We start from the raw sequence: 144,179 nt of genomic DNA on the forward strand, positions 1-144,179 counted from the left end.
GAGATACTTCTGAAATGCTAACAAGAAAAACAATAAGCACCCCTACCTTTGTAGCTACAGCTTCTTTCCTGAACTTTCTCCTTGAGTTCTAGACCTGGGTATGTCACTGTCTACTGATGTCTCCACGTGCAAGCCCACAGCATCTCCTCCTCATCACACCTGAATCTTTTCCCACCTTCCTTTGCTGATGTGCCCCTGTCCAGTCCCTGCCTGAACAGCGCCTCACCCACTGATGCGTCCGGGCACCTGACAGAGTGCCTGCCAGCGTTGGCCTCAGCTCCTCATCGTCCACAGCCCACCGCACCCCTGACGTCACCTGGTCCCAGGCATCCTACCTCTCACGGCTCTCTCTTGTCTGGGCCCCCCAGTCTGTTGTTTCCCGAGTTTGCTGCCAGATGCCACTTCAGAAATGCTAAGTTTCTTTCCTATGAGCACTTCCAGGGCTGACACTTTTATTTATTATTGTATTCCCAGGATTTAGCATACTATCTCCTACATAATAGATACTTAGATGTTGGTTGACGGAAAAAAACACAAAAGCAAATTTTCTTCTTAAAAACACGGCCGTTTCCAGTACCTCTCCCAGTTTACAAGAAAATCATTTTTATTGATGCTTGTACTTCATTAATGCAGTGTGGCTCCCCGCCACCACCATGGAGCAGCTCAGATGTGTCTGAACAGTAATGGGAGATGGCCGATCCAGAGGACTCTCAGGGCAAAGGCAGTTAGGCCCAGAGATTTTGGGCTTCTTGTAGGAGAATTGAAAACATCCCTCATCTTTATGAATATACTGAAAGATTTGTCAGAGACACAAACGAAGTGCTTTCAATAAACCTGTTGGTGTTTTGCATGCGTGTGTGTGTGTGTGTGTGTGTGTGTTTAACTAGGATTTGAAGATGTAACTGTGAGCTGTAAACCCTTAAGTTTAACAAAGCTGTCCCATGTCCTACTGACAATTTATATCTTGTGTCTGCAAACCTGTTGCTGGGTGGTTCCATTTTTATTGAGCCAGGCTAATATTTTTCTCTCCTATTTAGGAGCCACCTTTTTCATGCTTTGGAGTTGGAATTTAAAAATATAAATATAGAAGGTCAAAGTTGTGCTCGCTGTTGATAGCTCCTGTAAAACACCTGACTCAATGAGCAAATATTAGCTCTATCAACTACTTTTAAAAAAAGCTTTATTGTAGTACATTTCAAGTACATGTGAAAATAAGGATAGTGAAGGGACACCACCCAGCTCCAATAATTATCAGCTCATAACCCATCTTGTTTCATCCACGCTCCCACTCACATCTCCCATTTCCACGTTGTTTTGAAGCAAATCTGATAGATCATTTAACGTATAAATAGGTCAGTATGTATATCTAAAAGATAAACTTATAAAAATGTGACCGTACCATTATCACACTTTAAAAATTAATAATTCATTTCTAACACCATGCTGTAATGAGAGGAACCAGGGCTCCTTGGAGAAATGACCGATTCTAGGACTGGGACGGGGAATATACAAGTTGAGCCTGGAGCATCTTGTAAGTGTCGAAGGATGTGCTCCAAGAAAGCACAACAACGAGAATGTCAAAGGGACACAGGAGCGAACTGAAAGAGCTTCCAGTGGCCAAGAAGTCTGGAACGGTTTGAGCAACAAAATAAAGCAGTATTGGATTATAACCCAAAGCATAACAAATATCCCTGAGTCCATACTGCTGTAAATCAACGATTGAATAAGTAAATAGGGGAGAAGAGAGAAATCTGCGCAGAAGAATGCCAAATTATGTAGACACTCACCCTCAAGGAGGTGGAGCATTACTCCCCACTCCTTAAGTGTGTGCTGTGCAGAGAAGTATGTGCTTCCTTCCAAAGAGGGCAGTATGGAAAGGGGGGAAAAGAGGAACTCTCCAGGGGAGAGACCTGACAAACACCCTCAGCCAGGTGATCAAGGTCAACATCAACAGCGAGAAGTCCTGTTCATAGTATGTACCCTTGATATGATAGCATGAGAATGGCCCCTTATCGCTGAGGTTTTCCTCCCCAAAACCCATGACACCAGTTTCATCACGAAGAAAATCATCAGACAAATCCCAGTTGGGGAACATTCTGCCACATACCTAACCAGTCCTCCTCCAAACTGTCAAGGTCATCAAAAACAAGGAAAGTCTGAGAATCTGTCACAGTCTAGAGGAGCCCAAGGAGACATGATGAGTAAACATAATATGGGATCCTGGAACAGAGAAAGGAGAAAAGGAAATGTGAATACAGTGTAGGCTTTAGTTAATAACAATGTACAAATATCGATTCATTAGTTGTGGTAAATGTACCACAATGTAAGATACTAAGAATGGGGGAAATGGGTGTGGGTACTCTTTCTATTATCTTAGCAACTTTTCTGTAAATTAAAACTGTTCTACAATTAAAAGTTTATTTAAAAATTAACAATTCCCTTCTATCATCCTACATTCATGCAGTGTTCTGTTTAAAGTCCCGACCTCTCAAATCTGAAGTGTGAACATCTTCGCCAGAAGTCCCAGTGAGATTTTGAGGGAGTGACTGCTCTTCCTTGAAAAGGAAAATATGCAAAGTTTCTTCTTGGTGCATGAAATATTTGATATGTGCAACCTGCTCCAGTGGTTATTTTTAGATCTTATCTCTGATGAGTGCCTGGGTCTTGTTTTTACTTGTCTTTCAATGTTTGTGTGTGACTGAATGTCAACTCCCGGAAAGAAGGAGTTACGGCATATGCTTTAAGGGGAAGTTATGTATGTCCATGCAGATTGATTGCTACTTTTTCTTCTTTGCCTTTTCTTCCTTTAAAAATATTTTGTTGTTGCTTACACAGGAGTATATATCTCGTTTCTATGTGGAAAACTGATCTATAATGTACAATCAGCATATGAGTGTCACCATTTAGAAGTGTTCATTAAGTGAGGCTTACTGGTTTCCAATGTTGCATCTGGCTTTATTAATTTTTTTTTTTCGGTACGCGGGCCTCTCACTGTTGTGGCCTCTCCCGTTGCGGAGCACAGGCTCCGGACGCGCAGGCTCAGCGGCCACGGCTCACGGGCCCAGCCGCTCCGAGGCTTGTGGGATCTTCCCCGACCGGGGCACGAACCCATGTCCCCTGCATTGGCAGGTGGATTCTCAACCACTGCGCCACCAGGGAAGCCCTTTATTAATTTTTGTATCAGTATATTTCAGAAGTTAGCATGGATGCTGGCAAAATCAATAGCAACGTTGTTGTTAGAAAAAGTGCAAGAATGTAAGGAATGACTCTGGTCGGAAAAGAGTGTCCTGATATAATCCTTTCCTGAAATGCTTGAGTTAGTCAGTGACATATGAACCTCCCCCCGTCTGGGCACTATGAACAGGCCCTGGTCAGGGTGGGCAATGGCGGCAATTAGCACCCAGTTCCACTCCAGACATTGCCAATGTTTATAGTAGCTGCTAAATGGATACACTCATGACAATTGTGCAAAGGATTTTAAGCTTTATTATTATGTAATAAGTAAAATGCCTGATTAAGTGTGGTTTTGGTGACTATGCTTATATCAGCCAGGATAAACTGTGCTTTGCTGCAGTAACAAACAAACCCTGAAATCTCAGTGGTTTTGCTTTTCTCCCAGGCAAAGTCTGACTCTCCAGAGCTACTGCTTTTTTTTTGTTTTTCTTTTTTTTTTTGGCCTTGCCATGTGGCATGTGGGATCTTAGTTCCCCGACCAGGGATCGAACCTGTGCCCCCTGCAGTGGAAGTGTGGAGTCTAAGCCAGGGAAGTCCTGAGAGCTACCGCTTCTTTTGTGACTCTGCCCATGTAACACATGGCCTCCAAGAATCTTTCTGTTGCCCAGAGCTGACACGTGGCACTTCTACTTGGAGCCCACTGTTAGAACTAGTTACGTGGCCTTGCTTAAGTGCAAGAGAGTTGGGTAGAGTGGCTTTCTCAAGAAGAGGAAGAAGAAAATGGAAGATGTCGTAAACACATAACATTGTTTCTACCACAAGGGTTTAAACATTTTTTTCAGGCTAAAATGATTGCAGACATGCTCTGGGGCTGGGGCTGGTTGGTGGCCTAACTGGGAGAAGTTGGTTGGGTGTAGTGCATAGGTGTGCACAGGTGAATGGAAGGGGCTGCATCTGGCGGGAGCCCAACCGTTGCCATGCAAGATTTTGAGTCTTATGTTACAGTTCTTCCAATTTTTCAAAAGCAAGTGGAAAACCAGATTTTAATGTGAAATCTCCCGATTTAAAAATGTAGGCTGAAGTATATGAAAACACAGGCCAAACAAAATGTGCTTGCAGGTCTCATTGGACCGATGTGCCACCAACATTAAGATCTTAATTAGCTCCTTGGCCTAGGAACTTGGGATCTTGAATGGCCCTTTATTTATCTGTGAGGTAGGGCTACATGTCTAAGAACCTGGCTCTGCCTGTGAGCATTCCCTCAGCCCACCCTGGTTCAAGGTTCAAATCCTTCGTCCTTGCACAAGCTCAGCTGACCGCTGGAGCACTTGGAGCCACACTTAAAGGACAACAGATTCCTTGCATTCCAGGTCATTGCCAGGCTATGTAATCTTCAGGCATTTGGGAAACCACAAAGTGTTGAGAAAGAATGAAATAGGGATGGGTGTTGGGGAGCCGTTATGAACTTGGAACAGGAGGGCCCCTATGTCAGCTTCAGACGAATCTCAAGGGCTGTGGGAGGCAATTAAAAGATTATAAATGGGGGAGGGGTCACACAGACCTGCAGCTCTCGGGGGCCGGGAGGAGAGCTCTCAGCAAAGGGAACCGATCGTCCACGGTGCGCTGTGCCCTCCATGTCATCCCATCCACATATTGTGCTTGGGGGCGACTCCAGCGATTTCATTCCACCTTTTCTGAGCTCTTCTCAGAGGCGTAGGCGTCCCTCTGAGGGCGGCCCGAGTTGTTTGCTGGGTTCAGCACAGCCCACAGACGGTCCAGCACAACCACCTTTTCCTTTCAAATGATACCAGCGGTTACTTTGCAGATCGCCCGAGGTCTGGGAAGGCCAGCTTTTGGCAGGGGTCTTAGGTGAGCTTTCGGGCCGGGGAAGAACCCAGGAAGGCACCCAGAAGCCTCGACCGCCGGCCATCTGGGTTCCACGCTGCCGACCCGGACGCACCGCGCTCAGGAGCAGAAAGTTCCGGGCCCGACGGGGAGGGCGGCGGGCGCTGCGGCCGCTTCTTGGCACGAAAGTGTGATTGGGTGTGGACGGGTCTCCCCACCCCACCCAGGCGCCCAGGAGTCACGCACCGTGGCCAGGAAGCCACGTGGGGCTCGAGTCGCCGCCAGAAAGAAGGCACGTGAGGAGAGGCCCCGAGTCCTGTGCCACCACCTGGGGCGGGGGGGCACCGCACTGCTGCCCGGACCCGGGGTCCCAGGCCCAGGCTCGGCCTGGGAGGCACACAAGCTGTTGTCACACTTTCCTCGCCCAACGCCACCACCTCTTTGTAGGTCACACAGCAGTGGAGAGGGGTTGGCTCTTATTTACCCCGTGTCCTCCCTCGAGTCTCTTTCCTATTCTCAGCCCCCATCGTAGCCCCATCCCCCCCTACGTGCACATATACGCATGCGCGCGCGCACACACACATCTCGGCGTTAATGACCCAATGGGATCCAGTTTCACAACCGCTGGGACGCAGGCTGTGCTCTGTGCCTCTCCTGGGCCTTTCCCTGTCTCTACAAAGAGAACAGAAGCCGGGCAAGGGTCCTGTGCCGGCACCACACGGATTGCAGAGCAACGCCCCTCAGGAGTTGTTACAGATCCCCTGACGATGCCGGGCGCAGCCCGGGTCAGGAACAGTGAGTGAGGACGGTGACCAGTGCGCTGGCTGCCCTCCCTTGGGAGCAAGGGCTGGAGTCTGGGCCCCGTGCTCCCCAGGTCGCCCACCGTTGCTTCTCCAGCTCCCCTGGGGACCGTGCTTTCCGTCCTCCTCTCTGTTGCATCCCAAGAGCCCCGCCGACCTTTCCCTGCTCTATTTTTCGCACCCCCGCAAACGTTGAGGCCGTGGCTTCAGCTCCATACACTGTGCAGAGGGCGGCTCCCCTCAGCTTGTATTTTCGCCTGTAGGGGAAGCTAGAAAGGCCTGGGCCCGCGGGCCTCTCTCGCTGGCTTGGCTGGAACACAGCTTTCCGTTACTAAAGGGTGAGGAGTCTCCTTCCTGAAAACCTGGGCCGTCGAGGATTTTCAGTCTGGATCCTTCCCACGGATGTCCTCGGATGCCCCCAGACCAGCTTCCTCCAGAGGACCGAGGTCGCTAGCCTGGTGCCTGTGTGTGTCAGGACCACTTCTGCGCGGCGGGGCCCCGTGGTTGTCGCCGCGGCTGCCGGCAGAGGGCGCTGTCCTCCCAGCGCCGGCGGAGTGGGGACCGGGGGTTTCTCCCCAGCAGGCCCGCAGAGAAGCAGCCGCTGTTCTGACTTTTTGACAGTTCCTTTGCCGCAAAGGCTCCTCTTCCTGTGGCGGAGAGATCAGCAGCTCTTACACAGGATGAGCAAGGGATTCCTTTTCTATACTCACCTCACAAACCCTTTTCTGTAGTCATTTCCAATACAGTTGCCCCAAATGTGTCTGGTGAGAGGTTGCCCCGCTAGACTGTGCTTAAAGGGCACTCAAGAGAGCTCTCTCACTGAAAAAAGAAACTTCTGTTAACTCTTGTAAAGTAAATTTGTATTTCTAATTCAAATACAAGATTTCTCTTCTCTGAGACATCAGAAATTTATAGGGAGGGGTTGATAAAAGGGAGTACAGCTCTGTATGTTTACCTGGGGGAAGGCCCCATCGCCCTGCTCACCAGGCCTGCAGGCTTTGGGGGCTGCACAGTCCCACGGGGTCACTACGGAGCTGCCCCTGGGGCATGGCCTTCAATGGGCCCCGGGGCTGGGCGGCACCCTCCCCTTCCTGTCTTTACAAAGAGAACAGAAGCTGGGCAAGGCTCCTGTGCCGGCACCACGCGGAGTGCAGAGCGACGCTCCTCAGGCGGCACCCTCCCCTGGACAGTCCCCGGGCCTGTCCTTGCACCCTCCCCACACCCTGCCCCGAGCCCCATGCCCACCCTGGGGGCCTATCCGCTGAGGAAGAGGAAGGGAAAGGTGGCCCGTGTGCGCCTCCTACTTACAGGCATGTACCTTACGTCGTCAATCACCACGCGAAAGGCAGCCGAGTCATGGTTTTACAGACGAGGAATCCAAAGCAGAGTGAGGCCTGAGAACACAAACCACTGACTCTGTGGCCGGTCTTGCCCTTGAGCTTTTCTCTCCCAGCCCGTGTCTCTTTTTGTCCTTCTCTAACTAGTCCGTTTTCCTGCTGATGGCCAAGTGGTCAACCCCTCTCTCAGACCCAAAGGAAGGACAATGAGATGACATTTATGTTGTTTCAACTATTAGTCAGTATTCTGGAGGAAGGCATGAAAGTGCCTGGCTAGAGACCCCACTCTGTGGAGCAAAGGGGAACTTAAAAATATGACCGCTGCAATGAAAGGCTTTGTAAAGTTAGGCATTTCCATGACCTTTGATGGCCTTGCTCTCTGTTGCTATCCGTAAACAAGTATAATAGGAACTCACTTATCGGGCCCCGAATGTGCTAACTTGGGTGCTTGCAGATATTGTATTACTCCCATTTTACAGATTGGGAAATGGGGGCAGAGAGGTTAAGTGACTTGCCCAGAGTCACACAGCTAGGAGACAGTGGATGTGGGAACTGAATCCAGACTCTGTAGCTCTAAAGCTAGTACTCCTAACTTCTGCCCAGGGTCCTCAGCCACCCTGTCGCTTAGATGTAGTGACACAAACCGTTCCTGGTGCTGATACAGAAACATCTTGTGCTTGGGTATTTTCCACATTTCAAGACAGAGTGATGCCTGGATTTAAAGTTTCACTCATTCCGTTGAAAGATTCAGAATATTCTCATTATATTATAACCCAGGGGGGTACATAAGATGATGAACGGGGGCACAGAAAGAAAATATTGAACCTCCTAATACTTGTTTCATTCTCTCAAAATTTTGATTTTTGCACCTGTTTTATAATCTATGCATTTATAGTCCCTGCCTGTAACTTGTAAGTAAATACACAAACTCTGAGGAGGCGAATGCTAAAACATTTTCTTTGTACGCCACTGATGAGATTTTGACGATGGCTCACTTTATGTTCTAAATATATTTCTAGAAGAGTGTAGAAAGCACATTTGAAGAAGCCACCTTGTTTTGAAGCATAGTGAACCAGATGATTTAAAAGAATCAATCAGTACATCTTTTTTTTTGCAAAGTGAATTACAGATTCCAGATATTTCTATGTTGTATGCCTGGATTTCCACATGCTAGTTCAGAAGGGCATACTTGTACTATCCCTGTGGGTTCAATTCAGTCCACACACATTTATTGAGGGCCCCCTAAATGCCAAGCACTGTGCTAGGCGTGTGAGATACAGGGTACTTGACCTTGGCCCTAGAGGAGTTTATGCTGTAGCGGGGTGGACAGAGACATGCTTTCAGTGGAACGAGGTGGACAAGACGATGCAAGTACGCACACGGTGCTGCGGGGAGCTGGAGCTTAAGCCCTGGAAAGTTTTCGGGAGGAGGTGTTGTTTGGAGCTAAATCTTGAAGGATTAGACAGAGTATGAAGCTGGGGAGGGAGTGTCAGGCCACTCAAGAGTAGAACTACAGAGGCTTGTGCTGGGAACTGTCAACCCCCTGTGTTCTTGGGGCTCATACATGGGGGAGGGGGTGCGCGGGGAGCTCCAGCCACGGAGGTAGGTGGTCTGGGGCCTGCTCTCAGGAGGCCTGGCGTGGGAGGCCTCTGCGGGGTATGAGGGTGCATCTAACAGCAAATGCTTTTAGGCAGCAGAATGATATGGTGAGACTTGTTTTTTTACCAAAACTATTCTGGTGAAGGTATAGAAGAGAGATGGGGGGGGGGGGGGGCTAAAAATGGAGGCAGAGGCCCACCCAGTTCGGAGGCCATTTCAAAATGGCCTTTGCCTAAATTTCATCTGGGCAGAGGATCATGTGGGTTGAGTCAAGGACAGGAAGTGTAGAGGAAAGGAATGATGGACCTGAGGAAAATCAAGGAGGCAAGGTCAGCACGACAGGGCATGTGGGAGGTAAAGCGAAAGAGGAGCCGTGGAGGATGCTGCCGAGTTTCCCACTTGGGCACCAGGAAGGGGGCGGCAGCAGAGCACAGGCGACGTGCTGGGATCTGGGCCGGGGCGAGGAAGACAGAGGCTGAGTTAAGTTTTAGGGATGATGAGTGTGAGGTACCTCTAGGACCACCCTGTGATGGTGGGGTGGACCTTGGGTATTTGAATCTGGAGAAAGAAAGAGAGAGAGAGAGAGAGGATGAGAAAGGGATAGAGGGAGGGAGAAGTCAGGGCTAGACTAGAGATAGGGAGGAATAAACACAATAAAGATGTTGGAAATGACTAGGGGAGCGGATGAGGTCCCCGTAGGAGAGCACGGGAATGAGAGCTGTGGGCCCCAGACACAGCCTGTGATGGAGGGAGAAAGGGAAAGACGTGGAGCGTCAGCAGCAGCATCTGAGGAGAGGCCAAAGGAAGAGACAATCAGAGAGGCAAGAGGGTGCAGAGAGAGACGTGCCTGGAAAGCTAAGGAGGGAGAGAGGGGTAAGAGCATCCCATACCTCTGAAGGGTCAGGAAGATGAGACCTGAGAGGCAACCAGGGGTCCCTGGGTAATTATTGTCACTTGTAAAATTCAACAGAAGCAGCACTTCTGGGAGTTATTTTAAAAAGGAAAATAAAGGAAGAGAGGGAAGGAGAAAGAAAGAAAAAGAGAGAGAGAGGGAAGGAGGGAAGGAAGGGGAGAAAGAAGGAGCTTCAGTAAAGCACTAATTAAAACTTTATTAATTTAGAAATTTGCAATGTCTCAAGTGGGCTCTACTGGATTTTAACCTTCATGGTGGCAACAAGGGAAGGGTCTAAAGAGTAAACAAACAGGACAGGTGGGCTGTAAGTGGAGTATCTAAAACACAGTGTCCTGTCTGTCTGGTGCTTGCACTGACGTCCTTGACCAAGATCCAGAACAGGCCCAAAGCAGAAGGGCCTGACAGTGGCCAAGCCCAGGGCAGGGGCCAGTATAGCCATCAAGTGATAAATAAGAAAGTAAAGGCACTCTGTGTTTCACTTCAAAAAGCAACTGTGGAGGCTTTCCCAGCTACTCTGCACTGTGGGCCAGAAGCTGAGGACCCAGCGATCATCTCCATGCCAAGAGCCTGTCTCAGGGAGCTTGCGGCCTGAGGGCCGGAGACTCGCTAGGCAAGGTGGGAGAGGCCTTCCCTAGCAGTGTCAGTCCCCTGCAGTGGGTCTCAGAGAAGCATGCGAAGAAAGGAGCTGGGGAAGATGTTCCCAGAGGTGGCACTGGGGCCAGGCCTCGCAGGGCGGTGAGGAGACACTTGCCTGGAGAGTGGGGACCGTTTCATGCTGTGGGTCAGCTTGTGGATGAGAGCCAGTTGGCCAGCAGCAGTTGTCCAGGCATGCCCTGCTGTCCTGGACGCTGAGAAGGGACACAATTGGAAGAGATTTTTTTTTAATGAAAAAGAAGAGAGGCACCAGTGTGGAGGGGGCACTGGGGACAGGGGGGCCAACGCTGTTGGAGACAAACAGCCTCCCTTTCCCTGGAGGGCATCGTGGCCTTCCAGCCCAGGCCAGGCACCAAGGGCAGAACAATGACTGAGTCAAGGAAGGCCTTCCTCTGACAGATGCTTGATGCATTTTGAAAAGATTCCCACTGAAAACAGTTGCGATAAAAAGTCTCAGAGCTTAAAGAATTAGCCCTTCAATATCTGGCTCGCCCACTGCCTGCTAGTGGCATTCCCCAGCCACACAAAGAAAACAGACAGTTCTCACCCCCGCTCAAGTACCTGAGGAGCACCATTCACTTACAAGGAGCTGATACCCTCTTTACAAATAACGTTAGCCCTGTGTGAAGACGATCCCCGCAAGGACTTCTGCCAGGCAAGACCTTGTTAGCTGGTTTCCATTCGTGCAGTACTTGCAATCATAAAGCTGCATTTAAAAAAAAAAATCACTTGTTATCAAAAAAAACGTTAACTCCAAGTGCTGGCCTTGCCTCAAGAAAGACTGAATTCCTGAGGGCATTTTGGTTGTCTCCAGTGTGTGGCCACCTGGGGGGCTGACACCTGCCGGCATCCTGTAATCACGGGGTGAGTTTCTGTTTTGCAAGGACGCCACTTGGATCCTTGGCGACTTGACTGTTTCTCTGGTCTGGAACCCAGCTCCCCTTCCAGGGCAGGGAATGATGGTTGGGAACCTGGTCCCTGCCCTGGAAGGGGAGCTGGGTTCCAGACCAGAGAAACAGTCAAGTCGCCAAGGATAAAAGTGGCGTCCTTGCAAAACAAAAACTCACCCCGTGATTACAGGATGTATCTCGAGTCCTGATGGAGCAGGTGCTGAGGGGGATGGGGAAAGCTGCCGCACCAGGGCACGCCGGCCCCGCCATCGCGTGGCAGCTTTCCTCAGCCATGTGGGCAGGCCCTGCAGGGCCAGGGCCAGTCAGGTGGGACCCCAGGCCAGCACAGCTGCTGCTCTGTGACTGTTTAATATACAGGTCTTCTACATGTGATTTCCTCTGAAGTAAGAGGTCTGTGGCCAAATATAGTTCGAACCCTGGTAGAGAAATGGTGAGGACCAAACTAAAGGACTGGGAAGGCCTGCTCCAGGCGGACCAGTTGGAGGAAGGGATTCCAGATTCCAAGAAATGAGACATGGTGGATGATGTTCCAAGCAAAGTTCTGACTGTAAAGCAAAACCTGGGAAAGTCAGCTGGGTGGGACCCAAAGGTACGTGAGGATGTATTACAGGCATATAACTGATCAGAGACGGGCAGTAACCATTCAGTTCTAGGAGGTTTTGCTGCGGCCCACAGGCATGTCCCAATTTCTATCTGGGGTTCTTTTATTATTTTTAAAAAGGTAACAGCTTTATTGAGATACAGTTCACATGCCATACAATTCAAGCATTAAAAGTGTACAATTCAATGTTTTGTTCTGTTTTTTAGCATATTCACAGAGTTGTACAATCATCACCACAATCAATTTTAGAACATTTTCACCACCTACTTGGAGTTCTGACTCTACAAAGTAGATGGAGAAATTAGGGAAAGAGCCACCAAGGGGACAAAAGGAGTATAAAGTTGGAGCTCAGAGAGTGTGAGAGGAAATGGGACTTTTGAGTTCAAGGGAAGGACACTGAGAAAAGATCTGGTGTTTAAATAGGAAACTACTCAAAGGAGGAGATTTGGCCTTTTGTTTCCATTAAGGACAAACAAAAAACTGGCTGGATCACAGCAAGAAGGATTTAGGTAAAACATAAGGGGAAAAAAACACACCCAGCTTCCTGGCAATGTTTGTAAATTCCTGGGTTATGCTGCCCTTGGAAACAAGACTGATGAACAGCCATCACGGGGTCCTTCCAGTTTCATGGTGTTGGTAAAGTAATGAGGCATCCCTTCAGAACTAGCTGAGTGAGTGCCTGCCCTTTTTGTGACAGGGAGTAGTCTTGCTGAACCCCGTTGACTAGGGAGAAGCTTCTAGAGGACCGTGTTACATGCTGGATGACTGATGGCCCTTTGGATGGATGAATGGAAGCTCCCAATGAGAGTTTCCTGGTCAGATCAGCCTTGAGGTAGTACACCGGAAATTATGAGCGGGGCCCCAGAGATCGGAGCTATAGATCTCTCTTTCTGCCTGTTGTTTCCTGATTAAATTCAGTCTTCAAAGAATTTTTGAGCTCCTGCTGTGGGCCAGGTGTTAGACAGATCCCAGAAATAAAGTAGTGGTTCTCAACCAGGGGTGACTTTGCCCCCAGGGTACTCGTGCCAATGTCTGCAGACATTGGTGTTGTCACAGTTGGTCGACAGTGGGAGGGGTGATATGGGTATAGCTTGTGGATAGAGACCAGAGGTGCTGTAAACATCCCGCAGGACAGCCTCACGACAGAGAACCATCCAGTCTCAGATGCCAATAGTGCCGAGGTGGAGAAACCTTGAGATACATAAGCTTCAGTCCCTGCTTGCAAAGAATTTGGTCTGTCCATTGTGGTGCTTCCTAATATGGCTTGAAATGTGTCCTAATGAAAATTTCTGCATCGAAGAAACTCTTCAAGTTCCTTATTTGAAGAGTTATAAATAAAACTGAATTCCTGACACCATTTGGGACTGACAGCATGGTACTACCAATGTAAAGGGGCTCATCGCATTCTTACTAATTGACTGGGTGATCAAACCTTAGATTTAAAAAAATGATTTCGCAGAGGGAGGACAGGATCCAGGTGGCCTCTACCATCGTCATCAGCAGCACGACCCTATGCTTTTGAGTGTCTACACAGAATACAGTTGGACGGAAAGTAACCTACAAGTTGGGTTAATATAGTAAACCTCAACAGTTCATCCCCTTTAACTTGAACTTGTTCATAATTTTGGCAAAGCATAGCTAAAATCTCACTTTGCTGAAAAATCCCCTGGCCTAGTAACAGTTGCAGATGGATTATTTGCAATATTTTGGAACTAGTTCTTTCAAGTACTCATACATACTACTTACTATAAAATAACCAATATGGTAATTAAAATAAAATCTCAATTTATTAAAACGGCACCCTGAAGACCTCAAATACACCCTATTTTGTTTCACTGATGTGGGAGGTCAGTTATTTGACCTGGTGGCAGGTAAGTGGGCTGTTCTGGAAAATTGCCTTTTCTATTTAATGAGGAGTAAAGTCGGCCAGAATGACCTCTAACGCTTTTCCCCCCTGCTGTTAAAGTTTTCAGCTTAGCAGCTTTTGAGTGTGGCCTTTAGAGGCTTGGCACCCGCACCCTTCAGCTTGAAATCTCCCCCTTACCATTGTGCCAAGTGCCCTGGGCGTTCCAGTTAACTGGAATGGTCTTGCAAATAATTGAAAAAAAAATCTGTAATTCAGACTCTTCATTAATTCATACTGGTTTTTGCCCCCAAAGGATCCAAATTCCTGTGGGTTCATCGGGCTTCAAACCCAATATTTAAGAATCATTGCAAAGTACGTATTTTTCAGTCGGTGATGCTTAAAAACTGAAAGCAGAAAACTCTTCTGAGCCTCAATTTTCTCACTTGTAAACTGAAATCTAAATCCTTTCCTGCCTTATTAACTAGGCTATTTAAAAAGCTAATGACTAAATTGACATCCTCTCTCAGTAATCGGCAACCTTCTTCCTCCCGTCCTCCTTCTTGGAGTTGGGAGTTTTTACCATTGCAGACATATTATTTTCACGCTTCAAGTGTGAGAGTTTTGCCTTTGAATCTAAACAAATGTTTGACCTCACTTGAGGATTTTCTACTCACTGTCACGACTTCCTTGGTTAGGATAGTAACTGTATCCTCTTTAAATCTTTCTCTTTTTTCCCTCTAGATCAACTACTTTTTACTTCACCAGGAGGATCACTACCCCCAAATATGAGTGTTAGTAACTTGTTCCAATTTTTTTTCATTTCTGAACTGAAGCCAATTGAAGCCATCTTGACAAGTCTGAGCAAATGTCAACATTCCTGGGGACTAATCATATTTCCTGAAAGACTCTGAAAAGCTGTTCTTTAGGCTAGTTGGCCAAAACATTTTTTTGAGAAGAGATGGGAAATTAAGTCATGAGAAAAAGCGTGATGGAAATCCTGCATGGCTGAAACCTGAAAGTAGGTTAGCTGGAGACGGTTGTGAGGTGTGGGGCACTAAGGGTGGCCATAGCTGGCCGAATCAAGCAGAACCGTGATGGGGCTTGAGTTTGCCAGTGGCCTCCTCTGTGCGCCCTGCGGGAATCACATGTCTCAGACCAGGAAGCATGGGTCCAGGATGATGGTTCTTACTTAAGGTTTGTGTGGAAGTCTGCAAACTTCTGACTAGGAAGGGAGAGTGGAATTGAGCCACCAGGGACGAACCCTAGGCTCACGCTGGTGCAACAGCAAGCCCTTCGCCCTTCTCTTGATTCCCTAGCGAAGTAGATTCTGGTTTGCACCAAAGGCTGAGAGGGGGGCAGGCAGAGGGTGTCACTGCCCCTGTAGCACAACCCTGGTCCCAACACAACACTCTTGTGTCTAGGGTTCACAGACCTCATTGAGCAAGTCTCCCACTCGACAGCCAGTCCCCACCACAAAGGCCTCTCTCCAAAGACCCCAGTGATGACTGGCAAGGCCCATGGATGGGCACGGCTGGGGTGGGAGCAGAGGCCTGTTCCAGGGCTGCGGGATGGCCCACGCTGGCTCAACACCCACGGTTGGCGGTGGAGCCAGCATTTCTCACCCAACCAGAGCTGACATCTGAAGAGAAAAGGGCATCTCCAGATACAACAAAGAGAAACTCGCAGCCTCATGTTTATAACGCGATTACAGGTTACAAATGCCTTCCTTTCCACCTAGATGTCACTCAGTCAGCTTTAAACCCTTGCTTCTAAAGGGCAAATTGAGAATTCGGTTCCCCCAAAGACAGAGAAGCGCAGCTTTTCCCAGTACATTGTGAAGACAGGGGCCCTGCTGGCTGGTGCAGAAAGGCTGCCTAGCACTGCAGGGGCAACAGAAACAACCACAAACATGGTGAGAAAAGGACAGCAGGTGAATGAGAAATGCTAGTGCCTAGGCACATCTGTGTTGGTTGTATGTGAAACTGGAATACACATGCCATGGTCAGGAAACGTGGCCAGAAACCCACAATAGGAGTAAAACTGGAAAAGATGGCCCCATGCAGAAGCTTAAAGGATGGAGTCTGGCTGGTGTGAGAGAATGGGACTAGTTAGCCTCATGAGAAAGAACTATTTGGTTATTTCTCATCGTGTCACACGTTGAAAGAGAAATTTTAACAACACAGGCAAAGAGCAGGAAAAAGAAAATCCATTATAGGGGTATGGTACAGGACCAGCTAAAACTGTAACCCTATACACGGAGGGCCTGGTAATAAAAGAACAGTCTCGCAACTGCTTTCTCTCCTGTTCGTGTTCACGGTAACAGCTGGATACATACTAATTGCAAGAAGTGAAAGAAAGAGGCTGAAGTTTAAAAGCAGGCATGCTGTAATCAGTCTCTCGCCAGCACAATTTCAGACCCAAGTGTGCTGTGCCGCCTAGCAGGTCTATTTTAAACGTACACTCACAGTTCCTCGTTGGTGTGGATGGCTTCGCGCTGTTCTCTTCTTCCAGGTGCATCGCTTCTGTCCATCGAGAGATGGTTTAACGGCGGGTTCTCAGCCTCAGTGCTGTGGACATGGGGATTGGATCACTCTCTGCCCTGGGGGCTGCCCTGTGCACTGTGGGATGCTTAGCAGCATCCCGGTCTCTGCCCACCAGGTGCCAGGAGCACCCCCCTCCCCAAGCCATGGTAACCAAAGCGTCTCCAGGCATTGTCAGATGTTCCCTGGAGGGCATGATCACCCCCAGTTGAGAATCACTGGGATAAACGAATAAGGAATGGCTTTCTCTTCCCTCCTCGACCCCACACCCAAACATCCCTACCCAGGGCCGGGAACCTGCGTGAGACACCTCCTAATCCACCGGACTGCCCTCTTGTTCTGAGTGGCCTTCGGTAATACTTTTGACTTGCAAGACTATTAGTCATTCAGGACAGTGCTCCTACTACCCTTGAAGAGAAAGTCCTTTCAGCTAAATTTTGGGAGGAGGGAGGAAAAGCAGGTAAATTTCCCTTTAGAGATATTTGTCTGCTTTAGTCTATGGAAGGTTTCAGACAGAATTCTGCACATCCAGGGTCTCTGTGAACTAGAGGGGGGATTGGGTACTTGAAACTCACCTCCCCACCCCCTCCCTTTGCCACATTTCTACAAATGAAGAAAGGGACCAGAAGGGGAAATGACTTGCTCGAGGTCATACATATGCCTAATCCTCCTTTTCTTTCTTTTTTTTAAACATCTTTATTGGAGTATAATTGCTTTACAATGGTGTGTTAGTTGCTGCTGTATAACAAAGTGAATCAGCTATACATATACATACATCCCCATATCCCCTCCCTTTTGCACCTCCCTCCCACCCTCCCTGTCCCACCCCTCTAGGTGGACACAAAGTGCCGAGCTGATCTCTCTCCCTGTGCTATGCGGCTGCTTCCCACTAGCTATCTATTTTACATTTGGTCGTGTATATACAGTCCATGCCACTCTCTCACTTCGTCCCATCTTACCCTTCCCCCTCCCCGTGTCCTCAAGTCCATTCTCTATGCCTGCATCTTTATTCCTGTCCTGCCCCTAATCCTCCTTTTCTGAGGACATAGGCCAATATGATTCTTCTTTGCCCAATATGTCTGAAGAGCTTCGGTCTCTAAACACGGATAACTTGCAGTGCTTCACAAGCGACAGTTTTGGCCAAACCATGCCAGTTCAGGAATGCAGATTTTATAAATGATAGAATACTGCAACCAGTTAGTGCAAACAAACATTTATTGTGAAATATTCATCCTACCCTTTATTAGGTATTACATCATCAAAGCACTTTGTGGCAATGAAAATAGCTTTTTTACCCCTCTGATTCACCCAATATTCCATTAAAGCTGCAAAAAATGTGCAATCTGCTTGAAAAATAGGTTGCTCTTATTTACTCATTTGTGAAAAGTCAAAAATTAAAAAAGAAAATGAAACTTGCTTACACGGCCTCTAGAGCCAATTTGCCTTCCCGCTTCCCAGCTACTCCCCAAAATAATTAACAAAGATAATTTGTTTTAAATGCCTTTTTATAAAACCAATGCACCTTTCCCCATATTATAATCATAAAAATTTTAAAAAGCCATTATTTACTTTCTTGGAAAAAAGGTGGCCAGCCGTTGTTTTTTGATTGGGAGCATGTGTATTTCCTGGGAGTTCACTTTCTTTAACTTTATGCTCCGGTTTTTGACGGGTTTCCTAAGGGGCTCCGTGTTTCCCATGGACTCTTCTCCTGGGCTGTTGATGTCATAGCCCTGAAGCATGGAGTCTTCTCTTTTGAAGGAGAAGTTTTTGGTGGACACCCCCGAGAGGCCTTTGAGCTTGCCACAGAAGATGGTAGGCACAGTGTCTTCCACGGAGACGATCACCTTGGCCGCCTGGGACTCGCTCACAATCTCAATGTTATTTTCAGCCTTGACCTCACCACTGGGCTGGCTGGGCAGCTCGGCGGCAGCGCTGCTGCCCATGTGACTATCCATCACGGCTGAGGCCTCGTGGGGCGTGGTGGGGGCAAAGGGCACTTCCGTGCCACTGGGAAGTTTCTCCATCACAGTGTGACCTGGGCTGTCCGCTGAGCCGCTGCTGTCATACAGTGTCTCAGGGGGAGGCTCAGATTTCCGGTGGGCTGCCAGCGACAGGTCCAGGGCTGCATCTTCCTGGCACGTCGGGGGACTGACTTCGCCAGCCTTGAGCCAGGGCACTGACTTCATGGAGAGATCCAGGGCCTCGTTCTCACTCCCCATCTTGATGACGGTGTGGCGGCCGAGCTGGAAGTACTCCCTCGGCGGGAGGAGGTCGAAGGGCTTCAGTTCCTCCTTCTGGAGAGGGGTCTGGGTGCCTTTAAAGGGGTGTAGGCCGAAGGAAGCTGGCGGCTTTCGGAAGCTGGGGCTGAACTTGGATTCAGAACTCTGAGGCACCGGGATGGGGATGGGGATGGGGACCGGCACGGGCAAGGGGACGATCACAGGGTAGGGAACCAAGAGGGTGGCCGGCGGGACCAGGGGGGACAAGGGGGAGTTAAAGGGCTGGGGGGGCACAGGGGCATATCCCGGAGGAGGCTGACAGGGTGGAGGGCCGAGAGCGCCCTGCGAAGGAAACAAATTCTGGAGCACGGCTTCGAAGGGCAACGTGGGCTCCTGCGGCTGGCTGGGGGTCCTGAGGTCCAGGAGCTGGGGCTGGGCCTCGGGGTCCTCGGCTCCCTGGAAGAGGTTGCTGTGGATGGCGCTGGAGGAGCACGGGGCCTCCTGTGGCAGGACCAGAGGGGAGTTGAGGTGCTGGAAGACGTGCTGCTCCAGCACCACCGGCAGCTGCACGGGGCCCTGTGTGGCCATGACGTACGTGGCGTTGCCGCTGGGGTTGAGCTCAGGCGCGGAGCTGCCCTCCACCTGCATGTGAAGGGGCATCACCACCGGGCTCTCCCCGAGGCACAGGGGCTGCAGCACGGTGGCCGCTACCTTCAGAGCCATGCCGCTTTGGGACTCAGCCGGGGGGTTCAGAATGGACGGGGCCGGCACGGTCACCAGGGCCTTCTTTACCAGGTCGGTGGAGTTGATGTTCCAGGCCTCAGTGGTGATCAGCTGGGCCATGCCGTTCTCCAGTCTGTTATTGGCCAAGGCAGGGGAGGAGTCGGTCATGTCCATGGAGAGGTTCTGGGACTGCAGATCGTCCATCACTCAGCTCTGATGACACTCGGCCTGCAACACAGAACACACCGTATGAATCTTCCTTCCGAGACTATTTATAATTGCCTTGAGAGCTCTCTCTCCATCTTTTAAAAGTTTCCACGTCTTAGTTAACCGGGGAGCACACCCATCTCTCTGTGTATACATACATGTTACAGATATTTCCTAATATATACGAACACACCCATACGATCAGCTGTGCGTGGACAGCCCCAATTTAACAGACGATTAAACTATAAACACAGATGATGTAATGACTAAATAGCCAAGTGAGGTTAAACAGAGTATTGGGAAGCCGAATACTCACTCAGCTTATATGTTTAGCCTGCAACAAACACAAAGTTTCATTCCACATTGTTCTATCGGACAGTTAAGATATGCGGGGATGGGACTTGTTCAAATTCAAATATGCAGCAGAGACTTACTTTCCTTTAAGAAAAAAAGTAGAACCCTGTCACGTTAGAATATTGTATGAAATTGGAAGGGGGCCATCCCAGTTATGGAAAGCATTTAAAAAACTCTTTGTAGCAGCAATAATTCTTCCAAAAGAGGCTTGATGAGAGGAACAGCAGTGTATTTATACAAGGCTCATTACAGTGGTCTCCCTCCAACCAGTGACACCCCCTTTCCTCCAGTAATAGGAAAAGCCACTCCGAGGAGTGAAGACAGGATAACTTGCACGAATGCTCGTTGGGTCCAGCGTCACTGTCCCCATTCTGTCTGTCTGACCCATGACCTCTCTCTCCTAACTTCTAGCTGTCAAGAAGAACAGATGTTGACGAATCTAGGGCTGGGGAAATGGAACCCTTGTTGGAAACAAACATCCTCAAAGGTGAGATATACTTTCTTGACGTCCGTGGCACCACTGGCCACCTCCTGAGAAGCCAAAGAAGCCCAGCGCCGGTGCTTCCTGGAGGAAGCAGGGCTGCAGCTGCGATATGGCTCTCCATGGAAACGCGTCCATATTTAGCCTTGTTACCATGGAGAAGGCAGGCACCATGTCTAACTCCGGGATCTGTGCAGCCCTGGAGTCTGGTTGGGCTCAATAATAATTCAATAATCTTCAGTCTTGCTGGGCAGGCCTTGGGCAACTCCGATTCTTGACCTCACCTGTCTGAGCCGTCTAGACTTCCGTCCTGGGGTCAACTTGTCCTCTTCTCGCCACAAAATTACCAACACAACCTCCAAAACAAGAGAGGCGGCCCAGCACACCATGGGATTAGAAATGAACAAACGAGGCCTCACTAGAGGAAGGCAGCTTTAAGAAATGAACAACTCTGCGATATTTCCAGACAATCACAACGTGTCAAATGCACAGAACAAGGAGTTTCTCTGAAGCAGGAGGAGTGGAGGACAAGGGGAAGGATGCTGTGCAAACAACGTTATGGAGAAGGAATGGTGAGTGATGCCCTCGGCAGGGCGCACTGCAGGGCCTCTGAGGGAGGGCACCAGAGCCCACTCCCTAGGGGCAGGGTGCGCTCCACAAATGATCACGAAGTGGCCCAGCGTGGTGGCCAATGATGCCCTTGGGGCAGAGTATGGAGGAAGCCTGTTCCCAGGGAGCCGGAGGGGGCTCGCCCCAGCTGAAGGGCCTGGTTCTTCCCGAGAGGAGTGCTCCCTGATTCAGCCCAGAAAATGCCATGCCTCCAATACACCATTCATTCATTCTTCCATGCATTCATCCATCCATCCAACCAATTAATTTGCTGAATGCCTACTGCCTGCCCAACGCTTTGCTGGGGGCTGGAGATGCTGTCATGATCCTGGAGATGCTCCTGCTTTCATGGGGATTAGAGTCTACTGGGGGTGCACATGCCGTTGATCGGACAGAGACTGGCTAGCATGAGAAGGCGTCAGAGTGAAGCCAGGAGGAGCATCAGCCTCGGCAGGACAGAGCTCTGTCGGCCACTCACGGACAGCGCTTCGAAGGGTCGCCCTGTCCCTCACAGTGGCCACAACTCAGGGTGGGTTGGCAGAAGGCTGAAGGGAAGCTTGGGCGGGGCTGGTGAGGACAAGGACAGCAGCGGTCGGAGAAGGCACCACGGCCACCCGTCTGAGGCGGCTTCCGACGGCCTGTGACGCAGGCCGCCGGAGGAAGTCATGTCCCATGTTTCCCGCGGGTTTGGGACTATCCAGCTATGAGGCTGCTTTCTCATAACAGGCTACACGTGCCCGCCTTCCAAACGTGGCGGCCTCCGTCCCTGTCTGCCTCCCTCAGCCCGCCCTCACCTCGCCGCCACCGGCTCCTGGCACATACCTTCGGCTCCGGCGGCGGCCCTCATCTCTCCCCGCGCAGCCTCGCTCCTCTCCCGGCCTGGCCCTGGTCCTAGGACTGCTAATCCTCCAGAACCTTCCCGCTCAGAGTACGAGGCCGTCCTGCCAGGTGAGGGTGCCGCCCCCAGGGGGCGCCCAGTGCCTGCAAACTCTTGCCATCAGGCCCCTTGCCGGGGCCTCTGGCCTCTGGGGACAGGGCCGGGGCCAGATGCGATGCGGGACAGGCCAGGAGGCAGGTGGCGGTGCGCGGCATCTCGGGGGCCAAGGGCCGGACTACCACCCCTGCCTCCTCCCACGTGACAGCTTTGGACCTGCCTGATGACTGAGCCGGGCAGGCCCGGGAAGCAGCCCCAGTCCCCCACCTAGAGGCCTGCTGAGACGACGCCCGCCGCTCCCCACCGGGGACTGAGCACCCGCTCCTCGTCGCGTACCACGCGGGGCCCAGGACTACGCTGCCTGCGTCAAGCACCCTCCCGCCTCCCAGGGGGCTCTTCCCCTCTTCCGCCCTCTCCTCCTTCCCTCATTCACCCTGACAGCACGCACCCCGACTCCGGGTCAGCAGCTGGGGGGCCGGAGTGGGTGTCACTGTTGTAGGAGCTGGCGCTGGAAGCCCCAGGGATGCCCTGAGGATAACAACCAGCTCCTGAGATGAGGGCTCACAGGGCAAGTCTGTGTCCCTGAGGACAAGCCAGAAGCCAGATGCTGACTGCAGAGGTCGTGTCACAGAAGCCACCACATAGTGCTCAAGCAGAGGGGGTGCCATTTCTTCAGAGGTGGTAGGGAGCCTTTTGTTTGGGTTGTTCAAAATATTGTTGGCAAGGGCTTCCCTGGTGGCGCAGTGGTTGGGAGTCCGCCTGCCGGTGCAGGGGACACGGGTTCGTGCCCCGGTCCGGGAGGATCCCACATGCCGTGGAGCGGCTGGGCCCGTGAGCCATGGCCACTGGGCCTGCGTGTCCGGAGCCTGTGCTCTGCAACGGGAGGGGCCACAGCGGTGAGAGGCCCGCATACCGCAAGAAATATATATATATATATATATATATATAGTTGGCAAAAGGATTTAAATGACATCGGCCATCCATTCGGCCTGCACCCATTACCCCTGGGGGTATGGGGCGGGGCGTAAAGGGAGGGGAAGTGGGCGATCTGGATCTGCGGTTGCTGGAGGCCTGTGGCCAGTTGCCTACGTGCCCCCCAGATGGACACCCTGGGGAGACGCCTCAAGGCACAGAGCAGCTGGGGAGGTGAGGAAGGACTGTCTGGGGCAGTAATTGGGCTCAGAGACCTGTGGGGTCACAAAATTGCCACCTGAACCCCTTGTCTAACTATCATGAAGATCTAAGGATACCAGAGGCACGTTGTCCCTAGGATCTGCCCCTCAGCTTGGAGCCCTCTCGGGCCTTGACCTTCACCCAGCCAACTCCTGCTCACCTGTCAGACTCTGGACTCTCATCCTCTGAGATCTCCCCCAACCCCACTGAGCTCCCACAGGACCCCAACTTACCTTGTCTAGTCCTGACCCTCCCTCTCATGCTGGCATTGACAGTATGAGAAACAACTTTCTCACTTGCTCATCTTTATAACCGTAGCTGGTGAATCCTTTCAGAAAGGAGGGCATGAATGAGTATCTAGGCCTTTCGCAGCCTGGCGTTCTCATAACCAGCGTCTTGTCACATTTATAGACTCGTGGCATATCAAGACTGGCAGGGACATTAAAGCTTACGTCTCTATCCTCTTCCCAATCTTTTTTACAGATGAGGAAACTGTGACCCAGAAAGGCTGAATAAAACTCGCCAGAGGCCAGTTATCACAGAGGTCACCATGCTCTTGTTGTGGAGAGAGCAGAGGGTCAGGCCCACAGGCGTCAGGGAGGGGAACATGGCAGTCACCCACCTTCACCAGCCAGGGGCAGACTCCAATGACGAGACAGTAGATGCGAAAGCACTTTGTGGACAGTGAAGAGTCTGACACGGTGACCTGTGAATGGATTCATCCTAGGGCCCCGTGTTTCTCCGACACACACAGACAATGAAAACCAAAGCAAAGCAACACGTGTGCCGTTTTCCTGATAAGGAGTTACACTCGTGAAGAAACCAACCCGGGGCCCAACTCCCAGGCAGTCGGTCAGTGACCCGCCCCACGCGTGCACCCCACTGGGTGCCCTGCAAGCCGGGCCTGCCTCTCAGGCCTCCTGCCTCCAGAGCGTCGCACAAAGGACTCAATTTACCTTACAGGCTTCCATACAGATTGACATTTTTTTGGACAATGATTCATTTATAGCTTAATTTCAACAGTGAAAACAGTTGACCACTCAGATAATTTAGACTAGTCTCTAGGTCGTAGAGTCCATCTATTTCCCTGTTGTGGGCATTTAACACTTAATCTCTCTCTCCCTCTCTCTACACACACACTCACACACTCAACCTAATACCCTCAGCTACATCCTAAATGATCCCATGGGGGCCCCCTGAGGAGCCTGCACCAACTCCAACTGAAGGAAGTTCAGAATGTGACTGTGAACCCCACTCTAACCCAGGACAGGATCCCCGAGACCACCTCACGCAGAGCTTGATTTCTGAGCTGGGAATTTGGACAAAAGCCCTGGGGGCATGCCAGGAGCCCTATATCACCTTCTAGAGAGGGGCTTGATTTTATACCGTGAGTTGAGAGCATTTTCACCACAGAAACAACTATCAAGACGACCACAAGGCCCCTGGTCTGCAGCGCCAAGCGCCCCTGAGGAAATGCTTGAGGACTGGGTTCCTAGGTCTGGTGGGCAGGGTCACCTCGTGGTAATGCAAGCCAGGGGCCACTGGCTGCCTGGGAGCCCTGTGAGGACCCTGGAACCACTGGAGTGAGGTCACGGGGAAGTGAGCTCAGCCTCAGGGGAAGCAGTCTTAGTGATCTGGGCAGATTCCACCTCCAGGACCTGGATGATCTAGGGCGGGCCATTCTGGAGTCCCCTGGTCCCGATCCTGGGGACACCCCCTTCAGCCCGAACAGCCTGCAGGTGTGACCTGCCCTCCTCTTCCCCTGAAGTCAGCCTCACCTAGATATTTTATCAAGATAAATTTCCTCCTCTAAGACATTCATTTTCGGGACTTCCCTGGTGGCGCAGTGGTTAAGAATCTGCTTGCCAACGTAGGAGACACGCGTTTGAGCCCTGGTCCGGGAAGACCCCACATGCCGTGGGGTAACTAAGCCCATGCGCCACAACTACTGAGCCTGTGAGCCATAACTACTGAGCCCGTGAGCCACAACTACTGAGCCCGTGAGCCATAACTACTGAGCCCTCGTGCCTAGAGCCCGTGCTCCACAACTACTGAGCCTGCGCTCTAGAGCCCGCGAGCCACAACTCCTGAGCCCGCGAGCCATAACTACTGAAGCCCGCGTGCCTAGAGCCCGAGCTCTGCAATGAGAGAAGCCACTGCAATAAGAAGCCCGCGAACTGCAACAAAGAGCAGTCCCCGCTCGCCGCAACTGGAGAAAGCCTGGGCGCAGCAACGAAGACTCAATGCAGCCAAAAATAAATAAATAAAAATAAATAAATTTATTTTTAAAAAAGACATTCATTTTCTAAAAATATATCCCGATACTATGTGTTTTCCAACTGTAAAATATCAACAGCTTTGGTTTTTATGGAGCCTGTAGGCAGCCATCATTTTTTCAGGTCAGAATTGGATCATCAATGTCCTTGGAGCAGCAGCAGCATTACCTGAGAGCCTGCTAAAAATGCAGAGTCTCGAGCCCCACCCCAGACCACCTGAATCAGCACCTGCATCTCGACAAGCTCCCGGGATGATCTGTGTGCACGTTCACATCTGACAGGTGCTGGCTTAGCTCTGGTTCTCAACTTGGCTACACATTAGAATCACCCGGGAGCTTTAAAAAATACTGATGCCTGGGTCCCACCACCAAGACTCTGACTTAATTGGTCTGGGGTAGAGCCGGGGCATTGGGGTTTTGAAAAATTCCCCAGGTGACTCTACTGTGCAGGCAGAATGGCCTTAATCCAAAGTCCAGAGAACAAGGCACCTGGTCAGCCAACCTTCTTCTTAGTGGCTGATCTTGCTTCTTACTTCACAGAAAAGATTAAAGCCATCAAGTCTGGAATTCCCTCAACTTCCACCCTGGCCGTCACAGAGTCTTCCCATGTGCCCCCGCCCCCGGGAAAAAGTGAGGTGTCACTCCTTCTTGCAAGGCTGACTTCCCAGAGACCTCTGTAAGCATCCTCCCCCTGCCAACTGCACCCTATTCTATTTCTTGCTTTCGATCCAGCACTTAAAACTATACCCTCAATGATCAACCTAATTCTGTATAAAAATCACCAGCCACTTACTATGAGTGAAATGAGCAAAGCATAACTTTCATCCTTTAATACAACGTAGATATGGTTTCACCATTCAGGACCTGATATGTACTAAATATCTAAGAAGTAATTCCAACTGGGTAAAAAATGGTTTTGCTCTCCCCATAGGGTATAATAATTGTCAACTACTTGCCCCAGTGATTAAATTTTCTGAGCTTCAAACATCAGCACAGGGCGTTTCTACTGAAGCTGTGAACGTAATTATCACATGAATGTATTCCCAAATCGGCTACAATACGGAGAACACAAAATAGTCACCTGGCTTACAGCTGATTGCCTTTTACACGCAGAGATCTACACGGCCCTCCAAAAGGACTATGACTACCCAAGTTAGCTTTGGGAACGAGTTCTCCAACATGTTACTTCATTTATTAAAACAGTGGTGGCCGTGCAGTTCGTGACTGAGTCTCACATTCATGAAGGTGGGCAGCGGCTGTGGGGAGTTTTGCCAGAGAGGACTGAGTGCAAATCTTAGCTCTGATGTGATGTGATATTGGTGAAAAATGGGAGCTGTGAGACAGGCAGAGGAAGCAGCGAGCCTGAGCATGGTAAACTGGCCATTGACACCAGGGCACTCCCAGGCCTTCCCGGGGAGCAGGGTACAGTCGTCATAAAACTTATTTATGTCCGTTTTACCACCTCATCCTTTTCATTCCCATTTTTCTATTTTATGGCATATGTAGTAAATAAATACAGGCAGACATATATAATTTAACAATGTGTATGTGTCGAGGGGGTGGTCAATTCTTTCTTTTTTTCCTGATAGGAGTGCAAGCATGAAAAAGTTGGAACTCAGCAGGAGAGCCAGAGCTTCCAAGGCCCAGCGAGACTTCCAAGGGTCCCCCCTGCCTGAACGAGTCTTGGGGTCACTGGCCCAGGCCACCCCTCACATTTTGCAGAGCAGGAAGCTGCGGTTCAGAGGTTGAGTGAGGCTCAGAGGTTGTAGCGTGCAAGACTCTCAGACCTGTGCTCCCTTCAAAAGCACAGTCCCTCAGCCACTGCCTTGGGTTCAAATTTCACTTGAGTCAAAGGGGTCCCCTGCTACATCTGTATCCCTTAACCAGAGTCCAACACCAAAGTATGTGGGATGGTCTGATTCAACCATCAAACTGTCAAATAAGAGTTTGATGGGTGAGGACCTTGATAAAAAAGATGAAATAAACCCTCGAGTCCATGATATGTAATAGACAAGAAATAGAAGTAAAAGATGAGATTCAAGACACACACACACACACACACACACACGAGCTCTTTGTGACTGGGGTAAAGTCATTTTGTGTCCCTGGGACTCAGTTTCCTCTTCTGTAACGTGGGGTACTGCCCCCCTCTCATGGTGGGGTGGAAAGTTAACTCAGGCCTCCCACGAGTGAGTGGCGCCTGCGGGAAGGAGTCAAACCCGGCCTTCTAGGAATTGCTGCGGGTCCTGAGGGATGGGGAGGTGTGGGAATTCAAGAGACTTGGACGGAAGAGGGAAAGGGCGCGAGGGGGTGGGGGAAGGGCAGAATGGGGGCGGGTCTTTCTGGGCCACTCCCATGACCCCCGAGAAGACTCCATTCCCTATCCTCCCAACTCGAAAGCCCACAGCGTGGGTGAGGGGAGCAGCTTGGAGGGAGGGACCAGGAATGGTGAAGAGGGAAAGGTTAGAGAAAGGAGGGAGGTTCTTTTGGGAGTTCTGGTTCCTCTTTAAACCAGGCCAGGGGAGAAGAGAAGGCCAAAAGGAGGGGCGAAGGTAAGAAGACCCTTCGGCTTCAGTCAGAGCATGGTTTCTCTCTCTTGGGACTCAACTTGCAGAGCAGGGCAGCAGCGTCTGTGGGGTGAAGACATCACAGCGCTGTCGGGAACCCACGATGTGTCAAACGTCCCTACGACGTGGTAGATTCCACCAGAGCACGGGAGGGATCTGGGGGTCTGGCTGTGGAGGGTGCCACGCAGCTGGCCTGGTTCCTTTCTGGCCCAGGAGGAGACTGTCAGATGTCTCTGCATTTCCGATCTCATTTTAGACTCCCCAGTACCTCCAGCCTGCCCACAGAGGACCTATGGCGGCCCTCGGGCTGCAGGCCTGGGTGTGGGGCCGGAGGAGAGAACTAGGCTCACGTCCACTCGTGTATGTATTCTTTCAAAAACTACCTATTCTCTCAGCTCAATTCCCCAAGGATTCACCAACTGATACTCTCCCAGGGTGATCTGCTTCTGACAGGGCTCCCTCAAGGTGCACAGTTCTTGCAGAGGTGAAGGGGTAAGTCTCTAAAAGAATGCCAGTCCCTACACAGCAATGGGAAGAGATGTCAGCGCGAGGACCCCTCTAAGGTAGAGGAGAAATGCTTACTGTCCAGAGAGGGTTGCCCCTGAAACTAAGAGGAGAGAAGCACCCTCCTCAAGTCTGGGTGAGCCCAGGGGAACGGGAGACACACGGATCAGAATCACCAGAGAAAATCATAAAGAACTGCTGGTGGTGGCAGGGGACACTCACCTGGATGTGGGCTGTGAGAGCCCAGGAGTGTCCACCCCTGCACTCGGCCAAGGTCCCAGAGCCTTAAGCTGGACACACAGGACCCAAACACCCTCAGGTGCTGGTGCCGGAGTGGCCATCTCGTGCAGGAGCACAGGTCGTGTTCAAGACCTCTGGCCAGGGTGTATCATCTTAAAAAGCTATGGTGTTTGGAGATTTTTCTGGCAATAAAGAAACCTCTTAAGTAAGGAACAAAGAGGGAAAAAAACCTGCTCCTGGAAGAGAAAATACTTCTAATTAGATTGAGATACAAAGGTTACATTTTTGTTCTGGGAAAAGGACTGTTTATAATCCCGTGTCATTAGCAGGACATTTTCCAGAGACTAGTGTGCCAGAAATAGACCCTCCGAGGGGTCACTGGAAGGAAGGGGTGCAGATTTGCGAGGTGCAAAGGACTGGAGTTCAGATTTTCCCTTTATCCTAATGCACATGAGCCCCTCACCAACTCTCGGCATGAAAATTGTGCCGGCCTCACCTGGGCACTGCCCCCTGCCCCCCACTCCCGAGAGGGGTCAGAAGTACAAGCTTCGAACTCAGGCCTAGGTTCAAATTTCAGCTCTGCCTAACTTTGCTAGCTGTGTGACCTTGGGCAAGTTAGTTTTAAGCCTCAGTTTCCCTCTGTGCAAAATGAGGTTAAAAAAGACCTGGGGTGGGGGGAAGAGCTGGACTGGTTGTAAGGATGAAAGGAAATAATCAGTGTAAAGTACCTGGCACAGGGCCTGGCACTTAGAAAGTTCCCAATAAAACATGGCTAGGGCTTCCCTGGCGGCGCAGTGGTTAAGAATCCACCTGCCAATGCAGGGGACACGGGTTCAAGCCCTGGGCCGGGAAGATCCCACATGCCGCGGAGCAACTGAGCCCGTGTGCCACAACTACTGAGCCTGTGCTCTAGAGCCCGCGAGCCACAACTACTGAGCCCATGTGCCACAGCTATTGAAGCCCGCGCACCTAGAGCCCGTGCTCCGCAACAAGAGAAGCCACCGCAATGAGAAGCCCGTGCGCTGCAAGAAAGAGTAGCCCCTGCTCACCGCAACTAGAGAAAGCCCGCGCGCAGCAACGGAGACCCAACGCAGCCAAAAAAAAAAAAGTTGGTGATAATGTTAAAAATAACATGGCTAGGGCTTCCCTGGTGGCGCAGTGGTTGAGAGTCCGCCTGCCGATGCAGGGGACACGGGTTCGTGCCCCGATCCCGGAAGATCCCACATGCCGCGGAGCGGCTGGGCCCGCGAGCCATGGCCGCGGAGCCTGTGTGTCCGGAGCCTGTGCTCCGCAACGGGAGAGGCCACAGCAGTGAGAGGCCCGCGTACAGCAAAAAAAAAAAAAAAAAAAAAATAACATGGCTAACATCATCATCACCACTACTGTCACCATCGTCATCACCACTGTCATTGTCTGCAGCTTCATCATCATCATCGTCACTGTCATAGCCATCATATCATCACCATCATTACTGTCACCTTGTCACTAGCATCACTGTCATCATTATCAGATCCATTGCCTATATTTCCTCTCAGCGTCTTAAGTAGCGTTACAAACGCGCCCAATGGGTTTGTACATTCAGTTTCTGAGTTAAAACCCTGTTTGTTCAGAGGTTCGTTTTAAAATCAGCTGCTAGGAACTGGGAAGGCATTTACCATAGAATTAATATTACATCTGATGGCGAGGTTTCCACAGAAACTCACTTAACCCCCAGCACAGCTGAAATATTGAACATTTGCAGTGAAAATAGAAAACAACACTGTTGCCCTACAGGAAATGAAAGACAATGGGAAAACAATTCAATAAATACAAAAATCTACATCTCATTCAGGCTGAGAGGCTGGGGGAGAAAGAAGAGGTGGCCAGAGCCTTTTGTATCTGGAATATGGACTCATGAGCATTTGTAACGTTCCAAAGTTATAGCTGATTGGCTGTGATGCATAATTTCGCTTCAGATCCTACAGTTTTCTTTCTCCGTGACAGAAGGGCCTAAATAGCTCTCTCCTCTCCTGCCTAGCTGCAAGATTAGGGGCATTTTCTCAAAAACAAGGGAGGGCTGGAAGAGGAGAGGAATTGGGTAAGGACAAGAGGGAGAGAGAAAGCAGAGGAATTTTCTGAGATAACTGGGCAAGAGTTGAAGGAAAGAAGGTTGCTCAGGTGGAAGAGAGAAAACCGAGAAACTGAGGAAAGCTGTGAGAAAAACGCTGAATGAGCTTTATTCAGCTGCCCAAAACGGACCGCTGTTGAGCTACAACCGCTTGGCTGCTGTGCAGCGTGGTGGAGGGAGAGGCGGGAGTGGAGCTTCCCAGTAGAATGAGGGAAAATAGGAAATCGTTCACCAGCACTAGAGGTACGTGAGGAAGGTGATCCAAATTCGAGGAAAGCTTCTCCCATGCTTTTAAAACCACCAAGCACATTCACTTATGACTTGAGTTGTCAGTCGTAGAAAACAACATAGATTAGTCTTCTTTTGGTGCCTGATCTTTGTCTTTGCCTACCTCTCACCCCCTCCTTGGGCAGTCAGAATTGGGTTTCCTCTATCAGAATTGGGTTTTCCAGAATGGAGCTGATAAACTCATTCTCAATGAGGTCTATGACTCATAGGTTCAAGAATTATGTTTCCTTTATTGGTGTAATAAACTTAATTCAGTCAGTGATAATGTTATGGACAAAGAAATGAAATCCTAATTGAGCGATTTCAGATACCAACCAAAGGGAGAAATCCTGCTTATCTTGAAGTCCCTCCATAGACACGAGAGCCTACAGCTATGACCAAGTTTGCTGGCTCCATTAAAAGGCACTTGACGTGCAAAAAGGGGATGGGACATGGCCTCACCCTTTAAGCCTTCAGAGCTTACAGAGGAAGTGAATGCCTTCCTAGACTCAATCAACAAACACTTGCTGTTCACATACCAGGAACCACATGAGTATGTGGCTCCCGGGTCTAGAGGTTTTAGCAGTATCTGGAACTGTCTTCACGGGGCCCCGTTACTAAACTGGCTACCTCCTCCAGCTCTGGTCTCTGTCGTACCAGGTTTCTCTGCAGAGGTTAGGGGTCTCAAAGGACTGCACCCCCATGCACACATGCTACTGCAATGTCACAGCCACGGTGGAAGCCTAAGGACCACCAACTGTGGCAGACACAGTAAGGCGGGGGGGAAGCTGTTGGGTTTTGATGACCCCAATTGGCTCCTTATCTTAGTTTGGGCTCCTCCACAGACTGGCTTGACTGCAAGAAGTTTCTTTGGCAGAAGATCTAGAAAACACCAGCAGAGAAGTGAAGCAGTGAGACTCGGAAAGGAAGGAAGCCAACTTATCAAGTTAGTTACCACCACGGGCAACTGGGACTCAGCTGCACAGGTAACGCTGGGAGACAGTGGAGAACAGCTGCCTGGCAGGTGGGGCATTTATTCACCAACCCCCATCCATCAGACGTCAAGGGCTACTCCTGGACAATGTGTTAATTCCTTGGCACTTCCAGCCAGCCCAGCACGCGGGCCTAGTGCACTCTTGAGACTAAGGAAAAAAAGCCTGAGGGAAAACCACAGGTCTTTTCAGTGAGCAGCCTTTGGAGTATAGGGGTCACCCTGAGAGGGCATGGGGACGGGATGTCAACCATGTCTGCTACACCAGCCATGCCCTGGAAAGTTCTAGTGCTTATTATGTGACGACCCAAATGTCACCAATTCAGACCACCATGACCAGGTGTTTCCCCAACTGCTGGCACTTTCTATGACCCCTGTGAAGAAGACACTCTGTTATGGTAACAATCTCCAAGCCACAGAGGAATCTGCTAGAAGTGTGCCTTGAGATCTCATAAAGAGCCAGGCACATGACGAGGCCAGAGACAGCTCCCTTTCCAAAAGCAAAATGTTCCAGAGAAGCTCAGCTTGGCTAAAGTGCTCCTTTGCTAGAATATAATTTGGGCCCTCAAGAAAGTTCTTTTAATCATATTTGTGCTGGCTGGAATGCAAGATGTTCCTGGGATGAGTCATAGAGGGAGTTTCTCTTCTAGTGATCTTGTGTTCCAACTCAGGGCCCAAAAACCAATAAATAAACAAATGCCACTTCACTTCATCAGCTGCATACCGCCTAAAAACAATAATAATAGTACCCTCGACCTGAGAAGTACGCAGACAATGCAGGAAGAGGGCGGAGAGGACTCGTCGTTTCAACAGGGAGCCTTCTTTCTGGAATTCTGTTTTGTCAGAAGCACCCCTCTGCCTGGAGACAAGCTCTCTCGAGAACAGAACAAGGCACTCTGCAGAATCTTTGGGTTGGTGAGTCTTCGGAAAGTCTAGAAATGCACTATATTTATCTTAAAGCATGTATCGTGGTTGCAGCTAATATAGCATGAACAATGCAAGGGTGCCGTACGGGGAGGAAAGGCTGCACTGTAACATCTGGCTGGTTGACGACGAAGACTACAGGTGTTATTTCCTATTTTCTTTCGGGGAAGAGTTCTGGAATGTGTGTTCACACACACACATGCATACACCCCACGGTGGGCAAGCAGGAGTGAGTCCGCCTGTCGTCCCTCTAACACTCAAGGTGGTCCCCAAACCAGGATCCATGCTGATTCTCCTTCGTCCTCACCTGCTCCACCCCTGAGTTCCAGTCATTCAACCCTTATTCCCAGAAGTGACAATGTGGACTGGGTCTTGCCACGGGGCCAGGATTTCAGTAGAGGAGATGGTGGAATGCGCGGGGCCGGCGGTCCAGAAGCAGGAGGAAAGGCACAAGAGGAAAGGTGTGGAGCCTGGGGCCCGGGGCTGGGGAGGGCCTGAGGGAGAGACCAGGTGCTGTGAACAAGAGAGGCATGTCTGGCTCCTCCAAAGGGGGTTAAAAGTTGCCCTTCGGCAATGAACCCATGCGCCAAAGGATTGCTGACTCAACCAACGCAATTTTGATGTTTCCACAGGCCCTGCTGAACAGAAGGTCATGATTCAGTCATGAGACCATTAGATAGGGAGGAAAAGAATGAGGAGATTAATTTGCAGGACTTGGCTAGCTCTCCCCGCCCCCCCTTCACACAAACACACACACACACACACACACACTCACAAGATGAGAATAATAAGCTATTTACTAAGCATTTGCTTATTATGTGCCAGGCGCCCTGCTAGGCATTTCACATTCATTCATTTTCTCGTCCACTTTCTCAGCAGCCCCAGCAGATCAGTACCACCTTGGCTTGAATTGGTTTGTCCGCTTTTCTTTTTCCCCCACAAACTGAGCTGTGAATCCCCAGGGAATGGTTGTTCTGATGGGAGGAAGGGTCAGAGCTTTCCAAGAATGTGAAGGACACAATGCAGGGAGGGTGGGTCTGGGGGACGGGGGAGGGGAAGAGAGGGCCCCGCGTGGGGGGCCGCTGAGGGTGGTGAAGGGGGAGTGTCTTCTTACCTCTGACCAGAGCCTAGAGCTCCCTGGCCTGCTTCTGCTCTTGCAGCAGGCCTCAACCTGAGCTCTCCGCTCCACCACTGCCCCTGCACCAGCCACCCCTGGCCCCTGAAGGACAACTCTCTCTTCCTAAACCTCAACGAGTCCCAGGTAAGGGTTCATTCCCACCCTTCCCAGAAAAGTATGTCATCTGTGGCCAACTGGCCAGCTGTTGGCCATACCCATCTCTTCATCTGCCTGGACTACGTTTCCCAGCTTCCCTAGCAGTTTGGTGTACAGCACTTCCAGGCTGGCTCCTACAAACCTTCCATACACGATGCTCCAACCTCTTTCTCCTCCCCTCAGCTTGATGCACAGGGACCTCCTGGAAGCCACCTGATGGAGACAGTGGAGCCACAAGATGGAATCTGCACACCTGACTCATGGCCTGGTGGAGGGCGACCAGCCATCGGGAACATCTACTTTGGGCTTTATGTGAGGAAGGAATAAACTTCTGTTGTACTTGAGCCACAATACACATTCGACTTGTTCAGAACAGCAGCTGGCATCACCTTACCCGACACCGTGCTCCCCGGGACGGCTCTGTGCACAGCGGGTGCTGGGGGCAGGCAGACGTGCAGCCTCCGAGCAACTCGAGCCCCACTGGCTGAAAAGCAGAAGGGCAGGAGCTGCCCAAGTGCTCAGGGCCCAGTTCTGAGCCTCCACGTGCATACTTTTCTGCACTAAAAGCACTGACTCCCTTGGCTGTTCTTCCTGACTTAAATCGATTTATGAACATGGGTTCGGGACCATTCTTTGCTTGGTTCCTGCATAAGTCTCCACTGAAAGAGTCCATCTCCTTGGCACTCACAGAGCCGGCGGGGTCGGGAGAGGCCAGGGGGAGTGGAGCTGCCATCAGAGAGCAGAGAAGGCCAGCCTTTTAGCAGCCTTCCGCCCTGGAGACCCCCAGGGGCCCACCCGTGCGAGTGGGTAGGGGTGTGGGAGGGAGAAGCAGCGGGGCCCCGGCTCAACGCAGACAAACAGACCCAGGAAGCTGGTGGGCCTGGCATCTGGCCAGAGGAAGCTGCTAGGACCATAACACCCCCTTCTCTCTTTGTACCCTTTGATGCTTTGCTGGTTTGAAGAGCAGGGAGGCCTGGGACTCCTGCCCTTTCCCCGGCCACATGGGATTCTTTATAGGAAAGGTCCCTGTGGATCTTCCTTTCGGGGGGTCCACCATCCATGCTTCAAGGGGCTCGGCCAGCTTTCCCTTGGTGCCCTACATCATTGATTGTCCAGGCAAAGACTGCCCTTTCAAAAGTAGCCTCCCCTCCACCAAACACAGATGTTTCACTACTAGCAAGCTCTTGTGCGATGTTTGACATGACTGCCCTCTTTCTGGGTTTCTCTCCAAAGTACCCATCCGTCTAAAGCCTCTGGGGCATTGCCACACTGGAGCAAACTGATCAGAATACTTTCTACACAGTACGGGCACCCTCACCTACAGTGGGACATTTCCTGCCCGTGACTTAACTTAAGTGAAGCCATAACGCAGTCAGTCAGCCAGCATTGTCATCAACACACTCCCCCCGGGTTGTGGGGAGGTGTCAGCTCAAGTTCAGACCAGGGAGGCCCAACCCTGGGCTGCTACCGGAGGAGTTCTAGTTATCCCTTCATCTCTAGCAATACTCGAAGCTTGGCTAGCAGAGCACAGGGGATACTAGAAATGTTCTTTTGGTGGTAAAATGGGTGGCTTGCTAATTAGCGTGATGACTGTTAGAAATGGGTAAAATTAGTGATAGTCAAGATACACAGATTAGCTAAAGTATTTGAGAGGCACTCCCCACCCTTGTATGGGTAGGGTTGGAGAAGTCAGGAAGGCTATAACCAGCACCCCCAGGGATGGTTCTGATGCTCGCCACCTAAGTGGTCCCATGCCTGGCAACGGGTTTTGGAGGATTTCCAGTTGCTTAGGCCAACTACAAGGTAAGAAATTGGAAATGTCATATCCCCACTGCGTGGAGCTTTCATACCATGTGTGATCACAGAAGCTGAAAAGACAGCAGGATTGTGAACTGGCCTGTGCCTGCTGGCTACTTGAAGCTTAGATTCTCAGCATCTGTGGGTGAGTGCGCGCGTGGGGCATGATCTGTCCCCCGGCGGTTGTCACGGTGGCATTCTGAGCTCCCCTCGCGGGAGCCCCTCCCTCCTCCACTCTGACTCCTGGCCTGCCTCTTGCTCTGTCCTGCCTTCCCCCGCTGGGGCTCTGGTCTTGAGCTTGCCCTGCGGCAGTCTGTAGACAGCCCTCAGGGCTGGAAAGACTCCGCTTCAGGGACAGGGATGATAAGCAGAAACCTCCTCACCATAAAAATGTAACACTTTGCTTCCCCTCCACAGGACCTTTTCAGTGTCTGAGCTGGCACTGACTGACATGCTTGAAAATTCTTTAAAATGTCCTTTAAAAGAAAAACCTAAAGGATCATATCACATCCATTAGAATGACTAAAATAAGAAAGACCGTAACACCAAAAGTTGGTGAGGATATGGAGCAACTGGAACGCTCCTACACTGCTGGTAAAATGGCACAGCCACTTTGGAGAACTGTCTGGCAGTTTCTAAGGAGGTTAAACAACTGCCCGTCCTCAGGCTGAGCAATTCCACTCTGAGGTATCCTCCCGAGAGAAATGAAAACATATATTCACAAAAGACTTGTATACAGATGTTCATAGCAGTCTGGTCATAAGAGCCACAAACTGGAAACAACCCAAATGTCTGTCAACAGGTGAATGGATAAACACAATGGGCAACACCCACACGGTGGACCTCTACTTGGCAATAAAAAGCAGAGAACTCCTGCCACAAGCAATGACATCCATGTTTCGAAAACACTGTGTTGAGCAAAAGAAGCCAGATACAAAAGTGTACATGCTATAAGATTTCATTGACACAATTCAAAAGCAAGCCAAAAATTGTATAATGATAGGAATCAGAAAGTGGTTGCTCTGGGGAGTGGGGAGGGGGAAGGACTTTCCTGGGGTGATGGAAATTTTTATAGCCTTTTTCAGGCGGTGGTTACACAGATGCACACAACAGTCAACACTGATATATCTGACCACTTAAGAATCATTTGATTTTATGTTAATTGTCCCTTGATTTAAGAAACTAGACATTGAAAATACTATCAAACTGCAAAAAAGAAAAAAACACCCAAAATGGTTCTGTGTGTGCACATGGTGAGTTTTGACCAATTCTGAGCAAAGTGAAGGGAGGTAAGACGGAGCAGAGGATTCTGCTAGTAAGGGGGAGTAGGTCACCCCCCGGGCACCTGCCAGGGGCCCTTTATCCCAGGTACAATCGAAGGAGGCAGCCTCAGCCTCCAAACAAATGCTCAATAAAAGAACAGAGGCCCCAAAGGAAGCTGGCCCAAGAGTGTGGGATAGCTATCAGGCTTTGAGCCAAAACCACTTTCCAGGAAATGCCAATATTTATGTGTTTGGGAAAGGGAGGGAGTATTAAGGCAAGCAAGAGCCAAAACGTGTTGGTCTTTGCACAGCAACTGCTGCCCGGCCGAGGGGCCCTGTGGGAGAGGCTTCAAAGTGCTGCTACCGAGATCCCCTCCAAGGGTCTCTGGGGTGGGGCATCCAGAAAAGCCTGGGCAGGAGCGGTCAAGTTGGAAGTTCATTAAGGGCAAAGATCTATTTTGCATGGGGGAGAGGCATCTTCTATTTCCCTAGTGAGAGACCACAGCAGTCTCGCCCATTCACCGTGGTGTTCAGCCCTCAAGCAGCCCAGGGCGGCTCTTTGACGTCCTGGCACAGGCATGAGCTTGTGACCCAGGCCTGCTGCCGACCCCTGGCTCTGCCCCTGCAGAACTCCGTGGCCTTGGGAAAGTGACTCAGCCTCTCTGAGCTGCAGTTTCCCTGCCTGTGAAATGGGGAAAATAACGCCTACTGCTGGTGAAGTCGAAATTGCCTGGTGCCCAGTAACTGCTCAATGTAGAATTGTGTCTGGGCTCCAAAGGCCTTTCCTGGTCATCTATGCCAAACTCTCGACTGGAGTAGACACCTCCTCCAGACGAATTAGCATTCATTTTTAAATCTTTGGACCGCAGGTGCACAGAATTTGTGTAGTCATCATCTTTGGTTCATAACACTGTTCCATGCATGGCTTCCCTTTTTTTGGTTTCTTTTATTTTTAATATTATAACATTTAAAATAACAAAATAGGGCCTCCCTGGTGGCGCAGTGGTTGAGAGTCCGCCTGCCGATGCAGGGGATGCGGGTTCGTGCCCCGGTCTGGGGGGATCCCATATGCCGCGGAGCGGCTGGGCCCGTGAGCCATGGCCGCTGAGCCTGCGCGTCCGGAGCCTGTGCTCCGCAACGGGAGAGGCCACAACAGTGAGAGGCCCGCGTACGGAAAAAAAAAAAAAACAAAATAAACACTCATGAAGGCATGGCCCACTCAACAACATGTGGGTCTGTTTCTGGACTTTGTATTCTCTCAGTTCCTTTGTTTACCCCTGCACCAGCATCAGAGTGTCTTATTTTTATTTTTTTATTTTTATTATTTTTTTTTTTTTGCTGTACGCGGGCCTCTCACTGCTGTGGCCTCTCCCGTTGCGGAGCACAGGCTCCGGACACACAGGCTCCGCGGCCATGGCTCGCGGGCCCAGCCGCTCCGCGGCATGTGGGATCTTCCGGGATCGGGGCACGAACCCGTGTCCCCTGCATCGGCAGGCGGACTCTCAACCACTGCGCCACCAGGGAAGCCCCAGAGTGTCTTATTATCCTTTCTGATGGGGCTAAGTGCTAAGAAGAAAGTAAATCAGGGTTAGTGACACAGGAGAACGGGGTGGGGGAGAGACTATTTCAGGGAGTAAAGCCCTGAAAGATGAGGAAACACCATGGCACAGCAACTTTCCAGTGCTGCAAGAAGTGTGTGTGTGTGTGTGTGTGTGTGTGTGTGTGAGAGAGAGAGAGAGAGAGAGAGAGAGACAGACAGACAGACAGAGACAGAGAGAGATAGAGATAGGGAGACAGAGGAGGGGAGTGAGCAAGTTCCCGAGAGTGACAGAAAAGAAAGGCAAGGGACTAGATCATACCTGGCCACCTACTTTTCATTTCACCAACACTACCTAGTATAACCCATTTTTCAGATAAGGAAACAAAGGTAGAGAAAAGGTGACTTGCCCCAGGCCACACCTCCTGGGACAAGATTATGGCTCGAAATCAAAGTCCCCTCTGTTCAAGGCGATGGTTCCTGACAAGATGTTCCTGGCAACGCGCTGTTCCTCTGGGCCCTCAAATGCCTCCAAGTGGCTTTCAGGTAATGAGCTGACAAGTAGCATATTGAAATGGTGTTCTTCCAACCAGAAGTTCTTTATTGCAAAAAAGACTATTAGGATTCTGACATTTTTTAATGGCCTGAGGGCCATGTCAAAATCCATGTGAATATTTCCAAGGTATTTTCTTATCATGGGTGATATTCTCAAGAGAAAAATCAAGGATATGCTGGTGATGTTCTTTGAAATTTGAGGTGGGTGCTATGACCACATAAGCAGGACAAAGAATTTTTCTTAATAATCTACAAATAAGTGAGAAATATACAAGTAGTAGATTAATACTTTTGCATGTGTTTTAATGCCATCCCTTCAGTCCAACACATAAAAATTCTTACTCCTAAAATATGGATGGAAATATTAAGGTCAGAGTTTAAAGGCTCACCTACCCTTTTCTTTTGAAACTCTGAGCCGGGTACAAGATAAAACCGGGACGGAGCGCCGTGACTAAAGACACTGGAGTCAGTCTGACCTGCATTCCCTATTAAACCTTCAGGGTAAATGGATTTCTCAAATCTGTTTTCCTCGTTGACCGGCTAATCCCTTCCTTCTAGGAGGAGATTTCAGCCCCTCCACTCTGCGACTCATCTGTGGCAACAGACCCACGTGCTGTTTCCATCCTGTGTCCCCACACTGAGCTCCGATACAACTGCAGAAATTATGACTCAAGAGATCACAATTACTGACTTCCGAGGGCCTCTGACTTCTCCCGGGAGAATAAGCAGATGAGAAGCTCTACGTATTTTCAAAGAGACAAATTCAGGCTGTTTCGGAATCATGCCCAGGCTTTTCTCTGCCTCTCATTTTTCTTGTGAGGACAATCCTGAAAGTACACAGATGTGAGGGCGCTAATGGCAGAAGGGCCTGACATCTTTTGGCGCAGGTAAGAACCGTCTGCTTTTAGTTACTTAAGCTGTGTCTCCAGGGTGGATGCAACTAAAGTGACTCAAACTTTTGGCTGAGAAGCTGTTGAATGATTCCCTTGCTAAGCTCTCTGTGCTAAGCCACTCTTTGCCACTGTGGAAGAATCGGGACGCTGGTAGACCTCACAGGTGTACCCTCACTCACACCCCGAAGCTCCAATTTGAGAAAGAAAATACAGTGCTGAAGCATAACTAATCCAAGACCATCCCTTCCGACTGGCAGAGAAGAGCCTCACTTAATGAAATAGGTTGGAGATGCCCAGCTCAGCCACAGACCGGCTGTGGGTACAGGAGCAAGTTCCTGAACCTCTCCATGCCTCAGTGTCCTCATCTGTACAATGGGGGATCAGAGCAGTATCTGTGTTGCAGGGTTGTGAAAAGGGAGCGAGCGGGTTACCATGCAAAACACTTAGAACAGTTCCTGGCACACACAGTAAGCGCTCAATAGGGGCGAGCTATTATTATAATAAAGACAGGGAGCCAAAGGACCCTCACTGTGGAACACGAAATAAATGAGGTGAGAATTTCATTTTAAACTATAAGTAAGCAATAAATGAGATGAAAAGAAGGTCATTTTTCTTCTCAGCAGTTTTAAGCTTGGCATGGTGCTGGCCACGGTGGGCAAGGTGTGCAAAGGAACAGTAACTGCCATAAATCTGAAGCGACAAGTGCAAGGTCAAGAGCAGAGGCAGTAGAGACCTGGTGGAGGGCTTTCATTAGGCCAGACCCCCCCGGATGAAGAGTGTGGAGGGATAATCACCTCGGGCTGTACACGAGACTCGGCTGGGGAGCTTTGAAAGATCCGGATACCCAGGCCACATCCCAGACCAATGAAATCAGAATCTTCCATGGTCGGCCCGGGTGCCAGGATCTGTTAGAGTTCCTTAGGTGATTAGAATGTGCAGCCAGGGGCGAGGACCCCACCTTCAGGTCTGCCCACCCACCTCCCAACATGAATGAGCGCTTTTCCTGGTCAGTCCTCAGGAGGCCCAGACACACAGTCTCAATTCTCATCACAGAGACAGAGAAAACCCACCAGCCCATCCAGGGCAGGAGCCGATTAGTATTTGTGTATGAGTCCACAGTGCCTGGGACACCGTCTTGGTGTGGAATCCCTGAGTGAACAGACACATGGATGGATGAATGAATGAAGGAGTGAATACTGCACCATAGCAAATGTCTGCTGATATGGAAGTAAACTTGGTTAAAACCTTTCTGGAGGGCAATTTAAAAGCATTCATACCCACTGACCCAGAAAATCTACTTCTTGGCATCAACCCAAGGCAATGAAGGCCCTGGCTGGATTTTCTCCCAAGTGCCTGCAGTTCTGATTAAAGAGAGATCCCTGGGCAACAGAAGAGGAAGACTGCATAGTCCAGGGCACCCATGCTCTTGAAATTCCACTTCCGTGGGAAGGTGGGAAAAGGGCACCCTCAGGCAAGGCCAGTGTTTTTTTTCTTTCACGAGGGATTGAGAATTACACAGACCTTCAGATAAGAACTCAGCCTAGACCCCCAGAGTTCAGTGGAGTAAGCACAGGAGAGGTTCTCCTAGATAGGAGAGAGATTACAGAAACCCAGCAGCCAGTCATCTAGGCTATTAAAAAAAAAAAATCACAGGAAGGCAGGGCCCGATGTTAGACTGCGAGCAGAGCAGCCCCCTCTCAGCCCCTCCCCAACCCCAGGACGGGTTAACTACAAAATGTGCCCCCAAGTGGTTACTGATGGGACCCAGTCCTGCCAGGCGGTAAAGACAAAGGTGTTGGCATTCTGAAGCCTTGTCTAACACACTGAAGATGGGTATTTGCCTTGAGGAAGTCAAAAAAAAACCCCTTCCCTCTCTGAAGACAGGATGGATTCGCCTTTGAGTTCGTCTTGAAGGAACTATAAATGAGGGTGAATCCGTTTGTCCAGAACCAAGGTCTGCCCCTCGGGACGGAACCTCTACCGGGCAGGTGATGAGGGGTCTTCTACACTGTGTGCGCAACAGCATTAAAATAATGAAACTTTGAATTAGGAGCTGGGATCAAGAAGAACTCTTGCAAATATGCCTTTAAAAAGTCAAACTATCCCATCTGAAGCCATTAAATGTGTTTGTATGTGTATGTACTTCTTGGTACTTAAGAAAAAATAGAATCATCTTTAAATTTAAAAACATTCCCCGGGTAAGACCACTTATAAGAAGTTTAGTCCAGAAAAAATATTATTCTTGTGTTACAAAATCAAAGCAGTGGAGGAAAAAAAAAAATCAAAGGGAATGATCAGTCAGGAAAAATGTCAGGGTTCCAAAATGCTGCGGGAGACCGCAGAAAAAGCACGGTCATATTTGAGCTTGGGCTAAACATACTTTTTTCTACAGTCACTTTTCAGCAAGTGTAAGTTTATATATGCTTTGTCAAATGCCTCTTTAAGGATTTATCCTGAGGGATTTCCTACAATTCTTGGGCTTAAGAGTTCAGGCAAGGTTACAGAGGTGGGTGGACTTTACAAGTGAAAGGCCATACAGAGGACAGCCGTCAGAACATGGCACTGGAGGCTCAGGCCACCACTCTGAGCCCTGCGTGGCCCACCTAGGAGGGGCCTGCGTAGTTCTCCCATGTCACAGGCTGCCCCCAGCCTCAGGCAGCCATTCTGCAATGAACTTGGGTCATGGATCGCCCAGAGGCCCAGAGGCTGTTTGTGGCCGGGCTGGCACTGTCCCGCAACTGGAAACACCAAAGAGGTTGACAGCAGGCACTTGGTGATGTCATGGACACCAAGGACGACATCACCACCACCAACATCATTGTGACCATTGCTGTTAGTTGAGAGAATTGAAGCCAAATTAACTCCGTGAAAGCTGACCAAAGCAGTGTTAAGGACTGTTATCAAATTATTGATCCCTTGCGATGCAAATGCCTATTCCTTGGTGAGACTGTATGTTCTAAAACCAAAAGACAGAGGGCGCAGCTGCTGTCTACTTCTCCGCTGCAATTGCTCTTATTACAGTCATGTTGACCACGTGACCAGATCCATTGAGTCAGCCCTCATGTTACTCATCTCTATAGCGCTCCACACATAAATCAGAGGGTTTTACTCAGCTCACTGGCTTCTCACTGGACTTTAAACTAAAAGCCAAGTCCTACAAAGCCCTATCAGACTGGCCCCACTTTACCCCTTTCCAACCTCTGCTCCTATCACTTTCCTCCTCCATCAAAATACTTCTTTTCTTACAACTACCACACTCTTTCCTGCCTCAGGGCCTTTGCACTGGCCGTTTCCTCGGCTTGGAATGTCCTTCTCACAGCTGGTTCCTGGTCAGGTTTTAAGTCTGAAAACCAGTCTCATTACAGAAGATCCTATGACCATCTGTAAGCCCCCAACTTCATCCCAGCTGTTCTCTCTCACATCAACTTCTATGTGTCTCCCCTTCAGCATTTGCAAATCTTCTTTTTTCCCTTGATTTACTATTTATAGTCTGTCGCCTCCATTCCATCTGGAAGGTAAGCGCCTCATCTGCCATGTTCATCGCAGTAGCCCCAGCACCTGGAATAACACTCGGTCTATAGACAGTGCTCAGTGACTACTTGGAGGAAGGAAGGGAGGGGAAGAAAGAGGGAAGGAGAGAGGGAGGGAGGGAGGACAGTGTTCCCAACTAGTGTACCTAACGACTGGAACACCTCAAATTCTTCACAGAGGTGCCGCTAAATTTTGAATAGTGGGTTCCATGTATTTTGGCTACAGCTGAAGCTATACAGAGTTGAGTCGCTGTCAAATGGAGCGTTGAGCTGACGGCAAGGTGAAGTAGGGTTCCACTTATGATAAACAAGAAGCACCGCATGGGGTGCTAAGGCCGGATGGTGTGTCCACTGGGATATTGAGGGCTTTCCTTGGGGACTATATAGGAGAGCATGGCCAGGGCAGTGGTTCTTACTAATTTACTTACTGACTTAACACACCTAAGTTACTGTTGGCTCATGGCCAAACTCTGAGCTCCTGGAAGGTAGGGGCGGGGCCTTGTTCAACACCGAATAAACATTTGTTGAATGGCTGTATTTAACAGAGGTTCTGCATCCAGATTATTTATGTTTTATTTACAGAACACTTACACAAAGTGCTTATTATGTGCTGGTACTCTTCTAAATGCTTCTAAGTATCCAATCCTCACCAACAACCCCACAAGGGAGACGCTGTTATTATCACTACTTTACGGATGAGGAAACAGTGGCATGAAGAGAATAGGGGACTTGCTACTCAGTGGCAGAGCTGGGCTTTGAACTAGGGCCACAGCACTGTGTACCAAGGACAGGTGGGAGGGAAGGCAGCGAGGAGAAAGGGGACGTGGGGAAGCTGGAGGCTTACCTACCCCTTAAGGGAACCTGGGTGGTGCAGGGTTTATATGCCTGAGGGAAGGCGGGGAGGTGGAATTTGGGGGCCCCCTGCCCCCCACAGCAGATCTCTTCTTCCTTTCCTATTTCTACGCTAGGTCTCGGCCAGCGATTCTCAACCTGGCGTGATTCTCTCCCTGCTGCCAAGGGGACATCTGGCAATGTCTGGAGACATTTTTTGTCGTCACAACTTGTGAGAGGAGGGTGCTAAGGCATCTAGGGAGTGGAGGCCACGGATGCCGCCAGAACATCCTACAGTGCACAGGGCGGGCCCCTACAACAAAGAGACCTGGTCCACGTCCACAGTGCCAAGGGGGAGTAACCCTGCTGATCCAGAGACCACCTTTCAGAAAGCTCACGAACACGGTGGCAAGGCCAGCAAGGGAAGGCCCATCTGGGAATCCCTGAGAAATGCCGCCTGGGTCCTGCTTCACCTCCAGCGCCTCCCCCCGCCCTCCTCGCCGCTGTCTCCTGGCACCAGCAGCCGCTCCCTCCTGCTGAGAAGCTACGAGCAGCCCAGCCCACCCGGCACACAGCAGAAGCTGCTAATATCTACTTCCTTTGGCAGCTTCGTAAGACTCTTGGCTTGGAAGCTGGTATTCCTCGAGCCCTTTTTCTTAATTACATTCTAGAGCTGAAGGGCAGCCTATGTATGATTCAGGAACGAACAGTCCTACCTCTGGTGGCTCTCAAACGTGCCAAATCCGAACAGAACGTGCTGTTCCCCCAAAGAAATGATGAAGGTCTCTTGAGAAGCCAGTGGACCTTCAGGAGCCCAGCTTGGGCTGAACAAGATTTCCAAGCTGGACCCCAGGGCAGAAGCACAGATTATTCAAAATGTTCTTTATAGATGACAACAAGAAGAAAACGCAGCAGCAGACTTGGGGTTGGAGAGAGTGGGGCAACTAGGTCGGGGTAAATCCTGAAGGCCTGGCTTCAACGCTGTCTGCGCCCCTGCGCTCTGGAACCTGGATCATCACTCTACCTCACCCACTTGTGAAGTGGGGTTCCCGACATCCCCGGAAAGACGCTGTGAGGGTCAGCAGGGGCTGCTGTAACAGGGCCTCACACTGTGCAGATGAGAGCAGAGCCTCGTCAGACGTCTCTTCGCTCCCTCGTCAACTATCACCATTTATCCTTTTAACCATCCCGACACCCGAGGGATCCAAAAGCGATTTATATCTCTAGCCCACCAACTCAGGAGCAGTCAGATGTCCTGAGTACTCAGCAGAATAATAACGAACAAAAATAAACCTTGAGGGCTTCCCTGGTGGCACAGTGGATGAGAGTCCACCTGCCGATGCAGGGGACGCGGGTTCGTGCCCCGGTCCGGGAAGATCCCACATGCCGCGGAGCAGCTGGGCCTGTGAGCCATGGCTGCTGAGCCTGCGCATCCGGCGCTTGTGCTCCGCGATGGGAGAGGCCACAATGGTGAGAGGCCCGCGTACCGCAAAAAAATAAAAAAATAAACCTTGAGAAGCACTGTATGTGGCTTGATTCAAAGTCATTTAAAGGAATCATATAGTTCATTGGATTTTAAAATTGGGCTTCAGCTAAGGAATAAACGTATAATCCAGAGTCAATGGCATTTGCAGAGATGCTATTTCATGGCCAGTTGTGCGGTAAAAAATTGTCTGGGATGGTACGGATAGGATCCTGTCCAGAGGAATGGACTAGGCCAGCAGTTCTCAAATTGGGCTAATCATCATAATCCCCAGGAGAGCCCTCTGAGCATACAGATTCTCTATGTGACCCTCAAGAGCCTGGCCCAATACATCTGATGGGGTCCAGAAACGTGCAGGTCCCAAACTCCTGCCAGGTGATTCTAAGGTCAGTCGATTGGATTTAGGAACCTCTTGATGAGGTTTCTAAATTGTGTGAGGCAACTGACCAAGTGCCAGGCACTAAACCATGATCCTTAAATCACTTTCAAAATCCTTAACCAAGATACTTCCCAAGCATTGTTTGAAGCTGCGTTTGCTTTTACATCAAAGAGAACATTTTTAGATACGGGATTTGTTTTCCTTCCAGCAAGATGCTCTACATCACTAGTACCAATTAGGCAAGTTCATTTAAAAGCTTTGAATCCATACTTGTAAAATTCCCCCTTTGCTCATCCAACTTTATGTCTAAACAGTGCAGCTGACGGCCGTACAGTTCCACTTATGAATTCTGCTCTTGTGAATGTATTTCCAAAATTGTCTCAGAATTTCTTTGTCTGGGAAAGCCAGAACTGCTGTTTTTAATAATAACATGGTTTAAACATAGTTATCCAGGTCACCCCAAAATACAGCACACAGCACCCAGAGAACCTTCTCTGTTAAAAATGAAGACTGCCCCCACCCAACTGCACCCTTTCCTCTTACAAAAGGTCTACCTCCTTACTCCCTCCTGGGACAAGTTTTTCTTAAGAGAGAGTAACCTAGTTCAAGAGAATGAAAACTGAGGTTAGACCAAGCAAAAACCAAGTCGTGCCCCTGGTTAAAACTCATCAGCATCACAACGTGATCCTCGACAGTGGCTTCCACCCAATAGGTGCTCAATCACTAAGTGAATGAATTCAATTGTTTGATAGAACTCTTGCACCTCTGTTTAAGAAAACTGAGACAAGAATTCTCTGAACAACTGAGACATTCCATACCGTTCACATCTGAGAATGTGTTCTATTACATAATCAACAAAGTAAAAAGAACTTTATTTTTAGCTACTGAGCTTCACAGGGAAGATCTGAGTCCTATTTAAACTTCTCTTTCATCCCTAACCTTCAAATGACACTCCTATGATTTGCTTTTTCAATTTGTATTTTTTAAAGAAAAGACTCAAAGATGGCCTTGGGCGTATTTAAAACAATACAAAACAACAAGAGAAATAAACCAGATGGCAAAAAATCATAAATCAGGACAAGTGTGCTGAACTAGCTACAAAGGAAGGCATCGTCAAACTGTAAAAGGGAAGAGGCACTTCGTTCCTCATGGCTAAGTCTCCATTATTGCTTCCTTTCGAAGGAAAGCTCGGAGGTCATCTAGGGGAGGGCGTCATGGTCCCTCCCTAACCCGCCACAGCTCGACTGGAAAGGGCTGCATGATAATTGGGAACCCCCAAGGGTCACTACTCAGAGCAGGTGGGTGGTACACTGCTTCCCATGTGATAGAAAAAAAAAATCGTTTGGAAGGACTTGTTTTAATTGCACAGTGGCAAAGGCAGGGCAAGAAGCGAAACAAATGAAACGAAAGAAAAAAACAAACCCTCACCCAACAGATCTGTGCTAACACACGATGAAAATTCCCCTCTAGAAAAAATCCTCCACCCCTATCTTTTCTAGAGACACCAATAAAAGGACACGCCGTACAGAAACACCACTGACACCGTCTAGGCTGAGAAATGTAAGAAAGAGACTCTAAGATTCAAGACCCATCCTGCTTGGCTATGTCTTTGACAATGGACTAAATGTTTGGACCTTCTCATGGAGATAAGGGCTTTCGTCTGGGGGATTTTTTTGTTGGTGCTACGTGATGGCTGGGTGGAAAGTAAAATATTCAGGGGCATATATGTCAATAGATATCTGTGAAATGAATGGAAAATGAACAAACCTGCATTGGGCTAGCCTTTCAGATCTTACAACAGCTGCCATATATTTCTAGTGCATTAAACTGCTTTTCTTTTTAAACCAACAATATCTGGGCCTCTTAGGCAAGAACACATGTCTATTAGTTTTACATACTTAGAAGTACAGGCTGTTCTGTTCTGGCACTAACTTCTCACTCCTAGAGCCCTGTTTCCAAACATACTGAATTATTAACCCCAGTACATCATCCCTGCCCCCTCCCCTCCCCACAATATTTTATCAACACGACCCAGAAAGATGGCAGAAGGTTTACCAGGCCATGCTCACCAGTGTGGATTCACGCACATGGACAACTCCAAGACCTCACCACACGACTGCCTGCTCTGCACTACCCAACAGGTGCCCTCTGAGCGAGAGAAGAAATGCAGGGAGGCACGCCTGGGGGTCGGATCACAAAGCAGACCTAAATCTGTCTACTTCCTTATCACCCCCCAGCCCCACCTTTTTTTGTTCCACGGCCATTTTGAACGAATCAGTTTGCTGTAAATTGCTTTTCTGAGCAGCTCAAGAACTTTGTGGATATGCAAAGGAGATAAAGGATGGGTGGTACACTGTCTCCCCCACCTGCTTCTGTAGCCGCCAGTGTTTTCCCAATTAAAGCACTGCCTTATTATCCCTATCAAAGCAAGCACTGCACTGGATTGTAATCACTTCTTTAAATCCCACCTTTCCCTCTAGAGGAAGTACTCTGGAAGGGGGGTCGGCATCACTACTGCCTTGTTGATTAGCACTCTACCCGCAAACCTTGCAAGGTGCATGCTCTGTACTAAAAGTTCAACATTATTCGTTAACTGAATGCACAGATAAGTGAGTGAAAAGGTCTTCCCCTTTTAGCGGGACCAACCATCCTGGACTGAGGGGCTTCTCAGGACCTGGGATTTTCAGCGCTCACCCTGAGACAGGCCCAGGCAAGAGACTGTTAAACGGCTTACCCTCTCCCTTCGTTTCCACATCACCAGATCCAGCTGGCAAACCTGCCCTGCCCAGAAGGTCCCAGCCCTGCCACACCTGTATATACAGTTGCTGGCCTTACCCATCAGCCGGAGGGCGGGGGCGGCCTTGTAAGATGACAACCCTTTGTGCTCCATTTCCACCCAACAACAAATGCCTACCCTAGCCCTACTGCCTGGTCACTTTCTTCTTCTTCTTTTTCTTTCCTTCCTTCCTTCCTTCCTTCATTTATTCATTTATTTATCTATTTATTTATTTATTTAAGGCTGCGTTGGGTCTTCATTGCTGCGCGTGGGCTTGTCTCTAGCTGTGGCGAGCGGGGGCTACTCTTCTTTGCGGTGCGCGGGCTTCTCATTGAGGTGGCTTTTCTTGTTGCGGAGCACGGGCTCTAGGTGACCGGGCTTCAGTAGTTGTGGCTCACAGGCTCAGTTCCTCCGCGGCATGTGGGATCTTCCCGGACCAGGGCTCGAACCCGTGTCCCCTGTGTTGGCAGGCGGATTCTTATCCACTGCGCCACGAGGGAAGTCCCTGATCACTTTCTTTATGAGAGATGAGAACGGTTTCTTTATTTCCCAGATTCAGAGAATGGGAAGGTGTCAGAATGATCAGGAAGGATGCCCAAATTTAAGCTGCGTCCCTGAGTCTGCCCAAAGGTGGGCATGGTGCCAGATACACAGGCACTCCAGATGAGAAGCTGCTCCTCTCCCTTCCTCGCTGCTTTCAAACCCACCCCAAGGCCCACCCTCCCATCTGTTTGCTAAGCTGTCTCGTCATAACTGGCCGCAGGCCCCGCTCACCTCCCCTTCTTCCATCTCAGGGTTGAAGGAGGCAAGGCCATGTAGCAGCCTCCTCGCCCCACAATTCTGTAGGGGATGGGATGAGAGAACATGAAGCTGGCTTGATTCTTAGGAGGAAGATAACCCAAGACTGTCCTTTCATTCAGGAGAAAGGACACTTGCTTATGGGATGGTGAGTAGATTTTGCTACCAGTTTGCAACCAGTTCACCCATGGGCATATCATTCTTGCTTACTTCTAGGATGCCCTTCTACAGACTATCTAGAAAAATAAGCTAAATCTGAAGGCAAGGGGGAAACTGGAAATAACCCAAATGTCCATCAATAATACATAAACTCTGCTGCTATCTTCACATAACAGAATATTGCAGAGCAATAGCAGGGAGTGAATTACTGATACGCACAACAACATGAATGAATTTCACACTGAGTGAAAGAAAACAGACACAAAAGGACATACTGCCTGATACACTTTATATGAAGTTCAAAACCAGGCGACTGTTTTCAAAAACTGTTAGAAGTCAGGGTAGTGGTTACCTTGCGGGCAGGAGGAGGGGTTATATTGATTGGGAAGTGAGGTTTTTGCAGGGATGGAAATGATCTATATCTTGATTTGGATGGTGGCTATGTAAACATACACATTGACAAACGTTTATTAAGTTGTACCTTTAAGATAAACTCACTTGATGTACTTTTTATACCTCAATTAAAGAAGTAAAAGGAAACAAAAACAACAAAAATACAAAAGCAACGGAGGAGCTCTCCACTTTCAGCCTGATCCAGCAAGCCCTGTCACTGAACCCCAGGAAGCTTTCTCACTCCGTCTGTAAGTACATTATTCTACCTACCTGCTTTGGTTGTCAAATTAAATTAGATGAAACTGAGTGGTGTGGTTGTTCAATCTCATTTGTTAAATGTACGCTCGACAAAGGCAGTGCTGTCAATCTCAATGAAATTAGGGTCTGTCAAATGAAAGATCTGATTTTTTCTATTTTTTTATAAAAGACAGCTTTCTGCATTTAGAACTCACTCTCAAAAATCTTTCCAGCAGCTGTATCTCTCAGTCTATTAGTCAAGGACAGGCACCCAGCCAGCTGTTTGCTGCATTCGACTTCCCTGTACATGATCATTTCAAAGGTCGTGTATATGTTAATTTACTACCTGGTTGTTATTTAAGAGGATTTTATTACATCATTTTATGTTGATTTATTCTTTCTCCTCCTCTAGGAAGTTCTGGATTCTAACGCAACCAATGGCAGGCTAGCTCTGGGTAAGTATGAGACTTCAAAGAAATCACTGTTGTCATTTTTCAAATTAAACATGAACACACACGAGCAATATGTTTTAGCTGGACACGATTATGATCGCCGTTGTCTACTAGAAGAAAGAAGTGGTTTAAACAAAAAATGTTTGTATTAAAAATTAAAAAGAAGGAGAGAGAGCAAGCAAGAGAGACACCCACAGCAAGCTCTGTCTAAATAATTACTTCACAGTAGAAATGCCCAGATGGTGAATTTGACAATGTCTAGGTCTTAATAATTTGATTCAATTTACTTTTTTCCTGAGGGCAACCTAAAGGCTTAGCTATTTTATCATAAGGCTATGCAGTGCCATTTTCTATGGGTTCTGCATGGCCAACAGTATGCTAAAGCTAGAAGAGAAGAGAATAAAACACCAAGAGAAGAAGGAAGCTCTGGAGAAGGCCAGGTAAGAGAGGGGAGACGGCCAAGCCATGGGAGCTTACAGGATGGGATGGAGGGCCGATAGCATGGGATCCTGCACGTGGCTACCGCTACCCCAGATGAGGAGTTACAGAAAAGGTTCCTGTGGCCGTGGTTCAGGGAGGGGAGTGCTGATGGGAAAGGGAAATGGCAGAGAGCCCCCAGAAGAGGTGACATGGAGACATAAGGCGCAGATGAAAGCACTTCTTTGCTTCTAAATGAACAGCCCAGGGCCAGTTTACTTCTCAGCAGCACCTGCAATCTGTGGGACCTCACCCACACACGCTCCTGTGTGGGTTTCTCCATTTGTTCTGGAGAAACAAATGACTCAAGCTCAAAATCGTCAGTGGGTGATCACCATTGCGCTGCTCAAATGTCACATCCAGGCGCCCTTACGCTGCCATTCAGAAATCTATTAGCAGCATCCCAAAGTCAGAAACTTCCCTGACCTACTTTTACCAGGCAGGGGAGGCTTCTAATTCCACAATCAGTGAAACAGCAGAACGTTCAGAAAATGTGTGTAGTGGTGTGCTGGATCAACGCAGGCAAATACAGCCCTGGGGAAAGGTTAATAGAATGTAGCTTCAACGGCTTGCATGCTTCTAAATGTACCTGGGTGGTGAGGAGAAAGAACCAAGCCAAAGGGAGTCCTTCAGAACCCAGAACACACCCACCCCCCCACCCTCCCGGTCCCTGTAGGGTGAGTTTACCTGTGCCCTCCACACAGACGGACCATCGTCTGTATCTGCGGCCTCACACCCTCCCCTCCCTCAGTGCTGTAGCCCACCGATCGCCCCAGCCCCAAGGAGAGGTCTGCGTGTTTAGCCTTTCAGAACGGCAAACTCAAACTCAAATCATCGAATGCTCTACCTAATTATACCTCTCTGCCCCCAACGCCACCTTCCTCCTCTGTTTCCCTTCTTCAGTTATGTGGGAAAATATCTCTCCAAGAAAACATTAGAAAGAAACTGCTGCTTTGTGCATTATAATTTTTCTCCCACAAACAATTCATCTTAGAATTCTTTGAAGATGTTCACACCTACATTACAACCGCATTTTGGAAGAACAAAAACAAAAGGAAAAATTCATTCAGGAGTCTTATGCCCCCAACAGATCGAAACTAATTGATTTTGTTTTCATTTTTAAGGAAACAACCTATCGTGGCAGAGACAATTTTCGGCGTTTCTTTCTCGCTCCGTGTTTCATGATAAGCCATTTTCCTCGGGGCTACAGAGTGGCTTGGAATCTCCTTAAATAGCAATGCCGGGGCTTCCCTGGTGGCGCAGTGGTTGAGAGTCCGCCTGCCGATGCAGGGGACACGCGTTCGTGCCCCGGTCCGGGAAGATCCCACATGCCGCGGAGCGGCTGGGCCCGTGAGCCACGGCCGCTGAGCCTGCGTGTCCGGAGCCTGTGCTCCGCAACGGGAGAGGCCACAACAGTGAGAGGCCCGCGTGCCGCACAAAAAAAAAATAAATAAAAAATAAAAAAATAGCAATGCCCATCCCCTATCCTACTCCTCACACCCCCGGTGGGTGTTTTAAATGATGTCATTTCACCGCAACTTTCCACAGTGTCACACCCATCGTGAACAGTACTGGGAGCTACACTGACGGGGAGCAATGGGAAGCAGGTTGTCCGTCTTCACTGTAGCTTGAAAATGAAATACTATTTATCACTGTTCTCCCCTGGGTCAGCCACCGATGTCAAACTTCCCCACAGCAAAGGTAACTGGCATTGGCTTGGCTGAATCTCAGAGTGGGTGGTCAAAAGGCACCATGGAATTTTCAAAATTCCCAGACAAAATGAATGAATGTGCCAAAGAGCGTGTTTGGTTTGGGGAAAGGCACAGCTTCGCTTGGGATCCCCCAGAGCAGACCCTGAGACAGAGACTCAAGGGCAGAGAGCTGATGTGGGAAGGGTCCCAGGTAGCCCCAGGGCGGGGAGTCGGGGAGTGGGCTGCGGGCTCAGTCCCTCTGGGAGTTAATTTCCCCTCAGGGCCATCCCCGTTGAGATGGGGAAGCCACGGGGTCTGCCTCCCAATTCCACTGGCCACTGGTTGGGGGCTGCCCCTGGGGACATAAACTCCAGCACCTCTTGCTTGTTCATGCTCCCGGGGCCCCTGAAGTGTGCTGCGGAGAGCCCTGGGGGGAGGGCGTGGCGGTGTGCAGACAGGCAGGTGGAAGGAGTGCCAGGGACGCAGGGGTCACCCCAGAGCTTCCGTTGGAGAGCGTGGCTAGAGTGTAAGTGCTGCAGAAACCAGAGCGTCGGAAAGGGCCACTGGGCAGGTGCAGGCCTGTTGGTTCCTTTCTTCGCTCCCTGAAGTCCCTCCCTGTGTCCCGGGGTCAGGCAGCAGGCCGGCTTCTGCCCAGGTCCCAGCTCCGTCGCAGTAAGTTGAGGCATCATTCGAAGTTGTCTGGACCCAGCCTTACAGGGCTCCCAGTGGGAAAATCTTGGCGTTGGAGCCCAAATCACAGCCCACAGAACCTGCAGCAGCCATTGGCCCGTTCAAAGACCCAAGTTTACCCAAGTTACTGCTAAGGAGTAACTTTTACACTGGGAAACCCGGCTGCGGAAATAGTGCTGTCCTCAGAGGTGATGCCTGTTTTGCAGCAGAGTCTGAGCCTGCCACTCTCCCAAAGGCGGAGGAGTGGTCAGAGTCAAGGCCAGCAAGTCGACTGCTTCCTTTTTCCCGGGAAACCTGCCGGAGTAAGTTGGGGCTTTCGTTGTTGTTGTTTGATTTCTGCACGCTCTATCTTTGTCAAATGCTCTCACAGGCAACATTAAGACAGCTCTACATATGGCCACCAAAAGACATGTTCAAGAATGTTCGTAGCAGCTTTATTTGCAATAGCCCCAAACTGGAAACCACCCAGATGTCCGTCAGCAGGAGAACAGATAAACAAACTGTGATACATCCATACAATGAGATACTACAAGGCAATAAAAAGATGTGAATGCTGATGCACGCGGCACCGGACGGGTCTCAAAAAAGCACTGTGTGAAGTGAAGGCGGCCAAGCACAAAACACCACGGGGTTCTAGAACAGACGAAACCCATATATGGAGACAGAAGTTAGAATCATGGTTGCCTTTGGGTGATACTGACTGGGAAAGGGCACAAGGGGGCTTTATGAGGTGCTGGAGGTGGATTGTGTTTTGATCTGAGGGGTGGCTACACATGTAAACACCCATCAGATGTGTGCGCTCTGTGTAGTTTATGTGTTATATGTACCTCAATGAAAAGGTAAAAGAGAACAGTAAGTACAAAAAAGAATAAAATAAGACGGCTCTAGAGAACACTGCGTCCCTTTCTCTAACTCTGTCAGGTGATGCAATGACCAGCAGGAACAGCAGGAACTAGTGCTTCCCTAGAGCTTGGCCTCCTAAGGGAGAGAAAGGTCAAGAGGGTTCTCTTGGGGGAAGCTGGCATTTTTGCCACAGGAAACAGGGGAGACAGGAGGAAAAACTCAAAGTGAGAAGCGTGGAGTCTCCAGTAGGCCACACTAATGCCTCGGGGGACTTAATCGGCACCCCCTCAAACACACCCACACACAGCACACTCACACACGACCACTGGGACACCCCACATGGTCACACACACCCAGGCACTGCACACATCACACATACACGTCACACTCACATACACAACACACCACACAGACCCCCCCCAACACACAGCAGATGCTCATAGCACACGGGCTTACACACACACACACACACACACACACACACAAAGATGCTCATAGCACATGGGATTACACACACACACACACACACACAGCAGATGCTCACACCACACGGGATCACACACACACACACAGAGGGGAGGAGCCCTTCTCAGAGGTCCAGCTCTGAACGCCCCAGCACCGTCCGGGTAATCATCTTCCTCCTCCTGCTGCCAACCAAGGCCACTGTCATCATCATTATCATCATCACCATCGTTCCGGGGACATCCCTCATGGACAGGACATCTCAGCGCACACACAGCTGTGCCCACAAAGACATCTGCCTGGAGCTGCCTGCTCGCCCCGAAAGCTGTCCAGGCACATCAGGTTTACGTCTGGTCCTGAGGAATGAGTGTCCTGTCACCTCCAGCTTCAGCCCCGGCAGGAACCTTGCGGCGATGTCTATACACCCTCCTCCTCCCTTTCTCCCTGGCCTACTGGCCACTGCCCCCTCCCCCAAAAGGAAGCCTTGCTTCACTTTTGTGCAGGGCAGTATCTTCCCTGGGGCCCAGATCAGCCCTGGCCTTGCAGACAATGCTGACCTCATTGCCAGAAGGTGGCAGGGAAAGCAGCCAATGGCCAGCAGGTGCCACCGCCTCTAGATGGGTAGATGGGATGCCAGCGCCTCGTCACTGTTAATCTGTGTCACGGGCTTGGAGCATACCTGCCACATTCTGAGATGCTAGAAACCCTTTCTTCCACTGTTCTTTGTTGCCTTCACTTGAAGAACTAAACCCATCAAGTCCATTTCAGTATCTGTCGACCATCTGGGCCTTCTGCAGAAATAGGTCTCCACACACGGAAGGCAATGAGACGCGCCTGTCGGTGTACCCACAACTCCCCTCTTAGGATTCTACCCGAGAGATACGCACAAGCAGGTTGATCACAGCTCCTTTGTGTTATAAAGACTGAAACAACCTAAATGATAACCAAGAGGGAACTGGTTAACTATCGCAGATTGTTGCTGGTAATACAGGGTACTACCAGTCACTGCAAACTATGATACAGATTGGTATGTCCTGACATGGAAATAATGTCCAAGGAATTATTTAGGGGGAAAGTAAGTGAAAAGGTCACGTGGTGGGAGAGAACCTAGATTTCCTTTTGTTAAATGTATGTATACGTTCAGAACGTAAAGAATAAAACCAAGCTTGTACCAGTTTTCTCTGGTAAGATTACAGAAGGTGTTCCTTTCTTTGTTTTAGATGTCTATAATGTTTTCATTTTTAAAATATGTTACTTTTTCCCATCCGAAATACAAGATGAGAGACTAAAACCTTTTTTCTAAGGGCCCATCGCTGGCTCCCCACCCATTCTTTTTAAAGCCTTGGGTTACAGATACTCAGAGGTAGCTGGACCTTGAAGCCAGGCACACCAGGATTAAATAGTGAGTCCAGCATTTTCCAGATGTGCACCGTGGGCGTGTGACATCACCTCGCTGAGCCTTCTTTTCCTCCATCATCAACAAGCCTCATTGAGAGCCTAGTCAATGCCACCTTCTGTGCCAGCTCTGAGGACCATCGTTGTGGACAAAATCCTCACCCCCTTCCCACTTGGAGTTGTACCCATGGCTGTAAAATGAGGGTAACTTTGCAGGCCTGATGAAAGGATTATTATTAACATAAACAATTCCTGGCAAATAAAAGGCCTTTTAAAACTGTTGGCTATTCTTTTTTTTTTTTTTTAATATCCATAGAGTATGACTTAGTTAAGGTAGGATAAGCTGCCTGACAAATCGCTCCACACTTGCACTGGCTCACTAACGGAAGCTTATTTCTTGTTTATGTAACAGTCTAGGGTGAGGGCTCTGGATCAAGCACTTCCATTTCACACAGTGATCCTCTCCAGGCAGAGGAGGCTCGGCCACCTTCCTTCCAAGGTTACCTTGGGACTTTGCTCCATCCCAGACAGCCAGTGGATGAGAAGAGAGTATGGAGGAAAACCTGGAAAGCTCTGATGATTGGACTAGAGGTGCACACATCATATTCACTCACATCCTATTGGTCAGAACTTAGTCACATGGCCACACATAAAACTGCAAGGGAGGCTGGGAAATGTAGTCTAGTTGGGTGCCTGGGAAGATGAACAAAACAGGTTTGGGGGACTAACCAGCAAGTGCTGTCACAGTGAATTAGAGGAAACACACCTCAGAGACTGTGTGTGTGTGTGTGTGTGTGTATGTGTGTGTGTCCAGTCTGCAGAATTCCAATGCTCAGGAAGCCTTTGTTCTGGAAAGTTCCAAAGTTCTTTGCTGAACTTTTAGTTTTCTGGAAGAACTCTAAGGGGACATCTTTTTAAACCTCTCTTTTTTATTATCAAGATTGTTCTGCCACCATCTGAGATATTACTAAAAAACATCATCAGCCCCAGCTCTGACTTTCACAAGATTTGAGATGCTGTCAAAAATAAATGCCAACTCATCAGATTCTGTGTGAAAGAGATGCCAACACACATAACTCAAACTAAAAGCTGCAGACATGAGCTTTAATGTGCACACAGTATCATCTCTCCTCTTCTAAAGGAATTATACGCCAGCCAGTGAATCCATGGACTTAACCATGGGAACTAAGAGGATCTAGAATTTTCTTCCTTAAGCTGCAGAACCAGTAAGTATCGCATCTGTCTGTCAGAAGCTTACATTATAGATTCAGAGGGCTAGAAACTTAATTGTATAGTTCGGTTTACTTTTGTCATCCAGGAGATTATAGAAAGCCCACAGGTGTGGTTGAGATATGGCAAGATGTGTACAACATGATACTAGTCATTCATTCATTCATTCACTTAATAAATACATATTGAGTGACTCCTCAGTTACAGCACTGTGGGTCCTAGGTTGAGGATACCAAGATGGAAGGCCCACCCGTTCACTGCCTAGTGAGGGAGTCAGCTAGGTAGACACACAATAACAATGCACCAAGACACGTGCTGCAGGGAAAGCACAGATTATTAGAAAGGCCACTTGATTCTTTGCCATTGATGATTTACTTGGCACAGAAGCATAAAGTAACTCATCAGAAAGTCTCCTATGCTCATTAGATGAAATGACTGGAAATGCAAGGAGAAAGGCAGTGTTCTGGGGCGCCATGGGCTCTTTATTTATGCTGTCATTGGAAAAAGAAGTGGGAACAACACTCGGAGCTACAGATTTTGGATCCTGTGTACCCAATATCATGCATACCTGTCACTGATTTTGTCAGGAAAGTATTATCACTGCCCATTTTACAGATAGCATCTCTGAGGCCCACAGAGATGAAGACTCTTGCCCCATTATGTAGTAATCTGCAGACCTGGGGATTTGGTCTGTTTGACTCCACAGACTGGGCACTTTTCACTGCCACCCCTCACTGCCTCCCCACGTGGATGATCAGGGAAAGCAGACCCAACAGACAGCCATGGAACCCATGTCTTAAATGTACTGGTCGGGAGAGGCAGAAAAGGAAGGTGGGGAAAGAGGTCGGCCTCAGGAGTCAGTGCTCACCTCCTGGAAGTAATGTGAGGATAAACTCTCACCATCCATTCACTGATTTGATTCAACAAATTTATCAAGCAACAGCTGGCTAGGTGCCAGGCGCTGTTCTAGGTGCTGGGGATACAGCAGTGAACAAGTGAGGTGGGAAGGGACAGTGGAAGAGGGGGGACTAAACAAGCCAAAATTTTTTGTCACACATGAGGGGGTAATAAATAGATGGCTTTTCATTCTTGATGTTGATAATTAGAGAAATGTATGTTAACAGAGCTTTGGGGGGGGGAATCAATTTAAGCACAAGAACGCTTTGAATTGCGGAATATATCTTCCAAACTCCTGGAGAAGATAAAGGACATACACATAGGAAAAAAAAGACTCTTAAGGACAAGAACCAAAAACAACCACATTTATTCTTTTCTTGTCACCTTTCTATATTTGTAAATTTTCTAAAACAAGTATTATTACTTTTATAATCATAGAGAAACAAATTTACTAAAATGTTAAAGAAAAATAAACTTCAAAAGAACCAGAACCTTCCTCTGCTAGCATTTAGGCAGTAACTGACAAGTGAGCCAGACAGGGTGATGCTTCACTGCTATAGTCACGCGGAATGATATCTTATTTCAACACACTGCCTGATTATTTCAGAATTCACTCGCAGGGGTAGCCACAGGAGGAAATACACGCTCAGCACTGAGGTATTAGGGACTGAGTCCTGAAGCTTAATTTTTCATTAGGGCATTGTGCCATTTTTCTATTAAGACAGGTTCATCTTTTTTTTTTTTTTTTTTGGAGAAGTGCTGATGTGTAAAACCTCATTTTCTTCCTTAGCACGCTGGCCTATGGATTTTATTTTTAATTGATTTCCAAGTGCTGCTAAGACTGGCAGAGAAACTGGGCTGGTGAGCTGTGTTGCCACAGTATTCCTGGTGCTGGAAAGGAAACTGCAGCTCTGTGAGAACAATGCCTTGGAAAATCTGTAAAACCCAGTCAAACACACCTAAGGTTTGTATGAAAGGGCAGGCATTACTCACGGTGCCTTTGACAGTGAGAACGGAGACTGAAAAGCCATCCAGCCCTTCAGCAATGAATGTGCCCGGATAAATCGGCCAGGTCTAATTTAGAAGCCAAGGAATAATTGTCTAATAATGTCTCAATATGGTGGATTCGATGCATTATCTTCCATGTTTTTTGAATAAAAGAAGATTCCTACCGCCCCTCCCCCACCAATATCAAATATAGAAATGGAAATATCCTCACTCGAACTAACAGGGTCTGTGAGGGACTTAGGATCTTAACATAAGATCTGTTTCCTGCTAGAAATATTGTTTCAGAAAAAGTAGAAGCAATGATAGAAGGACCACAGGAAACATCTGTGTATACAAACAGGCCAGCTCACTAGGAATAAAAATGCATTATGCATCACGAAGGTCTAAATATTTTTATTAACATAGTTTGTTAACCAAGAACTGAGAAATAACGTTCCCTAAGAGTCCCCCATCAAATGCTTTCTTCAATATTTCATTTTATTCTTAGGAGAGAAGTAACTCTGAAATCTTATCTTAGATTTTAGCAATGAGTTTTCTATTAAAAGTTATTTCTTTTCCATCTCAGGCTGAGCAAAGCTCTGGGCCAAGGGGGTTAGGGAATTTGTTTCATAAAACTGACAGCTTGGCGAGCATTCAATCACTCGGCACTACACAACCCAGGAGAACAAATAAGTCCTTTTCTGATGCGGCTCCAGAAACATTACGATGTATGTTCCATAGCTTTATTCCTGCATTCATCCTGTTTGCTTCCTGCAGCAACAAGAAAAGGAGGCAGAAAGCACATCAAAACCTACCAGGAAGCGAAATTAATCAATCACACTCTCATTTGGAAGTTGGAGAAAAATGAGCGTGTTGGGTAAGCTGTTTTAGTGGTGCCTGGCCTTCCTTTCCAGAAGGCCAATACGTTCGGGGAACTTTCGGCCATTTTGTTGTGCTGTCCCCAGTGCCTCCAGACACGTGTCACGGCAAGATCTGACAGAGGCTTTAAGGAGGCAGATAAGGCAAGCTCGGTGGCTGCCTTTGGCAGAGGTGGTGCCAAGGGCAGGCAACCGGCTGGCAGCCTGGTCATCTTTCTGGGCAGCAGAGACCAGTCTGCCCCAAGCCCTGTGCTAGCAGGGCCCCAGCTCAGAAGCTTCCTGTTTAACAGGCCTAACTCAGAGCAGCTAGAGAAAGGAAACTGTTACAGAATTCCTGCCCTCCTCCCTAAAAAAATTACGGGGAGTTTTGTTTTTTGTTTTTGTTTGTTTGTTTTTTTTTTTTTTGGTACTCATACACAAAGCTCTGATTGAAAAAGTCTTGTGTGAGACAAAACTCATCTGTGCTGTGGGAAGATGGTGGTTACTGCTGGTGAGTGGTAATGACGAGGGCACAGGGGGCTTTGGGGAGCTGGTGTGGTCCCCTGTCTCCACCAGGATGCTGCTGATGCGAGTGTGCTGTTTGTGAAAATTCTTCAAGCAGTGCACTTAATAATACATGCACATTCCTGTATGTATGTTAGGAGTTTAGATGAAAATCTGAAAATAAAAATCTGTGATGGATAACTTTTAGGACTTCTCCCATCCACATAAGTGGCTTTAGAAGTCACACATTGCTAATAAAAGAATAAACCCTATCCCCTCACTGCTTAAAAATTCTGACCTATTTAAAGTGTATGTGAAATAGAAAACCTTTTTAAAATGCTGATACTATCATTTAAGCTTTTACCCACCAAGTCCTTTATGCTTGGGAAAGAATATACTGTAGGCAATTTTGCTACAACTAATATCCACTCCTCAGAAAGTGATCCAGAAGGGCACAGGGAAACGACAAAGCTCATTTTCACTCTCCAATTCATTTTAAGACAGGCTATTGTTGGAGGCTCCTTCCAAAGACCCCAGTCCCATTTGTGGCCTTTCTCGCTCCTACGCTATGTGAGCCTTGTGGCCTGAGGAATCTCATCCTTACTTTTTTCACATCTTCCTCTATTTTTCTCTTTCTCTTTCATTTCCCTGCACGGAATTTCTCCTTATTCCTGCTGCTGCTGTCCACCACAAGATTGGACTCTGATACCTTTCCCTGTCACTGGTATCACTGGTGTCCTCAGATGAGTGTCACCACACCCTCCATTTTTCTCTGCATTTCTGACTGGAGTGGAAGGCTTGTGTCAGGCCAGGCCTTCAAAGGAAAGAGCTGTTCGTTAGTTTCCTATTCCAAGTGCGCCTCTGTCCTACCATTTGCGACACTCAGTCGGCTTATTTACTGAGGTTTATTTTGGAAGAGAAATAGTTGGGATGGCGGTGGGGAAGGGAAGTTTTGAGGACAGAAAAATTGTCATTTGGTTTCAAAAGAGTTATGGATAATGGAGGGCTATGGTCGCTTTGCAAATAAAGATCTGAATGTTCTACTGCTACAAATGATTCTGCATTTTGCTGCTTTTAAAAACATAAAAAGGCTTTTCTAACTATATTGGACATAGGAACACATTATGTAAAGAAAGTGGTCTGCTCACCCAGGACCCAGTTTAACTCTTCCCACGTCTGGTTAAGGACTTGCAAGTCCAGGATGCCAGCAGGACCAAAGAATTTGTTCACTCACCTAATGTTCACTGGAGATGCCCGGCTGAATCCCCACATGGGCAGGATTTTAAGGAGCACGAGGCACAGGCTAGCTTCCAGGAAAGCAGAATGGAGCGCTCAGGCTCCTATTTTAAGAGAAGCGTTTCATGCAGACCCAGAGAAGCTATCTGAAAGCGCTCGGGATATGTTCCTGCCTTTTCCATTCCCAAGCTCCCTTTCTGCTCTGTGGTTTCGTCCCCATACCGAGTCCCCAGGCTGAACTGAGTCTCCACTGCTTTGGCCCTGATCAGCCCGGCTCTCCAGACTGCAACTCCTCCCCCGGCAGGTGGGGTGACCAACTTGTCCCAGTTTGCCCAGGACTGCCGGGTTTTAAAGCTGAAAGTCCCATGTCCCAGGAACCCCCTCAATCCCAGGCCAACCAGAACAGTTGGTCACCTTGGTGGCAGGCCACCAGCCAAACTCCTCTCTACCAGCTGGGCCCAGTCAAAGCCTGAACCAGCAGGATTACCCATGTCCCCCAGTGCTTACAAATTCTGACCTATTTAAAGCATATGAACTTGGAAAGTGTATTTAAAGCTGCTGACTGAAGGTGCTCCTTGCTGTTGACTATGTCTGTCAGGTCTCCTTTCTTCCCCCATTTGCTGTTTCATTCACTGTTTTCATCATATTCCCTTCAGAACTGGGAGCTCATATGATTTACGTGGGACAGTGCCAAGGTTTTCTGACCACTCGCCTATATCTGGGCCTCCCCATCCCTGGCTACAAAGGGAGAGTGGGACCCAGGTACCCAAACTCCCCCTGCTCCTGGCCCACCAAGGGGCCTAAACGAGAGAAACCAGGCTGTTGTCACAATTTACTCTGTCTACCAGCCATTACCAAGTCCTACAGAGTCAGCCTCCTAAATGCTTCTGGAATCCGGCCACTTGCTTCCCCATTCACAGCCACCATGCCGCTTCAGCTCAAGGTCAAGGTCATTGGTCTCTCTGGATTTCTGCAAAGGAGCCTTTTTGGTCTACCTTCCCTCCTGCCCCAGTTCATTCTCCACTAGGGAGAAAAACAAAACATGTAAAGTAAATAATGTCATTGGCTTCTGTGAAACTGCTTAGGATAGAGTCCAAGTTCTTTACCAAGGCTTACAAGACCCATTATGATCTGGACCCCGCCCACCTCTTCTGCTCATCGTCCATAACCTGCCCTTCTGCCACCTCAGCTTCCTCATCTGCAAATGAAAACAGCTGTTTCCAAATATTGCTGTGCAGTTTAAGGGAGAGCATGTAAATTAAATTCCTGCCCAGATGCTTCAGCTCCATCATGGATTCGGAGAACTTGGAATCTCCACCCCACCCACAGAAGTGGAAAAAGGAATGGGGCATTTGGCACTGGCCAACCCAGAGAGGGGGGAAAGCAACAGATTTGAAGGAAGGGAAGAAGCATTCCATACAGTCGGGGGATTAAGAGCTTTGTGTTCCAAACATCCGAGATGGAGCTGAGAGTGGGTCCAGTTGAATAGAGGAAGGCGGGATGAGTGGTGGTGATTAAAAACAAGAGGGATGAGGGTGAGGCCCCACTGGTGTGCTCACATTTGCTGAGCTCACACATGGGTAGATGGCACAGAGCTAAGTGGGAAGATGGAAGTACTCAAAGCACAAGAATTTGACATTTCACCACCGATTAATGGGGACAGACCCCTGTAAATAAGAGAAATGAGGCTTTGAGTTCATGCCTTTGAAGACTTGCTTTTGGAAACAGACAAACGGGGAAATTTGCCTAGCTGTAATTTTTTTTAATTAAACATATTATCAGCATCTAAGTACTACGGAGCATACTGCCAGGAGCCACGGAGGGTTGGGTTGTCCTAGACAGTGATTAAAATGAACTTTAGGAAGTGCTGCCTGGCTCAAGAGAATGAATGCTGGTTTGAGACCAAGCCACAAAAAAAAAAAAAAAAAAAAGACACATGATTCCTGCTCTCAAAAACAAAACAAAACAAAGAGGGGGAAACAGACAGAGAAAGAAAAGAAAAAAAGCTCAGGTTCTGTGGGAGAAAACATGGATATGTGTACACTTAGGAAAAAAAATGATTTTTTTTATTTTACAGATATTCATAAGAAGAACAGCCTAGCAGCTACTTCTTTACATGTGTATTTATTTTTAACAAGAACAACATTCTCAGCACCGATGAAAGCTAGATCAAGAAGTAAGGTGGTCAGGGCTTCCCTGGTGGCACAGTGGTTGAGAATCCGCCTGCCAATGCATGGGACACGGATTCGAGCCCTGGTCCAGGAAGATCCCACATGCTGCGGAGCAACTAAGCCCGTGCGCCACAACTACTGAGCCTGCGCTCTAGAGCCCGCGAGACACAACTACTGAGCCCGCGTGCCACAACAAGAGAAGCCACCGCAATGAGAAGGAGCCTGCGCACCACAACGAAGAGTAGCCCCAGCTCTCGGCAACTAGAGAAAGCCTGCGTGCATCAGTGAAGACCCAACGCAGCCAAAAATAAATAAATAAATAATTTTATTAAAAAAAAAAAGAATCAAGGTGGCCGACACGACGGCACCCTTTCCAGGGACCTCTCTTGGCCCCCTGGCCATTCCCACCACTTCATCTCCAATCCTGCCCCAGGGCATTTGGCCTTTGCCCTCCAAAATGGACAAAGACCTTAATTAGGGTGAAGATACAAGGATAGGGGGACTCAGCTTTGTCACCTGTCTGCCTTACCTGCTTCACCTTTTTTTTCTTTCCTGGTTAAGTTTTCTGCCACCGTTTAATTGCAGAGAACAGCAGCTCGGACAGTAAATGGGCCTCTCCGACCAGGCCTGCCCTGCATGGTTAGGCAATTCCGAGAGATTATGCTTCTTCCTTCCCCCTGCCAGGCTTTCCAGCGCCTCCCAAGGAGCCCCTAGTTAAAATGAATGCACTCCAGAACAACTGACAAGGGAGTGACCCAAGCTAACAGTGGTACAAGTAAAGTTGGGACTGACAGAGGGCCAGGTCCTCAGGACAGGAGCAGGAAGGCGGATTCTCCCAGCTGATGTGAGCCAGCAACCACTGCTCCTTGCGGACCGGGAGGTAACAGCTAAGCCCCAGGCCACACCTAGAGTCTGTCATACAGAGTGAAGTAAGTCAGAAAGAGAAAGACAAATACCATATGCTAACACATATATATGGAATTTAAGAAAAAAAATGTCATGAAGAACCTAGGGGCAAGACGGGAATAAAGACACAGACCTACTAGAGAATGGACTTGAGGACACGGGGAGGGGGAAGGGTAAGCTGTGACAAAGCGAGAGAGTGGCATGGACGTATATACACTACCAAACGTAAAATAGGTAGCTAGTGGGAAGCAGCTGCATGGCACAGGGAGATGAGCTAGGTGCTTTGTGACCACCGAGAGGGGTGGGATAGGGAGGGCGGGAGGGAGGGAGACGCAAGAGGGAAGAGATATGGGAACATATGTATATGTATAACTGATTCACTTTGTTATAAAGCAGAAACTAACACACCACTGTAAAGCAATTATACTCCAATAAAGATGTAAAAAAAAAATTTTTTAAAGATGCAGAAATTAGTCCTTAAGCCCCGATAGATAATGTTCATCCAAAGATCCTAGCACCAGCCGCCCCGGAGCACCTGGGAACTTGTCAGAAATACAAATTCTTGGGCCCCACTCCAGGTCTGCATGGGGAGCGGGTCCTAGGAATCTGTGTTTTAACAAGCCCTCCAGATGATTCTAATGCACACTAAAGCTTGAGAACCACTGGTCTACAGGCCTCCAAGAAAGGGAGGAGCTGTGCCGGGCTGGGAGGGAGGAAGAGAGGTGCAAAGCGGCTGGGTGTTACAGGACAGGTGAGAGCACAGGGGCAGAGTGAAGCAAGCATGCTCTAGAGCCGCGCTGTCCAATATGGTAGCCACTAGCCACAAGTGGCAATTTACATTTAAAATAGAAAGACAAATATTGCATGATCTCACTTAAATGTAGAATATTTTGAAAAAACCCACAAAACCACATTTATAGTAACATAGAGTAGAATGGTGGTTACCAGAGACTGGGATGTGGGGGAAAAGGGGAGACTGAAAAAGAAAGAAAGAAAAAAGAAAATAGAAGGATGGTTGCTAGGGGTTGTTGGGAGGAGGGTGAATAGTGAGTTAGTGTTTAGTGAGGAGAGAGATTCAGTTTGCAAGACGGAAAGGGTTCTGGAGGTGGATGGTAGTTACTGTTGCACAACAATATGGATGTACTTAACACCACTGAACTGTACAGTTAAAAATGGTTTACAAAGCTACAGTAATCAAGACAGTATGGTACTGGCACAAAAACAGAAAGATAGATCAATGGAACAGGATAGAAAGCCCAGAGATAAACCCACGCACATATGGTCACCTTATCTTTGATAAAGGAGGCAGGAATGTACAGTGGAGAAAGGACAGTCTCTTCAATAAGTGGTGCTGGGAAAACTGGATAGGGACATGTAAAAGTATGAGATTAGATCACTCCCTAACACCATACACAAAAATAAGCTCAAAATGGATTAAAGACCTAAATGTAAGGCCAGACACTATCAAACTCTTAGAGGAAAACATAGGCAGAACACTCTATGACATAAATCACAGCAAGATCCTTTTTGACCCACCTCCTAGAGAAATGGAAATAAAGACAAAAATAAACACATGGGACCTAATGAAACTTAAAAGCTTTTGCACAGCAAAGGAAACCATAAACAAGATGAAAAGACAACCCTCAGAATGGGAGAAAATATTTGCAAATGAAGCAACTGACAAAGGATTAATCTCCAAAATTTATAAGCAGCTCATGCAGCTCAATAACAAAAAAACAAACAACCCAATCCAAAAATGGGCAGAAGACCTAAATAGACATTTCTCCACAGAAGATATACAGACTGCCAACAAACACATGAAAGGATGCTCAACATCTTTACTCATTAGAGAAATGCAAATCAAAACTACAATTAGATATCATCTCACACCAGTCAGAATGGCCATCATCAAAAAATCTAGAAACAATAAATGCTGGAGAGGGTGTGGAGAAAAGGGAACCCTCTTGCACTGCTGGTGGGAATGTGAATTGGTACAGCCACTATGGAGAACGGTATGGAGGTTCCTTAAAAAACTACAAATAGAACTACCATATGACCCAGCAATCCCACTACTGGGCATATACCCTGAGAAAACCATAATTCAAAAAGAGACATGTACCAAAATGTTCATAGCAGCCCTATTTACAATAGCCCGGAGATGGAAACAACCTAAGTGTCCATCATCGGATGAATGGGTAAAGAAGATGTGGCACATATATACAATGGAATATTACTCAGCCATAAAAAGAAATGAAATTGAGCTATTTGTAATGAGGTGGATAGACCTAGAGTCTGTCATACAGAGTGAAGTAAGTCAGAAAGAGAAAGACAAATACTGTATGCTGACACATATATATGGAATTTAAGAAAAAAAAATGTTATGAAGAACATAGGGGTAAGACAGGAATAAAGACACAGACCTACTAGAGAATGGACTTGAGGATATGGGGAGGGGGAAGGGTAAGCTGTGACAAAGTGAAAGAGTGGCATGGACATATATACACTACCAAACGTAAGGTAGATAGATAGTGGGAAGCAGCCGCATAGCACAGGGAGATCAGCTCGGTGCTTTGTGACCGCCTGGAGGGGTGGGATAGGGAGGGTGGGAGGGAGACTTAAAAGGGAGGGGATATGGGAACATATGTATATGTATAACTGATTAAATTTGTTATAAAGCAAAAATAAATAAATAAATAAATAAATAAAAAAAAATGGTTAAGAAAAAGATTAAAAAGTCAGGCCTCAGCCACACCAGTCACATTTCTAGTGCTGAAGAGCGACTTACGGCTAGTGGCTACCATATTGGACAGCGTAGGACATGTCCATCATCGCAGAAAGTTGTATTGAACCACACTGTAGAGAATCCCAGTTCCCCCTCCTTTGAGCTGTGTGACCTTGTGTAAGTTACTAACCGTCTCTGAGCCCCCGGTTCCTCCTTTATGAAATAAAGCTCATAACATCCACCTACCTCATATGGCTGTTATGGAGCTGGAACTAAAATAATAAATGTAAATCACCTGGTACAACTGTCCAGGCTATAGCAGGAGCTTGATAAATAATAGGTAATACTCTTGCTACTATGATTTTATAAGCAACCATCAGAGACATTTTCTAATAGGACTGACAATCTGCGTTGGCTAAGATGGACTCCTTTCACTATGTTTTGACTGCAAATTTCGAAGCTTGTGTGAGTGGCTCTGTTTTCAGCAGGACAAGCCAGCAGTACCATCCTGAAGCAACACCCATTTGCTGGCAGGTCAAAAAATGGGGCATTCTAATCCAGAAGCAGTACTGTAGAAGATTTGTAGTAAAGCTACAATCCTTGAAGTCGGAGAGCCTCATTTTGTGTGGAGATTTTTCCTTTTTCCTTTTAAACCACTAATGTCACAATCCATGGGAAGGGTCCATTACATTAGACTCAAGGCTTCAGTGTTCTTCATCTAGAAAGATGCCCGAGAGATCTTGTAACCTTCTTGCAGACCTCCCCCCATAAAGAAAGCAAAAAAACACAGCCGAGATATCATCAAAAAGTCTACAAATAATAAAAGCTGGAGAGGGTGTGGAGAAAAGGGAACCCTCCTACACTGCTGGTGGGAATGTAAATTGATACAGCCGCTATGGGGAACAGTATGGCGGTTCCTCAAAAAACTAAAAACATAATTACCATATGATTCAGTAATCCCATTACTGGGCAGACAAAACTATAAGTTGAAAACATACATGCACCCCTGTGTTCACAGCAGCACTACTCCCAATAGCCAGGACATGAAAACAGCCTAAATGTCCATCGACAGATGAATGGATAAAGATGTGTCATGCATACACACACACACACACACGCACGCACATATATATATAATGGAAAACTACTCAGCCATAAAAAAGGATGAAATAATGCCATTTGCAGCAACACGGATGGACCCAGAGATTATCATACTAAGTGAAGCAAGTCAGAGAAAAACAGGTATCATAAGATATCACTTATATGTGGAATCTAAAAAAATGATACAAAGGAGCTTATTTACAAAACAGAAATAGACTCACAGACATAGGAAACAAACTTATGATTACCAAAGGGGAAAGGGGGAGGAGGGATAAATTAGGAGTTTGGGATTAACACATACATACTACTGTATATAAGACAGATAAACAACAAGGCCGTACTGTATAGCACAGGGAACTATATTCAATATCTTGTAATTATCTATAATGGAAAAGAATCTGAAAAAGAATATATATATATACAACTGAATCACTTTGCTGTACACCTGAAACTAACACAACATTGTAAATCAACTATCCTTCAATAAAACATACACACACACACACACACAGCCAAGAGCAACTGTACAACATGGAGACATCCTCTGTGCTGAAGAGCAGTCATGAGGGAGAGAATGGGCTGGGAAAATGGGAATAGTACTTCATATGGGGTTTTATACTAATTAGGAAATAGGGAGTCACTGAATGTTCTTGAGCTAGAGCGATGAAGTCAGAGGGTTGCTTTAGCGAGAGGAAGAGCAGCTGGGGGAGCAAGACAGGAGTGGGGCAGAGTAGTGAGAAGACTGAGGATACTGCCAGGTGAACCACGCTGAGGCCTGTGCTCCCGACAGCGGTGGGCAGGGCTGAGGAGAGGAGGACGGCGGGTCGAGCCTATGTGAACTGGCAGCAGAGTTGACATGGGGAGCCAGGGATAAAGGGTCCAGGCTCCCGGCACTGAGGCTGCATGCTCAGACATCATGTCCAAGAGGCCAGTTTTCCCCTTCAAACTCTTTTGGAGGGATTTCCCTGGCAGTCCAGTGGTTAGGACTTTGCGCTTCCACTGCAGGGAGCCCGGGTTTGATCCCTGGTCATGGAACTAAAATCCTGCAAGCCGCGCAGTGTAGCCAAAAAAAAAAAAAAAAAAAAGAAAAGAAAAACAACTCCTCTGGAGAAGCATTTCCATTCTTCACACGGACTCTGGACAAAGCCAGCTCTGTGGGTAATGGGTCAGAAGAGTCAGGTAAGGGACTGGCAGCAGGACCCTTGCTCAGGTTGGTTTTTCTGGCTTAGAAATCATAACAAAGGCTCCCTTTCCTGATCTACTCAGGCCTCCTGGGTGAATCTCAGACTTTCTAATGTTCTGGATGAGTAACATTAAAAAAAAAAGGAGGATCCAACATGAGTTGGACAACTTCTGACTTTGTCAAAAAAAGATGTTAAACTACAAATGTCATCATTCATAAAAGAGACTTTAACACTAAGAGAAGTGGGAAAGGCCATTTTAGAATAAAGGGAAGTTCTGTAAAATGGAAAAGGTTTAGCTTTAAAAAAGAGACTGAGTACATTTTTACTCTTCTTCCATTTAACTGTGCATGCGTAGAAATGTTGTCCCACATGGGGTGGCAGTCTTCAAGCCTGGTCTGTAGGGATCACGGGTTTATGTGACTTTCCAAAACGGTTCCCTGTGCAGTTTGGGCTGTAAGAATCAGGCTTGTTGACCCCAAATCCAACTGCCCAGCTCCTAAGAGCAAAAACAAGGCCTAAGGTTTCTGGCGTGGGTGTGTCTAACATGGAAAGGCCAGGCAGAATCAGTCTCTTCTAGCCTTCTTAAAATGCAAGTGATAAGCCACAAAGGATCCTAGAACAAATATTGATATTTTCACATTCAATAATTTCATATTTAGTCTAGCGGGTTACTGATTTCTTTTTTTCACAAAAGGAAATTGCAGCCAGAGCTAATTGCTCAATCTGAAATGTATCTGGACATTGTTTAGATGTTGGAAAGGAAACGGTAACATTGCAGAGTTTTAGCAAAGAGGAGGGCATTATTTTAGAAAAAAATGCAAATGTAAATTAATAGAGAATGCAGTCCTGAATGGTTTTCAAAGCTTCAATGTACACAGTCGAAATAGCGCCTCTATTTTGAGCTTTCCTTGACATTTTTCTTATTTTTAAATGCAAAAGGAAATTCATCGGCACAGGCTCAATCCATTCCCATCCATTGATTTGTTGGCCAATCAATGGCCACTGTAATCTGAAAAAAATAACACCAGTTTCTCTGAACCTTTCCAAGCGAGGCTGTGTTCAGCTAAGCTTAATAAAGAGAAAAACAGCAAGGACCATCTGGAAAACACTCTTCCGGAGTCGCGAAAGATAGTGGCAGCCTTTGCCCAACCTGCTATAAATAAGTGTCTCAGGAAAAAAAAAAAACACCCGATTTTCAAATCTGTTTCTACTTAATACAGCTGCAATAGAGTTTATTTAGCTTTTCCCTATAGCAGGAAGACTGTTTGCATTTTTATGACAAGGGTCTAAATGTTTTTCACAGCCATTTCCATTGCCATTATTTTGAGGAACAACATACCACGCGGACCTGTCTGTTGGCTTCTGCAGCACTCAGTGGTGGCCCCAGTGGGCTCTGCACCATGAAACTGGCCTCCAAAGCCCAGATTTATGATCCTGCTTCCTCTCCCACTGTTGCAGCCATCACCCAAATCCTACCCTGCAAGGGCTGGGCAATTCAGAATGACCAAGAGTCACGTGCTGCAAATCAATTATTTATCTGCCTGGACCCAGCACTCGGTGGATGTCTGCCAGCTCATTGCCTCTTCCTTCAGGCTGACAAGGAAGAGTCAAACTACTCTTCAAGGGAGGCTAGAACTCACCAATGAGGGTCCAATTGCTGGCTGGCTTGGCCAACCCCTCCATGCTCACCTTTCCATCTTTCCTCACTGGCTAAGCCTGCAAAGGAATCCCTCTACAATCGACACTTGGAACTCCTTCGGACACTCTTTGGAAAAGGTCGGTCTGCCTTGGATGGCTGCAAAATGAAGTGGCCCCCAGTGATGTCTGCAATGAGCACCTGGCCATACCCTTGAGCACCCGCAAACACCCATCCCTCTCCAAAGACTGTCAGGGCAGGGTTGGTCCTGGGACACTGTCCTGTGGAACGAGCAATCCACCTCTCTGTTCTCTCTCTGTCCCCCAAGCGCCCATCCCATTTCCATGGATGGGCAGGGAATGGTTCAACCCCATGACACCTTCCCCATGAAGGCATGACCACCCCCCTTCTAGCCTTTCCAGGGACCAGCAGTAAGAAGATGGCCGAGGGCTCATCCAGCGGCAGCATTCCATCTGTTACTGTTGACTGCAGGCATTACCAGGACCGAGCTGGCTGGAGGAGCCCTGCTGCCGTTCTCTTTCCCAAGCAGAACTGCTGCAGGGAAATAAATGTGTGTAAGAGGGGGAAAAACCGGGAGGGGTGGTGAGGCCCACCTGAATTTGAATGTCCAATAATTTTGAAAAATGCTCCATCTCCTCACCATTGACTTTCTCTCTCAACAGTACTGGAAAACACAGAAATGAGTGGTGGGTAAAGCGCTGCTACGATCTGAAATGAGTCTATTACAGTGTTATGAGCAGAGCTCTCCCAAGTACACTAAAGGGCTAAATTAATTGGCTCAGGCTTAAGATGCTACAGGAGAGATGACAGTGGGGAGGGGGTGGGGTAGAGGAAGATGCCTGGTGGCTTTGAAAGCATGCCTGGAATCAGGTGTATATGAAAAAGAAATCGGGAAGAAACAGAGAAGCTGTTAGTTGTTACAGTGTGCCCCCCAATTACCTATGACTTATTTGATCACCTGACTAAAAAAAGAATCTCTGGGGCTTCCCTGGTGGCGCAGTGGTTGAGAGTCGGCCAGCCGATGCAGGGGACATGGGTTCGTGCCCCGGTCCGGGAAGATCCCACGTGCCGCGGAGCGGCTGGGCCCGTGAGCCATGGCCACTGAGCCTGCGCATCCGGAGCCTGTGCTCCGCAGTGGGAGAGGCTGCAACAGTGAGAGGCCCGTGTACCGCAAAAAAAAAAAAAAAAAAAAAATCTCTGTATAATCTCTTATACAATCTTATAGACCCTTCCACCCACTTTAAAATTAAATCAGGCACATGACCCACTTCCAACTGTTAATTAATCACCCCCATGAATTGTACATATAAGTCAGAGGGGGAAATTGTGTCTTTTATTATTTCAAACTGAAAATTTCCAAAAGCCACAAATTACCTATTAAACCTTGGTCTAGACCAGTGGTTCTCAACCAGGATCCATTTTGCCCCAGAGGGGACATTTGGCAAGATCTGGAGACATTTTTGGCTGCCACAACTGGGGTGGGGAGGGGGGCAACACTTCTGGCATCCGGTGGGTGGAGGCCAGGGATGCTGCTAAACAGCCTACAGTGCACACGGCAGCCCCACGGCAGAGTGACCTGGCCTAAAATGTCAACAGGGCCAAGGTGGAGAAACTGTGCTCTAGATAAAGGCAAATACGCTTGGCCTTCAATATTTGTATCTTTGGCACTCATCAAAGGAGAAAAATCCCATTTTCCTTGAAATCTAAGGTTGGCTTACATATATGTTTACTAAGGACATATTTACTCCTTTCCAAATAAATGAAACAGGTTCTCAATCTGAATCTGGGAACATTAAAGGAATACTGTGATGATGGTGGAGTTAGGCAGGGTGCATTTTAAATGCATATTTCATCAGTCTAAATGGATAGAAATTAATATCTCATAAAATAAAATGATTATCTAGTTACATTCCATACAAAACCAAAATCAATACACTGCATCTTACTTAACCTGCAATTAGTGTTTTAAAAAACTAAACCAAGGAAATGCCATTCTTTCCCATTTCTTGCTAGCTGGGTACACATTTCTGAGCATGAGCCATTAAAAAGCAAACAAGCAGACAAAGCCCCCCTTTTTTTACGCAGATTTTTCCAGAGCATAAAAAGCTTTCTGAATCATTCTATTTTATTTACTATAGATTCAATCATTCTTTAGTGAACAAAACATGCAGCCCATTCTGTTGGTTATGCCTGCCTGGCTCTCCAAATACCCTCAAAACTGGGATGATGAATCACATACTTTGTGGCCCCACTGTGTGTGTGTGTGTGCGCGCGTGCGTGTGTGTGCGTGTGTGTGCATGTGTGTGTGTGTGAGGTGGGTGTGGGAGTCCTTCAGCCAATTGTTTCCATAAAGTCTTAAGAGCAGGTGCTGAGATTCTCTAAAATTCCTTTAGTTCTAGAACATTCTGTGTGGCTGTGCGGTGTCCCCAGGATGAGGATGGGCTTCGGGCAGGAAAAAAAGCGTGTTCCTAGAGTTGGCCTAGAGCTTCCAGGCTAAAACCGTGGAGGAAAGAATGGCTGACAGCTATAGCATTTCGACCCTTCCGGGCCACCGTTCCTTTCCCTGAATTGTAAGGCCAAAGTGGGCATACACACAAAGGCAAAAATAACAGCAATGACAAAAACGCCAAAGCATACCCAGCCTTGGCTGCCAGTGAGGCCCAATTCCGCTGCTGAGAAAGAACAGTTGCTACAGTGCAGCTGGAGGAGCTTTTCCAGGGAACTGGTAATACCCTGGCTGTTAATGAATTATTTTTCGCCAGAATGTCGGATTCTTCCTGTGCTCCAGTAAACAGTCTGCTTCTGCCATGGGAAACAAAACCAGCTCCTTCCGAGGAGATCAAGGAGGTCAGCCAAGGGTCCCCTGTGGGGGCAGCCCCCTCAGGAGCCAGAGCCACAGGCGCCTGACCTATAAATCACCGAAGCTCCAAGTTCATTATTCCAGCTCTTTCTGTTTCCTTGGGCCATGCCCAGGGCCCAGGGTAGGGCCCAGGAAGACCACAGTGCCTGCTGTGAGCCTTCCCCCACCCTCCTGAGCTGCCCCTTGCACAGGGCTCCTCATCGATGGCACCACATGTGTGTAAAACTGGCCTTCCTGGTGTTCATCCTGTCTCTCTTGCAGAAACTGCATTTATTCCCTTGCTCTTGTTTTCATCAAGCTGTCAGGAAATGACTATGTGCATCCCCCTCTTTTCCTTTCTCTTCTTTAAGACTGGCCCCAGACCCAAATAACCCACTCTCAGCACAAGGATGTCTACTTGGGACACTATTCTCCAAACACACATCCCCGGGAAGGATATTATTAGAGCAGGTGTCAAGGAAATCAGTCGCTCAGGAGGGAGACAGCTCTCCAGTGGGCAAGGACACTGGCCTGGGGTGGGGTGGGCTGGGGTGGAGGAAAGGACGGCCAGCCCTGCCCACCCCACCCCTGTCTTGCTGTCATCTCCATTCAGTTTCAGAAGCCCACATTCCTCATGGAAGGTGACTGAGCAAACATGCTCATGGGCAGGCTTGATGGGGACCCCCCAAAAATGGCACCTTAGCTACCAATAATCAAAGTTGCCTGATGCCAGACTGCTGTGGCTCTTGAGTCAGGCCCATGCCTCCCACCTGCCATGGGGATGGAGGGTGTTTATGCCCCCCAAAACTTCTGGAGGTGCTATGAGGCTGAAGACACAGGCTGGCAGAGCAGAGCTGCCTAATAGAAATACGTGTGTAATTTTCAAGTTTCTAGTGGGCACACTAAAAAGATTAAAAGGAACAGGTGACATTAATTTCAACACTAGCTTATTTAACAAATATATTCAAAATATTATCATTTTAACATGTAATCAATATAAAAATTATTAGTGAGCTATTTTGCATTCTTTCTTTGTACTAAGTCTTAGAAATCCTGTGCATACGTTATCGTCATAGCATACCCTGCTTTGGACTAGGCACCTTTCACCTGCTGAAAAGCCACATGTGACTAGTGGCTACTATATGGGATGGTGCAGGTATAGAATATTTCCATCATCATAGAAAGTTCTATTAGACAGTGCTGGGCTGAAAGACCAAAAAAGCTGTGGGAAGAACAGTGACGTGTGAGAACAGCATGGGTGATAAGAATTACAGCAGAAATGGGAACTGCAAGGATTGGGATGTTCTAGGAGCCCAGCCCTACCTCTAAGTGGAGATTAAAACGGGCTCTTACAAAAGGCCCAGGGCCCATGTCGACATGGTGGGGGGCTGCAGGCTGCCCTCACAGAGGTGGCAAGGCCAGCGAGTATAATCATTACTTAAGGCATCTGCTGCTTGAGCAGCCTGTATCTTAGCTCTTCGGATCTGTTTAAGGCAGGGGCTGGGAGAGAAGATCACCAAAGTCACGTATGTTCTTTCAATAACAATTCTGGGTTTGCAATCTAATTTGGTGAAGCAGATACAGAAACATGATCAAATTACGTGCGCCTGTGTCTGCGCGTGCATGTGTGCCCCTATGAGTGTTCTTGGCTGGAGAGAGAAGGAGGGTCATGTGCGAAATCCAGAAGTACTAACGTGGCCACCCAAACCACCTCCTCAGCAGCTGCCATCAGAACACAGGAGAGCGGTAGCCTTGAAAGGCTCATCAGAAATTGTAAGCCACAAAGGAGACGCCTTGGGTCTGGTAAGAATGAGATGATGGGCATCTGGGCGGACGGTCAGGTGGGAGGGAGAAGTGGCAGTCGGAGACATTCTCCAAAGACAAGCGCTGCCAACTCTACAGCAAGGATGTCACCCTGATCCCCAAATCAAGCTTAATTCAGGGTCCCACACAAGCTTCTGTGCACGGGGGAGTGCAATTAGCCATCTTTCCCCTTCCTCAAGAGCCTCATCCTCTGAGGTCCCCCTCACGTCCTGATCATAGAGGCAGCAGAGTCAGCAACACCTCATATGTGGATTCAAATCCTGGCTCTCCCAGTGGCCCCAGAATTTCTAGGGGGTTAAAGGCCACCATCTGGTTGGAAGGGGGCTAAAAGACTTGCTTCGATGGTGCAGTTGCAGAGCAGGAACACACCTTATTTTTATTTAGAGTTTATTTATTTGAGACGGTTAAGAGTCAGAAATACCTTACCTACCCTCTGGGCCCACCACGGACCTCAGGCTCATTACTTAATCTGTCTCATCCTCAGTTTCCTAGTGTATAAGATGGGAATGCTACTGCTCATCTCACGTGGGCTCGTCGGCTTGGAACTACCCAGGGCTAGAACTGCAGCAGGACACCAGGTGCTCCGAGACCCCAACCAAACACAAATCTCTACATTTCTCCCTGCTGGTCTCCCTTGATAATAACTTACAGCTCCCTCCCACCACCATTCACTCCATCAGTTCCATCATTTAGTCACTCAACTCTCATTCATTAAGCAACGGTTGGGTGTTGGGAATTCCAAGATGAAAAGGCACAGTCTTTCCATCTGAAATAGTTAAGGACTATTTGGGGTCTATCTACTTGGCACATAAATAAGAGACTTGGGGGAAGGGTAGAGGAACATGTTGCCCCTTTAAGTCATAACCACCGAAGTCTGGAATCAGACACTCAACTGGAAATTTCTCTGAGCCTCAGATTCCTTATCTGTAAAATAATGCCTCTGTTACATCATGGTTTCCCACATGTAAAGTGTCTGGCAGACAGAGGGCAACAACAAATGTTAATTTCCTTCTCGACTTATTTCCCTCCACTACCCTCCTTCCCTGAATCTAAGGTTACAGAAGGAGCCAGCGAATAGACACTTGCTATTTTCTTCCTGGAGATTCAGAGCACACTGTGTGTGGATGTCTCCACATACAGAATACCTCCATTCTGGGTCAAGTGGTTCTGGGGAGACCAGTCCTATCTAGTTTCCAGGTCATTATAGCTAGGGCTATATTGGTCTTCTGGTGCTACAGCACTTCCATCGACACCTCGTCACACACCTTCCAGCCTCTTTCTTTCTTTCTTTCTTTCTTTCTTTCTTTCTTTTCTTCCCCCCTCCACTTCAGGGGTCCTGTCTTGGTGGCTCTGCTTTCTGGCTACAAGACTTTTCATTTATTTTACAGTTCTTGACCAAATGCCCATCAACCAAGTTCTCATATTGGCAACTGGCATCACCTGGAAAGCTGTTTTCTCATTTGTTCCTGAGATGGGCAGATTTTCCTGGGTCAAAACTCACCTCTGGAGGTCTGGGCTTCTTTGCATGATAAAGGACCTCCCTGGCTGGCTGAATGGCACCATGGGCTGGTGCCAAAGCAGCCAGTACCCCAAGATCCAGTCTGACTTGGCTCGTGGTGCCCGACCACCTTGTCAACGTCTCTAGTGGGCATCTGTCAGGATGAGGCAGAAGCGCCCATTCACAGGATATTGTGTGGGGGGTGGGGGGTAGCTGGCTTCTCTGGGCTTCCAAGGGGCAGAGAAATCGGGATGCCACCGGGCTTATAGCCTTCCAGCCACCCCGCCTTCAGAAAGTAGCACAGCTCCCTGTGTTCCCCTTTGAGAAGAAAACACTGAGGACAACAGTGGGTAGGGGCATAATGCTGCTCGGGTGAGCGGCTCCCATTCACTAGCCGCCCCACTGCCCTCCTCCCACGCTGCCACCCCTCTACTGGAACAAAGGCATATCACAACGCATTTTCAAAGTTATCAAAAGTCTCTTGGTCAATCAACAAACGATTCTGATGACGCAAAAGGAGGAAGAGAGACGTCTAGAAAACGGTGGGAGATTCCTTGGGAAAAGCACACAAAACCTCGCCCGATGCATGCAAGGCTAAGAATTGTTTTCTCCCTGCTGGCTGCTTTTCTCTCTGTTCTAAAGAGCAGCTTCCAAGAATCAGCTAAATAAAGGGATCACACTAGAGGATGAGAGATAATGCTAAACCAACAAAAACAAAGACCCAAATGAAACAGAGCCAGCCTGAGAATCCGCGGTTATCAAAACTTTGTTTGGCCGTATCTATTTATCATCGCTGCACACCCGGGCTCTGCGGAATATCATTCTGTTGATGTCACTTATCCTCAGCAAAATATTTACACATCCTTAAAAACGCCAGATGAGGGGGGCCGCCCCCGCACTGCCGCGAGCGGCCCCTCAAGCCCCGTCGCCGAGTTCTGGGTAGACCGTGAGGTGGGTAAAGACGGTGGGTGGCTCCAGCGGGCACAGGTAAAAGCTGCTGACAGTTCCGGCAACGCGGCCACGCAGGCGCTGCGCCCTGCCCTGCCCACCTCTCCCCTACCTGACTCTGTAAGAAGCAGCCACATCCCCGATACGGTGTCAGCGTCTCCTCCGCCTCCCCCTGCTTTTCTCATTGATTAAGTTCTCAAACCATTGTTAAAGCCGGGTTGCTTTTCCCCGGAAAACTGGGCTGAATTCATTAAGCTTCCCCCCATCACAAAAGGAATATTCATAAAAGTTTGGCAGGCAGAGAGGGAAGCTGACTGCGTGCCTTGGGGTGGGTGACAATTCGCTCCTCCACAGCCACCTTCTTCTTCCGTGCCCCATCCCTCTCTGCATCCATCCGTCGTGCCCCAAACCTACTCCAGGGACTTCTGACAGGGAAAAACAAAGCAGCAGCTGTTTGGCAACATTTCTACCCCCTCGCCGGCAACTGTGGTGGGATGCCATTTCCCCACCCAGGCGGAGCTTATCCTGAACAATAGTCGGGCTTTAAACGGCAAACAAGCAAACACACAGAGCATAACCCCAACCCCGAAAAAGCCAACGCGGAGGAAGGCAAGAACTCCCTCCGCAGCAAAAGGCACCGCTGAAACGCACGCAAAAATGCAGCGAGAAGGCTGCTCGGTGCCTAACATGGCAGAAAGCCCGAGCTGGTGCGGCCACCCCGGGTCCGGGCATTGGGGGGCACGAAGGCTCGCGGGGCGCCGACGCACACTCACCCAGCTCCGGGAGGATGCGGGGCTGGCCGAGCGTCACAAAGACGAGCCCAGTGAGATCTGGCAAAACCCAACTTTCCACCCGGCTCGCCAGGGCCGCCAGATACGTCAACAGAATCCATCTTTCGAAGGGCCTGGAAGGCGCCGGGTTTTCCGGGCCGGGGCAGAGCGGCAGAGCCGAAGGCGGCCCGGTGCGATGCCCGGGCGCGGAGTCCGCCGCGCGCCGCCCTCTGCGCCCGGTGCCAGCGCCGGTGGCGGCCCGAAACCCACTTCGGGGCCCCCGCCCCGCCGCCCGGCGCCGCCTCCCCGGCCGGCCCCGGCCCCGCCGGCCAGTGCGCGGCGCCGGGAGCAGGAGCGGGGCCCGGGGACGCCGCGCGGGTGGCGGCCTCGGCTCGCGTCCCCGCCCCCGCCCGGCCCTCCCCGCTGGCCCCGGCCTCCGGGCGCCGTCCTGCCTCCGGGAGCAGGCCCCTCCCCGGGCGCCGGGCCCCGCCAGGCGCGCCCAGCCCGGCGCGCCCCCTGCGTCCCGGTGGCAGGTCCGCGCGGGGAGGGCACGGGGGGGGTACCCCGGCCCGCACGGGGGGGTCGCGGCCGCTACCTTGCAATCGCGGCCGCCGCCTCCAGGAAGCCAAGGGGTGGTCGCGGGTGCGGGAACTCTCCGGTCTGGCCTCGCCGCCGGCCGCCTGAAGGGGGTGCGCAGCGGTGGGAGCTGCCGTCACCGCTGTCACCGAGCTGCTGTCGCCGCCGCTGCTGCCGGTCGTGCGTGAGCGTGTGTGCGCCTGTGTCCAGACGAGTGTGTCTGCGTGCGGCGCCCGGCCTTTACTATATACACCGAGGGGTGGGAGGAGGCGGGGAAGGGGAGGGCTTGGGGGAGGTGGCGGAGGAGGGGGAGCAGGAGGGGGGCGAAAGGGTACCCGAGGAGGCGGCGGCGGAGGAGGGACAGGTGATCTCGCCCACGGGGAGGGCGTGGCTGTCGGAGGCGCGGGGTGGCGGGAGGAAGGGGTGCCGGGGCGCGGGGGGCGGGGCCGACGCCGGGGAGAGCCGGCGGAGCGGGGACCCTGTTGCCTCCCGGAGGGCTGGGGACCATTTCAGACCCCAGGATGCAGAGGAGAGAGAACATAGCCCAGGAGAGAGGAAGTGGCTGGTGGATGGAGGCGGGAGAGGTGGTGAGGGCCCAGCGACCACCTCCTAAAATGCCAATTGTGATACAGGTCGGAGATCCTTCTCACAAGGTGTGAGATTATTAAAGACAAAATTAGCCTACAGACATAATCTCATTTACGCATACTTGCCTGAAAGGTGATTCATCTGTTAATGTAACATTTATTAAGCACCTAGTGTTTGCCAGACACTGGGCTAAGAACTGGTGTTACAGAGATGACTATGTGATCGCTAACCAGTAAATAAATCACAGGTGTCAGTAGTAGTATTGATCATTTAAAAACAAAGTGAAAACACCTAAATCCTATTAATGTTTTAAGAGGGCCAAGGAAGCAACTCCATTGGTTTAATTAATCCCGAAAGGTGAAAAGATTTTTTTTTCTGGTAATCAAAACAGGATGCCGATATTTGAGAGAGAAGGGCAGAGAAGAAACTACTTGAATCAGAGCTGAGAGCAGTCTGAATCTAGCTGTCCTTTGCGTGTTCAAACCTCCTTGAGTTTCAACGCTCACATGAGTAGTGGCTATGACTTCCCTCTTGTAGAATTTGGGGTGGCCAGAGGGTCCAGTACATAGAGAGCAGTCTGGCAAGTTCATGATTAGTATGGGAACCTGAACTTGTGTTTGAAAGGTTCTACTCTAACCCTGTCGTGTTGCAAGCATAATGTAGTAGAAACCAGGACCACGTTATACCTTTCGTGGGCCCTTTGCCTTTGTGGACTCTTTCCTCCATAGAAAAAATAGTAAAAATTACATTTTACGACTGCATTGGTGTGAAGACGAATGAATTAATATTATATATTAAAACAACTCCTTCGACCTAAAAGATCATATTTTCTTCTGATTTTAAAAGAAAGGAAAACATTTCCCTGAGGCGCTGAAAAGTATTCTGGGCCTCAGGCACCGAGCCTACTGATCCTAAGGGAGAAGTCAGCCCTGGTGGTACCATTCCTTGATACTGAATTTCCTCTTTTGAAAAAAAAGAGTTGAACTAAGGAGTACCCAATCGACTTAAGGGCAGAAAGACACACAATGCAAGTTTAAGAATTGATAGAAATGAATATCAATAAAAAGTACCAGTTCCTATTTGTTTCAGTCAGGCTCTGGGAGTTTTAAGTCAGCTCCAAGTCATTAATGATACCTGTGGAAATATCTGTCTGTGAATTCATCTTCAACCATTTCAGAAACCAAAGACTTCCTCTATAGATCTCAGAACTGAGTCTTTGGGTCAGGTATGTGAGGTCTCGGTTGCCAGGACCTAGCCTGAATACAACTAAAGACACAGCTGGGCAATTATAATCGGGCTAGTTCATGGATGAAAGATCCATAAAGGTTTTGTGTGTGTTGAGGGGGTATGTGTGTATAAGGTAGGGACTGATATCCTGGAAGGCAATTACTAGCCTATTTCTTTTGTTGGCCTCATCACAGCCCTGGGTTAATGTTTGATCCTCACTGGCAGTTGTGATTCATATTTGCTGCCCTTTGAGGTGCTTGTGTTTTCAGGAAGGACTATATTGATTCAGATTAATGCATAATAAACAGGCATCATGGCCCCCATTTCCAGAGAAATGTGCAGTGGCACCCCTCTGTATTTTCACTGTGGCTGCCCTTGCAGAGAGAAGGGAAAAGGAGGAGTCCATAGGGAGGGTCTGGACTGGGGGGAGGAGATGTTTGGGGACAGAAATAGGACATTAATATGGAAGAACTGCATTCATACAGAAAATGGAGGGAGGAAAGGACATGCCCAAACAGCAGAAAAGAACCCAAAAAATCTTTCCGGGTTGATCAGGGTGATTTTTGAGATAATTCAAATATTTGGTGATTTTAAATAAGGACTCAGGAAAGTTCCCATTTCAGATCTGATTCTTGATCTATCTCCTGCTTCTCTAATACAGCATCTATTAATAATCTAGTTTTCACATACTTGCCAGACGAGTGATTCATTCCTGTGTCCAATAAACATCTATGAAGCATCTGCTGTATGCCAGTCACTGAGCTAAGGACTGCGGTGAGAGAGATGGTCAACATATGTTGCTGACCTCAAGGAGCTCATAGGCCAGTAAATAAACTATTAATAATACAGGGTGACACTATATGTACATGAGGAGTTATGAAACGGGCTAGGCGAACCCCGAAGGAGTGGGCCCATCACTGTGTGGGAAGGCACAGGGAGTGGCATGGAGCAGGGCCGTCAGAAAAGATGGCACAGAGACGGTGATAAGAGCAGGGCAGTGAGAGATGAATGGGGGTTTTTCAAAGTAAGAAAGAGTCATTACAAGTGAACAGCAGGCACCAAAGCTGGATGCAAAGCACGTTCTGGAGGCTGCAGATACTCTGTGAGGCTGGATTAGGGGCTGTGAAGAACAGCAGCAAAGAGGGGTGGAGGAAGCTAGGGGTCAGTGGAGGTCCCTGGTCTGTCCTGTAAAGGAGCTTTTTCTTGTAGTCAATGGGGAGCCACTGAAGGACTTTAAGCAAGGGAGTGACCAGGAAAGATCTGGGTTGAGGAATGATCACTCTGGTGTTGGGTGTGAAGGGCTGAATGGAGGGGGGTGAGATTGGCAGCAGGGAGACCAGGTGAGAGAGACTGGGGCAATGATGGGAGTTTGAGTCAAAGCAGTGCCGGCAGAGACGAAGGATCAGAACCTGAGCCAAGTGATACTCAGGATACAGAATCAACAGGACTTAGCGCTGGAGGAAACAGGAGTTGGAGTAACTCACGCCTGACTTTCTGAACTGGGTGACAGAGTGGGTGAGGGTGTGATCACTGAGACAGAGGTCCTTAGGAAGAGAAGCAGATTTGGGGCTGGAGATGACGAATGCTGTAGGGCCCCCCAGAAGCGGATCCTGAATGTGAAAGTGAAGGAAACACTGGTAGGGGAGTAGAGAAGGGAGGGAGAGGGGCGGCAGCCAATAGCGGGGATATTATCAAGGCCAATTTCTACCATGGGCAGCTGGAGCCTAATCCCACAGGCAAACTCTTGGACACGACGAAAAACACTCACTTCAGAATTGTTCCATCAAGAGGTGAGGAAGCTGGTTAAGGGCCCAGGGGGTGCTGAGTTTCTGGCACTTTTGACCTGCCACCCAGCATAGGCTGGTCCTTCTCAGGTACAGGGAGAAGATACTGGCAGCTGGACGTCTGTGGAGCACGTTAAAATGGTAGCATCCCAGGGAGGGGGGTGGAGCACCGTCCGTTGTGCGCTCCAGGGAGCTCTGGTTAGGACATCTTGAGTTGGAAGTACTTGTTGGGTAGCCACATAGAGAAGTCCAATAGGCATTTGCCTGGATTCTGGAGTTCAAAATCTAAGCTGCAGACCTAGATTTGGGAGTTACTGGGCTCTGGGTGTTGGTCGAAGCAGTGGGTGTTGATGAGCTCCGCAGAAGACACATGTGACTTGAGTTGATGGCTGAGCCCATCACCCTGGGCCGTGCCAACGTGATTTGATCTGATCTGCATGAACACTGTTGAGGATTTCTGTAGGATTTCCTGGAAGCCATGAAGTTGTTGAGGTCAGTTAATACTCATGGGTATGAATGTGACTGGGGGAAAGGGTCCACTGCTTAAAAGAAATTCTTAAGGGGCCTATATTTTACTGAAGTTGAATAATGTATTTAAAATGGAAACTCTTTAAACATTTTTTTTGTGGTCAAGAATATTTACTGGATGATTAAGTGATTGAATGAGGCAGGCATTTGAAAACATAGTCACAATGCAAAAGGGACAAATACTGGTAAAAAAATGCAAGGGGTAATTAAATCAAAGAGGATTGAAATCCAACCCAGGCTCCGGGAAAGACGATGCAGAGCATTGAGAGAGACAGTCCAGCTGCAAAGACATGTTAACCTAAGGAATATACATACAGAGCCACAGGGTAAGGGAAAGGTTTTGACTATTTTGATAGAACAGAGACTTCTAATGTGGTTGGCGTGGGGGCTTCAGTATTCTTCATTCAGAGATTTCATATGAAATTTCTTATGCCCTGATTTTATCCAAAGACCATAGTAGAGTCCATGTGAGATCTTTGATAATTTTAGCAAAGAGTGAATCAAAGGGTTTGTGAGTGGTCCTTCAGTTAGGCAATCGACAAACATATCTCAAACAGCTATTACTTTACAGTAATAAGCTACATGCTACAACACACAGAGTAATGAGGTACCGTCCCTGCCAGGCAATGAAGTCTCTCATAGTCCAGTTGTAGCTCTGTCTAGTCTCAATCGGGAGGACATTTGATTTCAGAGGATTTGGGTAAATTGTTAAGAAGGAGGCTTATTATAAAGGGCATTGCTTGTGGCTGCTCCATTCTGCATTCTCCATTCCTCCTTCCTAATAGACACGTAATGCTGTTCAGGTATCCATCCCTCTCCTATGAAATCATGTACCTTAAATTTGACCCTAACTTTAGGGTGGGGTCTGTTTGATCTGAGGCTAATTGCATCCCTCCTGCTATAACTTGGACCAAACAGGTGAGAGGAGAGATTTGCTGGGGGCTTTATGGGTAAGTTCTTACCGTTCCAGGAGAGAATACCACCCTCTCCCAATGGACGTGAAGACAATGTAACCATAGTTGCAACTGGCAACAAGAACACGATGCAGGTGACCATATAATTGATCATCTAAACAGGGACACTACTGAGGATGAAAGGGGTTGCTGTTACTAATTATGTCAGGGCAAAAGGCATAAACTGGGTTTTCCCAGCAAACCAGGATGGATGGTCACTATGATGCTAGGAGGAAGCTGATGCTCAAGGCAGCACAACAGAAACAGAGAAAGAACCTGGAACCGTGAGGATGTTATTGAATTGCTAGAACAACCAGCCACCTCTGGAGCCACCTGAACTTGCACTTCCTATTACGTAAATCATTACACTGCTTCAAAGCTTCTTCTTCGAGTCAGGTCTCTACTGCTTGCAACTGAAAGCGTCCTAGGACGTACATGCAGGATTACAGGATTGTTTTTGTTTTGTTTTGTTTTGCTTGAGTCCCAGATAAGGGGTAAGGGCTGTTCTGAAATCAAGAGATCTAACAAAAATAAGTGGAGGGAGGAAGCAGGTCAGTAACTGATATTTTAATTTGACTGAAGACAAGTGCAGAAAATGATCTGAACTAGAACGTGGTTGAAGTACGTGGCTCTGCTGAATTTGGAAGCCCACTGTGCATGTGGTGGCTTTCACACTAGCAGCACCTTGGAGGCACTCTCCTGACTCTGACAGAGCGCTAAGAGTCCTGCGCCCAGGGTCAGGAGGATTTGTTTCTATCTCCTGTCCTCTCACTGCTCTGAGTGGCTTTGAGTCAGCAAGGTTCTCTCTTTGGACTTGGATCCCTTGTACAAGCAGTAGCTGCCATCACCCTTATGTCTTGTCTTTCTGACTTGACTGTCAATATCAAGGGAGGACCCATGGCTTACATCTCCCACAGAACCTACTTTAGTTCTCTTTATGTAGGAGGACTTCGATAAGTAACTGTTAAAGACATAGAAGCAACCTAAATGTCCATTGACAGAGGAATGGATAAAGAAGATGTGGTACATATATATATACAATGGAATATTAGTCATAAAAAAGAATGAAATAACGCCATGTGCAGCAGCATGGATGGACCTAGAGATTATCATACTAAGTGAAGTAAGTCAGAAAGAGAAAGACAAATACCATATGATATCACTTATATGTGGAATCTAAAAAATGATACAAAGGAGCTTATTTACAAAACAGAAATAGACTCATGGACACAGAAAGCAAACTTAAAGTTACCAAAGGGGAAAGGTGGGGAGGGATAAATTAGGAGTTTGGGATTAACAGACACACCCTACTAAGTATAAAATAAACAACAAGGACCTACTGTATAGCACAGGGAACTATATTCAATATCTTGTAACAACCTACAACGGAAAAGAATCTGGAAAAGAATATATATATATAGTTATATTATGTGTATATAATATAGTTATATGTATAACTGAATCACTTTGCTGTACACCTGAAACATTGTAAATCAAGTATACTTCAGTAAAAATAAATACATTAAAAATAAATCTAAAAAAAAGTAACGGTTAAATCCATGGTTATCTCCGCTCACTCAGTAAGTGCTTTGGTCCTATTACTAAGGAGCGTCAATATTCCCCATCTTGTACAAGTCTTACAACTGTCAAATGCACTTTCTTTTTCCATGTGGAGGGAGGATGTGGACTGAGTGAGTTTGGGGGTTGAAGCCAGGTGATCATCACCTGAGGCTTTCAGGGTTTGTCCAAATCAGTGGAGAGCCCTGTACAAGCCAAGTGAGAAGCCAGTTTGCATGAGACAGAGTAGCATGCATATTCGTCACCAAGAAAGGACCAGAAACAAAAATTATAGCTGGGAGAGAGAGTTGGAGTCAGGGGCATGAAACAATAAGGCAGTGAGTGGATTTTGGTTAAGTGGAAAACAGACCCAGATTTGGTTTTGGAGAGGTAACTTAGTTTGCTGGATGGGATAACAATGCCAACTGTGACATGAGTGTGGTTGAAATACTGGCACACAAAGGACCAAGGACAGGCTAGCTCAGAGATGGTCCCACACCGCCCAGCCTTTCGACGGGGAAAATGATGCTCAGAGAACTACACACATACACACACACACACCTTTACGCCTGCCAACTCCTCTTCTCTTTCCAGGTGTCACGCTCACCTTTTCCTTTCTTAAAAAGCCTTTCACAAATGAGCCAGACTGATCTCCCAATAAGAAAGGAAAAATCGACAAAGTTACCCTGGAGTAATTGAGCATTGACAATTAGAATATTAGCCAAAACAATCCTAAAAAATAACTGCTGAGACACTCCAAGGCAGGAGTGTTCATGTTAAAGGGGACAACAAACACTGGCCCTTTAATATCCCCAGTCACTGAAAACCACAGTCCCCTGTGCCTGGTGCTGTGGTCAGGACAAGATTCTATCTCTGCAGTTGTCTCTTGGAAGAAGAGCAACTGAGGGCCTTCTCAGCCATCAAACCATCGGCTGTTGGGAGTGATTAGCTAGCTCTCCCATAGATACACCCTATCTGACCTAGCTAGCATTCAACTTATAAACAAACGAGAACACAGCCATCAATTTCACAAATGGTTTATGCCACAAAATGCACTGCACACTGCTGCAGCTCCAGTGTGTGGATGGACTGTCAGGTTTGTCCGATTCAAGAGTGGCAAGTCTCTCCAACAGAATTGACAAGGTTTCTGTTGCTATAATTTCAAGGGTAAAAGGAGTTGCAAGGTCATTCATTTTGAACAGGACATCAATGTATAATACAGAAGGGACTTCAATCATTTCTTTTTTCTTCAGTTGGGAAATTTTTTATATCACAGAATTTTACGAACAGAACAATTTTATAGAAGGAGGCAAAGAGCAAGAGTAAAAACCTCTCTGGCTAGGATGGCTAGCAGTTTTCATCGCTGTCCTTTGCATTTGTGGCCTCTCTGCCGGGTCAACATCCAAGTGTTCTCACGAGATTACTCTCCATCAGCCCCTGCCTACCTTGGCCCCTCCAGGTGAATCTCAATACTCTTCACTCCTAGGATTATTCCTGCCTACTTTCTGAGCCAGACCACCAGTGTGAGGATCTGAGATGAAGCTGGCTTCTCCCAGTGCCCCTGAGGCATCGCTCAGCCACATTCACCAGGTCACAGCATTCACCAGGTCGTCCTCTCCATGACCCTCCCCCACATTGGCCCCAGCCCTAGGATTAGGCTTCTGGGTCTGTTTCTCTGCACAGCTCTCATGACTTTCATTGGACATGTAGCTCCACCACCAAACCTCACTCACCAGCATCCCCACCAGTCTCAGGCCCACATTGCTGTCTGTACTGCATAGAGCTGGTTTCTCATTCACTGACACCCTGCCTTACAGAGACTGCCCCCAAACTTGACAAGAGCATTTGCATAAATTGCAGACTACCACCATCCTGGATTATCTCTTTCACTCCTATTAGATGGGTCCTCGTTAGAGATTTAGAGTGGTTGTTTTTGTTTTTTTGAAGAACGAACATTTTATTTGCAAATAGAGGCGACCTTTTAAAAAATACATTATTGCTTTAGAAAATATTCATGTTTAATGTAGAAATACTGTACAATACATATAATTTATTCTTTTAAAAATGATTTTTCATTAACATTCATTAAAAATTAAATATAAGTGTAAAAGGCTATTCTATCTTCAGTATAAACATTCAATCACACCCACTCTCAATATCTGTATATTCCCTTCAATTTTTTCTCCTTATAGCACTTACTCAAGTGAAATAATATTATATATAATTTTAGTCCTGCTTTTGTCTCTTAATATCTTCAACTAATAAGTATTTCCCATAGCATTCTAATAATATTACATAATCAAAATAAACATTTTCAATGGTTCAAAGAATAATTTTATTAAGTGGATTCATCACCATATACTTAGCTTTTGCCCTACTTTGGAAGTGTAGGTTATTTCCAAATTCTGCTGTTGTAAAGAACCCTACAATTAGTATCTTTGTGTATATCAATGTTTCCTATTAATAATTATTTCTCAGAATAAATACACAGCTGTAATATTTCTGAGGCAGACACAGAAACACTTACATGTTGCCAAACTGATTTTAAAAAGGATGTTCCACTTACAACTCCAAATATGAGCTCTGAGAGCACTTGCCTTATGAGTACTTACTAGGCTACACCAAAATATTTGTCTCATTTTGTTTTAAATTATATTTCACTGATTCTAGGGAGATGGGCCATTTTTATTTGTGTGCCTTCTACTTGTATACCTAAGGGAATTGTGAGTTTATTGCTTTCACTCACTTATTAATTAAATCATAATGTTTGCATTTTATTTATGTATCTTTTATTTAATACAAAATAAATGTATGTCATAATAGTGACAAGCAAATCCCAGAAGTGATAGTTCATATGATAGTTCTATTTTTAATTTTTTGAGGAAACTCCATACTGTTTTCCATAATGGCTGCACCAATTTACATTCCCACCAACAGTACACGAGGGTTCCCTTTTCTCCACACCCTTGCCTATATTTGTTATCTGCTGTATTTTTTATAATAGCTGTCTTAACAGATGTGAGGCAATACCTCGTGGTTTTGATTTGCATTTCTCTGATGATTAGTGATGTTGAGCATCTTTTCATATATGTGTTGGCTATCTGTATGTCTTCCTTGGGAAAATGTCTATTCACATTCTTTGCCCATTTTTAAATCAGGTTGTGATTTTTTTTTTTTTTTTTTGCTATTGAGTTGTGTGAGATCCTTATATATTTAGGATATTAACCTCTCATATTATATACCTCAGATATAAGGTTTGCAAATATTTTCTCCCATTCCACAGGTTGCCTTTTCATTATGTTGATTGTTTCCTTTGCTGTCTAGAAGCTTTTTAGTTTGCTGTACTCCTGCTTGTTTATTTTTGCTTTTATTGCTTTTGCTTTTGATGTCATATAAAAAAAATCACTGCCAAGACCACTGTCAAGGAGCTTTTCCCCTGTGTTTCAGTTAATATCATACACAACAATGAAAAGCTAAAAGCTTTTCCTCTAAGATTAGGAATAAGAGAACGGTGTCTATTCTCACTATTTCTATTCAACATAGTATTGCAAGTCCTAGATAGAACAATTAGACAAGAAACAGAAATAAAAGGCATCCAAATCCAAAAGGAAGAAATTAAATTGTCTCTGTTTGCAGATAACATGATCTTATATGCAGGAAACCCTACAGACTACACCAAAAAACTGTTAGAATTAATAAATTCATAAAGTTGCAAGATAAAAAAAATCAATGTATAAAAATCAGTTGTGTTTCCATACACTAACAACAAACTATCTGAAAAAGAAATTAAGAAGACAATCCCAGTTACAATAGAGTCAAAAAGAAGAAAATACTTAGGAATAATTTTTTTTTTTTTTTTTTGCCGTGCCACGAGGCTTGTGGGATCTTAGTTCCCCGACCAAGGACCAAACCTGGGCCCTCATCAGTGAAAATGTGGAGTCTTAACCATTGGATCGCCTGGGAATTCCCAGGAATAAATTTAACCAAGGAGGTGAACAATCTATATATGGGAAACTATAAGACAATGATGAAAAGAAACTAAAGAAGACACAAATAAATGGAAAGATATCCCATGTTCTTGGATTGGAAGAATTAATATTGTTAAAATGTCCATACTAACTAAAGTGATCTACAGAGTCAATGCAATCCCTATCAAAATTCCAATGGCATTTTCCACAGAAATGGAATAAACAATTCTGAAATTTGTATGGAACCACAAAAGACCCCAAATAGCCAAAGCGATCTTGAGAAAGAACAAAGCTGAGAGTTTGTATCATGAATGAGTATTAAATTTTGTCAAATGTATTTTCTGCATCAATTAATATTATTTGGTTTTTCTTCTTTATTTTATTGATATGATAGATTTCATTGATTTATTTTTTAAAAGACTTTTTAAAAAAACATCTTTATTGGAGTATAATTGCTTTACAATGGTGTGTTAGTTTCTGCTTTATAACAAAGTGAATCAGTTATACATATACATATGTTCCCATATCTCTTCCCTCTTACATCTCCCTCCCTCCCACCCTCCCTATCCCACCCCTCTAGGTGGTCATAAACCACCGAGCTGATCTCCCTGTGCCATGCGGCTGCTTCCCACTAGCTATCTATTTTACGTTTGGTAGTGTATATATGTCCATGCCACTCTCTCACTTCGTCTCAGCTTACCCTTCCCCCTCCCTGTATCCTCAAGTCCATTCTCTAGTAGGTCTGTGAAAAGACTTACTTTTTTTTCTTTCTTTTTTTTTTTTTTTTTTTTTGCAGTACGCGGGCATCTCACTGCTGTGGCCTCTCCCGTCGCGGAGCACAGGCTCCGGACGCGCAGGCTCAGCGGCCATGGCTCACGGGCTCAGCCGCTCTGCGGCACACGGGATCCTCCCGGACCGGGGCACGAACCCGCGTCCCCTGCATCGGCAGGCGGACTCCCACCAGGGAAGCCCAAGACTTACTTTTTTAAAGAGCAGTTTTAGGTTCACAACAAAATTGAGAGGAAGGTGCAGAGATTTCCCATATACGTCCTTCCCTCACACATGCATAGCCTCTGCCATTATCAACATCACCCACAAGAGGGGTACATTTGTTATAACTGGAGAACCTACACTGACATATCACAATCACCCAAAGCCTATGATTTACCTTAGATTTCACTCTTGATGTTGTGCATTCTATGAATTTTGACAAATGTATAATGACATGTATCCATCGTTATAAATATACAGAGTATTCTCACTGCCCTAAAAATCCTCTGTGCCCCACATATTCATCTCTCCTCTGATCCCCACCTCTTGGTAACCACTGATTTTTTTAATGTCTCCATAGTTTTTGCCTTTTCCAAAATGTCATATAGTTGGAATCATACAATATTTAGCCTTTTTAGATTGGCTTCTTTCACTTAATAATAGGCATTTAAGTTTCCTCCATGTCTTTTCATGGCCTATAGGTCACTTCATTTTAGTGCTGAATAATATTCCATTGTTTGGATGTGCCACAGTTTATTTATCTGTTTAACTACTGAAGGGCACCTTGGTTGCTTCAGAGTTTTGGCAATTATGAATAAAGCTGCTATAAACATCCATGTGCAGGTTTTTGTGTCGACATAAGTTTTTAGCTCTTTTGGGTAAATACCAAGGAGTGGGGTTGCTGGATCCTATGGTAAGAGTATGTTTAATTTTGTAAGAAACCACCAAATTATCTTCCAAAGTAGCTGTACCATGTTGCATTCCCACCATCAGTGAATGAGAATTCCTGTTGCTCCACACCCTCACCAGCATTTGGTGTTGTTAGTGTTTCAGATTTTGGCCATTCTAATAGGTGTGTAGTGGTATCTCATTGTTGTTCTAATTTGCATTTCCCTTATGACATACGATGTGGAGCATCTTTTCATATGCTTATTTGCCATCTATATATCTTCTTTGGTGAAGTGTCTGTTAAGCTCTTTGGTCAGTTTTTTAATTGGGTTGTTTTCTTATGGTAGAATTTTAAGGGTTCTTTGTATATTTTGGATAACTGTCCTTTATCAGATGTGCCTTTTGTAGATCTTTTCTCCCAGGCTGTGGCTTATCTTCTAATTCTCTTGACATAGTCTTTTGCAAAGCAGAGCTTTTAACTTTTAATGAAGCTTACCAATTATTTCTTTCATGAATCGTGCCTTTGGTGTTGTATCTAAAAAGCCATTGCCATTTCCAAGGGCATCTACGTTTTCTCCTGTGTCATCTTCTGGGAGTTTCATAGTTTTGCATTTTACATTTAGGTCTAGGATCCATTTTAAGTTCATTTTTGTGAAAGGTGTAAGGTCTGTGTGATTTTTTTTTTTTGCATGTGATTTTCAGTTGTTCCAGCACCATTTGTTTTTTGGGTTTTTTTTTAGAATTTAAAAATGATTTTATTACAGAATAATCACCATTAGGGAGTATAATCTTTCAAGCCTAGTGGATTGCTGATTGGCATTAGAGTTCTGGACTGCCCATTGACATTGGAGTAAGGTTCATTCTTTGACCTTTTTTAATCATTCATTTATTCATTTAACAAATATTTGTTGAGCACCTACTATGTGCCAGGCACTGTTTAGGCTCTGGAAGCATAGCAGCAGCACCATTTGTTGAAGAGACTATCTTTACTCCATTGTATTGCTTTTGCTTCTTTGTCAAAGATCAGCATTTTGCCACTTCAAGTAAAGTGTGGAAATCTTACTTCCATTAGGTCCCTTTTACCCTCATTGCTTTCAAATATCTTTGTCTTGAGTATCAGATGGTATTATGACTTTTGTTTCAATTGTAAAATATAACTTATAAAATTCATGAGAAGGACAGTCTATTGTATTCATCCATATTCTGCTCTTTCTGTTGTTCAAGGAAGTAAGTAATAAAGAGCAGAAATAAATGAAATAAAGACTAGAAAAACAATAAAAAGATCAATAAAACTGAGGGGTTTTTGTGAAGATAAGATTGAAAAACCTTTAGCTAGACTAAGAAAAAAAAGAGAAGACTCAAACAAAATTATAAATGAAAGAGGACACATTACAACTGATACCACAGAAATACAAAGGATCATAAGAGATTACTATGAAAATTATGTGCCAGTGGATTGGACAACCTAGAAAAAATGGATACATTTCTGGCAACATACAACCTACCAAGACTGAATCATGAATAGAAAATCTGAACAGACCAATAATGATTAAGGTGTTTGAATCAGTAATAAAAAAACTTCTCAACAAAGAAAATCCCAGGACCAGATGGCTTCACTGGTGAATTCTATCAACCATTTAAAGAAGAATTAATGTCAGTCCTTCTCAAACTCTTTCAAAAAGCTGAGGAGGATGGAACACTCCCAAACTCATTTTATTATGCCAGCGTTACTCTGATACCAAAGCCAGACAAGTACACTACAAGAAAAGAAAATCACAGGCCAATATTCTTGATGAACACAGTGCAAAAGTTTTCAACAAAATACTAGCAACCAAATTCAACAGCATGTTAAAAGGATCATTCACCATGATCAAGTGGAGTTTATCACTTGGATGCAAGATAGTTGGACACACACAAATCAACAAGTGTGATAAACATCACATAACAGAATGAAGGATAAAAACCACATCATCTCAAACATATAGAGAAAAAGCATCTGAAAAAATTCAACATCCTTTCATAATAAAAACTCTCAACACATTAGGTATAGAAGGAATGTATCTCAACATGACAAAGGCCATATATGACAAGCCCATAGCTAACATCATACTCAAGGGTGAAAAGGTAAATGCAATTCCTGTAAGATCAGGAATAAGAAAAGGATGCCCACTCTCACCACTTCTATTCAAGAAAGCACTGGAAATCTTAGCCAGAGAAATTAGGCAAGAAAAAGAAATAAAAGGCATCTACATTGGAAAAAAAGAAGTATAATTGTCTCTGTTTGCAGATGTCATGATCCTATATATAGAAAATCCAAGACTCCACCAAAAAACTGTTAGAAGTAATAATAAACATTCAGTAAAGTTTCAGCATACAAAATTAACTTTCTTCCTTCTTGATGCTTCAAGATTCCTTCTTTTATAAGCTCATTTCTGCTTGAAGGACATCCTTTTGCCAATATTTAAGAGTAGGTCTGGTAGCAACAAATTCTCTTAATGTTTTTCATCTTCTAATGTCTTGATTCCCCTTCTCACCTGAAGGATGTTCTGGGTTCGCAGTTCCTTCCTTTCACAATTTGAAATATATTGTACCTCTTCCTTCTGTCCTCCATGGTTTCAGATGAGAAATCCACTGTCATTCGAATTGGTGTTCCCTGATGATAGGTAATCATCATTTCTCTCCGGCTGCTTTCAAGATTTTATCTTTGCCTTTAATTTTCAGAGGTTTAACTATGGTGTGTGAATATGAATTTCTTTGAATTTATCTTGTTTGGGGTTTGCTCAGATTCTTGTATCTTTATGTTTTCTTTTGCCACATTTGGGGTGTTTTACATCATTACTTCTTCTAATATTCTTTCAGCCCCACTCTCTTTCTCCTCTTCTTCTGGGACTCCAATAACATGAATGTTGGATCTTTTCTTATTGTTCCACAGGTCCCGAAGAGTCTCTTCATTTTTTTCTAATCTATTTTCTGTCTTTTTCAGATTCGGTAAATTTTATTAATTTTTCCTCAAGTTCATTGATTCTATCTGCTGGCATATTTACTCTACTATTGAGTCCATCAAGCAGTTTTTAAAAAAAATTTATTTATTTTAATTTATTTTTGGCTGCATTGGGTTTTCATTGCTGTGCGCGGGCTTTCTCTAGTTGCGGTGAGTGGGGGCTACTCTTCGTTGCAGTGCGTGGGCTTCTCATTGCAGTGGCTTCTCTTGTTGTGGAGCACGGGCTCTAGGCACGCAGGCTTCAGTAGCTGTGGCTCACGGGCTCAGTAGTTGTGGCTCGCGGGCTCTAGAGCACAGGCTCAGTAGTTGTGGTACATGCGCATAGTTGCTCCGTGGCATGTGGGATCTTCCCGGACCAGGGCTCGAACCCATGTCCCCTGAGTTGGCAGGCAGATTCTTAACCACTGTGCCACCAGGGAAGCCCTCCAAGGATTCTTTACTATTATGTTGTAAGACTCTAGCTCCTATTTAAATTCTCGCTCCTATTTAAATCTTTTATTTTAGCAGGTAGTCACCTGTTTAGGTTTAGCATGCAGGTCCTGACCTACTTTTGTTGATTGTGGTTTGAACGACAGCTTACTTTTCACAGCCTCTGCAGTATTTTTTTGGTGTGCTTGGTTTATCTGGTGCTGCTGGGGCTCCCACTGGTCCCTGATGGTGTTGCCTGAGAGGGCCAAAGGGGTTGCTCCAGGAAGGGTCATCTGATGTCTCTACGTGGAGGAAGGGAGTCAGGGGGCCCATAGGAATGAAGAGTGTTTCCTGGGCCAGGCAGCTTGTTGTGTATGGCAGAATCTCTGTTGCCAGTGTCAACCTGTGTCACTAGGTGTCTCTCAGCAAGAGAGAGGAGTCTCAGGTCTGGCAAAAGAGAGGAGCACTTCCTTTAGCTGCTTGTTTTTAGTGGGGCTCCTGATCCATCCCCCTTGCCCGTGCTGTCAGGTTCACCTGGTGTTGTCAGAGGGCCTACTATTTCATCTGATGGAGGAATGAGCCTACCTGGGCTACCCTGTGTTACTAGGTTGGGAGTCTGGAAATGCTAGGTCTGGGTTGCCTTCTTCTGTTGAGGGGAAGTACAGATGTAAGATATCCTGCTGCTGTGTTGTTCTCCTGGGATCCCTAAGCAGTTCCTCTTTCCACATTTCAGAGCGCTCCTTTGGTTGCCTTTTAAGTTCTTTCCAGGGTTTATAGTTGTACTTAGCAGGGGGAATCAGGGAGAAATGGGTCCGAGCCATCTTGCCCAGACCAAAATTTCTTTTAATTGTTTATTTTAAGACCAAAGAATAATGGAAGAAGATGATCATTGTGATTATTATATGATTGATACCAGAAATAATTTTGGCATAGAAATAAAGCGCATTTAAAAAAATGATCTGGTCTAGGTATCAAATATACTAGCTTTGCCACTGAGAGTGAGCAAAGTAAAAGGAGAGATTAGAAAGATTTTGAAGAAGGGCCTTGAAGCCAAGGGTAGAAAGAGTGTTAAGAAGCTGAGAGAGGTTATTATTATATTTGTTTTATTATGGGATTAGAAACCAGAGGAGTTGAAGCATTACGTTGCTTGCCCAAAATTGCTCTGGCATTTGGCTGCAGGATGGTTGCAGAATTCAGGATTATGACATTCCAAGACCATGGTAACAGCACACTGTTTCCCAGGGTGCCACTTTCAAACTCCAAACACAACATTTGCTAGAAGATATACTGCAACAGTCAAGTACCTTTTACCTATCTGGCAAATGAACAAAAAATTTCAATAGCAACAAATGTTTAGTAAATTTGACAAGTATTAAATGTCTTTTATTAACTGTGTTTTAGTCATCCTGCTTGGAGGGGGCTTAATTAATGTTCATGAATTCATTTCAAGATAATAATTACCAATGGAGTGCTTACTCCTAGAAGGAGAGTATTAAATTATAATTGGCATTTGGATAAGTTTGTGGAACTGTATCTTATCCTTCTTTAAGCTTCTGACTTCTAGAATTTATCCTTGACAACTTCTAAAATGTCACATTTCTGAGTTTCATTTGCCCATGGTCACTTCCATATAAACTAAACGTTTGTTCCCAATGGTATATACAGGATTTCAGATAAAAGCTGACCATGTCCTAATTAAATGTGCTTCATTAGATCTTTCATTAGAGTCTTTCTCCATATAAAATGGTATCTATATTTCTGCCTTTTTCAGGGTCAATTTTTAGAAATCTAATGAAAGACTCACACACATTTTTATATACATAAAATTTAGATTTTTTCCCAGAGAGAAATTGTTTTTAAAAGAAACTCAAGACCCAGCAATCCCACTACTGGGCATATACCCTGAGAAAACCATAATTCAAAAAGAGTCATGTACCACAATGTTCACTGCAGCTCTATTTACAATAGCCAGGACACGGAAGCAACCTAAGTGTCCATCAACAGATGGATGGATAAAGAAGATGTGGCACATGTATACAATGGAATATTACTCAGCCATAGAAAGAAATGAAATTGAGTTATTTGTAGTGAGGTGGATAGACCTAGAGTCTGTCATACAGAGTGAAGTAAGTCAGAAAGAGAAAAACAAATACCGTACGCTAACACATATATATGGAATCTAAGAAAAAAAAAAAAGGTCATGAAGAACCTAGGGGTAAGATGGGAATAAAGACACAGACCTACTAGAGAATGGACTTGAGGATATGGGGAGGGGGAAGGGTAAGCTGTGACAAAGTGAGAGAATGGCATGGACATATATACACTACCAAATGTAAAATAGATAGCTAGTGGGAAGCAGCCGCATGTCACAGGGAGATCAGCTCGGTGCTTTGCGACCACCTAGAGGGGTGGGATAGGGAGGGTGGGAAGGAGGGAGACGCAAGAGGGAGGAGATATGGGGATATACGTATATGTATAGCTGATTCACTTTGTTATAAAGCAGAAACTAACACACCATTGTAAAGCAATTATACTCCAATAAAGATGTTAAAAAAAAAAAAAGAAACTCAAGACAAGAGACCTTCTTCCCCCAAAAAATCCTCTAGGAAAACTACCTCCAAACGAAATCAAACTGAAGATAGCATCCTGGATGAAATTTAGATCTTCACTACCCAATATAACAGGTTTATTATGTATTTTGATCAGTGTGATTGGGCAGTGAGTATCCATTATACTGAGCCACAGGAAACTACTCACTGGAAATGGATTAAGGTATGTTTGGAAAATCTCTTAACTTTTAAGACGTTAGGATGCCGTCTCACCCACCCCCAAATTTCTTCTGGCACATTAAATGGCTTCCCAGCATCCACAAAAAGTGAACCGATGTTCCAAAAGTGTCCACATGCAGTTAGCTGACACCTATATATGAGGTGTAACTGATTTGGGGGGGTCTTAACTTCCTTCTGCATGTCTTGTAGTATTTGTGGTAAAAGTTACAATGCTTTGGTAATTTGAGACCTTACCTCACAGCTGAGCTATTAAATCATGACTCTATGAGGAGGTGAGATGGTGAGGATCTGGGTAAGAATGATCAAGTTTATAAATTACAGGTGCAAAAATTCATCCACTAGTATAAATTATTACTCAACCTGGAGGAATCTAAGGGTCAGAGCCACAAAATATCACTCGTATGATGTACAAGTGATGCACCAAGAGGAGGGATACGCTCATTCATAGGGCAAGTTCTAACACCTATAATTTTGCAACTCAGGGCAGCAGGAAGCAAGTCTGCCCTTGGAAACCTGCTTGGATGAAGCAGTAATATTATTAATTCTCTTCTTCATTTGTTCTTCAATATCATATCATCAACTGATGCTTCACAATATTCTCCTGCACCAAATACTGCCCTCATGTGAAATGAACAGGTAGAAAGTCACTGTTATTTTCTCTGCAGTGTGGCTGGCTCTGCAGTACCAAAGCCAAGTGAAGAAATGATTTTTTTTTTTTTTTTTGCGTTACATGGGCCTCTCACTGTTGTGGCCTCTCCCGTTGCGGAGCACAGGCTCTGGTCGCGCAGGCTCAGAGGCCATGGCTCACGGGCCCAGCCGCTCCGCTGCACGTGGGATTTCCCAGACCGGGTCACGAACCCGCGTCCCCTACATCGGCAGGCGGACTCAACCACTGCGCCACCAGGGAAGCCCAGAAATGATTATTTGATGTTAAATAATCATTTACTTATTTGATAGTAAAAAGAAGCCAAATTATTATTGTGAACCAAATGTCTCCTGGGGGATATGAATGAGGTCAAATTAATCCAAACTTCCTGGCTCTTAACTCCACCTGCTAATTCAGAGTCACCAATGCTGAGGTCTGAATATTTTTGTCCCCCTCAAAAGGCATATGTTGAATCCTAACCCCCAAGCTGATGGCATTAGGAGCTGCAGCCTTTGGAAGGTGATAGGCCATGAGGGTGGGGCTTTCATCACTGGGACTAGTGCTTTATAAAAGAGACCCCAGAGAGCTCCCTGACCTCTTCCACCATGTGAGGACACAGCAAGAAGTCAGCAGTCTGCAACCTAGAAGTGGACCTCCACTAGAACCTGACCATGTTGGCACCCCAGTATTGGACTTCTCAGCCTCCAGAACTGTGGGAAATAAATTTCTATTGTTCATAAGCCACCCAGTGCATGATATTTTTTTTTATAGCAGCCCAAACAGACTGCTTTCTGGAAAAGCCCCCTCGCAGTCAAGTATTCTTGGATGTCCCTGGGGAGATTTCACAGGGAGCTCATGAACCATTATGGCAGCTACAAGCCCCACATATCCACTATGGTCAAATTTTGCTCGTCTCCTGCCACAGCTTCCCTGTGTCAGTTTCACTTGCTCAAAAGTGGAGTGAGAATCTCTTCCCAGTGTTACTGCTGCTGCTGGTGAGAATTCCAACTTCCTCACTGAGTGTGCTCTCTTGCCACGCTCTCTAAATGGTCCATGTATGGTATTCTTTGTCACCTGAGCCCCGAAACAAAGACGCCTGTGTTCAGTCTCATCAGACTGCCTCATAAAATGGCTCCTTCCGTGTTGGATCTCAATAGTACCTTTCTCCATGAAGGCTCAAAACCCTTCTACCAAACCAGGCAAGAACAAAAATCTTGCTTTCTAATCTGTTGTACTCATTTCTAATTTCTCCACCCTTGTCTACCTGCACACTTCATACATCTATTTCTTCTTTCTTCCTTCAGATACAGAACTCAAGGACTCATGGACATCAATTCAGAGAAATACTGCCCACTCTACCATACCCCCTGTGCCCTGAGGGGTGGTTCTCTGGGAGATAGTGGCTTCTTCACTGGCCTCAGTCCTCCACTTGGCTTTGGCTGTTTAGACATGGCCTTAGAGTCTCTAGAGCAGTGGTCTCCAAAATGGGGTGATCACACCCCAGGAGTGAGGGAGATAATACACTGGGGTATAGGGAACAAATGTCAGCATGAATAGATAGATAGACTCAGTTTTACCACTATTTAATATATAGAATGTCACCAGTGCCCTCTCTTGGTCTGTATGAGAGGGTCATATGTTTCATGATTTACAAGGTGTCCTGAGGAAGGAGTGAATGTTCCACACTGGGAATGGTTGACAATGGAGCCCTCATGTGATTGTGTCTTTCAGCATATTGCAAAGTATTACAGTTTACATGTTCCTGGTCAGGTGGCATTACAAATTATGTTATCCAGTTTTAATTAATAACTCTTTCAAAACTGGCAAGTAACTTTTAAAAAATCCCTGCAAAGAAACCATAGATCAAGATACTACCATTAACTCAAGCTCACAAAGGTATAGGAAAATTGGCAGCGCTGCCAATTCTCCCATCCTAGTAATAGCTCAGCATATTACATAAAATAAGGAATTCTAATCAAATTACTTTATGTTTTATTTATTTAGCTTTTAGGCCTCAACTCACGGCTTGAGAGATCTTAGTTCCCCGACCAGGAATCAAACCCGGGCCTCCTGCAGAGGTAGCACAGAGTCCTAACCACAGGACTGCCAGGAAATTCCTTCAGATTACTTTAAAGTACAAACTGTCAAGGAGATCATTTAAAAGTATGTTATTAACAACTATCTTCATTTGGAGTCCCCCCAAAACAGACTCTAAGACCAGGATTTAGATGCAAGTATCTTACTTGGGAGGTGATTCCAGGATGTACAGTGAGGGAGTGGGGAAGTGACATACAAAGGCAGCAAAGCCACTAAAGGGTATGTTGATGACTGGATTACTACCTTGGGCGACCAGGACTCTGTCCTACTGGGGACCCTCTGAGGGACTTTGTGGAACAAAATTGTCCCTCTGATGTTTAAGGAAGTTGGGCTACTTATCCATTGACTCTCATTCCTCATTGGTTAAGCGTCATTCCTAGGGTGTGTTAGGCCCTTGGCACTTCCAGCCTCTCCTGTGCATACTAACCATGCTTTAATAGTCAGAGAATGCTTTCATGAAGAGAGACACAGGAAGCTGTTGCTTATACAGGAAACTTCTGCAGGTGACCGATAGGGCCAAGGGGATCTTGGTTGGACACTGACAGTGCCTGTAACCACAACGAACCTTTCTGTGACTGTGTATAATTTCTTGACGTTTTAGAAAATTACAGTAGGAAGCTAACACAATTACCTTTTCCCCATTCTTTCAAAGTATATTTTTGTGTATGTGACTTATTATGTACATAGTACATTAGATCAGGAGTACACAAATATAATTTAGAAACAAATATGTCTGTATTGGCGGTTCATGCACAAAATATTTTTATTGATACAGGTGTCCTGGATCAAAACAGTTTTAGAGCTCACTCCTCTAAGCGGGGTTGGAATCTCAGGATGGTTTATGAGCACTAACCACACATCCTGGTGAAATACCTCAGGCCACAGTAGAGTCTCAGAACAAAAATCATAAGCCCCCTTTTTTTGCCCCAAAGTGTCTTACAAAGGACTCTCTCCCTCTGTTTTCACAAAGCTCCTGCAACTTGGTTGGTTAACTTCTCTTTGGGCATCATGGAATTTAAGAGCAGGTTGTCTTGCAGATGAAAATATCAGAATGCAGGATTCATGGTAGGCAAGAAGGGAAGAAAATTATAGAAGAAGATGGTATTGAAAGGGTGGGGCCCTCACTTTACCTCCTGAGACAGGATGAGCTACCTCTCATGATGTTTGGCCATGAGGCCCTCCATGTTGAGAAGGGTCACTTCCCCAGGGAGTAGGGTGAGGGTGGGCAAGAGCCACCGGGTCCTAGTGGTTGATCAGATTGACCTTTCTGATATACCATTTACAGACCTTTTGTCTTAAGTAGCCAGAACTGGGCCAACAAACTTTCCTAAATCAAGAGTTTTCTGGGACCTGCTTTTGTCATTGGTAGTTGACACACCAACGGTCCATGTCAAGGGTTGAGATGAGGAAGTGTTAGGAGGAATAAGGTTGGGAAAGTGGAAGATGTGTTTAGGAGGATTCTGAAGTGAAGAGATTATATAAAAGAAGACTGGGAGAAAAGAATGTAAAGGTCTGTCTGAAGATGTTGGAATTCATCCTGCAGGCAACTGGGAGTAAATGAATGTGTTTGAGTGGTGACAGGACATGATGGAAACCTTATTTTAGGACTATTTAATCTGGTTGCAGGATATTCCATGGTGTGGAGCAGGGGAGAGGAAGAGATAAACACAGAAAGTACATGAAAGAGCTTGTGAATTTATTTAAGTTGTTTAAAAGTCTATTTTATATAGTGTTCTTTCCAAACAGAGGTGAGGAAAGAAGTGCTTCTCGGGGAATTAAAGTTTGGTGAGAAGCTTGGGCCAGCATTCCTCTCAGAAAAGAAGACAGAGGCAAACAAATGGAATTTGAGCTTTGGTCTTCCATTATTCAAGTTTTCCTAAAAAGTGACAGCATGGAAATCTTCAAGTCTGCTCTGAACCTGAGCCAATTTGATGGGAGAATCTGCAGATTTTCAAGCAGTAAGTTGATCTGTGGTAGCCTTCAACCCAGGAGTGAGGAATTTTCTGTTTATAGTCTTGACTCAAAAAAGATCCAAATTTGCCCCACCCTGGGAGTGCATCACGAAGGGGGAATTTTCAGTGTTTAAATATGGTTTGTACTTATTGTGATAATCATTTCGTGATGTACGTAAGTCAAATCATCATTGTGCTATACACCTTAAACTTATAAATGCTATATGTCATTTATGTCAATAAAACTGAAAAAAAATGGTTTATAATATGATCACGTTGAAATTTTCTTTTTTTCCTCTGTGAAGATAAATGCAATGTGTGTGACACTGATACTACATTAAGCAAGAGAATTGTGCTCTGAGGAGATACACACACACACACACACACACACACACACACACACACACACACACCATTGACCATTGGACAGGTCTCTGCTCTGAGAGAGATGCTCGGGCATATTTCTGCATGAAGCAAAATCAATATGGGTGAACCTGAGAAACATCTGTTGGGAACCTTTGGAAAGGTAGATGGAAGAGGAAATGGGAGACAAGGGGGAAGACTTGGGAAAAAATACTAGGAAGCTTTATCTATTCTCAAGTCATTATTTAACATTGATGTAGCCATTTGTGAGGCCCCAAGGTAAGCCCACAGGCCCCGCCTGAAGGAGTCGAGAGTCAACATGGGGATGGGTACAGTTGAAAACAAACTCTGGTAGCTGGAAATGTCCCGGATCCTTTGTTTTCTGGGGTTCCACCTCACTAGGCAACCCTTCTTCTCCTCTGTGGTTTTTCTCCCATTTCCTGCTTTTCTCCTTCTTTAGCCACCACCCAGCTCCCTACGGGTTGAATAATAACTTAGTACAAGTTCAATATTTTTCAAAACATTTTGCAATAAAAACTTATTGCTTTTGTTCTTTGTGGCTAGAGGGGTGGTGGCCTGGTACGACTGCCCCAATTTTCAAGACAGGAAAAATAGGGATAATGGATCGAGTGATTTGCCAGGGATGAAATGAATGAGACTAGCACCGTTACTTTTTATCCCAGCAACTGAAATAAATACAAGAACTGGATTGTAGCAATTATTTGCGAAAGCACTGGAAAACATCATTCTTTGTGATTCTCATGGAATGCATGTGGTAACAAAGAAGATGGCTATGCCAGTATTTAATTCAATGGAGGTTGTGAACATATTTCTAATTCCTTTGCCACATCCCTGGTTTTCTCATGCATAAAATGGAGTGAATGCAATAATTAGTATCTACCTTATAGGGTGGTTTAAGGATCAAATGACTTAAAACACTTCGAGCACTTGGAACAGTACCTGGTATCTAATAAGCACTTAATACATTTACTATTTTTATTATTATTGCAATAGCAACAATAACTTATTTTAAAGTGACAACCTCAATATTCAAATCTTCCAAAAATTTATACCAGATAATGCCCTGCTGCAAAGGAATAATCCTGGTTTGTTTGAGAACCTTACTAGAATGAAAAAATGAGGAGTGGGAATTAATTAATGAGTGGTCTTCCACTCTTCCAGAACATTTTGGAAATTAAACCCTTCATTAGGTTATTTGTATGAGGGCTGGCTGTGCCTATGAGAAAATGGAACCCAAAGGTTGCAGGTGCCACTCCTGTTCTCACCTACATGCACCCCATTGTAGCAAGAGCCATTTCCCAGCCACTAAGAGATCAAGAGTGTACTGTGATTGGGTTCTGATGTGACACCAAATTTATCTGTGACTGCTGAGGCAGTCAATCCAGCTTGTCACACCTGTGTCACCTCTCAAATATAAGCCCCACAGGTCATCTCTCCCCTCTCATACTTTCAGCCAAGGATTTCTTTGCTCTGCTTATCACCCCTCTTGCTCTTCTTGTCCCTCCCAATCCTGTACACTGTGTCCACTGGAACTCCAGTGCCCCCTTCCACAGCAAGTAGCCCTGTGCTCTGCCACTCCTCCATCACCTAGTGTTAAATGAATTCTGACTCTCCCACGAAGCTCTACTTCCTAAAGCTCCTTTAGGCAGATAGTGTTTATTCTACTGGGTTTCATGGAAATTATCATCATCATCCAACTGTCCTTCCTCCAAACTGTTGTTCCTCTACCTTTATATAAAAACCTTCTGGGGAACTTGAACTTCCAAGAAGATGGAATAGATGTACTTTTCCCTATTCCTTTCACTAAGTACAACTAACCCCCCTAGCCATTATATATGAAACAAACATAAGAAGAGTCTGAAAGGTGGAGAGAGGAAAGGAGAGTGGCTAGGGACCTCAGGACCTGAGGAACAACAGGGTGGTGAATTCTCTGGGTTTTCTTTTTCTTTCTTTCTTTCTTTTTTTTTTTTTTTTGTGGTACACGGGCCTCTCACCGTTGCGGCCTCTCCCGTTGTGGAGCACAGGCTCCGGACGCGCAGGCTCAGCGGCCATGGCTCACGGGCCCAGCCGCTCTGCGGCATGTGGGATCCTCCCGGACCGGGGCACAAACCCGTGTCCCCTGCATCGGCAGGCGGACTCCCAACCACTGCGCCACCAGGAAAGCCCTCTGGGTTTTCTTTTTGTCTCATATATCACAGAATATGAGCTGAAGAAGCTGACAATCTGGAACACAGACACGTGCAGACAAAAAAAAAGTCCAAACAAAAGCCTGCTGTCTCCAGCCAAAGTACCAGGAAAAGGCCAGCTTAGCAACACAGAACCTTTAGAAAATAACCAGCTTACTTGAGAAAAACACCACCAAAAGAATTAGTCTAGACTACCCTCTCACCAGGGTGGGTGTCAGAGGAGGCTGAGTAGGGAGCCATGTCTTTCATCCCTGCTGGGTGGTAACAAACACACTTCCCTTGCAGTGTCAGTGGATACAATGTGGGAAGCGTGGACCCCCATCCCCACTTAGCAGTAATGAGACACCCCTTGCCCTCCCCTCCCCACTGGCTGATGCCAGGGGAGGCCTAGTGGAGAGTCAGGACTTTCACCACTACCCAGTGATAGTGAGGCAACCACCCAGGCATCAGTGAAGGCTATATGGGGAGTTGGCACTTCTCTAGGATGACAACAGAGGCTAGGTGGGGAACCTGGGCTTCTGCACTCGCTTGTCAGGAACAAAATGGGATTCCTACTTCCCCTGTCAGAGCAGTGTCAGAGGAAGGTTTAAAGCAGAAGGTTTAAATCACAGCCAGAGTACCACAGCATATACGTCCAGGTCTCAATAAAAAAAATTACTCATCATACAAAGAATCAGGAAAATCTCAATTTGAATGAAAAAGACAATCAACAGATGACAACACTGAGATGACAGAGATGTTAGAATTATATGACAAAGACTTAAAAGCAGCCATCAGAAAAATGCTTCAATGAGCAACTACAAACATGACTGAAACAAATGAAAAAGTAGAAAGTTTCAGCAAAGAAAGAGAAGATGTAAGGAAGAACCAAATGGAAATTGTAGAACTGAAAATACAACAACCAAAATAAAAAACTCAGTACATGGACTCAAGAGCAGAATGGAGAAGACAGAGGACAGAACTAGTGAACTTGAAGAAAGAAGAATAAAAATTACCCAATCTGAACAACAGAGAAAAAATAGACTGAAAAACATGAACTGTTTTGTTCCTCAAGGAACTGTGGGACTATAACAAAAGATCTAACATCTGGGTCATTAGAATCCCAGAAGGAAAGGAGAAAGAGGATGGGACTGAAAAAGTGCTCAAAGAAAGAATGGCTTAAAACTCTTTGAATTTAGTAAAATACATAAACCTACATATTCCAGAAATTGAGCAAACCCTAAACAGGATAAAGCCAACAAAATCTACACCAAGTAATAGTCAAACTTCTGAAAGCAAAAGCCAAACATTAATCTTGAAAGCAGTGAGAGAGAAACAACAAATTGCCTATAAGGGAAAAACAATTTAAATAACAGCAGATTTCTCATCATAAACCATGGGAGCCAGAATAAAGTGGCACAACACTTTTCAAGTTTTGAAAGAAAAAAGAACTGTTAATTCAGAGTTCCATATCCAGTGAAAATATCCTTCAGGAATGAAGAGGAAATAAAGGCATTCTCAGATGAAGAAAAACTAAGAGAATTTATCACTAAAAGACCCAACTTAAGAGAATGGCTAAGGAAAGTTCTTTAAACAGAAAGGAAATGATAAAAGAAGGAGTCTTAGAACACCAGGAAGGAAGGAAGGAAGGAAGAAGAACAGAAAGAGTAAAAATATGGCTAAATACATTTTCCTTCTCGAGTCTTCTAAATTACGTTTCATGATTAAAGCAAAAATTATAACACTGTCTGATGTGTTTCTGAATGTATGCAGAGGAATTATTTAAGACAATTATAAATGAAGAAGGGTAAAGGAGTTAAGGTTTCTGTACTTCACCTGAATGGTAAAATGTCTAGTGGACTGCAGTAAGTTGTGTATATATAATGTAATATGTAGAGCAACTACTAAAAAAGCTATACATGGATACTCAAAACACTATAGATAACTCAAAATTTAATTCTAAAAAATGTTCAAGTAACCCACAGGAAGGCAGGAAGAACAGAACAGAGATGATAAACATAGAGAACAAAGAGAAAACAAAATTATACAATGGAAGACTTAAGCCTTAACATACTAATAATTACACTAAATGTAACTAATTTAAACACCAATTAAAAGACAGAAATTGGCATAGTCGATAAAAAACACGACACAACTATATAGTATCTACAAGGAACTAACTTTAAATATAATGATATAGGTAGGTTGAAAGTAAAAGGATGGAAAAAGATATATCATGCAAACAGTCAAAAGAAAGCAGAAGTGGTTATATTAATATCAGATAAAATAGAGCAAAGGAAATTACCAGAGACAGAGGGGCACATTACATAACAATAAAAGAGTCAACCCATCAAGTACACATAGCAATCTTAAATGTGTATGCATTAAATGACAGAGCTGCAAAATCTGTGAAGCAATAAAATGATAAAGCTGAAAGAAGAAATAGACAAATCCACAATCATATTTGGAAACTACAATACAATTGATAGAACATCTAGACAAGAAATCAAGAAGGATATAGAAGAACTCAACACTACTACCAACCAACAGGATCTAATATTTATACAACACCCTGCCCAACAACAGAAGAATACATATTTTTTCCAAGTTCCCACAGACCATATGCCAAGATACCATATCCTGGCCATAAAACAAACCTCAACTTATTTAAAATAATTGAAATAATACAGAGTATGTTCTCCAACCATCATGGATTCAAACTAGAAATCAATAACTGAAAGATAATGGGAAAATCTCCAAACAGCTGGAAATTAAACATACTTCTAAATAATCCATGTGTTAAAAGGGAAGTCTCAAGGGAAATTTTAAAAATATATTGAACTGAACAAAAATGAAAATACACACATCAAAATATGTGAGACCCAGCTAAAGCTGAGAGGGAAATTTATTGCACAAAATGTTTACATTAAAAAGGAGGAAAAACTTCAAAAAAATACTATGCATATCCACCTCAAGAACCTAGAAAAAGAAAAGCAAAATAAGCCCAAAGCAAGCGGAAGGAAGGAAATAATAAGAACAAAAATCAATGAAATTGACAACAGAAAAACAATAGAGAAAATTAATAAAACAAAAGCTGGGGTTTTTTTTAAATCAATAAAATTGACAAAGCTCTAGCAAGACTGAAAAATAAAAAAGAGCGAAACACAAATTACCAATATCAGGAATTAAACAGGGGTTATCACAACAGACTCTGCAGACATAAAAGGATAAGGAAATACCAGGAAAACTGTACGCATATAATTTGACAACTTAGAAGAAATGGACCAAGTCCTCAAAAAGTGCAAACCAGTACAACTCACCCAACAATAAATAAATAATTTGAATAGCCCTATAACTATTAAAGACATTGAATCTATAATTTCAAAACTCCCCCCAAAGAAATCTCCAGGCCCAGATGGATTTACTGGAGAACTCTACCAAATGTTTAAAGAATAATTAACACCAAATCTACATAACCTCTTCCAGAAAATAGATGAGGAAGGAACACTTCTATTTTTTTTTTTTTTTTTTTTTTTGTGGTACGCGAGCCTCTCAGTGTTGTGGCCTCTCCCATTGTGGAGCACAGGCTCCGGACACACAGGCTCAGCGGCCATGGCTCACGGGCCTAGCCGCTCCGTGGCATGTGGGATCTTCCCGGACCGGGGCACAAACCTGTGACCCCTGCATCGGCAGGCGGACTCTCAACCACTGCGCCACCAGGGAAGCCCAGGAACACTTCTTAATTCATTTTATTAAACTAGTATTACTATGATACCAAACCAAAGACAGTACCAAAAACAGTGTATCTCTCATAAATATAGATACAAAAATCTTTAACAATATTTTGCAAATAAATTCACCAATATACAAAAAGAATTAACACTGTGCCCATGTGGGTCTTATTCTAAGGATGCAAGCCTGGTTCAAATTCAAAAATCAATCATAATAACAGGCTAAAGAATTAAAATCATATGATCATATCAATTGATGCAGAAAAAGCAACTGACAAAATTCAACACCCATTCATAATAAATGAAAAATCTCAGAACTAGGAATAGAGGGGCACTTCCTCAACTTGATAAAGAACACCTACTAAAAAACTATAGATATTACCTTAATGATGAAAGACTGACTGCTTTCCTTCTAAGATCAGGGAAAAGGTAAGAATGTCTGCTCTTCTCATTCCTATTCAAGATAGTACTGGAGGTTCTACCAGTGTAATAAGTAAAGAAAAAGAAAGGAGACATAGAGTTTGGAAAGAAAGAAATGAACTGTCCCTATCTGCAGATGACATGGTTGTCTATGTAGAAAATCCCAAGAAACCTACAAAATGGTCCTAGAATTAATGAGTTCAGCAAGGTGGCAGTATATAAAGTGAACATACAAAAGTCAGTCACATTTCTGTATACGAGCAATGAACATATGAACACTGAAATTAAAAATACAATACCATTTACAATCCCTAAAATAAATACTTACATGTAAATCTAACAAAATCTGTGTGGGACTTATATGCTGAAAACTACAGAACATTGATGAAAGAAATCAAACAAGATACACATAAATGGAGAGATATACCTTGCCCATGGATTGAAAGTTTCAAAATAGAAAAAATGTCAGTGCTCACTAAATTGATACGCAGGTTTAATGCAATTCCTATCAAAATCCCAGCAAGATTTTTTGTAGCTATAGATAAGATTATTCTACAATATATATATGGAAAGGTAAAGGAACTAGAATAGCTAAAACAATTTGGGAAAAGAAGAATAAATTGGTAGAAATAGCTCTACATAACATTAATGTTTAGTAAAGAGCTACCATAATCAGAACAGTGTGGTTGGCAGAGAGATAGACACATAGGTCAATGGAACAGAATAGAGAACCCAGAAATAGACCCGCATAAATACGACCAAATGATTTTTGACAAAGGTGCAAAAACAATTCAAAAGGATAGCCTTTTTAACAAATGGTGCTGGATCACAAACTTAAATGCAAAACGTAAAACTATAAAACATATTAGAAGAAAACACAGTAGAAGATCTTTGCTAGAGCTAGGCAAGAAATCCTTAGACTTGACACCAAAGCATGATCCATAAAAAGAAAAACTGATAAATTGGACTTTATCAAAATTAAGAACTTTTTCTCTATGAAAACCCTGTAAGAGGATACAGGAGCAAGCTACAGACTGGGAGAAAATATTTGCAGACCACATATCCAACAATGGACTATTGTCTAGAATATATAAAGAACTCTCAAAACTCAGCAATAAAATACGAACAATCCAAATAGAAAATGGGCAAAAGACATGAACAGACATTTCACGGAAGAGGGTATACAGATGGCAAATAAACACAAGAAAAGGTGTTCAACATCGTGAACAACTAAAGAAAATGCAAATAAAAACCACAAGGAGCTATCACTACACTTATCAGAACGACTAATATAAAAACCGGTGACAACACCAAATGCTGGCAAGGATGCACAGAAACTTGAAGACTCATAAACTATTGATGGGAATGTAAAATGGCACAGCTACACTGGAAAATAGTTTCACAATTATTTTTTAAAAATGAAACATACAACTATCAAATGATTCAGCAATTGTGCTGCTGGGCATTTATCCCAGAAAAATGAAAACTTATATTCACAAAAAAACCTGTACATGAATGTCCATGGCTGCTTTATTCATAACAGCCTCAAACTGAAAACAACGAGATGCCCTACCACAGATGAATGGTTAAACAAGCTACGGTACTATTCAGCAACAAAAAGGAACAAACTATTGAGACACACACAAAAAGTCTGGATGAATCTCCAGGGAATTATGCTGAGTGAAAAAAGCCAACCCCTAAAGATTACAAGCTGTATGATAATATTTATATAACATTTTTGAACTGACAAGGTTTTAGAAATGGAGAAATGAGTAATGGTTGCCAGTGGTTAGGGATGGGGTGGAGGGGTGAAAGATAGGTGGGTGTGGTTATTAAAGGGCAATAGAGGTATCGTTGTGGTGATGGAAATGTTCAGTACCTTGACCATATCAGTGTCTATATCCTTGTTGTGATATCGTACTATAGTTTTGCAAGATGCTACCCTTTGGGGAAACACTGGATCTCTCTGTGCTATTTCTTTTTTTTTCTCTGTGTTATTTCTTAACTGCATGGGAATCTAAAATTATCTTAAATAAAGGGTTTAATTTAATAAAAACATACAAAATAAACTTCCTGTTTTGAATAATTATCTTCTGGCTGTACCACTCACTATCTCTCTTCATCACTGTCATCTACCAGGTGTGAGTCAATGGTGACTTGGACTAGGGAGGAAGTTGTGAAAATAGTGAGAAGTGGGTGGTTTCTGGGTGTATGTTGAAGGTAGAACCAAAAGGATTTGTGGATGGACCAAATATGTGAAACAAATGGAGGAATTCAAACATGACTCCAAATTTTTCCTGAGCCATCTAAATGATGGATTCATTATTTACTGAGATGGGGAAGACTGAAAAAGGAGCATGTTTTGAAGGAAGTTGAGAGTTTGGTATTGGATATGTTGAGTTTGAGATTCCTAGTAGAATTCCAAATGGAGACGTATAGCAGGCAGTTGGATACATGTGTCTGGAGTGGGGAAAAAAAGGTTATATCTGGACAATCAAAGTGAGGAGTCATCAGCACAAGGATCATATTTAGTCATGAGTTTAGATGAGATTGTCTAGGTAATATGAGAGAAGCAGGAGGTTGATTGTCTAGGTAATAGGAGAGAAGCAGCTTGGGACTCCAAAGTTTAGAGGCCAGAGAAATGAGGAGAAATGAGAAATGAGGAGAAAGCAGCAAAGACCCTGAGAAACAATGGCCATTGAGATAGAGGAGAGTCATGAGAAAGTGGGGTTTGGGAAACCAAGGCTTAACTCTCTGACTATCCCTCCTTGACCTTTTTCATGTGTGCACTGGCCTCTGGTTTCATCTTTAGTCCTTTTAACCATTATATATATTCAGATTCTCCCCCAAATTATCGTTTTCAGCATTGAGCTCTCCCTTGAAGTTCTAATTCATGAAATCTATTGATTGTTGGATACTCTGTTGAGACAGCACATAGGTACTTGTTCTAGTTATTCATTAATGCCTAACAAATCACCCCATAAACTTAGTGGCTTCAAACAATAACAATAATTTATTATCTCTCATAGTTTCTATGGGTCAGGAACTTGAGATTGGTTGGCTGGGCAGGTTTTGGCCCAGGATCTCTCAGATGGATGCATATGGCTGGGGTTGAAATCATCTGAAAGCTCACTCATTCATATAGTCTGGCACCTGGGCTGGGAAGACTCAAACCATTGGTCCAGGTACACCTCATCAATCTTGGAGTTATACAATACACAATGCAATTGCAGGGTATGGTATTTTCAAGTATAAACAAAGTGGTATGCATCACCCTCAAACTCTATGAGTTGGCACAGTCTAAGTACATACCAGAACTCACTGGTTTGGAACCAGAAGCAGATGTTGGTTTTCCAGGTATGGGTCAGAATCTTACCAGATAGGATCATATTATCCCTGTGTGTCTATTCCAAGCAGTCTGTCCGTCTGCAATGCCACTGTACCACAGATAAAATGGTTTATCTCAATCCCTAAAGTCACTGCATCCTCCATATGACATATAATAAGCAAATTTTACCATGTTGACAATCCCTGCAAGCCTCTCTGTGAGCTTTGGAGAAGACTGCCATTGCATGAGCATTTATGTATCAGGGTTATCAGATGTTCCACTTTACCAAGACAAACATCTCAGTTTTTAAACCTGTTGTTCCATCCTAATGTTTAATAGTGCCCCCTTTATTCACTCTCAAAACTGTCCTTGTTAGTTGATAAACAAACAAACAAATAAGTATGTATGTATATATGATTTATTTCTCCCTGCAATCAGATTGTTTCAGAATCAGGCTGGAAGTACACATTATTCCTCCAGGAGGCAATAGACTGATGTGTCAGCAAAGGGCTCTGAAAGAGAAAAGAACCAGCCTTTCCTTGAGTATGGGGCAGGGAACACATGAGAGCTCAAAGTATTCAACATCATGTGGGAAGATCCCACATGCCATGGAGCAACTAAGCCCGTGCGCCACAACTACTGAGCATGCGCTCTAGAGCCTGCGAGCCACAACTACCCACGCACCCTAGGGCCCACGTGCCACAACCACTGAGTCCGCGTGATACAACTACTGAAGCCCAGGCGCCTAGAGCCCATGCTCCGCAACAAGAGAAGCCACCACAATGAGAAGCCTGCGCACCGCAACAAAGAGTAGCCCCCGCGTGAGCAGGGGCTACTAGAGAAAGCCCGTACACAGCAACGAAGACCTAACACAGCCAAAAAAAGACTCCGCACTGCCAATGCAGGGGGCACAGGTTTGATCCCTGGTCAGGGAACTAAGATCCCGCATACCGCACAGCGTGGCCAAAAAGAAAAAGAAGTGGGAGGGGGGAATCCAGATAGACAGTAAATGTAAAGTAATCACTCCCATAATAGTAATAAGTAAAGCATGCAGAAGCTCTCAACCCATTTCTGCTTACTTGATTCACCTGATTAACCAATGCTCTCCACTGGAAATAATACTGATGCCCAGGACCTGAAACTGCTCAGGGCTAGAAGGCTATTCTCTAAGATGCCAGAATACTTCTGTTCCCACTGGTTGAGTTGTATATTTAGCAAAGAGTGAGCTGAATTTGTCCCCAAACCTGTTTATGCTTGTAGCTGTCATCAGAATTCTGTAATCTAATTAGATATGACCTAAATTGATGGAAGAAAGACTATAAAAAGCCTGAGACTTATTGGATAGACTTGATTAAGGCAAGTTGCTGGGGATTAAAGAAGAAGGCTATTGGTTTGGATGTAGTAGATTTCAGATGTAAAATATTAGGTGAATATTTAAAAACTCTCAAAAGAGTTTGTACTCAGACTTCCTCATAAAATATGAGGAAATTATAAGTTGTGACTACTCAGCATCTTTTGAAAACCCTTCCTAGGTTTGGAAAATTACCTTTCTCAAGATACAAGTCAGAATTCATTCTCCTAGCCTCCAGTGCAGCTGGGGAGCAGGCACAAGGCTCTGCCAATCAGGATTTAAGACAGAAGGAAGTGGGCTCCATGCAAAATTGGTCTGGGGGATGGGTGGTGGAGGAAGAAGCCTTCTTTCTGGGAGGCAGCACTGGCAGAGCTTTGGGTGTTCATTGAGAGGGAGAAGTCTTTACGACAGAAGGTTTGAGAAAAATAACAGTAGCTCCATTTCAGGCTCAGTTAAGTTGAGATGTGTATTAGATCTCCTAGTCAAGATGTCCAGTAGGCAGGTGGACATACAAATGTGGAGTTTAGAAGAGAGGTCTGAGCTAGAGTTACAAATTTGGGAGGTATCAGTATACAGGTGTTTTAGGCTGTGGGCTTGGATAAAAATAACTAGGAAGTGAAGGAAATGAGAAAAGACATGAAGATCAAGCCTGGGGGTGCTCCAAAACTTAGAAGTCGGGAAGGTAAGGAAGTACTAGAGGAAAGGAGAGTGAGAAGGAGAATCCAGTAGGGAAAAGGCAAACCAAAAGAGGGTGGTGTCTCAGCGACAAGATAAGAATTTAGGGAAGAGATGGTGGTCAACTGTGTCACGACTACTGATGGGTTAAGCAGGATGAGGGCTAAGAACTGGCCATGGGATTTGGCAACATGGAGGTCATTAGCATCCTTGACAAGAGCAGTTTCAGTGGTTTATCTTTGGCTACCTGCAGTTCAGACCATCGTGTGTTCCCATTCAGGGACTGGTGGGGGCCATTGAGACAGCTTGATCAGCTCTCACCTCAATCAGGTGGGACTGTTTTTGAAGCTCTTTCCCCAGACTGGACAACACTGTCAAGGTTGGCTCCAGCAGCCTGTCTATTGGGTGGAATGGAAGTCCCTCCTGGCCAGTTGACCCTCTCAGACCCTCTAAACAGTGCCCCTGAGGGGCCCATGAATCATCCCAGACGTTGGGAAGGACCAAGTCAGCCCACTCTCACAGACTACTATTTCACACCATATCTTGTTTCTTCAAACCACAAACAATTCTCTCTTCCTTACACCTGATGACCTTGTTTCTTAAGTCCCATTTGTTTATTTTTGCTTATGCTTCCATTACCCTAAGAGACGGATCCAAAAAATATCGCTGCGATTTATGTCAAAGAGTGTCCTGCCCATATTTTCCTCTAGGAGTTTTATAGTATCTGGTCTTACATTTAAGTCTTTAATCCATTTTGAGTTTATTTTTGTATATGGTATTAGAGAATGTTCTAATTTCATTCTTTTTACATGGTAGCTGTCCAGTTTTTCCCAGCATCACTTATTGAAGTAATTGTCTTTTCTCCATTGTATATGTGTGGGTTTATTTTTGGGCTTTCTATCCTGTTCCATGGATCTATGTGTCTGTTTTTGTGCCATATACTGTTTTGATTACTGTAGCTTCAGCCTGTCTCCCTCCTCCGGGAGGCTACCCTGTCCCCATCAGACTCAGGACAGCTGGAGTTGCTGAGGTGTGTCTGGATCTGCCTGTGCTTATATAGGTTGCTTGGGGTTACAAAATCAATGCCACAGGCGGCACACAGGAATGACCTCTTGCATGTGTAGGACTGGATGTGCTTCTCCTAAATGCTGAGTTTCAGGCAGTACTGGCCACAGTGCAGGTGCAGTACTTGTGGGCTTGCTCATCCTCCCTGGGAGACCCAGGCCTGGTGACAGGGCAGGCAGAGGGCCCACGGGGTTCATGCTCAGCACTGGGGCCGCTGGTTTCCCTAGCTGGACAGAACTAGTGTCCACCCTGCCGGGCCACATCAAGGGAGTTAAGGACAAAGGTCAAGCAGACCCCACCCAGGCTGTCCGTCGCTAGGGAAGCATGTGGCGGGAGACCCCCAGGAGGTACTGTGTGGTAGAGGGGAATGGGCAGGGCCTCCAGGAACATGGCCAGTGCCAGGCCCTGCTCCAGAGATAAGATGATTGGGCTGAGGGTTAGGCAGAAGGAGGTTTGCCCGCCTAGGGCCCCTGGGGCGCTGGGAGCACATGCTGTCTGGTCCATGCAGGCAGAGCAGGGAGAGCGGGATCTAGCACTTCCACCCCACATCCTTCAGGGTAGCCCAGGATACTGGGCAAACTGCAGCAGCTACCACATGGTCTCACGGGTGCCCCTCTTCTCTCTTCACACGGTAAACTCTTACTCCAGGCCAGACACTTACATCACTCTGTTAAAGTCTTACAACAATCCCCCAAGAAAAGTGTTACACTGTCCATATAGGAAAAGAGGAACCCGAGGCTCAGAGAGCTGAAGTGACTTGTCAAGTGGCTTCTAAATGGCACAGTCAAGAGTCAGACCTGGGTTGGTTTGAACCTGCTCCTTGTCCCCTACACGGGCCCCATAACAGGCTTGTCACTGGTGACTCTCCAGCACCTGGCATGGTGCCTGGTGCAGAACTGACCCTCAAAACCTGTATTGACTGCATGGGGGAAGAGACGTGCAGCTTGCCCAAGATCCTCAAGGTCCACAGGTGTGCAGTGCACTGGGAGCAAGCCCCTTGCAGTCTCTAGGGCTCCATTTCCAGATCTGTAAAATGGGCAAGCATCCAGCAGCTTCCCAGGGCCCTTCCCACTCTGGGGTTCCGTCTCTGCCCTGGGATGTGCACAGCAAGAAAGAAAACTGGCCCAAGGGAAGGGAGGCTTTCTTCAGCCCCAGGATCAGGCCCAGGGCTCTCCTTGGAGGTAGGGCTTGTGAAGCCCCTCCAGCTGTGGGCAGGGCAGAAGTGGTTCCCTCTGAGCTGGGGTGGGAACAGCTGGGAAAAAGCTGGAGAAAGGGGCAAGAAAGATCGAGCAAGCTCTTCAGAGCAACTGCAAAGGAAAGTGCATACAATGGGAGTAAGTGGGACAGGTCCATGTCTAAAGCTCTGACACGGGGATTCCCGTATCCTACCTCCTTGGGCACCCAGCCCCCAGGAGCTTGCATAAACACATCTCACCCCAACTCCCTGGCTTGGCTCCCCTAAAGCAGTGATGTGCTGGAGCTGGCTTGTACTGCTTCATACCAACTCACATCTGCCCACACTGCTTATACCAGTGCACACTGGCTCACGAGAGCCGATTGTTCAATTTTTAGGAATTGAAACAGCCATTATTTAAAATTAAATTGAATAAACATACAATTTCATAAATTATGTTAAAAACAAAGGTACTAAACACACAGTGCTCATCATTGACTACTCATTTGATTATACTTTATATTATCTATGCTCCTAAGGGTTTTTTAATGTCTCGTGTCTGTACGATGGAAATAGTATATAATGCTGTGTTGCCTGCTGTGCGTCCCTCCCCTCCTCTTCACCTTGGTAGCTTGAAATCAGCTATGGTGGGAAGATTTATACCATGGAAATTGGCAAATGCTATAAATCAGGTTTTTAATTTTTACTAAGAGCTGGTTGTTCAACATTTGCCAGCATTCCACTGGAGAGAAGGGAGGGCAGATAAAGCCATCTTGCCCGTTCTCTTCCGACTACAGACATCTAACATTCTGGATCTTGCGCACCATCCCACCTGCAAAAAGCCCCCATGCTTCTTCAAAAATCTGAGCCCTTATACTTTTTTTTTTTTTTTTTTTTTTTTTTTTTTTTTTTTTTTGCATTACGCGGGCCTCTCACTGTTGTGGCCTCTCCCGTTGCGGAGCACAGGCTCTGGACGCGCAGGCCCAGCGGCCATGGCTCACGGGCCCAGCCGCTCCGCGGCATGTGGGATCCTCCCGGACAGGGGCACGAACCCGCGTCCCCTGCATCGGCAGGCGGACTCTCAACCACTGCGCCACCAGGGAAGCCCCCTTATACATTTTTAAAGGAAAGATTTACAAACAGAAGGCCTTAGGGATTAGTAGGTGGCTATTAAAATTGATAAGAGCTGATATTAAGATAAAGGCTCAAGGCAAGATACTGCTTCACTTCTGCTGGCTGGAGAATTTCAAGGTGCTTCCCAGGAAAAGGACAGACCTGAGGTCCTGTCCCTCCTTAAGCATCGAGCTCACTCAAGGATGTTCTTCCTCAGCTCTAAGAACAGTGTCATTAGGGCAGAATTACCAGGAGAATCAGATGAGGTCATTGATGTAAAAAATAACTAGCACAGTGGCTGGCATAGAGTAGGTATTCAATACAAAATTTGTGGCGACTGGTTCAAAATGAAAATATGGGCCACCTTGTTTGAAAAGCAGGGGCAAAGGTACTCAAGTATAAAGCCTTTTCCTTTCTTCCTCAGTCTCTCAACTTGTCATGGCACTTGTATTTGCTGTTCAGTGTCATTCTAGGTAAAGAAAAAGGTCAAAGGTTTAAATTATTAGCATAAATTTTACTGCACACACTTGGGCCTGTCGGCTGCCGGGTTTCCCTCCTCACTAGCCTCCATGCAGACCCACTGCACTGAGATGGGGGTGAGCTCTGAGGAAGTCCAGCCCAGCTCCCCATGGGTTTGTCTCCCTGATCCGAGGCAGTTGGATGACCCTTAAGGATATCTAAACCTGTGCGCCAGGGCACACGAGGTACCTGGATTGGCAGTGGGCGACAGGTTTGTCCCCACCAAGATGCAGCCTGTTAAGCTGCCTGGACATGCCGTGGCAATGCCAACCCTGGGGCAAAACGGCCACCGCCACAGTCTGCCCTAAAGCTCCCCGGGGTGTGCAAGCCTGAGCTCCACCACCCTGTCCCCAGGCCCCATTGGGAGTGGAGGAAGACAGCAGAAATCGGGTCCCCCTCCATCTCCCCGCAAGGCAACCCAGCCGCCATCCCAGGCAGAGGGCAGTGAGCTCGCGGGGCAGGGACTGGGGAGGGTGGAAGCCAGATGGGACCTGGGGCACTAAAGGGCTGGGGAGCAGGTGTCTAAGAACCTCCTCAAGGGAGCTGGAGAAGGCGGGACCATGTGGGAGCCGAGGCTCCAGACCCGGCACGTGTCCCTCTCTCCTTTAGACTCTATTTACAAAGGTGGAATCACCACGAATTTCAAGACGGTGACAAGAGGGCACTAAACTGAGCACAGGGCCTTTCTGATCATGGGACCCTGGGCACCTGCATGGGTTGCAGGCCTGGATGCCAGTCCTACCCACGTGCCTTCTCAAGGACTCACCCCAGCCTTTCTCTCATCAATTTCCCCCTCTGTACAGGAAAATGCAGTACCAGCTTCTAAGCACACTGCAAATACTTCAAAACTTTTAAAACACACGCACCTCCCTCAACTCTACGTCCAATGTCACTTACTGCCCCAATGTTCTACTCCGCTTTTCACCCAGATCCCTAGAATGAGTTGTTTATACCTGCCATCTTCACTTGCCTCTTTTTCGATCCCACTCCAATCGGGTTTTGTCCATCACTCCATTGACACTGCCACTCCCCTTCCCTCTCACTCCCTGCCAGAGCAGCTCGCTGAGCACCCCTGCAAGGGCGGTTCCACAGGGCTGCCACTAGAGCTGTGGCTGTCTCTTTCTAAGGTTGAGAATGGAACTTGGATCAATCTCTCTGGGAGCTGTCCCACCCCAGGCCTCTCTTCCTGGAGAACACCTCAGCCACAGCAAAGACTCGAAGGAAGAACCAAGCTGCCTTCCCTTAGAGTGGTTGATTTATTTTCCTCTTCCCTTTATTTCCCATCAAACAGAATGCCTGTGCAGACGCGGCCTGACAGTGTTGAAACTCTGAATTCAGAACGTTCTCAAGTTATCACTGCTTGCAAGATGTTTATCTAGAGACAATAGTTTGAGTTCCACATTTTTCTATGGTTATTTTCTACTTGAAACATACCCCCCAAATTCAAATTAGGACCAAGAGAGTGTTGCTGCTCGTTATGAAACACCTGGCCTTTGGGATACTTAAAGAGCTATGCTCTAATTGCGGCACCAGTTAATGCCTCTAAAAACTAGAAACATGTCGTCTTCTTTACACGTTTTCTTTTTGAGATCACAACATCATCGTGTTCTTAAGAAAGGAACTGGTTGGCACATTTGCTACGTATATCAGCAACTGGTCTCACTTTTAGGAAGTCCAGGGAGAAGGCCCATTTGATTTGAAATTCTTCTGGAGCATCAGTCATATGTAGTGCATCACAGCTCTGTTCACACTAGACTTTCAGGTGGGGAAAAAATTAAAACTATCTTATTTTTCTGTATTTGACCTAATTATCCTCATGTTCCCTCCTGTTTATTAGCAGAGCAAGTTCGACTTTTTTTTTTTTTTTTTTTTTTTTTTTTTTTTTTCCGTACGCGGGCCTCTCACTGTTGTGGCCTCTCCCGTTGCGGAGCACAGGCTCTGGACGCGCAGGCCCAGCGGCCATGGCTCACGGGCCCAGCCGCTCCGCGGCATATGGGATCCTCCCAGACCGGGGCACGAACCCGTATCCCCTGCATCGGCAGGCGGACTCTCAACCACTGCGCCACCAGGGAGGCCCAAGTTCGACTTTTTAACTGACCATGTCTTCATCTCCCCCAGTTTTAAAACTTCCTTTTCAGTTAAAAAAAAAAAACCCAAACCCTCCTTCACATATATAAAGAGCTCTTAAAGAAGCAAAAGACCAAAAGCAAATTTAAAAAAACGGACAAACATAAGGCTTCCCTGGTGGCGCAGTGGTTGAGAATCTGCCTGCTAATGCAGGGGACAGGGGTTCGAGCCCTGGTCTGGAAAGATCCCACATGCCGCGAGGCAACTGGGCCCGTGAGCCACGACTACTGAGCCTGCGCGTCTGGAGCCTGTGCTCCACAACAGGAGAGGCCGCGATAGTGAGAGGCCCGCGCACCGCGATGAAGAGTGGCCTCCGCTTGCCACAACTAGAGAAAGCCCACGCACAGAAACGAAGACCCAACACAGCAAAAATAAATAAATTAATTTTTTAAAAAATGGACAAATATAAATAAGACGGTCCAGAAAAAAATATAAACAAGTGATTCTTAAATATAAGAAAATATGCTCAACTTCACACATGATAAGTTAAAACTACACATTTCACATCCATCCGTTGGGCAAAAATCCAAAAGCTTGACAAAACACTTTGCTGGCAATGCTGAGCAGAAACAGGCACTCTTCTACATGGCGAGTGAAAGTGAAAAACGGTATAGCCGCTATGGACGGGAATTTGGCAATATGTGATAAAACTACGTTCACTCTCTTTACTACTGGAAATAGAGTCATTAGCATCTTTAAATCTAATCAGGTTAGAGAGCCAATTCCAGAAACCCCAGAACCAATTCAGAAAACTCATCCTTAAAATTCTGTTCCTCTAGTACTACTTTTGGTACCAAAATCTGTATTAGTCAGGGTTATCCAGAGAAACAGAACCAATAGGAACGATAAATAGATCAATAAGAGATTGACTGTAGAAATTGGTTCAGGTCTTATGGAGGCCAAGAAGCTCCACAACCTGCCATGTGTGAGCTGGAGGCCCAGGAAACACAGTGGTGGAATTCAGTCCAAGTCTGAAGGCCTGAGAACCAGGGAGGTGCCACGGTGTAAGTCCTGGTCTGAGTCCGAAAGCCTGAGAACCAGGAGCACTGAGGACAGGAGAAGATGGAGGTCTCACCTCAAGCAGAGAGAGCAAACCTGCCCTTCTTCCACCCTTTTGTTCTATTCAGGCCCTCAAGGGATTGGATGATGCCCACCCACATTGGTGAGATGGATCTTCTTTACTCAGTCTACTGATTCAAAGGCTAATTTCTTCCAGAAACACCCTCACAGACGCATTGAGAAATAATGTTTTACCAGCTATCTGGGCATCCCTTAGCCCAGTCAGGTTGACACATAAAATTAACCACCACAAAGACTAATGACATGAATGGATTATAACGCACACTATGCTGCTTACTTTCAAATGTTTCAGCAAGAAAGAGAGAAGGAGAGAGAGAGAGGGAGGGAGGGAGGGAGAGAGGGAGGGAGGGAGGGAGAGAGGTGGGGGGAGAATAATGGAATAATGTTAGAATAATGGAGAGATGTTAGGGGACTCTTGGTGAAGAGTTTACAGGGGGTAATTGTATTATTCTTTCAGCTTTTCTTAACATTTAACAATTTTAGAAATAAAAATTTGGCGGAAGATCTGAGAAAAGTCCCTCCACTCAGCATCCTCAAGGGATGGGGGTATGGGTAGGGAGTCAGAGACCTGCCATGTCCTCATGACACTCATCAAGTCCTTGCAGGCCTCAACAGCAATAACATCCCTGTTCTTTTGTCCCTGTTGTCTCTGCTGCTGGAAAAACTGGGACTCAGCCACTCAGGGCCCCACATCCTCTCTCCCAGCTCTTACACAGGCTATGTATCCCCCGAAGTCCAGCTGGGCCCACATAAGGTGCCCGGTCTGGGGTTCACCTTGCAGTCCTCAGTCCTGGGGTCAGTTTTCCCCCACCTAGAGCACCTCCTCTGGTGGGCTCACCAGCCAGCATCAAGGCTACTGTTGGCTTCCCTCTACAGCAGGGCTCCCCAACCTCCGGGCCACAGACTGGTACCGGTCCGCCGCGGCCTGTTAGGAACTGGGCCGCACAGCAGGAGGTGAGCAGCGGGCAAGCAAGTGAAGCTCCGTCTGCCGCTCCCCACCGCTCCCCATCACTCGCATTACCGCCTGAACCATCCCCCCCACCCCTGCCCCCATTTGTGGAAAAACTGTCTTCCACGAAACCGGTCCCTGGTGCCAAAAAGGTTGGGGACCACTGCACAGGGCCCTTCTGGAAGCCTTCCCTGCTATCCCAGAGCCAAGATCACCAGGAAAAGGGCACATTTCATTTCTATCCACATTTCATGGGTCAGTACTCAGTCATATGGCCCCCAAGCTAACTGCAAGGGAGGCTGGGAAATGTAAGGTTCCTGCATACCCAACAAGACAGTCCGCTGAGTGCTTATAGTCTGGCTGTGTCATAATTACCTAGAGAGGCTAAGCAAGACCAGGACCCACTGAGAGCTCAGACCGACCCTGTCAGACCTGAGAAGGGCTGGGGCAGCCTGACAGATGCAGGAAAGGGATGGGGAGCGAAGCCGGAGGGTTCCCAACGGTTCAGGGGATAATAGCAATGCCACAGGCACATTACTTATGGTTCCCAGGCAAGTCAGCTGGTTGAAAGCCAGAGAGCCTGGTGGACTCAAGTCTCTCAATGCTGTTAAAACAGGACTTATTAAAATGGGACTGAAATAGACTATTTCAGGGACGCACCTAATGTCTAGATCAGGGTTTGTCAACCTTGGTACTGCTGATATTTTGAGCTGGATCACTCTGCTGTAGGGGGGCCGTCCTGCGCACTGTCGGATGTTCAGCAGCATCCCTGGCCTCCACCCACTAGATGCCATTAGTACCCGCTCCCCTGTTGTCAAAATCAAAAATGTCTCCAGACGTTGCCAAGTACCCTCTGGGGGCGCAAAATCACCATCATTTGAGAACCAGTGTTCTCAAATTTCAGTGGATGTCAGAATCACATGGGGAGCCTTTTTAAGATGCTTCCCAGGCCTCACTTGTGGCGGAGTGGGGCTGATTTGGAAATGTCGGGGAGGGTCTGCCTGGTAAGTTAGATACAGAGCAAGGGGCCTTGCCCTCACATTAAATTCTAATTTGATTTTAATTGGATAAAACGGGATTTACAAAGAATATCTCGGGGCCATCTACCGTTCAGAGGTTCTCAGTGGGGACAGTACTTCTCCCCCACAGTGAGCCTAGGGGAAATTTGGGGATGTTTGAGGATGATTCTGACTGTCAAAGACAGAGCCTGTTGCTGGTATCTAGTGGGCAGGGGGCCAGGATGCCAAACGTTCTGCATACATGGGACAGTCTGGAACACCAAACTTTTGTCCCACCCAAGATGCCATTCAAAGTGCTGTTGAAAAACCACAAGAAGCACAAGCAATTTTTGAGCTGTTTACACGACCTCATGAAAATCCTTTTTGCGCAGGATAGTTGTAAATCTAGAGATTACTGGGTTCGCTTAGGATATAAGCTTCCAGAAAGCTTAAATTGCTGGTAGATTTCTGAAAACCATGCTGTGAACAGATGCTGATGCAAAAACTGGCGTCAGTTTTTCATGCCCAACGACAGACAAGATTTTTGGGGGGCCGTGAAGCTTTATAGAATTTGGTGAGGGAAGATGGTTTAAAAAGCATACAAAATAGCAGGTACAAAATTAGGGACAAACATAAGTATTTACTAAGAATGAGAACAAAACTCGCAACAAATTGTAAATTTCAAAAAAGAGATAGATATCCCAAACAACAATCAATAAAAATAAGATAATATTTTGTATTAATTAACTTCCTGAAATATATTTTTTCCTTCCATTTTGTGCTGGATCCTCTTTGATCACATCTTCATGTGACAATAATTTTATATCATTTTCTATAGAAATAATATAAATAATTCAGCCTACTTCCATCATGGCCAAATGAAATACGTCATAAAAAGACTGATAGCTGGGATGCACAAAACATGCAACTTCACACACGCGTTCTTATCCTTTATAGTATTGCTACAAGCTTATGGAAATAAGCACAGGAATTCTATTTCTTCCAATTAATAAAAGAAAAAAGACATATTACGTGTTTATCATTGTAAACATTGCATTTATTAAGTGTATTCATTTCCTAGAGCTACTGTAACAAATTACCATACACTGGGTGGCTTCAAACAACAGAAGTTTATTCTCTCACAGTTCTGGAGGCCAGAAGTCCAAACTCGAGGTGTCAGCAGGACTCTGCTTCCTCTGAAGTTTGTGGGGGAGAGTCCTTCCACGCCTCTTCCAGCTCCCTGTGGCTCCTGGCATTTCCTGGCCTGTGGTAGCATCACCCCGACCTCTGCTTCCATCTTCACGTGGCCTTCTTCTCCATGTGTCTGTGCGCCTCTCTCCTCTTCTCATAAGGACATCAGCCATTGGCCTTAGGGCCCACTGGAATCCAGTATGACCTCATCTTAACTTCATTACACTGTAAGGTCACTATTTCCAAATAAGGTCACATTCTGAGGTTCCAGGTAGACATGAGTTTGAGGGGACACTATTCAACGCAGCACATCCAGTATATCCCTGTCAGGAGAACTGCCATTTTTTATTATTATTATTTTTTTATTGGAGTATAGTTGCTTTACACTGCTATGTCAGTTTCTGCTGTTTAGCAAAGTGAATCAGTCATACGTATACATATATCCCCTCTTTTTTGGATTTACTTCCCATTTAGGTCACCACACAGCACTGAGTAGAGTTCCCTGTGCTATACAGCAGGTTCTCATTAGTTCTCTATTTTATACGTAGTGGTGTATATATATCAATCCCCATCTCCCAACTCATCCCACACCCCTCTTTCCCCCTTGGTATCCATACATTTGTTCTCTACATCTGTGTCTCTATTTCTCCTGTGCAAATAAGATCATCTATATCATTTTTCTAGATTCCACATATATGTGTTAATGTACGATATTTGCTTCTCTCTTTCTGACTTACTTCCCTCTGTATGACAGTCTCTAGGTCCATCCACGAGAACTTCCAATTTGATTAAGCATCAATAAGAACTGAATCTTCCACTTGTGCCTGTTGATGGGAAGAGTCTTCTACAACATCAAGCTACCAAAGTTTCCAAACCTTCCTCATCCACTACTCACATATCTCTGGTACTCGGTGCTGTACGTCCAGCTGATATCTCAATACGGCCAGGAGTCATATCGTAACCTGAGTCTTCATGTCACAAGGCTGCATGTGTTGGCACAGTAGGTAGCAGAAGGATTCCAGAGTCACTCTTACAATGCGATGGCTAGCAATAAACTAACTATATACCCAAGTCACTGTGAACCACGTAAATATCTCCCACTGAGAGTAAACTAAGTGTACCCGCAACTCAAATTACCCAGCCTGATCTCAAAAATGTCCATGGCCACTCAACACCACGAGACTTGAAGGGGAGGTAAGAACTTGAGACAGAGGACTTCACCAATCGTGGTCAGAACATCTTATTTTTGCAAATTTTGCAAAAATACATGACATCTGAACACATTGCTAGGGCCCCTTCCAAGACTGTGCAGGTGAGGGGCCTTGAAACTTAACCTTTGTTAGCTCATGCCACTTAACTTTTTTGCTAGGGCTATCAAACTATTAAACCAGGGAAAGGCCATAGACTGTGTATCTGGATTTCAGCGAAGGAGTTAGCCAAGATCTTCATCACTTCCTTTTTAAAAATAAATAATTAATTAATTAATTAATTTTTGGCTGCATTGGGTCTTCGTTGCTGCACATGGGCTTTCTCTAGTTGCTGCGAGCAGGGGCTACTCTTCCTTGTGGTGTGCGGTCTTCTCACTGCGGTAGCTTCTCGTTGCGGAGCACGGGCTCTAAGCGCACGGGCTTCAGTAGTTGTGGCACACCGGCTCAGTAGTTGTGGTGCACGGGCTTAGTTGCTCCGCGGCATGTGGGATCTTCCCGGACCAGGGCTCGAACCCGTGTCCCCTGCATTGGCAAGCGGATTCTTAATCACTGCGCCACCAGGGAAGCCCATCATTTCTTGATAAACAAATTATGGCCAACTGGATGGAAGTGAACAATCACATCTCAAGAGGGTTGCTGGTGGATCAGTGGGAACGTGAAAGAATACTCCGGGATACTCTACCTCATCTACTCTATTCCAGCCCTACTGGGCCCCCTTGCTTTTCTTCCCCTCTTCTGTGCCAGATACACCCCTGCCTCAGGCGTTTGCATTTGCTGTCCCTTCTGGCTAAAATGCTCTTCTCCCCCCACCACCACCGCCGAGATCCACATGCTGGCTTCCTCAGTTCTTTGAGGGAAATGTTACTATGGCAGACATTAGCTGCTCACCAAAATTCATGCTCCCCTTCAATAGTGTAGAAAATGGTATCGTTTCTGCTGCATCTAGGTAAGGATATGTGCTAAGGTGACCAAGTCATCCCAGTATGGCTGAAACTTTCCTGGTTTGAGCACTGGAAGCCCCATATTTCAGGAAAACCCTCAATAACTGGCAAACTGGTACAGCTGGGCACCCTACATGTGGTTAAGTTTTGGCCAAGTGAATGCCACTGAAAATGATTACACCATTTTCAGGCCTGACCCACAGAAACCTCTTAAACACTCTTTCTCTTCTCCCATCTGCTGGGTTGATGGTGACACCCAGGGCAACTCTGGAAGCTCTGGGTTGTGGATGGCAGATCCTCTGTTAGCCTGTGGCCCTGAATGACCACATGGAACAGATTCCATCTAATGATTTCCACAGTCTCTCCCTACAACCCTTGACTGGAGCAAGAAATAAACTATTGTGTTTAGCCACTGAGATTTGAGGGATTATTTGTTATATCAGCTAGCATTATGTTAACTAATACAGTCACTTTCTCAGTGAGAGCTTCCCAAACTACCGTATTTAAAATTGTAACTATTTCCCCTCCACTCCTCCACTCCTGCTCTCTATTTTCCATTGTTGCTTAATTTTTCTCCATAAACTTATTACGATCTGACATAGCATTTAGGTTTCATGAAGACAGCAAGTGTCTGTTGTGTTCACTACCGTATCTCCAGCATCTAGAACAGCACTATCCAATAGAACTTTCTGTGACAATGGAAATATTATACATCTGTGTTGTCCAATGTGGTAGCCACTAGCCACGTGTATCTGTTGAACACTTGAAATGTTGCTGGTGTGACTGAGGACCTGAGTTTCTAATTTTAGTTTATTTAAATAGCCATGTGTGACTAATGGCTATCCTATTGGACAGGGCAGATCTAGAACAATGGCTCAGTGTGGCCATCCAACAAATATTTGTTGAATATAAGAATCAGTGAATGTATTCAATAGGCTTTTGCGGAGTCTGTTACGTGTCACACACAAATGAGACAGACACTGGTTACTCTTGGTGCATTGGCCTGGGGCTCAGCTCAATGTTTGAGAAACAAATCCAAATCTTCACCCTTCTCTGTGAGCTTAAGTTGGACGAGATTCATTTCTAGAACATGTTAAGTTCAACCTGGGCGGGAGAATTCCTTCACCACCACTTGCAACAGTAAAGCCAAAATAATATCAGAGAAGAAAGTTCCTGTGCTTTGTGTAGTGATTCCCATGATTTGGGGATAGTTGGAAAGGCTTCATTTCCCAAGAGCATCCTTCTTCTCTCCTTCTCCCATAAGTCTGAGCTCAACACTCAGAAGGTGATAATTAAGTCAGCCCTCAGTATCTGTGGGGGACTAGTTCCATAGTGGAACTCTGTGGATACAAAATCCGCGGCTGCTCAAGTACCTTATATAAAATGCTGCAGTATTTCCGTATAACCTACGCACATCCTCCCGTATACTTTAAATCATCTCTAGATTACATATAATACCTAATACAATGCAAATATTATGTAAATAGCTGTAAATAAAATGTAAGTGCTATGTAAATAGTTGCCAGTGAGCCGCAAATTCAAGTTTTGCTTTTTGGAACTTTGTGGAAGATTTTTCCTCAAATATTTTTTTCATCCACAGTTGGTTGAATCCAAAGATGCAAAACCCATGGATACAGAGGGCCACATGTATACATGGTAGAGATGGTATCTGGTCTCCAAAAGTTATGTTCTTGTCTTCTCAAACACACAGTTCCTTTTGCAGTTAGGTTTGGTCATGTGACTAAATTACAACCTGTGTGGTTCCTTTGCAGGTTATTTGCTTGTTTTTCCCTCTCTGGTTTCTTTTGAGATTTTTCTCCTCTGCTGGAATGCTCTGTAGTTTTACATTTTTCTATGTGTGGATTTATTTTAATTTATCTTGCTTGGGACATGATATTCTTTCAGTCTAAAAATTCATGTCTTTTTTTAATCCTAGAAAATTTTCTGCCATTATTTCTTAGGATATTGTTTCTCCTCCATTTCCTTTTAATTTTTCATTCTGCAACTTTGATTAGACATATGTTGGAACTTCCTCTAAATTACTACCATAGTTCATTTCTCTCTCTCTCTTTCTCTCCCTCTCTCTCTCTCTCCCTCCCCCGACTCTGTGCCACATTTTGGGTAATTTCTTTACACATATCATTTAGTTCACTAATTCTCTTCTTACCATTGTCTAGACTACGGTTTAACCTGTTGACTCATTTCTATGCCTATATTTTTCATTACTAGAAACTGTTTGGTTCTCATTCAAATCTCTCTGGTCTTTTTTCATAGTATTTTGGGCTTTCATTTTGGTTTCTCTCTTTTATGTCTTCAACTATTTAAAATATACTTATTTTATGGTGTCTTTAAAATTAATCTATTATACCTAATATGTGGTGCTAATTCTCTTATTTGCTGAGTTTTCTATCTGTCCCTCACAAGGGATGCATTATTCTATATACATCCATAATCTTTTATTATGAATTTCTCTTTAGCAGGTTATTACTTTTTTTCCTGGCGTCCTGTGAGCCACTAGGTGTGAGAATGTACCTGTGGACTGGTTTTGCTTTTGTTTCAGATGGGAATTCTGGAGGTTTCAAAGGTTTTAGATACGTTTTAATGATAGTTGTTTGGCTTGGGTTTCCTCTGCCATACAGGAACTGTGAATGTGAATTCAATATCGAGTAGGGTGCAGTCCTGGGTTTTTCATTTCCTGCAGATGACTTCTTTCTACTCGAGGTCCCAGATGCCAGCCTCTTCATAAATTCCCTGGGCCGCAGTTGCTTCCCTAGCAAGTTTCCCAGTCCCCTTTTCAGAACCTGGATGGAACAGCTGTCTGAGGTGGTGGCTCCCCTGCATCGTCAAGGTCTGGATCCTCGTTTCCTGTACCATATAGGAATTAGAACCCCAGTCCCAAGTCTCTGGGTCCTGTATCTGGGTGTGAAATCTTCATGGTCTGCTGTGGTACCTATTTGGCCTTACTACTCTATGATTCCTTTCTTCCTGTCTGGCATGTGGGGATTGCCCTTTTATCCTTTTCTGAGCGCATATATGTATTGGGGATACGTTTTTACAGCATTACTATGTGTTAGTAATAGGAGAAAGATCTTAGTCTGTCTTATTGTTGGAAGGAATCTGCTGTTGATTCTTTTTAGAATGTCTCAGAAGAACTCTCCAATCTCTTTACTCTGATTTACTTCCAGCGTTCTTGTGACGGGGGTGGGAAGGGGACTGGAGGATGATCTGTGTGACATTCCTAATATAGACTGAATACCCTATCATGCAAAGAAATCATAGAGACACATAATTTATGTAAAATTAGTCCCAAAAAGACATGATATACTTGTGTATGCTCTTAATGATACACAATGTAAATGTCAGACAGTAGCTTGAAAATTAGGGTCAGAAAACAATGACCTTTGCATTCTGCCAAAGATGTCCTTGGGATAAATTGCATTTTTATTGCATTATATTATATTACATCACTGCAATTATATGAGACTCTTGTTAGATTTTGAATGCTTCTCTTTATCATTTTAAATATGCATGAATATTATATATGGCAATTTGAGTGTTCTATAAACAAAATTCATATATAAAAAGGAAGAAAAATATGATAACTCAATAATTCATAGAAATATGTTGCAAAAATAATAGGATATAGAAGAAATTATACGGCTTCTAAGAGTAAATATCTCAAGCAAATCAGACCATCATATTGGGCCTTGGACAAAGGATCACTTTTGTTTATTTTACCAATATTCCAAGAGAAAAATAAAAAGAAGAAATTCTCAAAAACAAAAATGAAATAATAATTAAGGTGTAACAGAAGGTTGTATTTTTCATGTTGGATGGTTCTGAAAAAATGGTAAAAAGGATACTTTTGGCTTTTCCCAGCTCCCTTGAGATAGATGCTGATAAGAAAGACAGGGAGAAAAAAATGCCAGAATTCTGTAACACAAACAAGACACACAAGCCATTTTCCTAACTTCACACGGTTCAGGAGAGTGACAAAACACCAATTTCCACAAGATGGTCTGTCTTGCAAATATGGAACACTTCCCATTCAAATAGGTATCTGGGGCATTCTGGGTAAGCCAGCCAAAACGGGTAGCAATAGCATGTAAATTAAAATAGCAACTGTCCCCATCCTTAGTATTCATCCGTGCCACTGACACACTGCAGAAAGGATGCCAGACCTGTCACTGACAGAAATCTCACGTCTGTAGCCTGCTGCAAGATCTCCAAAAAGCACTGCTTCCAGAATGTAGGGTTCCTTTGTTGGTGACATGCAGTTGAGAGGAGGAAATAACATACCATTTGGTGTCCTCTGGGCAGGTCTGTGAACAGACTTGTGCTGGGTCCCTGTACTGCTTTTTCAAGATGTTCAAGATCTGCATGTGCTATGTGCTGCAACATCCAAGTGGCATATAAACAAACCTGGGTTGATTTCCAGGAAAACGCAATTACCATTTTAGGAGAACCATCACATTTGTCTCAAGCCAAATGATTTGCAAAATGACAAATTGCAGCTTGTCAGTATGGACTGTAAGACAACCACCTGATCCCCAGAAGTGCACACGTAGCCACAACTTCAAATGAGGCCTGGGCTATTGTAGCAGACACTGTCAGGGTTTGGCCTGTGTCCCCCTGTCCTTACCACTTCAGTGCATTCCAGCCTGACTTCCACGTGCCAGAACCTGCATTTCTTTGCCTTTTCTGGCCCCTTAAGTCTGCACTGCCCTCCCATGTGGTAGGCCGGAAGTGCTGAGTAATTAATGCCAATTGCCCACAGTGATAATTGGCTTGATACCACACTCTTTATTGGCAGCCTTCTCTTCCTTGTTTCACTTTCCTGCTCCCCTACTGTGTTTCCTCGGACCAACTCTCCAATCAGCTCTGTGTGCTTGAGTCCCTGTTTTGGAGTCAGCCTCTGGAGGAACCCAAGCTAAGACAATTATCTTCTCCCAGAAGTCCTGGCAACCTGGCACTTTGGCAGGCTTCAAGATGTCAGGGTTTCAGGGGAGGAAGACATATATTAGAATTCTGGATCATATGCACCCCTATGTTCATTGCAGCATTACTTACAATAGCCAAGACATGGAAGCAACCTAAGTGCCCATCATTTGATGAATGGATAAAGAAGATGTTGTATATATATACAATGGAATATTACTCAGCCATAAAAAAGAATGATTTCTTGTCATTTAGGACAACATGGACTGACTGAGAAGGTATTATGCTAGGTGAAATAAGTCAGATGGAAAAAGACAAATACTGAATGATTTCATTTATATGTGGAATCTAAAGAAAAAAAAAGAACAAACATAACAAAACCAAAATAGAGTTATAGGTACAGAGAACAAACAGGTGGTTGCCAGAGGGAAGGGGTTGGGGGGAGGAGTGAAATAGGTGAGGGAGATTAAGAGGTACAAACTTCCAGTTATAAAATAAATAAGTCACAGGATGTAATGTACAGCACAGAGAATATGGTCAATAATATTATAATAACTTTGTATGGTGACAGATGGTAACTAGACTTATCATGGTGACTATTTTGAAATGTATAAAAATACTGAATCACTGTATTGTATACCTGAATAATATAATATTGTAATTCAATTATACTTCAATTAAAAACAAGAATGCTGTACCAACTGAGCACACATTTCCAGTTTACCATTCATCTTAAAAGGTATTTTTGCATTCCAAGTTCACATCTGTATACCTAGCGTGTCTTCCTTCTTCACTGCTCAGATCAGCCTTGCTGTAAGGTTCCTGCGCTTCTAGCTTGCCAGAAGTTCTCTAGTGCCTAAAACATCCACAGGCTCCCTTCATATGATGCTGAAGCCACTAACAGCCACGACAATAAACAGTCAACCAGGGCTTCCCTGGTGGCACAGTGGTTAAGAATCTGCCTGCCAATGCAGGGGACACGGATTTGAGCCCTGGTCCAGGAAGATCCCACATGCTGCAGAGCAACTAAGCCCGTGCACCACAACCACTGAGCCTGCGCTCTAGAGCCCACGAGCCACAACTACTGAGCCCGCATGCTACAACTACTGAAGCCCATGTGCCTAGAGCCCGTGCTCTGCAACAAGAGAAGCCACTGCAATGAGAAGCCCGCGCACTGCAACAAAGAGTAGCCCCCGCTCGCCGCAACTAGAGAAAGCCCGCGCACAGCAATGAAGACCCAACGCAGCCAAAAATAAATAAATAAATTAAAAAAACAAAACTAAACTAAACATTCAACCATTTTAGAGGACAGCCTCGAGAGAGGACACTAGACTGTGTTTGGAAGCAAAGTTTGAGTGGAGGTAAGGCCAGCATGGAATTAATACTGATCCATACACTTTGGAATTAAAATACCTGTTAAAGTAACTAGAGTCTTGTTTGAAACTTACAGAGTCACTCCGGTGGCCTTGAGTCTTGTGGGCCTAAGGACACTTGTGAAAATTATCATCATCTTCACCATCAATTTAACAAATGTTTACTGAGCATTTAGTAGGTGGGAGGCACTATTCCAAGCACTTTACATGTATTGACTTATTTAATCTCCACAAAATACTAAGAAATAGGCATTATTATTATTATCATCCTTGTTTTATGCACAGAGGAACCGAGAGATTAAATAAAGGTCACAGTGATCTTGATCTTGTGCTTACACCTCGAAGGAATGGCAGCACAGGTGGCCTTGTGGGAGCTGGAATGGAGTTGTAGGACCTTTTCATTGGTAGCTCATGGCTTCATGGCCGCCTCCTCTGGGCTCTGCCGTTTCTATGACTCTTGGACTCTGATAAACTATGTGAGGCTCCATATTTGAAGAGGGATGGATAAGGTGACAGGCTTTTTAATTTCCTTTGTAAACTTATGAAATTGAAGAATAACATACATAAAGACAGTGCACAAATCATAAGTGTATAGCTCAATGAATTTTTACAAGGTAAACAAACACATGTGTGTAACCACCAGCCAGATCAAGATATGTAACAGGAGGCTTTTCTCAGGGCTCTGGAAGTGCTCCTTACCATTCTATAGTTCATAGGTCACAGGATCATAGAAGACACTTTTGAAACAATTGGGCTAACATCACCATTTTGCATAAACTAAACCCCATAGCAGTCAAGTGTCATGCAAAAGGCCATGCAGTTAGAGAGCATCTTTTTTTTGTTTTGTTCTAAAAAATCAAGAAGTTTTTATGTTGCTAAACTAAGTCAGTGCCTGTGGAGAAACCAACCCACCTCTCCACTTCCCCTATTTATTTGTTCAACATGCCACATTAACTTTTCCTTTCTCATTTTGTGCTCACTTTATAGTTAAACCATCTAGGATCATGAATTCTTCTGGGATCTCTGTGCCTGGTGCCTGAAAAGCTGGCTCTCCTCTCATTTCAGTAGCCAGTGACAGCCTGTGGACATGTCATGACATCAGCAGAGAACAGCTTTAGGGGGTGTGGGGAGAGTCTGGCTGGATTAAAGGGTCACTGAGAAAGGAAACAACCCTAAACATCAGCAAAGGTTGTGCTTGAGTGAAGGGGCCTGCTTTTGATGCTTTTCCCAATTTGTATCTAGTTTTCAAATTTTCTTTGTTAAACATGTATTATTTTTATAGTGGAAATAAATGTATTTCATAAAAGCCTATGATATTCATGTCTAGCTAATACTTTTATACGTGTTCACTGGAATTGAACAATTAAGTAAATGGATGGCAGATGGTGGGAGCCAGGTTTCCCACTGTTGGAGTGGAAATTTACAGATCAGCCAGGGAGCTAGAATGATCCATGTGGTAATGGATTAGTTGGAGACATCGGTATGAACTCATGTTTAGCTTAATATAGATACAGATGGATATATAAAGAAATATTTATAGATATGTATGTATGCATGGGTTAGTATACACACATATATTTCTTTACTCTGTCAGCTGAGAGGGCCTAAAAGGAATGACACTCCAGTAACAACAAAGCCTAGTGCCCAGACCTTGGTTTCTAACACCATTCTCCAATGCAAGGAACCAGGGCTCCTTGGAGAAACGGCAGATTCTAGGGCTGAGGCAGGAAATACACAGTATGAGCCTAAGCATCTTGTAGAGCCGAAAAGTAAGGAAGTGCTCAGCTACACACACACAGGCGCGCGCGCGCGCGCACACACACACACACACACTGAAGGGATTATGTCAAAGGGTCACAGGAGTCAAGTAAAAGAGCTCCCAATGGCCAAAGCTGGAACAATTTGAGTAGCAAAATATATAGAGTAGTATTGGATTATAACCCCAAATGTGAAATAAGTACCCCTGAAACCATACCGATATATATGATTGAATATCTTAATAAGTGGAGAAGAGACAAGTTTCCTATGCAGAAGAATTCCAAATAAATTATGTAGATTCTCTCCCTAAAGGAGGTGGAGTCTCACTCCCCACTCCTTAGGTGTGAGCTTCATAGAGTGACTTCCTTCTAAAGAGGACAGTATGGAAAGGGGGGAAAACACTAACTTTATGGTGGAGAGACCTGGAAAAGAGACTTACTAGTCCTACTCTAGCCAGGTGATCAAGGCCAACATCAACAGTGATAAATCATGTTGATAGTATATACTGTTGATAAGATGTGATGAAAATGGCACTTTATCACTGTGATCTTCCTCCCCAAATCCATAACTCCACTCTAATCATGAGAAAAACATCAGCCAAATCCCAATGTTGGGGGTGTGTGGAATTCAACAAAATACCACCAGTGCCCCTCAAAACTGTCAGGGTCATCAGAAACAAAGTCTGAGAAACCATCACAGCCAAGAGGAGCCCAAGGAGATGTCATGACTATATGTAATGTATCCTGATAGCCAGAGAAAGGGCGTTAAGTAAAAGCAAAGGAAATCTGAATAAAGTATGGTCTTTCGTTAATAATGATGTATTGATTGGTTCATTAAATGTAACAAATGTACCATACCAATGGAAAGTGTCAATAATAGGGGAAACTGGGTGCAGGAGGTAGGTGTATGGAAAATCTTTGTACTACCTGCTCAACTTTTCCATAAACCTAAAACTATTCTGAACAATAGAGTACAGTCAATTCTCAGTATTCTGACAGTTATGTTTTATAACATCTCCGCGAACACTGAATTGGTGCATGTTGAGCCATTACCCCTAGCTGAGAGCCTCTGGTCACAACATTTTTGGATCAATACATAAGCTTGTTTTACGTGTGTTTCTGTTTAAAGACACTTCATTTAATATACAGTTGATTCATTAATATTAAATATTTGTGGCAAACAGCACTTTAACTCATTTCTGAACAAAGCTTATCTAACACATGTATTTTCTCCATAAGGCCCATCACAGCCATCTTGCACTTAGGATCACTAGGCAGCACTTGAGCACTATGTTTGGGGAGCATTTTCAACAGCGATATCACTCACAAAAGGCACAAAAATGTCCAAAACTTGGCACGAAACAGACCACAAAAAGGACACTTGCTTGTAGTATGAGAGTTGCTACAAGAAGACAGCTTCCTCTTGTTCCACCTCAGCTGGGAATGTGTGCACTGGACAACTCAATTTTTTTACCCTGTGCACATGCCATGCTCACAAATGACCACAAAAGTGTCACGAGTATTCATTTGGGGGTCACAAATAAATTTTAGTGAGTAGGTAAATTCATAAATATGGAATCCATGAATAATAAGGATCAACTGTATATTAATTTTTAAAAGCCTATGAACATGTTCCCCAATAGCCTAAGTTCTCTCCATAACCCACTACAGATTGCTCATTTCTGAATCTAACTTACTAAAATTTATTTATTTATCTATTTATCTATCTAGTTATTTATTTAGCCTATACCTGTGCTGTACAGTAGCCACATGTGGCTATCAGTACTTTAAACGTGGCTAGTCCACACTGAGGTGTGCTGTAAGGATTCACACCAGATTTTGAGGACTTAGTACAAAAAAAGAATGTAAGTTATCTCATTAATACTTTGAATATTGATTACATATTAAAATGATAATATTTTAATATAATTGGTTAAATAAAATGTATCATAAAATTAACTTCACCTGTTTCTTTTTACTTTTATAGTGTGACCACTAGCAAATCTAAAATTACACATGTGATGTGCATTTTATTTCTACTGGACAGTGCCAACCTGTATCATCTCCTGGGAAAATGAATTCCATCATAATATTTGTAACACAGGGAATGACAAAGGACAATGGAATCATTTTATCCTTAGAAGGACTAGTCAGTCCTCTCCTTTTAGGACACTAAGGCTCGGACAGGTGAAGTGTCTTGTTCAACTTCACACAGCCATTTGCTGGCAGAACAAGACTCAAACCCCAGTCTCCTGTCTTCCGGTCCAGTCTCTTTCCCCTTGACCTTCTCCCCTGTATGCCTCCACCCTGCCAATAAATAAAACCAACAGCCTACATAATCCTTTAAGAGAAAAACAGTGTTGGCTATTCCTGAATTGAAAGAGAACATTTCATAAAATCTTGCTAGATTTCTATAAGTAGGGCTACCAGATTTAGCAAATAAAAATATAGGATGCCCTGTTAAAATTTGCATTTCATGGAAAAGAATCTGAAAAAGAATGGATATATGTATAACTGAATCACTTTGCTGTACACCTGAAACTAACACAGTGTTGTAAATCAACTATACTCCAATATAAAATAAAAATTAAATTAAAAATTTTAAATTTTAAGTTAAAAAATAAAATGAATAATTAATTATAAAACATTTGTATTTCATATAAATGAGAAATAATGTTTAATTATAAGCATGGGAATATGCTTATACGTAAACATTATTCCTTGTTTATCTGAAATGTAAATGTAACTGAGCACCTGTGTTTTCAGTATAAGTATGTCCCATGAAATATTTCGGGACATATTTACACACAAGAAAAGTGTTTGCTGTTAATCTGAAATGCACATTTAACTGGTGTCCTATATTTAATCTGGCAACCCTACTGTAAAGCCTTTGAGGAAAGAACCTTTCCGCTGATTTCTCCCAGGCACTTAGGCACTTATCTTTCTGTGTTCCTCCAAGGAAGAGCCCAGCCTAGTGAGTCATTCAGTGGCTCCGTAATAAACAAGGGAATCTCCAGACGTGCCTTCCCATCTGCAGGCTATCTCGGCTGTCAATGCTATCTTTCTAAACAGCCAACTTACTGGGGAATCAAGCTGCAGATCTCAACTGTCCCTCCCAACCTTTATAATCAATCTGAGTTGGGCAAGATGCCAGCTTTAAAAAAAAATGCACAGAACCAACTTTTGTAACTAGGGAAATAAGAGGGTAGGAAAAACCCAAGGAAACAGACAAGCTTTCCTTTTCTTTACAGAAGCTCTTCTAAATGTAACAGGCGACAATTGGTACAAACACTCCAGCCATTTCCTGGACATGTATACACATCAAAGAGAGCACGGCAAGAGTCAATTGGATTTTGCATTTTATGATTTTGCTTTCCTTCGTTGCTGTTATTTTGTGGCATCCTACTGAGGGGATGATAGGAGTGGTCCATACAAGGGGCAGGCAAAAAGGGGGTGCAGGTAATAAGAGAATTTAAAAACAATTTAATGTCTGTAGGGAATTTAAAAACAATAATAAAACTGACTAAAAGGTGTTCTGCTTTTTACTACCCCATGTGCTGACAACTCTAAACAATGTCATTGATAAAATACTCCTCCCACTGCAACTTCCCTTCCCCCCAGAACCTTGGCAGTTCTGATATTAAGCAAGTCCATCAACTATTTATAAAAACCCTGTTTTATGGAGCTTTGGTTTTTTTGTTGTTTGGGGCATGGTATGTAGGAGGTGGAAGGAGAGGAGAAGAGCTAGATGGAGATGCTTAACCCATCAAACAGCAAGAGTTTTAATAAATGGAGATTCCCCTCTCATGCACATATCGGACTATGTCTTAAGGTTTCCAAGGACCAAGAGGCAATATTATAGTAAAAGGAGCACTGGAGAAGGAGTCAGAATACCTGGGTTCAAGATGTGGCTCCATATCTGCATAGGTATGCAACTGAGGACAAAAGTTACAGCCTCTCTGAGCCTCAGTTTCCCTCCTTGTCAAGTAGATGCTCTGACCACTTCCCTGTCTGTCTACTCCAGCTGCTTGTCTTGAGAAGCTAAGAGATAAAACATATAAAAGTGCTTTGCAAACTGCAGGGTCCTTTACCCATGTAAATCACTGTATTTATTGTAACAGAGACCAAAATAGCAGCTGCTTAAATAAGATAGAAGATCTAGTTCTCTATAAAAGTCCAAGCTTATAGGCAGTCGATGGAGGTAGGATGACTTTGTTTCCCAAGGTCATCTAGGGACCCAGGTTCCTTCTCTGTTACTGTTCCATTATCCCAACAGGTATCTTTCTTATCTTTTATTTATTTATTCTATAAATTTATTTATTTTTATTTATTTATTTTTGGCTGCATTGGGTCTTCGTTGCCGTGCGTGGGCCTTCTCTAGCTGTGGCGAGTGCGGGCTACTCTTCATTGCAGTACATGGGCTTCTCTTTGCAGTGGCTTCTCTTGTTGTGGAGCACAGGCTCCAGGTATGCTGGCTTCAGTAGTTGTGGCACGTGGGCTCAGTAGTTGTGGCTTGCGGGCTCTAGAGCTCACGCTCAGTAATTGTGGCGCACAGGTTTATTTGCTCCGCGGCATGTGGGATCTTCCCGGACCAGGGCTCAAACCCATGTCCCCTGCACTGGCAGGCGGATTCTTAACCACTGTGCCACCAGGGAAGTCCTTTCTTATCTTTTAGATTGAAAGTAAACCACCACCCGACCGACACCAACTCATTCTTACCCACAAGAAGGAGAAAAGAATAAGTGGAGGAACATCACTTCTGTTCCTTTCTTACTGGTTAAAACTAAGTTACATGGTCTCACACTCTGGTATAGAGGCTGAGAAATATACTCTGGCTGGGCAGCCATGTGTCCAGCTAAAACCTGAAGGCTCTATTGCTAAAAGTTGATAATGGATATGGTGGATAATATGCAGTTTGACAACAGTTATTGTCATTATTTTTCAGGCTAGTGGGTAAAGAACTGTTTGTTGTTTTATTGCTCGGAGGAATGAGAGAAGATGAAAAGCCCCATCTTTCCACTGCGGCTGATGAGGTTTAGATATATATCAATGTATCAATGCAAACGATCCTGGTTTAAATGAGGAATGAATTCCTAGAGCAGTGGATTTCAAAGCACTTTCATCTGGGGCCTGTGTGACTGACTGTTCTCCTAGGAGACCTCTTCAGTGTGAATTTGGACACATCTTATGAATACAGCCCTGTGCCTCTCGGGGACCAAGCCCAAATCCCAGGAGAAACATGGAATTCAGACCACCTTACCACTCTACTGACCCTATTCAGCGAGCTCCTACTGAAATAGTGGTACATCATCTGGTTAGTGACTTATCATCCTCCAGCCCTCGTGTCACTGCCTCCATAATTAAACACAGACCATTAGCTATAACCCACTGCACCCACATCAATTATGCCAGTTTGGATAACAGCCACAGAAACCCTCCTTTCCTGTCTTCTGCCTCTCTGGAAATAATCCTGGTCATATCACACCAGTATAGGTAGAACTGCCTTGGCTTTTTTAAGATGTCAAATTAGAAAGGCTGCTATGCCATGATGGAGCAGAAGCTTTGTTCTTCCATACACTGATTAAAAGGTAATTTAATCTCCTCCAAAGGTGGTCCAGCCAATCCCCAGCAGTATTGACATTGTGTTAATGAGAAATTGCCCTCCAGAGTGATAAATTAGCCTTCTGAGACTAGTATGCAAACCCATCTTCACTGGATGGCCCAGCCTTAAAGAGCAACTTGGTAGTTTCATCACCCTCTGCCCCCTTCAATTAAATGTGGAGGGGCTCATACACCGCATCTGAAATCCCAGAGCTGTGCAGATTAAAATACACACTTGTAGCCTCCTTAGTAATGCAAGCTATCCCAGTTTGCTGCTTTCCTCATGAGTGCTAGGCTAAGTTGACTGTAGCTCAGAGGCTATAGGACTGTGTAATCCACCTCATTCCTTAGAGATAAGAAAGTTTACCCCGAGAAAGAAGAGAACCAAGCCAAACGGTCTCTCAGAATGTGCGAGGAGCCTTAGCATTCACTTAATCTAATGCTTTCGTCGTGCACATGAGGAAACTGAGGCCCAGGGAGATGAAATATGGCCAAAGTTGTAGGATGCTCAAGCAGCAGAGATGGACTAGGATCCATTTTCTCTGACAATGGGGTCACTGTTTTCTACCCTCCTTCACACATCCTACCAAACTGATGACCACCTATACACCAGTTGTCACATCATCTAGAGATCCCCATTCCACCACCTTGCTTTTCTTCCCAGGTGAAGAAAGCACTCACGTTGCTTGAGGATGCAAGCCTGATTTCTTCCTGTGTAGCAGACACACATCTCCATGCACAAACTCAGGTGAGCAAGAAACACTGCATGTCTTTATTTTCTAATAAAGAGACCAGTCCTGTCCTGCCAAGCAGAACATTCAATCCCAAACATTCTTGACTGCTCTTCCCCCACTCTTCCGGGGTGTCAAGGTTCTGGGTCTCAGAAAGTGCTAAGATATCAGGGTGACCTTCTGAATCTCAGGGAGGTACAGAGGTATCATCAAGATGTCAAAGACCCAGCCCACAGGGCCCCTTCAGCTTCCCAGACTGCAGGTTCTTGTCTGTGCTGGGGGCTGGGGAATCCCTCATTGGCTGGGAGCCTAGGCCTTGGTCCTCCCTTCCTCAGCTCTATTGTCTAAAATTGGCCTGCTCTCCTGGTACTGTCAGGATGAAGACTATAGGGATCTGAGACTCGCCAGGCTTTCAGACACCTTTCCTGTTCCAAGTCAGAGGAATTTCTTTTCAGTCTTAGGGAAATCCTTCTTGTTCTCCTCAAAAATATTCTCTCTCTTGTCTCATACTCTAGGACACCATTACAATTCCCTGGAGGGACCCAGGCTTTTTGAAACAAATGCCAGGAAGGAAAATGCAAGTAACTTCTACCCTTTGTCCAGCCCCAAACCTTCACCAGGACAAGAAAGAAGAGTGGGGAAAGAAATGGAAAAATGCACGGAGGGGAAATACAAATTATCTCTCAAAAAAATTATACTGCACCCAGTGACTGAAAGTTCCATGAAAGGACAAACAACCCAAATTCCAGTTCAGTTTTTCTGGGAGAAAGAATGCTGGGGGAAATGGTCCCAGCTTCATCTTGAAAGGAGCATGAAAACCATGAGATCATTTCTCCACAATGGGAGAGGCTACTACATGCCCTAAAAATGCAGCAATGACTACACCAGCTCTCGGGCCTTCCTTACCACTTGACTGTTCCTTAACTCCTTGCCACCTGGCTACAGATGCCACCGCTCTCCAAAACAACTCTGCAGAAGGTCCTCACTGTCCAGTTGTCCAGTCCAGTGGCCAACTCTTTGTCTTCACCCTCTTTGACCTTCTCCTCCTCCCTGAAACTCTTTCCTCTGAGGGATGGTTGGTGACACTGGATCTTACCGGTTCACCCATTACCTTTCAGACCATGTTCTCTTTTATTCCTTTACTGGCTTTTCTTCCTTTCCTTTCCACTAATCAAAGGCATCTTCTAGGGAGCTGATCTCTAGCCACTTCTATCTCTATTTGATCTTCCTCCTTGATTAATCCACTCCTACAACTTTTATTGTCTTTAAATCTACATCTCTAGCCCCACTCAATTTCTTGAATTCTAGACCCAGAATTCCAATTGCCTTTTGATTGTTTCCTGATGGATGTGCCACCAGTACCTCAAACCTGCCATGTTCAAAACCAACTCATCTTTCTTCCCTAAACCAGCTTCTCTTTGTGATGCCCTTGCTCCATTGATGCATGACCATTCTTCCAAACTTTGGATCCATCTTTGACTCCTCCTCTCTGTTGTCCTTACATCCAATACTATTTTAATCTAAATAGATTTTACCTCCTCAAATGGAACATTCCAGGTATTATACGACAAGTGCAGAATAAAGTGGA

At 45.8% G+C, this 144,179-nt stretch overlaps 1 protein-coding gene across 3 annotated transcripts; it reads right to left on the reverse strand.

The window, feature by feature from the left end:
* Nucleotides 1–17,059: 17,059 nt before the first annotated feature.
* On the reverse strand, nucleotides 17,060–80,753 carry RAI2 (retinoic acid induced 2). Of its 3 annotated transcripts, XM_082608922.1 has the most exons (3): nucleotides 80,043–80,315; nucleotides 19,232–19,390; nucleotides 17,171–18,940 (listed from the first exon to the last, which is right to left on the reverse strand). In XM_082608922.1, exons 2-3 carry the CDS (start codon nucleotides 19,364–19,366, stop codon nucleotides 17,786–17,788), a joined length of 1,290 nt encoding a protein of 429 aa, XP_082465048.1. In that variant the 5' UTR covers nucleotides 19,367–19,390; nucleotides 80,043–80,315; the 3' UTR covers nucleotides 17,171–17,785. The 3 variants fall into 3 exon arrangements, with proteins under 3 accessions (XP_082465047.1, XP_082465048.1, XP_082465046.1); XM_082608921.1 differs by lacking the exon at nucleotides 80,043–80,315 and adding an exon at nucleotides 80,635–80,753 and having other exon boundaries at nucleotides 17,060–19,390; XM_082608920.1 differs by having other exon boundaries at nucleotides 17,172–19,390; nucleotides 80,043–80,314.
* Nucleotides 80,754–144,179: the final 63,426 nt, after the last annotated feature.

This window comes from Mesoplodon mirus (genome assembly GCF_964341445.2).
Source record: "Mesoplodon mirus genome assembly, chromosome: X".
In the NCBI taxonomy this organism is placed as follows: Eukaryota; Metazoa; Chordata; class Mammalia; order Artiodactyla; family Ziphiidae; genus Mesoplodon; species Mesoplodon mirus.

Bases quoted from the DNA above. Each gene is read 5' to 3' on its own strand.
- RAI2 (XM_082608921.1), bottom strand. From the start codon at position 19,366: ATGGACGATCTGCAGTCCCAGAACCTCTCCATGGACATGACCGACTCC.